The 123,339-nt window shown below is 39.9% G+C and overlaps 4 protein-coding genes across 9 annotated transcripts; 1 reads left to right on the forward strand and 3 right to left on the reverse strand.

The window, feature by feature from the left end:
- The first annotated feature begins 3,410 nt into the window (after nucleotides 1–3,410).
- On the forward strand, nucleotides 3,411–44,127 carry crip3 (cysteine-rich protein 3). Its single transcript, XM_036593965.1, has 7 exons — nucleotides 3,411–3,539; nucleotides 11,620–11,714; nucleotides 29,889–29,946; nucleotides 34,359–34,499; nucleotides 42,842–42,916; nucleotides 43,163–43,257; nucleotides 43,580–44,127. The coding sequence occupies exons 1-7, from the start codon at nucleotides 3,497–3,499 to the stop codon at nucleotides 43,712–43,714; spliced, it is 642 nt and encodes a 213-aa protein (XP_036449858.1). The 5' UTR covers nucleotides 3,411–3,496; the 3' UTR covers nucleotides 43,715–44,127.
- A 5,191-nt stretch (nucleotides 44,128–49,318) lies between these two features.
- On the reverse strand, nucleotides 49,319–59,641 carry LOC118824053 (solute carrier family 22 member 7-like). The gene is made up of 9 exons (XM_036593964.1): nucleotides 59,127–59,641; nucleotides 58,912–59,015; nucleotides 56,625–56,779; nucleotides 56,357–56,525; nucleotides 53,883–54,006; nucleotides 53,607–53,716; nucleotides 53,253–53,467; nucleotides 52,880–52,988; nucleotides 49,319–49,959 (listed from the first exon to the last, which is right to left on the reverse strand). The coding sequence occupies exons 1-9, from the start codon at nucleotides 59,505–59,507 to the stop codon at nucleotides 49,722–49,724; spliced, it is 1,605 nt and encodes a 534-aa protein (XP_036449857.1). The 5' UTR covers nucleotides 59,508–59,641; the 3' UTR covers nucleotides 49,319–49,721.
- A 5,185-nt stretch (nucleotides 59,642–64,826) lies between these two features.
- On the reverse strand, nucleotides 64,827–74,825 carry LOC118823262 (solute carrier family 22 member 7-like). Its single transcript, XM_036592731.1, has 10 exons — nucleotides 74,233–74,825; nucleotides 73,910–74,013; nucleotides 73,563–73,717; nucleotides 71,105–71,273; nucleotides 70,128–70,251; nucleotides 69,936–70,042; nucleotides 69,212–69,426; nucleotides 66,978–67,086; nucleotides 66,680–66,886; nucleotides 64,827–66,339 (listed from the first exon to the last, which is right to left on the reverse strand). The coding sequence occupies exons 1-10, from the start codon at nucleotides 74,611–74,613 to the stop codon at nucleotides 66,276–66,278; spliced, it is 1,635 nt and encodes a 544-aa protein (XP_036448624.1). The 5' UTR covers nucleotides 74,614–74,825; the 3' UTR covers nucleotides 64,827–66,275.
- A 123-nt stretch (nucleotides 74,826–74,948) lies between these two features.
- Nucleotides 74,949–120,769, reverse strand: slc22a7b.1 (solute carrier family 22 member 7b, tandem duplicate 1). Of its 6 annotated transcripts, none has more exons than XM_036592727.1 (12): nucleotides 120,608–120,650; nucleotides 119,122–119,161; nucleotides 86,911–87,299; nucleotides 84,791–84,894; nucleotides 84,471–84,625; nucleotides 84,005–84,173; nucleotides 82,841–82,964; nucleotides 81,629–81,735; nucleotides 79,691–79,905; nucleotides 78,001–78,109; nucleotides 75,820–76,026; nucleotides 74,949–75,231 (listed from the first exon to the last, which is right to left on the reverse strand). In XM_036592727.1, exons 3-12 carry the CDS (start codon nucleotides 87,289–87,291, stop codon nucleotides 75,144–75,146), a joined length of 1,659 nt encoding a protein of 552 aa, XP_036448620.1. In that variant the 5' UTR covers nucleotides 87,292–87,299; nucleotides 119,122–119,161; nucleotides 120,608–120,650; the 3' UTR covers nucleotides 74,949–75,143. The 6 variants fall into 6 exon arrangements, with proteins under 6 accessions (XP_036448620.1, XP_036448619.1, XP_036448623.1 ...); XM_036592725.1 differs by lacking the exons at nucleotides 74,949–75,231; nucleotides 75,820–76,026; nucleotides 78,001–78,109; ... (5 more) ...; nucleotides 84,791–84,894; nucleotides 86,911–87,299 and adding exons at nucleotides 90,128–91,044; nucleotides 92,442–92,648; nucleotides 93,998–94,106; ... (5 more) ...; nucleotides 115,037–115,140; nucleotides 115,228–115,611 and having other exon boundaries at nucleotides 120,608–120,769; XM_036592726.1 differs by lacking the exon at nucleotides 119,122–119,161 and having other exon boundaries at nucleotides 120,608–120,769.
- Between the last annotated feature and the right edge of the window lie 2,570 nt (nucleotides 120,770–123,339).

Raw genomic sequence — 123,339 nt, forward strand, 5'->3', positions numbered from 1 at the left:
TTGGTCATACCGACCCAGTGCAGCACACGGTTCAATGTCAGTGCAGCAGTGTAAAATTTTGGGAGAGTCTATTCAACATAAATGATGGACTAACCTAACTTTGTGTAAATAGACCACAATATAGAAATATGTACTCATATGCAGTTGTGACTGACGTGTCTTTATTCTGAATTTATACAAACACATTTCATTTTATAGTAAATTTGTTTTGGCTAGTTTATGTTTATGAACAGAGACCTACAGATGCAGTTTAGTAAAGGAAACTCATTCCTGAACCTGAGTTTGAAGCAAGTTTTTATTCAATTTAAACCTGTTAAAATTCAAACTAATTTTGCACTCTGGTTATCAGCACCATTTAATATTAAAAATTTGTGTGAGATTGAAGCTTTGACATTTATTGAATAGTGGGTTTAAAATCATGCACTGCTTCCATTTATTAGGAACTTATTTGATTTATTTTCAAGTTTGAAATCATGCAGCGCACAATACTGACATAAACATAGACCAGTCAGCAGACAGCTATGTCGTTACATCATCCCACCGAATGGTTCTGTGGCCCCGAGAACTGTTAGCTAACAGTGCCAAAGAAAAAACAGCTGAGCCCAGTTTTAAAGCATTCCGTGTCGAACTGTGGTCATGTGGAAAAGCCACTGGAACGGTTACCCTCCGTGCTCAGAACCGTTCGGCCCTGCGGTGGAAAAGAGGCCTATGATTCTAAGAGTGCAGAATTAAGTGGAGCCTCGTGGAAAATCTGAATATGGGCTCATTCAGAAGTGTTATACAATATTTTGAGTAAATAATGGTTCCTACAACTTAAAAATGATGCTCAAATTGTTGATGTCCATAGGTGTAACGCCATATATACAGCAGAAAAGAACTGTAAATAGAGGACATTGTCCTCAGGGTGAATCTGCAGATGCAGAGGTGTGACAGTTCAATTAATACCTCTGCTAAGAGTCGCACACTTCAAAAATGTAAAAATGTTACCATGCCGATCCAACTAAACTCTAGATACAAGTCCTGGTGAAGCTGTGACTTGTATTTTATAATTACAAATTCAAAGTCAAAGCCTTCTTTAAGCACAGGCCATGTGAAGACAGTCGTATGCAAAAGTTTGCGCGCCCTATTATTCCACATTTTGTTGAAAATAAGTGGACACATCTACAGAGAACACACTTCTGCACATTTTAATGCTCAATTACTGTTTATTTGCTGAATTTAATATGTTGGGGAAACAAATAAAACATAAAATATGCCCTCTGGCAGTTTTTTTTTTCCAATTTGCAAAAAAATATGAATTATGCACTAAAATTTGCAGGAAAATGGCATATTTAAGTGTGTCCCCTGTGAGGATGTGTTCATTTATTTTCATTTGGAAAATCTACAAATCATATCATTTATGACCCTGGGGGTGTTTTTTTTATAAATGGGTGTCCAGTAGGAGAATTTAACACACACACTATCATCATGCAAACCACCAATTAATTATTGCCAATTTTTTGAAAGGGTATTTTTTTTAAGTGATTTTTTTTTAACTATTAATCATAACAGCCCTGTTTGCAGCGCACAATAATATATTTCAAACAGTGTGAATTTTACAGTACCGATACGGACCTGCTCTAATGTGTCATTACGCCTTTTTATGTCAGTGATGTCCAAATCTGCTCAAACCCACTTGGTTCAGGTCATAAAGTGGTTGATCATTAGCTGAATTGTGGTATTAGAGCAGATAAAACACTAAATCCTGCAGAGCTGTGCCAACCTAGACTGGTTTTGGATACTGTCAGTTGTACAGAATGCAGTCTGCTTTTAGGACGTCAGCTGTGAACTAAACTGTTCTAGAGAAAATGGGCTTCTTTAGGTGATAAAACAGGGAATATTTTAACCACCCAGAGTGTTCTTGTGCCTTATGGAGCTGAATTGCCACGTCTCAGAAAATCGTCCAGCTATAACGATAAAATATAATGACTAATAAATAAAAATTTGTATGGCAATAGTTTTAATTCATATCAAAAACAATAACACTTACGTATCGGTATAGCTCATAAGAAACTGGGGGATGGCTTCTGATATATTGTTTTGAAATCTACAAACAATGACGCTTTTTGAACTCCAGAGGGCAGCACTGTGACAAAAGTACCAATTTGTAGAATTTGTTCAACATTTCTATCAAACGTCATCGTTATTATTTCAGTGTAACTGACGTTTCTTTGTATGTCTTTATTTAAACCTGCTAATAGAACATTTAGCCTTTAGTCTAGTCTGTTTAGCCTACATTGAGCTGACTGTGACTCACAGATTCAGTTTGAAATCATTGTTTTCAATAATATAAAGCTGATGTTGTTGCAAATACATATATAAAATAGTTATACATGATATTCTGTAGGCCTCAAACCTACAGCAGAAGCCTACAGAATATCATAAAATTGTGAAAAGTGGTGACCAAATCTCAGTGGTCAAACAGCTGTTCATAGTTGCTTTATGCCAGGAAATAACTACAAATAGATAATTACACTTAAAATTTGACTTACTGTTCACAAAATACTTTAAGCTGTGAATAAACCAACTGTTTATGTTCTGGTGTCCAGATCAATATACTGTACATAAACTACATATGTACACTTTACATTCAGTACTTGTGCAAAAGTAAGAGAACGCCCTTAATTAATTTAATTTCCAGTCGAATGGACCAGTTTCCATTCTTTTCAGAAGACGTGCTTTCAGGTTTTCAAAGAAATCTGCAGGGATATTTTTCCACACCTCCAAAGTTCAGTCTTTGATGTTGGTTAGATGGGGTGGTCCTTTCAGACCCATGGCTGTAAGTTGTCTTATCCCAGATCTCTGTATTTTTTGTTGTCCCCCTTTCACCCTGCTGTTCAGTGGTCAGGACCCCCACAGGACCCCCACAGAGCAGGTATTATTTGGGTGGTAGATCATTCTTAGCACTGCAGTGGCTCTGACGTGCTGGTTAGTGTTGGTGTGTGTTGCGCCGGTACGAGTGGATCAGACACAGCAGTGCTGCTGGAGTTTTTAAACACTGTGACACTCCTACCTTGTTGGTCCACCTTGTAGATGTAAAGTCAGAGACAGTAGATCATCTGTTGCTGCACAGTTTGTGTTGGTCATCCTCACAGGACGCTGCCCACAGGATGCTATCCTGTGGGGGTCCTGAGGATAAAAGGGGGCTAACAAAGTATGCAGAGAAACAGATGGACTACAGTCTGTAACTGTAGAACTACAAAGTGCACCTATATAGTAAGTGGAGCTGATAAAATGGAGTTGGTGTTATGGCTGCTCTGTCTATGTATGCGGCTAAGATCATGAATGGTCTAAGGCTACTGAACCACTTTGATTGACGCCTCCTCAACCAATCAGAGCGTGTGGAGTGAGCGGGGGCGGGTCCTAGGCGGCTTTTTAAAGTTGAATAATCTCAGTGACCGCAGAAGTGAACGAGCCTGAGTCTGCGTGGCAGTCAACGGCTACTCCATCCTTAAGAATGACCTCCAAGTGCCCAAGATGCGAAAAGCCGGTGTTTTTCGGTAAGAGACTTTCACAACGGCGTATTTACACGTTTAAATGTGACTGAATGTGTTTGCAGTTTCAGTCAGCGGCTTAGAGCATATGAAGCTGACAGCTAACAGCAGTTATTTGAGTAACGTGAAAACTGCCGAGGTGCACAAAAGCCACGAATTGGACTTAAAACGCTTATTTATTCGTTTTTAAGTCACTTCATTATAAGCTCTGGGCTGCTCTGTTGTTTATGAATTAGTTAACCTAGCTAGCCAAGTTAGCCTAACTGACCCGTAACTCTTAACGGTCCCAGGTTTGTCGGTGAGTCTCTGGTACCAGTCGAGCTCATAAATATTAAATATGGATGAATAAAAGTGAAAAGAGGACGAGGTGGTGGTGTTAGGGAAAGCCCAAGGTTGTAAGAACCCCTCAGAGCCTTGGTGTAAACGACTAAAGTCTTGCTAATACCGGTTTCAGGTTCAGCCGGACACACAGTTTTAGTGCGAGTCTGAGGGAAGATGCTAACTTAACGGCTTTAAGTCTCCGGTTTTCGGTTTATTGTCGTTTGTTCTCATTAAGCTGGGGCTGTTTTTTCAGTTGGCTTCTTATTCGACACGTTCTCGTTCCAATTTTCCGTTCCACCTTAAATGGTGCAGCAGTTACGTTCTGGCGTCTCAGCTGAGTTCAAGTCTAGGCGCCCAGTGTAACGGCTGCACCATTTAAGGTAGAACGGAAAATTCAAACTTGAACGTGGCGAACAAGAAGCAAACTTAAAGGAAAACTACCCCGATTTTTCCAAAAAATCCTACATAATTCAGTGTTAAGTCTTTCAGAGTGCTTTGATGTGAAATGCTCCATTTTAGAGAAACTTGTTGAGTCAGAATTGACAGAGTTTTTCACAGTGGTGGTGATGGGAACCAGACGTCTGAAGAGTTTAGCGCCTCTAAAAGCTGCCTCACAGAAACTTGTGACGTGAAATGGTTATGGATTCTCAGCCTGATGTCTGAGACATTGTTTTATGGTAAAATTATGGCATAAAATGTTTTTTAATCACTTCACTTTAATGTATTCATAGTGGAGGGATACACTGAGGGTGTTCTAAGGCAAAAGAGTCCCCAAATAAACCTTATTTCATGTTTTTAGATTATTTCAGATTCAGATTTCTGACTATTTTACAATCATCATCATTAGGTATGAAAACCCGAAAGCCGTGTGCAGGCTCACTGCTTGTTTTGGATGGTAAATAAAGTGGCTATATTTATGATGTAGACATGGCGACCCCTGGTTCTTATCACCACCACTATAAAGAAATCTGAGTCTGTAAGTTTCCCTACAATTAACCATTTCTCATCAAACCAATCCGAATGACTCTGTTTACATCTCAAAGACTGAATGATTCCGAAATTGTGAAAAAATTGGTGGAATTCCCCTTTAAGCCTCATTTCTAGCTCTGTCTGGCTTGAGTGAAATCCCAGTTTGGAATGTGTGTGTGAGTGTCTATGTGGGGTGTATTTAGCTCTTTGTGGGGACCAGACGTCCCCAGAACTGTGGAAAACATAAAAAATGATGACATTGTGGGGACATTTGGCTGAGATAAAAAAATACTGAGCATAAAATGTGTGTTTTGGTTCCTGAGAGAGATTAAACTTAGTGTTGGGTTAAGTGCAGCACAGGAGAATTTAGCCACAATCCAGAAGTAATTTTAAATACCCTGCATAGACAGGAATGTGTGAAGGACACCTCAGGAATGCGGGCTGTTCACTGCGGTGGTCAAACGGTGATGGTTTTAATGCCGCTCACGGCCAAGTACAACGTGAAAATGGTTAATGTTTAGGCTACACAAACGTTGCTGTGGGCTGCGCTGTCCGTCTGAGGTGTTATGTCACTTTTTATTCCATTTCTAGAGGCTCTCTTATGATTTATACTATGATTTTATTCATAGGCCTGTTGTGGGTTACTAGCTAAGTCTAGAAGAAGGACAGTGCCAATAACACTTATTATTCCCCACTAATTTTTTTTTTTTCAGTTTAAGTTTACACTCTTTTCTGACTAAGGAGTTTTAGTCATCCCTGTTACTTCTTTTATGTGTTGAGCATTCATACGTGTTCTGTTTTTCACATGATGTATTCAGCAATACAGTGACAAAACACAGTGCAAGGACACCAGAACCGTCCCTGATCTATATGTTTATGTTGGATAAGGTGCTAAACTACACTACTTTCTAAGTCAGTTGGACAGCTTCCAGAATTACTTTCATCACTTTTTAAAGTTATCGCTATTTTGAAATGAAGTCACAAAGAACCCTAGGAAACAGTTCAGAACTGAAGAGATAGTTCTGTTATAAATGGCTTTATAAATGGCTCTAAAGACTTAAAGTGCCCCTATTTTTAACCCCTTAACATTCCAGGCTTTTTACATGCTAAGACTTACTATTCATTAACTACAGGGACTTCAATGCAAACTAATGGAGCTTTTTTTAGGCTACAGAAGTGTAATGTAACATCAGTCCTGCCGCTGGGCCCATAGCTTGATAAGGGGTAGACAGGGTCCAAGGTCAGTAGCCGATCTGAGTATGAAGAGAGTTTTTTGTTTGCTTTAAACATTTGCACTATTGACATTTGCCTGGACTCATCAGAGGCCAAAGTAACTTGTGGATGTGCACTTTTCAGCCATTTGTTGTGAAATAATGGCTTCACAACCGGTCAGTGCTCAGCTATTAAAGAGTAAGCAAATTCAGTCTTAATGCTATATATATATATATATATATATATATATATATATATATATATATATATATATATATATATATATATATATATATATATATATATATACACCAATCAGGCATAACATTATGACCACCTCCTTGTTTCTACGCTCACTGTCCATTTTATCAGCTCCACTTACTATATAGGTGCACGTTGTAGTTCTACAGTTACAGACTGTAGTCCGTCTGTTTCTCTACATACTTTGTTAGCCCCCTTTTACCCTGTTCTTCAGTGGTCAGGACCCCCATGGACCCTCACAGAGCATGGGTGGTGGATCATTCTCAGCACTGCAGTGACACTGACATGGTTGTGGTGTGTTAGTGTGTGTTGTGCTGGTCTGAGTGGATCAGACACAGCAGTGCTGCTGGAGTTTTTAAACACCTTAGTGTCACTGCTGGACTGAGAATAGTCCACCAACCAAAATATTCCAGCCAACAGCGTCCTGTTGGCAGCGTCCTGTGACCACTGATGAAGGACTAGAGGATGACCAACACATACTGTGCAGCAGCAGATGAGCTATCGTCTCTGACTTTACATCTACAAGGTGGACTGACAAGGTAAGAGTATCTAATAGAGTGGACAGTGAGTGGACACAGTGTTTAAAAACTCCAGCAACACTGCTGTGTCTGATCCACTCGCACCAACACAACACACCTTAACACACCACCACCACGTCAGTGTTGCTGTAGTGCTAAGAATGATCCACCACCCAAATAGTACTTGGTCTGTGAGGGTCCATGGGGGTCCTGACCACTGAAGAACAGGGTAAAAGGGGGCTAACGAAGTATGCAGAGAAACAGATGGACTACAGTCTGTAACTAGAACTACAAAGTGCACCTATATAGTAAGTGGAGCTGATAAAATGGACAATGAGCGTAGAAACAAGGAGGTGGCCATATTGTTATGCCTGATCGGTGTATATGTAGTCTAGTTCTGGAGTAAGTGTGAGTGAATCTTGCATTCAGGGTTTCTGTTCATGAATGAATCACACGTTACACTCTAATAAAGAAGTGTTCACGCTTTGTTCTGCAAATCTCTCTGAGAGAAAGCATGAGTTCCTGCCAAGTAGCGGCACGGCACATTATGATGTAATGCACAGTTTAATTGCTGGTTTTTGGCAAGCTAAACACGCACTTAGACACACAGTAGTTTCCCAGGGACGCCTTCAGACGGAGATCTTATGCAAGTGCCTAAATACTGTTTACAAAGACAGAAGCACCCAATCAGACCTGAACAGTGGGGCCACAATACACGATGAAGTGTTCTGACACGTTATACTAATGTCACATTTGTTTAATTGTTGGTTTTGTCTGGATAAAAGAGTCTGAGACAGATATACACACATGCACACACAAACTAATAAATTAAAGATCTTACAAGTAGTGTTTGGTGATATGAACATCTATAATTACAGTTTTAAACCAAATGCACTGAACAGAGCCAGGTTTTCTCTGCTTGGCGTGTGTGTAATTACAGCACAGGCCTTATGAACTGTCATCGCAAAACAATAACTATAATTACTTTAATGAACACAATGTGCTCAGGGGCTGGTTGGCAGTCTCTTGAATATTTGCTCCCAGTTGTAGTGGGTTTGTTTCTGTCTAAATGAAGGGAATTTCCCATAAATTAATCACAGCTAGTGGAGCTCCTAGTGGCTGCCTCTCAGCTAGATTCCAGCAATATCCCACCTAGATATGCAACCTTTTTAACTCCTTGGAACCACCGATGGTTTCAAAATGCACTTATATGCTCATATATTCTTTACTTCATAACTGTCATACTTCATAAGCTTCATCAAAAGGTGGGAGTCACATGAGAGCTGTAACTGTCTTCTTTCCAGTCAAATAGATGAGCAGTGTAACTTGATAACTCTATAATAAAAGAAGCTGAACTCCAAAAATTTTTTCTACTGAAAGTCGACACATTTTCTTTTACAAATCTGAGCTATAAACTGGATCTCAGATGGTGTTTCTTCAGTGATCTGCACTGTAAAAATTATTTTTATAAAAAAATACAAAGAGGATCTAAGATTTTTGGCTTTCAGCAGTAAATTGTAAGCATATAGCATTATGTTTATGATCATAAAACACATTTTCTGTTAATTTTAGGGGAACTTTTACCGAAAAAAACCCAAAAATTTACATTTATTCCATGCAGTTACTGAATAATTTGCTTTACGATTTGGGCATGAAAATTCAGATGGACAAACCAAAATATACCTACGAGCATAAGAGATTGTTAGACCGGCCTGATGCATTTTAAGTTGATAGGGATTCTAATGTTGTTGTATAAGACATCCTTCATACCTTTTAGTAATTAAGTCATAGTGATCATTGGTGATAAAAGCATGGTGTGATTTGTTGTCAGTCCAAATTTTCAATCAGTTGCTGATACATTTGTTTGTAAGTAGTAGAGGAGATTTAGATCTACTTTCTATTAGGGTTGCATGATAAATCATGTTTTTATCGGTATTGCGATATGAGTTTCTGCGATAAACAAAGCGATGACAAAACAGATCTAATTACCTCACACACACAGCACCAGAGAGATGTCGTTACATTATAGGCACAAAAATGTTATAAGCCTGCTTCTCTGCTCTGTGACTGAACCTGCTGTCCCACGTGGGAGATGAGTAACTTAACCATTCGCCCAAACAGCCAGCTACAAAACACACATTCAGAGACTGTAAAATGTCCATAACTCAGCTTTAATGGAAATTCAACTCAAAGCAGCATACATGAAGCACACAGGCTAGCTCAGGCTCTCCTGTTTTGCTGCTAGCCAGCTGGGCTACTTAAGCTCGCTACATTACACCCTCCAGAGTCCTGCAGGACCAGCTAAGAACACCACGCGAAGAACTCCAACACCCAAAGCAAGATTTGTTAGATTAGTATTATTAGTTACATTTCTGTTTACACATCATAAAAAATGTGTTACAGCCAGCCAGAATAATTTATCGCTTCTCATTGTTATAGGCAGTTGTGAGCTGAAGGTTAGGGAACCAGCCCTGTGACTGGAAGGTCGCCGGTTCGATCCCCTGAACTGACAGTACGTGACTGAAGTGCCCTTGAGCAAAGCACCTAACCCCCAACTGCTCCCCGGGTGCCATGGATAGGGCCGCCCACCGCTCCGGGCAAGTGTGCTCACTGCCCCCATACTGTGTGTGTGTTCACTAGTGTGTATGTGGTGTTTCACTGCACGGATGGGTTAAATGTGGAGGTCTAATTTCTCTGTGTACAAACACAGTTGGCCAACGGTTCTGAATTGTAATTGTAATATATCGTGATATCTGAGAACTTTATCGAACATCTCGTTTTATGTCAATATCATACGGCCCTACTTTCTACGCTGTCTTTTAATTGAAATGATTAATGAAATCACATGTTCCAAATGCAGATCTACATGCTTTACTTAGGGCTGTTTTTTGCTATAGTGTTGTTATAGTGGATGCACACTGGAATTCAGCCATAGACGCCTGTGGAAGACCATACTATATTTTCACAATTCTGCAACACATCCGAACCAAACTTGAGTTGTATCTCGTAATGCTTAGAATTCTCCTCAGATGTTATGTCGTGCTCCGTGGAAACTGCAGGAGTTTGCTCCATCATAGCATAACAGCCTATTCATGTCTCCCATAATAATCAACTGTTTTAATGTTAAAGGCAATGAAACAATACATGTTACTTAATATTATACACCAAGCTTAAAATTAAAATAGTCCTCTCTAGTTCTCTGTTCTTGTTCATCATCAGTAGTCAAACATCTCTAATATCTTATTACATTGGCCTATCGCACAGGCCTAGATTATGATTTGAATTTGATGATTTTTTTTGCAGAAATAGCAAAAAAGTCCTTTACGTTTTGACCTTTGTTTGACATCGTAACAAACAGGGGAAAATGTTTGAAGTGTTGACTTGAATACATTGATATAGAATGTAAACTGAATGTTAATTTAATTCATTTCATGACTGTGTAATTAAATGTCTAATACTATAATGACATTTATAATGAAAGTAACAGCTCTCATCTTCTAATAGGTTGAAAGAATATAGATAGAAAGAAAGAAAGAGAGAGTGAGTGAGAGAGAGAGAAAGAGACAGAGAAAGAAAGAAGGAAAGAAAAACAGAAAGACAGACAGAAAGAAGGAAAGAAAAACAGAAAGACAGACAAAGAAAGAAAGGAAGGAAGAGAGAAAGAGACAGAAGGAAAGAAAGAAAGAGAAAAACGAAAAGACAGAAAGGAAGAGAGAGAGAAAGAAAAACAGAAAGAGAAAGAAAGAAAGTAAGGAAGGAAGGAAGAGAGAAAGAAGGAATGAATGAAAGAAAGAAAGAACGAAAGAAAAAACTAACTACCTACATAACTAACTAAGTAACTTCATTCATCCGGAAGGGAAATTGCAGTGTTTCAGTAGCAACACATATAATTTCACATAAACATACATACACTATGCAGAAAAATAGAATTAGAAATAAATATAATAAGTTAAAGTATAAGAGTAGAAATAAAATATATCTATTTGCATATTTACACAGCATATGGGACAGATTTGTTGTATTTACATGATAGCAGGCGCTGAGTGGTATGAGGTAAACTAAAAGCACAATGAGTTTAGACACAACTAGGAGTTGCAGCAGTATTAGAGTGTAAAGTGCATAGTGAGAGTCTTTACAGTAGCAGTTATGATATATTGCACAGTGTGTATTAACAGCAGAGGTGATTTAGTGATGTGGTTTAGCACAGTTCAGACAGCACATATATGCATATCTCCAGAAATCACATGTAAAAGAAGGAGTCAAGAATGTGAACAAATATCTCAACCCACATTCCATTTCCTGCCACAGGAAGAGGTTTCTGGGAGAAAGATTTCTGGAATAAACATACATTGGAAATGTACATTTTCTGTTTTAATCTGGTGTTTTAGAGGTACGACAGCAGCCACTTTCAAAGGAGCTCGACTGCTTGTTGTGGTTAGCTGGGTTACGTAATAGTATAGTGATACTATGGTAATTTATGCAGGGCAGGAGTTTTCTACTACAGCTCGCCTAGTGTTGTGTTCACCTAGACTTCCCTTCACTCCTGTATATTTCAACACTGCCTACACTTATTCAGCACCGATCAAGTGATACCTTGCCACACATTCTCTCTCTCTCTCACTCTCTTCTTTTCTCCCCCTCCATCTCACTCCCTCCCTTCCTGTCTCACTCTCTCTCTCTCTCTCCTTCATGTTCTCCATCTCGATCTCTCTTCATCCTCTTCGAATTTCACCCACTCTGCTTCTTTTTTCTTCTCTCTCACTCTCCCATTTTCTCTAATTTCTCCCTCCCTGTTTCCGTTTTAGCGGAGAAGGTGAGCTCTCTGGGGAAGAACTGGCACCGATTCTGTCTGAAATGTGAACGCTGTAATAAGATTCTGTCTCCTGGAGGCCATGCTGAGGTAAGGCGTTTAAGGCAGATACCCAACCGTAAAGGGGAATGCATAGTGAGTGGGGCAGAGGGGCAGCACAGTGACACCACTGCCCCAAGGTCGGAAGTCAACAAGAGGAATCGAACGTCAGGCAGGCCCTATCATCATGATGTTTGATGAGTCACATATCTTATTAGATATCTATATAACTTGGCCTTGGGCCAGTACTTTGTCATTTTTCCTGCATCTCAAGCCAAAGGCACAAACGAACTGACCACTGTTAGGACAGGCATGTCAAACTGAGGTCCTTCCAGGCCAGCAGGTCTACAGAGATCAGCCATTTCCCTTGTATAATACTCTGCATGGACCCTCTGCATATATTGCAAAGACATTACAGCAGCAGTGGCGTTTATGAAGGGGAATGTAGACAGAATCCTCCTTTATAATGTCTCTGTTATAATAATGACGATAATAATAATAATAATAATATTATGAGTTTAGTTTGTAGAGTTCCTTTCTCAAACCCAAGGATGGTTTACAGAAGTGACAAAATACACAAACCTATACCAAACACACACATGCAGTGTAGCTGGCCTGGTAAGAATCCTTGGCTGCAGGGAAACGTCCCTCTCTGCACGGGGAGCCTTGCAACTACAGTAGCATCACACAGGCTCCCAGGAAAAAGTTCTTAGTCATGAGAAGGATAGCTTTGCTCAAGTAGCCGACTCAAGCAGCTCCATAGCTGTGGTATAGTGTTGCTCATGCAGCCGAGCACAAATGGTCAAGCCAGCTTAATAACTGCAATATAGCATTAATCAGGCATTCGGCTCAGGCAGCCATGCAACCATGATGAAGCGCCAGTACAAGCATCAGCCAAACAGCCAAACAGTTACGGTATTGCTCAAGCGGCCAGCCCAAAAAGCCATTGAACCACAGGGCAAAGTCACTCTCTGTGGCTCTCTTGGTGAATGCGATGGCAAAGTCCTCAGCCAGCTGAAAAACATCAAAACATACACACAAAACTAACAAAGCTGATGTGAAGCAGCAGCAGAGTTGACTCAATGAGCAGGTTAAACCTCCATATGTATAAATTCACAGTTAAGTTTTGAAAACTTTTATATATCCCTAGAATTAAGCAAAACATACTGTGATTTATCTTGGTTGAAAGATTATCTCTAGACATGAAAACTCATAAGCAGTGAAAAAAATTGACAAGTTCAGAAACCAGTCCCCTGTAGCAGGGTCCAGCAGCCATATTGCGTCAGTGTACTTAAACTGTAACAAACATTATGTAGAGAACTCGCAGATTTTTACGTCCTTAATACGGTATTTTTACCTGATTTACCTGATGGTTTCACACATGACATAATTTGTTGTATTTCCATTTTTGGTGTTATTTTTTGACTTAATTTGAAAATACCAGCTGCCCTTTACATCAACTACGATTACATTTTTTGTTCAATCCTGTAAACTAAAATGTTGGAGATACAAGGTTTTTGCCCGACAGTGACGATTAGTGATCTTACTGCTCAAACACTGAAGTCATTAACCGTGGTCGTGTTAGTTAGCTTACACCAGAACACTAACTACTACCTGGCCATTTACAACACTGGACAACACTTTAGAAAACAAGATTAACATTAGACAGGGAAAATGTAAACTCGCACAAAATACAGCCAAAAGACAATGAGGTACAACAGTTTGTTAAATTTACTGCGCAACATTGACTGAATTGTAGTAAACATAACATTGGACAGCTAACTTTAGCTGACCTTGTTGGGTAAGTTATCATGAGATCAATAACTTACCGTTGCAATCATTCAGGTGATTCTGAAAGGAAAGTTTGGTAGACCTCGTCAAGCGCCCCGCTCTCTGTAAATGAAAACTGTTCCACCAAACAAATGATGTCTTTTGTTGAAGAATTAAATAGAAACTTTAATAAAGATGTAAAAATAAATGTTTTCTACATCAGAGACTATAATACATATAAAGAAGGCCTTTGTCCACATTTGTAAACAGTGCTGCTGCTGTAATGTTTTCTCTGCTATGATGACTTCCACAGCATTGAATACAGAAGCGTGAAAAGGGTCTAGTCAGCTCATGAAGGCCTTGCCAATTAGCTAGTTAGTTGAATCAAGTGTGTTCAGTGAGGCAGAGAGCTGACGTCTGCAGTGCTGTGGCCCCTGGGTGCTGGAGTCTGACTTACGTGGTTTAGAGGATCATATTAAACAGGGTGAGTGCCATTAGCTAGTTATTATTATTATGATTGGTCTAGTTTAGTGGGTAACACCTCTGCCTTCCAGCCTGTAGACTGGGGTTCAGTTTTGGCTAGCGTTTACGTAAGCAGCCCCCTCACCAATCACAAGGCTGATGGGCTCCTCCCGCCTACATGGCTTGAACACAACTGTGTTCCACTGCTGTCTCTCTGTGCTCAAGTCAGAGAAGCTAACATCCAAGCAAAAACTAAACTAGCAAGCATAACTGAGCTATTATTGAGTTCTTTATACTTATTATTCATTAACCACTATGAATTAATATGTATCTACTATGAAACTGTACTATGAAAATCTGTACTTTATGAGTGAGGAACTGAAGTGTGGACCTGCTTACATGCCCTTGGGGTTTAAGGGGTTAACATCCTTTTCTTTGCAAGCTGTAAACTGTTTGTACCTTACCTCCACTATCCGGTGCGGTGCACAGGAGGATGGGCTCCCCTTTAGAGTCTTAGTTCCTCTCATTGTTTCTTCCTCATGCTCTTAGGGAGTTTTTCCTGCTGCTGTCGCCTTCAGCTCGCTCAAAAAAGGGGCTAGACTTGGATTTTTGCAAAGCTGCTTTGTGAAAATGACTGTTGTAAAACATAAACATTTCGCTGCTGTGTCGGAAGAAAACCTTGTATCTCCATTTTTGTCATTTTTCAGGTTTGGACATAATTTGAAAATGCATGTTGTCCTTTACATTGTTTGTAAATCTCATGATGAATGGACCAAAAGAAATGACCCTAAATGACTTGGGGGGAAAAAAGTCTGGTTCCATTGACTTACATTAAAAATAAAGTATGTTTTTTCCTTCTCTGGTAAAGTTACCATTTTGGAGATACAAGGTTTTCTTCCGACAACAGCATTTGTAGGCTAAATAAAATTAAATTGAAGTAGATTACAATTGTTGATTAAACAAATATAGTCTATATTGAAACTTTTTATAGGCATTTTAATACATTAAGATTATTATTACTTTTATTGTTATAAACCATTGTGCTTTGTGAATGCAGTATAATATAAGCACATGACAAAATCCCTAGTGCTGAATTAAAGGAGTAATCAATCAAATTAGGAATAAAAAATCAAATTTACACAATTCTCCCCTGATCCCAAATGTAATAGATCAACATGTTTGTCACCTGAAATTTGCTTCTTTAGTTTTTACCGGAGCTACAAGGCTAATATACAGCACTGGTCAGCATTCATTTTCCAGTCAAAATGGCCATTATGTACAGTCATTCAATTTTCAGGAGATATTTCGGATGAGATTTAACTAGGAATTAAACAAATAAAAGGGTGGTTTTTGACTTTTGCACAGTAATAGATTTCTATTATGACCGGACCTCCGTTACTTTTTAGCCTTGTCCTCTATGTGTCACACTCGCTGACCTGTACATCGCATCATTTCATGGAGAACAGGGCTGCTTTCTGCGGTATAGTGCTACTGGAAACAATTGGAGTTAACTTGAGTTAGTCAGTTGAAGACTGATTTGATATGAAATAAAGGGAATCCCTGTGCCCTTTGTGTCACACCCGGTGACCTATATAGAACAATAATTCATGGAGTCCAGTCCAGAGCTACAGAAGTAGATCAGTGGGAGTTAAAGGCTTCGGAGCTGGATTCCAGGTCGGCCGTGAACAAAAGCAGGCTTTTCCCTCTGTGCGGAGAGAGCCCCGTCTCTTTCTCCTTTGGTTTTTCCCTCTCACTTTTTCCTCTGTCACGCTATGTGGGATGGTCCTGCTTGATGGGTCTTCAACGCTTTGATTCATCTGAACTCCTTTCTGGGACTCTGTGCTTTGCTTCCCCTCTTGCAGACTACTTAGCGCTGCACAGTGTATAGTTTGTTTGATTATTAATATGATATTGGCTTCTGAAATCCAGACTTCACTGAATGCTACAATATGCAAATGAGTCCCCTAACCAATCTCAGTGTATTTTACTGTGAGCTCTGAGCACCTTCACCAATTACAGTTCCAGGTGAGTGTTTCTGTGGGTGTTTTTCGGGGAATCCAACAAAAGTTAATTGTTTTGGTAAGATAGTAGATCAGTCTCTAACTAGCCACGTTTACATGCCGCCTAATAAGCTGTTAATAATCCGACTAATAGCTCGATCGGAATAGAATGCGTCCATGTATACTCCTCAGTCAGAATAGACTAGTCTGATTGAGGCCATTCGGACTGCAATTTCTATCTGATTGATCGAGGTGGGTAATCCAGGTCCAAAATGGAACAATAGCAGACTGTAGGGGTGGGGGCAAAAATCGATTCTTAGATGCATCGTAAGGCGGACGTGGACGATGCTGAATCGATTCACAAATGTCAAAAATTGATTTTCTAAATTATAATTGATAATGTAATGTTGAGGGAACACAGAAGGCAGAACTTGGAAGTGCGGAAGTGCAGCACTCAGTCAGTCTGTGGCGGCACACTACATTAAAAGCTCGTGCAGGGGTCGGCAACCAGGAGGTTAATAAGAGTGGTTTTGTCTTTTCAACAAAAATCGAACCACAACATTTTGAGTCCATTGTACCATCTTGGCTGTACATGTCTCAGTACGTGCTGATGTCCTAGTGTAGGCTAAAAATATAACACAAACAAAAACACAGACTTACTTAGCTCTGCTTTAAGTTTTAGCTCAGCTGTAGCCGCATTTCTCGCATCTCCAGCAGGAAACTTTTCCGCAAAAGTAGAACAGTTTCTCGTAAAATGTCTCTCAATGTTATACTTTTACGAGGCTGAAGTCAGCTCCTCGTTCGCCGGCTTCTTGTTCGAATTTTCCCGTTCCACCTTAAATGGTGCTTGAGGCGCCCGAATGTAACTGCTGCACCATTGAAGTAGACAGTCGGCAAAAATACTAGTCAAGACGCCATATACAGAGTCCAAAAAAACTAGGCTACAAGAGAACATGGCTCAGAATTACAAGGAGGATAAACAAACAAGACTTCAAGATGTAGCTGGAAACAGAGGGTATAAATTCTAAACAAAGTGGCTTCTGATTAAACTCAAGTGCGTGATCTGAACTAGTATTCAGGCAATAGTGACCTCTGCTGGTGAGGAGGGGTGTTGTCAGCAGCAGATGCGACGTATCACTCATGAATGCTGTTATTGTTCTTGTAAAATCAGTCTTTTGTTTAATAGTTGCAGGGTCGACTTACAGAGATCTCTCTTTGTGGTGTCCCATAACTGGGAGTCTTCCTTCAGGTTTAGACGATCAGGATGCCTTGGGTTACCAGGATCAGTACACTTTCATAAGACGATTTGCAAATTTTCAAAACTTTCTGCAGTACATTTAAAAAGTAGTCCAAAAAAAATGCATCTCGCTATTATAGAATTTCCAACCAACACCGCGCCTTAAAACTATCCGGAACTATTGGAAACCTCGCAAATCTGGCAACCGTGCATGACTGGGGAAAAACCTCATGAGTGAAACGCGCATGCGGAAAACAGCATAGTGTTTCTGGTTGCCTTAGTGACCCTGCAGCTTAAAGTCCCTATGGTTAAATGTGTTTCCAGACTGTTCTATGCCGTTTGCCTACCATGGCTTTTCCTGAGCTTTAAGCTCGGATTTAGTTTAGTTCACCTTTAGTTTTGGGGAGGCAAACGACCCGTTGCCTCCACTTAGTTGGCATGGTTAATGTGTATATTGCAGCTTTAGAGTTAAAGATGCCCTTTTTACAGCTAAGAGCTTTTCTTATTGCAGTACTGCAGTTGCTGAGGCTCTATAAAAGCAGAGTACATAGTTGTGTAATAACTGTCTTAATAAAATATGATCTTACCACTGTTTCTCCTTGCCTGTAAACGTACAAGCAAACAGGATGGTGTGTGTTAGTGGGGTCTGCCATAATGGCTTTAAATTGTTTGTTTTATGGAAAAATGACTGCTTATTTTCATGACTAGATTACATAAGCTACCAGTCCGTCCCACACTCTTTGGGACCTCTCCCAGAAGATAGTAAGAAAGAAAGAAAGAAGATGAGATCTTTGAACCACCCATATGTTTCAGATGGCAAAACTTAAAAGCCAAGGGGTGAACATGAAACGTCATTTGATCATTATAAGAGTGGCATTTTTAATGGGTTTTGGAATAAGAATGTGTAGAAGGAGAGAAAAGGAGACGGAAAGAGAGAGGGGGAGAGAGAGGGAGAGGGGGTTTAGAGAGAGAGAGGGGGAGAGAGAGAGAGAGAGAGAGAGAAGGCTTGGAGGAGAAAAAAGATTCTTTGAGTGCTGGACTCTGTATCTTTCAACAGGAAATGTAAATCATAATATTCTTAACCTCAATGAAATTCCAGGGTACATAACACAATCAATCATCTTAAGGCTAAAGTACTGTTTATTACAGCTGCTACGTTTAAAGACAACACACACGCGCACACACACACACACACACACACACACACACACACACACACACACATCAGATCAGAGAATCTGTGTCGCGGAAATACGCTACTGTAGCTCCTTACAAAAGAGAAGACAAAGACAGCCCTCATCCACTGCCAGGGACCAGTAACACAATCCTTACACACACACACACACACACACACATGCGCACACACACACACACACACATGCGCGCACACACACACACACACACACACATGCGCACACACACACACACATGCGCACACACACACACACACACACACACTTACGTTCAATCTTGATCACACGCTTAATTATTTAATTACTTAATGTATGTCTGCATAACTTACATATTAGTTTCATAGTAGTTACTGAATAATTCAGCAGTTACCAAATAATTCATAGGTGTTACTCAACAATTTATAGTAGTTACTGAATAATTCACAGTTGTTAGTGAACAGTTTGTAATATTTACTAAATAATTCATAGTAGTTGCTGAATCTTTCATAGTATTTACTGAATAATTTATATTAGTTACTAAATGCTTATTGTAGTTACAGAATAATTCATAGCCGTTATTGAACAATTCATAGTAGTTACTAAATAATTCATAGCAGTTATTGAACAATTCCTAGTAGATACTGACGAATTCAATAGTAGTTGCTGAATAATTTATAGTAGTTACTGAATCCTTTGTAGTTCTAACTGAATATTTCATAGTAGTTCCTGAATAATTCATAGTAGTTGCTGAATCATTCATAATTGTTAGTTGTTAATTTTGGGAGTTACTAAATAATTCATAGTAGCTACAGAATAGTTCATAGTTGTTATTGCATATTGTAGTTACTGAATAAATTATAGTCTAGTTTATGCAGTTAATGTCATTAAATTACTAGAAAATGTTCTTGTTGGTAAATATTCCTTTTCATTTTGTGGAAATGAGCATCATTTAGTTGGGTGGAGACCCCATCGTCAGCAGTTTATTTGAATGAATTTTGCTCTATTTTCTCATCAGCCCTCGTATCTTTTTCTGTTGTTACTCTGATGGATATAAATGGATATGAATGGATATAAATGGATATAAATGGATATGAATGGATATAAATGGATAGGTTGTTTTTGGTGTGCAGGGTGGAGTTTGCTGGTAAATGCGTCAGCTCCCCCCTCCCGTTGCCTTAGTGCCCTTTAGTTCTGGTTGGCATTGTAGACTCAATCATTTGAAATGTCTTCTGTATTTTTAGCTACAGGGAGGGTTAAATAGCTGTGTGAGGGAAAGGACAATAAGAGAGTTTCCTCCAAAAGCAGGTAATGGGTATTGAGAGGGGAGCTCAAGGCCTCTGGGACTGGCAGAATGGGAAGAGATGAGCTCACAACATATCGTAATAATAATTATAAGATATTCTTGTTCGTTTACTGTATTCATAGTTATTTCTGTTTATTCTATTGTTTAGCCTAAGACTTTTCCACAGTACTGTACACAGCACTTTATACAACTTGGGATGCACCAATCCCTTTTTCCTCTTCTGATACTCGTATTTCAAGCCCAAATATGCAGTAGAGGCTTATGTACATACATATCGCTGTTGTAGGAACAAAGCCTCGTATCTCCAAAATGGTAACTTTACAGGAGAAGGAAAAAACATACTTTACTTTTATTGTAAGTCAATGGAACCAGACTTTTTTCCAAGTAATTCTGGGCCATTTCTTTTGGTCCATTCATCATGAAATTTTCACACAATGTAAAGAGCAACAGGCATTTTGAAATTATGTCAAAAACTAAAAAATGGCAAATGTAGAAGAAGAAATGGAGAGGTTTTGTTCCGACAGCAGCGAAATACCTTATGCCGCCTTATATCTCCATTTTTTGACGTTTTTCAGTTTTTGACATAATTTGTCAATACCTGTTGCCCTTTATATTGTGTGTAAATTTCATGATGAATGGACTAAAAGAAACGACCCAAAATGGCTTGGAAAATGTCTGGTTCCATTGACTTACATTAAAAGTAAAGTAGGTTTTTTCCTTCACCTGTAAAGTTACCATTTTGGAGATACAAGGTTTTCTTTCGACAACGGTACAAAGGTTTGGGCTTCCAAATAAGTTAACACATCCTCTACAGAGAACAGTCTTAAATATTATATTTTTTTCTGCAAATGTTAGTATACACTTTCTGTTTATTTGTTGAGTTTAACATTTTGAAAAAAATAAAACGTAAAATTTTCCACAGGCCACATTTTATGTGATATTTTTCCACTATATGTTAAATTCCGCAAACAAACAGTAATTATGCATTAAAATTAGCAGAAGTGTGTTCTCTGTGGAGGACGTGTAACTTGTTTTCATGTAAAAAAAATCAACAAAACATGTCATTTGACCAGGGCGCCCAAACTTTTGCATACATCATACACCATGTTGTGTACATGTCTTACACCAACATTCTTTAGTAACACACTTTGTAACAAATTTCTAAATGCTTCAGTCATCATTCATGAAGTCTTCGTGTTTACACGACGTGAATGTAGATTACTATGACAGAACTGATATTATCCAAAATAAAAGTCTGCATGTACTAATATATATTTTTTCAATTGAATTCAGTTGACAGAAACAGTTTTTCCCATTCATGAATTGTTGGGCATTCAAATTCTGAATAAGGTGTGCTGACAGACAGGCCGTTCTACCATCCAGTACCATGGCTGTCCATTCTCTCTCTCTCTTTCTCTCTCTCTCACAAAGGCACATTTGTCTTTATCTCAGTTTTATTTTAGGCGAAGGGTCAGTTAGTCCACTTTGAAATCGCAGAGAGAAGGGCATGTAGCTTTCAGAGAGGGCAGTACATGCAGTCACACACAGTATCAGTTAAATGTTTGGATACTTACTCACTGATCAGGCATAACATTATGACCACCTCCTTGTTTCTACACTCATTGTCCATTTTATCAGATCCACTTACTATATAGGTGCACTTTGTAGTTCTACAGTTACAGACTGTAGTCTATCTGTTTCTCTGCATACTTTGTTGGCCCCCTTTTACCCTGTTCTTCAGTGGTCAGGACCCCCATGGACCCTCACAGAGCAGGTACTATTTGGGTGGTGGATCATTCTCAACACTGCAGCAACACTGACGTGGTGGTGTGTTAGTGTGTGTTGCGCTGGTCTGAGTGGATCAGACACAGCAGTGCTGCTGGAGTTTTTAAACACCTCAGTGTCACTGCTGGACTGAGAATAGTCCACCAACCAAAAATATCCAGCCAACAGCGTCCTGTGGGCAGCGTCCTGTGACCACTGATGAAGGACTAGAGGATGACCAACACATACTGTGCAGCAGCAGATTTGGCAGAAAATCAACCGTGCACAATTTTCCATAAACCCCCCAAATTTTGATCGGCCGAGACCTGATGAAACTAATGTAGCTAACAAGTAAGAGCAGAATCTACTACAAAAATTAGTATTGTGCAGACTTTGTCTAAAGTGCATCATTACATAATCCAAAATAGACTTGTTACGTGGTTTCTGATATTTTATTTTTTTTATTCTTTTGTCTATAAAATAAATCGCTGTTGTCAGAAGAAAACCTCGTATCTCCAAAATGATAACTTTATAGGAGAAGGAAAAAACCTGCTTTACTTTTAATGTAAGTCAATGGAACCAGACTTTTTTCCAAGTCATTTTGGGTCATTTCTTTTGGTCCATTCATCATGAAATTTACGTACAATGTAAAGAGCAACAGGCATTTTGAAATTATGTCAAAAACTGAAAAACGCCAAAAATGGAGATAAAAGGTTTTCTTCCAACACTGGCAATATGTTGGATAAAACAGTATTAAGGCACTATTACATTACTGAACAAATATTATCTGTCACGACAACTCATGACAGCAGACGGCACTGTTATGCTATCAGCAAATCTATTAGAGATACATAACAACTTGATTCAGTGTTAGCTAGCCTCGTAGCTCCAGTGCAAAACTAAAGAAGCAAATCTGGACATATTTGGCTAGTTGGTTAAATTTGAGAAAAACTGTGTGAACAGTTTTTGGACAAACTATCACTTAAGCACTCATTAGCTGTGCCACCTTCATGATATCGTTAAGGGTACAGAACAGGACACGGTTCATTCTCTCTCACTTTTCCACTCATATGTCCACACATATGCAGAAACCCAAGTGCTACTCTATCATCCAAAGTTATCACACTGACTGAAGTATGATCTCATATCCTTCATGTAACTTCCTGTCTGCTGAATAATTGTCCAGTGGCATGATAATTACCCAGGATGAAGCCGAGGCTTTAGCATGCATCATTTTTCTCTCTCATTCACTACGAGGACATTTTCAATGAAGTATGTGTTTATTAACTACTCAGCTGTATTATCACTGTTTAAAAGTTCAGATAGCGTGAAAAAATGATTTTCCTTGCCTTTTTGGAAAAGATGTAGTTGTATGTAGTATCTAGACATTACAGATGTTTCAAAATGTACTGTTAACTGCCCACTCCATATATGGCAACATGGCAGTTATGAGTGTTTCAGCCTGGACTGCTTGTTACATGAGGCACAATACAGAGCAGCCAATCGGAACAGAGCTCATTTATATATAGCACTGTGTAAAAGTCAGAAACCACCCCTCACTGATTTAATATCCAGTCTAAACAGCCATTACATACACATTTTCATTTTCAGGAGATATTTTTTAGAGGTAGGATATATAATAATCCACATGCTTAAGGAAGGGCAGAGTTAAAGGAAAACAAGTGCAAATTTTGAAGTTTAAAAAATGATTAAAAGATACAGAGAAAATGGGATTCATAACAACTGCACAAGACCTGCTAGACACCAAAACTGTCCCCATCAGATAAACAGCACTTAAAGTTTCCATCTTTGAGAGAGAGGAGAAAATCAAGCTGCTTCAGATCTGAAAACATCCACAGGTGTTTCTGTCCATCCTTCCACTGTGAGAAGACGACTCAGCGCTATGGGTGTGTCCCAGTACTTAGTGTGCTCTCTTAGTAGCCACTGCCTACAAAGGCAGCTGTTTAGAAAGGTTTAAAAAGCTGTTAAAAACCTTATAAGACAGATAAATGACACACTCTAGTTAAGCAGCAGTGACGTCGTTGCTTGTTCCTGCCCACGCGACCGGCGGTTATTTACTTTAGCCATCAGAATTGCATTAGGAATTGCACTTCCTAGCTGACAAAGCAGAGTTTTTGTCCCCGGTGAACATCCTCTTTCTGTATATCAGCCTTTATGAAGGCTTCGAGCGCCAATGTTGTCCCTGAAAGAATGGAAAAAACTCATATATGTGAACACAGAGAACTAAATAGCTAGCTAACTATTTAGCAAGTTACAGAAAAACACCGTATAACCCTAATTATTCATACACACAAACGGATCAGTGATTAGATAGCGCTACCTCATCTTTAGCTAATGTTTGACAAGACCTGTCACTAGTTAAGCTACTTGGTTATTAGCCAGCAAGTCTGTTAGCCAGCTGGATATTCAAAACAATAGCCTGTGGCTTCAAAATCCGCTAGCTTGCATGCTAATGGATTGGTGTTCTGGCAGCTGTAAAAGGGTCACTGACAAACCTAAATTGCAAACTGTAGTCTTTTGTGCACCTTTGTGACAAGCAAACAAATAATATACCACAGAAAATCAGAATAACTTTCATTTGAAGATCACTTCGCCACTTGCCGGGCTGTTTGCCACACCGCTTCTGTGCGCCGTGTTCAAATAAACATCGCACCGTGTGATTGCCTTAGTGGCTGAGGAGAATGTTGATGTTGTCTCGATATTCGGTCAAAATAAGTTACCTCAGTAGGCAGCATATTTGAGGTATCTAAGGCTACGTCTACACAGCAGGTAAAAGTGGCCCAAATCGGATTTTCTCACCAAATCGGATTTTTTGTTTGGCTGTTCTTTTAAGTGTGACCTGTATGCGACATCAGTCTGAACACACCAGCTCAAACTGACATGCATGTGCAAAAGAACAGAGCTTCACGTGGCTCATCCAGAGGTAAACAATCATGTCGGCCAGCGAGCGCCTGTCCCTCCCGGAGGATCTGCTTCATCCTCACCAGCATCACCGTAAAAAGAGCACATTATTCGCCACAACCACTTATTTGGTTCGAGTCCTCTGATTCTTCAAACTTTTTTTTTGACACTGCAGCCTCGGTCTCTTCCAGCCGCGTTCGGCCATTTCGTTCGAAATCTCTTCAAACTCGGAGCGGTTTGATGAGTCTCTTCTAATTTTTTGGTACAGAAACATCAGCCTAAATGTTTATGAGTCTCAGCCGCGCGAAAATATGACGAGTATCGAGTTGGACTGACGTAAAACTCGCATGAATTCCGATCTGGCTGTTCAGACTGAGTCACATTGCCGCAGATCGGATACGGATCGGATTTCAGTATCACATATGAAAGCGTCTCAAATCGGAATTGAAAATGTCAGATTCAGTGTGTTTATCTCTTCACACTGACGCACAGATACACATCTGTATCACATATGAGGAAAAACATCAGATTTGGGCCACTTTTACCTGCTGTGTGAACAAAGCCTAAAAATTGAGACAGGCTTCTTGTCAGAGACACGCATTTTATGACGTGAAAATCTGTCTATGGATCTGTCTGTGGGATTACTTGGATCATAAAAAGCAGAAAACGCACCCAACTTGTAGGACTGAACTTGGAGGTGTGGAAAAAATATCCCTGCAGGTTTTCTTTAAAGAATAAGTCTCCTGAAAAGAATAGAAGCTGTAATAAAGGCTTCCAATATTAAAAAAGTGTATTATATTCTGTTGTGTAAATTTCTGTTAAATATGTTGTCTACTTAATGGCTGTTTTGACTGGAAATCAAATAAATGAAAGGGTGATCTCTGACTTCTGCACAGCACTGTGTATCATTCTTACAGGAAAAGTAAGAAAACAGCATGTTTGATTCTTAAGGGATAAAGAGAGGTTGGAAAATGGTAATGCAAAAATGAATGATGAATATTTTTGGTACATAAACCCACAAAAAATGTCTTGAGTGGATGTCAGGGGGAGAAGGAAAATGCAGGAAAAAGGAGGATATGGGCCTCAGTGGAGTATATAGAACATTTAGTCAAGCCACAGGATCAGTGTTAAAAACCAGCACACGCTACCTGATTAAATAAGATAACATATCTGCTCTGAATGCAGCAGAAATGATTCAGGTTTTAGGCAGCAAATGAGCACTTGTACTAAGGAGGGGTTCAATTTTGAGTGTGTGGGAGAGAGACAGAAAAAGCCATGGCATTCTTCAGGTAGGAGAGGGGATGAGGTCACGGGCTATATTTACAAGCCTAAAGTGCATCATTCGTTCACTGTTTGGTGTCCAAATATTGCCTTTATTCCTTTCATAGACAGGAATGTGCAGAAGCACATATGGGAGCGCTTTGCTAAAAATGTTGAAAATCCTTCGGTTTGGCTGAATGTGCATGGCTCTGTGTGTCTGTGTGTGTGTGTGTCTGTCTGTGTGTGTCTGTGTGTGTATTTTTGCTCAAGTGAGGACGTGTTGTTTTCACCATAATTACTTTATTTGAAAACTAAACGAGCAGAAAAATTGTCTTGTGGATACTGAGGTAAAGGTTAGGGTCAGGTTTAGGTTCAGGTGTAGTATTATTTAGCTACAGTAACACAAAAATCAATAGAAACCTATGGATGTCCTCATATGTATAGCGAGACAGACGTGTTTGTGTGTGTGTCTGTGTGTGTGTCTGTGTGTGTGTCTGTGTGTGTTTGTGTGTGTCTGTGTGTGTGTCTGTGTGTGTCTGTGTGTGTCTGTGTGTGTGCATGTGTGTGCGTGTGTGTCTGTGTGTGTGCATGTGTGTGCGTGTGTGTCTGTGTGTGTTTGTGTGTGTCTGTGTGTGTGTGCGTGTGTGTCTGTGTGTGTGTGCGTGTGTCTGTGTGTGTGTGTGTCTGTGTGTGTGTGCGTGTGTGTGTGTGTGTGTGTGTCTGTGTGTGTCTGTGTGTGTGTGTCTGTGTGTGTGTGCGTGTGTGTCTGTGTGTGTGCGTGTGTGTCTGTGTGTGTCTGTGTGTCTGTGTCTGTGTGTGTCTGTGTGTGTGTGTGTCTGTGTGTGTGTGTGTCTGTGTGTGTGTGTGTCTGTGTGTGTCTGTGTGTGTGTGTCTGTGTGTGCTTGTGTGTCTGTGTGTGTCTGTGTGTGTCTGTGTGTGTGTGTCTGTGTGTGTGTGTGCTTGTGTGTGTGTCTGTGTGTCTGTGTGTGTGTGTGTGTGTCTGTGTGCGTGTGTGTCTGTGTGTGCGTGTGTCTGTGTGTGTGTGTGTGTGTGTGTGCGTGTGTGTGTGTGCGCGTGTGTCTCTGTCTGTGTGTGTGTGTGTGTGTGTGTGCGTGTGTATGTGTATGTGTGTGTCTGTGTATGTGTGTGTGTATGTGTGTGTGTGTGCGTGTGTGTGTGTATGTGTGTGTGTGTGTGTGTGTATGTGTATGTGTGTGTCTGTGTATGTGTGTGTGTGTATGTGTGTGTGTGTGCGTGTGGGTGTGTGTGTGTGTATGTGGAGAGAGAAAGAGGGAAATATGGGTTGGGTTTCAGTCTAAAAAGCTCAGTAGCACTATGAACAAAAACCCATTACAAACCCAACCAGCAGCACCCCGCGGGTCTCTCTGCCCACAGCCAGCACATTGTAGGGGGAGAAAGTCTCTACAGGTTGACTTTCCAAGATGTAGGCCTGTCACAATTATTACATCACCTAATCGCAATTATTTGAGATGATCACATATAAGCTGACTGCAGTCATTTTTCACAGTCATTAGATTTCACAATCAACAAACATTTTGAAGACAGTGCTGAGTAATCTTGATTTATTTATGAGCTGTGTGGCTAATTTGAACGTTTTTAGCGTGTGTGCTGGCAGAATGAGGGTTTTTTTCTTATTTTCACTCGTGAAGAAAATGTGGCTTTGCTTAACTATACACTTAATTCTGTGTATCCTACAGTACAACCATTGTTAGCTGCTTAGGATCATTCAACACAGACTAGACTAGAGGAGCAAGAGTCATCATTGTGGATGTTTTTTGGATTTTTTGTGGATGTTTGCTGGATTTTTGAAAAAGCCAAGGAGTTCAAGAAGGAAGTCAACGTGTGTTTCATTGCAGCAGCAGAGCCTTCAACTGTGTTGACCACATACAATTATGAAATGTCCTCAGGAAAATGGGAATACCAGAGCATATCATCGTTCGAATGAGGACTCTCTATACTGATCAACAAGCCATGGTCAGGACAGAAAATGGACAAACAGATTGATTCCACATTGGCAAAGGACTCAGGCTAGGCTGCATCTTACTGCCTTACCTGTTCAACCTGTATGCAGAACATATAATGAGAGAAACGGGACTGGAGGAAGATGATCGAGGATTGGTTTCTCTGAGGTTCTTTATGGATGTGAAAGCCGGACAGTAAAAAAGTGAGACAGGAAAAGTTTAGGTGTCTTTGAACTTTGCTGGCAAAGATTTTTGAGGTAATCTTGGACGTCAGATAAAACAAACAATATTATCTTTGAACAAGTCAAGCCTCACCTCTCACTCGGAGCCCAGATAACCAACCTGACACTCTTATTTTGGATATATTCTGAGAAGAACCAATTCATTGGAAAAGACAGTTGCTTGGAAGACTTGAAGGTAAAAGAGGAAGAGGACGACCAGCAACGATGGATACAATCAGAGAAATCATGAACCAGACATTCAGAAGCCTGAAGACCCAAACAGAAGACAGGATATTCTTGAGGGACACTATCCACATGGTTGCCAGTTGGAAACAACTTGGTGGCACTTAATAATAATAATAATAATAATCATAGCTAGCAAGTGAGATGGCTAATCAGCCAGCTCTGCCAATTTAGACTTGTATTTTAATAGTCAAACAATAAACAAGGAAATGACAAATAAATCCTTAATCGCAGTTATTTATATGACAATTAATCGTCAGCTACAATTTCATGATTTTTACAGCCCTACCGAAATGTCTGAATGTCTACAGTTATTACTGTCATTTTGCTGTGCTGTTTAAATGATGTGATACATCATTACACAAATAATTATCACTGATAATGTCTAAATCACATTTGCATTCTGCTTAATTTAGTGCTGTCACGATCCTGAAATTTTATCTGACGATTAATTGTCATATAAATAACTGTGATTAATGCTTTAATTGTCTTTTCTTGTTCATTATTTTCAACTATTAAAATACCAGCCTAAAGTGGCCAGATTGGCTGATTAGCCACTTTACTTGCTAGATATGTTTACTTAGCAACTAACACTGGTTGTACTGTTGAATCTGTGTGTGACTACCAACTGTAGAGTTAAGCGAAGCTGCACTCTTCACAAGAGTGAATATATAAACAAAAAACACTCATTCGGCCAACGTATATGATGAAATATAGGAGTTAGATACATAACTAACGAATAAACATATCTCAGCACTGCCCTCTAAACACATTAGAGCACCAAGTTAGAAGTTACTCGAACGTTTTTGTCTTTGTAAGTCCCATGATGAATGAGTCTCAATGAATGTGTTACTGCTTTCTTTTATTTGGCAGTTATTTGCCTGAACCCAACACACTCAGTCACACATCTTGTTTATTGCAGCACAATGTAACTCTGAGTCTCATCTCAAATAATTGCAATTAGGTGATTATGTAATAATTGTGAAAGGCCTACTTTAACTTCTGGATCTACAGATTTGCTCCAAGAGCTTTCTGCCTTTTGCAGCTCGTTTTTTATTTGCAATTTGTTGGGTCTTCTCAGCCACCGTAAAAACACACATCATAGCACAACATCATACTGATCGTAGGCTCTTTGCATGGACTCTTTGCATTCTTCATTCCGAAGAAGAATTCAGACCAGACAGAGGTGGAAATGTCAATGACTGGGGCTGTGTTTCGTTTAGTGGTGTGGGTGAGCTTGTGTTCACTGTGTACAGTGGCATTTTAGATGGAAACCTGCAGAAGAAATTCCTCAAACAGTAAAGAGCCGAAACATACCAACCGACTTTTAAAAGAATACCTTTGTCAAAAAGACCATTAAAGTTTGTTTAAAGTATATGCCACTTGGTTTGACATTTTGACCTTGTTCACACTTGGCTTTAAAATCTGTTAGACGTATAGTAAGAAGGCATGTGGCCACATGAGGACGCATCAAGGCACTCCAGCGTTCACACTACAGATGTTATGTAAGGGTCCAAGATGCACTGTACCCCTTTCACACCTTCATTTAGTGCTGTCCACTTTTGATGGAGTCACCTAAGACATATATGAATGTTAAGCAGTAAATGAGGCCACCTTAAAGAATGGTACAAATGTTCAAATTCTTTTTGGGGTATTATTCACAATTGGCTATTTGGAATTTGGAAGAAAATTGGGTAAAAATCCCCAAAGACTGGATGGAGAGAAGTATGGTTTTGTAGAAATATAGGTCAATAAATAAAAATCTTGCCTTGGTGAAGACAAAGACTGAATGGAGATGTTGATTGTTGAATGATTCAGATACTGTTGAAACTATTGAATGAATAGTGAAGACTGCGGAATTGATAACATTCTCATTTTTCTCCTCACAGCACGACGGATTGCCCTACTGTCACAAGCCCTGCTACGGAACCCTGTTTGGACCAAAAGGTGCGGACAGCAGATCAAGACCACTGCAGTTTATTCTCTCACGCTCTCACACTCACATACTCACACACACACAGCACAGTAGCTTGTAATCGTAGTGAGAAAATGTGATTTGAAGGCCAGAGAAGAAAGTGAGTCAAGAAACAAATAGCTGACCTGAATTGAATTCATGATCAATCAGAGACTCTGTGCCAAAAACTTCCCCAACTGACCCTCAGGCTAAGCAAGTGCACTCAACTGCAGAACAGCAAAACTGTGGAAGGAGATCTAGCCCCCAGTCTGTGTGTGTGTGTGTGTGTGTGTGTGTGTGTGTGTGTGTTGGTGTGTGTGTGAGAGAAAGTGAACGTATGTCTTTTAGAGACCTGCACAAACACGGGTGAGTTTACTCTCAGCAGTTCGGGAAAGCTTTCTGAAGGTATTTCCACTTTCGGAAAATCTGAGGTGGAAACTAGTCTCAAGTTCTCAGGTTGCACTGTGTGTGTGTGTGTGTGTGTGTGTGTGTGTGTGTGTGTGTGTGTGTGTGTGTAATTTCACTTAATTCTGTAAATGTATTTAAAAGCTCGAGAACACTAAACAAAAAACTAAAATAAACAAACACCTAGTTTAGTCTTGTCATAATTTATTCCATTGACACCATGAACATGGTAGCAGAATGTCTATTTCCCCTGTTGTGAATTTTTCCCACTGTGGGACTAATAAAGGATTATCTCATCTTATCTATGTTCAAACATCAGACTAAAAAAGGTACTACCATAACGTCTGTTGTTAAAAGGGCCCTTTCCAAGCTCCCTCCATCTTCAATTCATAAAGGTAAAAAAATAGAATGAAGAAACAGTAGGGGTGTAGACAGCCTACTAGAAAGGGTGGGCTTTTTCCCCAAAAAGAGGACCTTTTCGTTTCAAGCGCAGAGTATCTCATGTAGGTAAGCCTTTGACCTGCAGCAGTTAGGTGGTTCTGCTTTTTACCCATCCTAATCCAGCAATTCCGCTAAATTATTGTTTAGCGAGATTGAGATTGCACTCAACTGCAATGTTTTCATAGGACAGTCTGATTGTATGTGGATCTTTCTATTGAACTGGCTTAGAATTAATTTCAGACTTTGAATTGACTAGGACAGTAGACTAAAATCATTTTACTTTTGTGACCCTGTACCATAATTAGGGCTGAAAGATTAATCGTTTTCATATCGAAATCGCAATTTAAAGAGTGCGATTTTTTTTTTTTTCAGTCATAGCCTACATTCTAAAAAGTATTGTCCTAGGTTTTAAGAGGGAAATTTTACCTTACTAAGACAGAGCTTGTGAACTGCCTGAAGATAAGTTAGAACAACCAAACGTTCATGTGGGGGAGGTTAGGGAACCAGGCCTGTGACCGAAAGTCGCTGGTTCGATCACCTGAGCTGACAGTACATGACTGAAGTGCCCTTGAGCAAGGCACCTAACCTCCAACTGCTCCCAGGGTGCTGTGGATAGGGCTGCCCACCGCTCCGGGCAAGTGTGCTCAATGCCCCCTGCTGTGTGTGTGCTCACTAGTGGTGTTTCACTGCACGGATGGGTCAAATGCGGAGGTGAAATTTCCCCGTTGTGGGACTAATAATGGGCACTTCATTAAAAATGTTGTGAGATTAAAACCACAGCTTAGTGGCTGCGTGGCACACTACATTCAGGGGTCAAGCCTCAGGCTAGAAAAAAGTGAATATTCTGGTCTTCTTTGCCAAAAACGAGGCCTGAGCCTTAATTTATAGAAAATAATCGCAATTTAAATCAATGTTTTTTAGGCAAAGAAAAATTGACAATTAGATATTCTCCCAACTTTATACTTTATTTTATTAAAACATTTTATTTTGTCTTTACCAAAACAATCGACACTTCACAAAATGTTTCAGTAGTGACTGTTTTGGTAGTGACAGTTTTAGCTCATTTTGAGGAGAACTCAAAAACACTACCCACTAAAACACGGCTTTGAACAGTTATACACACATAAAATTATAATATTAAAAAAAAACAAAGCTCCTTCCACAGCTTGCAGTATAAATGAAAAGAAACCTAGTCTTATGCGTTCGAGTGTCTTTGTTGCTTTTTTCCGTTGTACTGAACTCGTACCGAACCATCCAAACCAGGCTGTGAACTGAACCGTGACTTCTGCGTACCGTTACACTCCTGCTAGTGACAATTCTTAATGTTACACACTGATTTTCAGACTTTGAGACACACTTCAAAACAATGGGATCTAACTGCTCACCATGTGGTCATGATGAACAGGGATGGAGTCTCACTTCCTGCTCTAAAATGCAGGGGTGTGGCTAAAATAAGGCTCCGCCTATGGACTAAAACTCTTTATCTTTTGGTAGCAGAATTGAAAACGTGGGACAGCATTTTTGAAGGTTTTTTTTATTTAAAAATTAAACTAAAAATGCCTGTATGTCAATAGTAAATTAGAAATAAACATGTTTAAAGACTTAATTAGACTGTGTGTGTGTGTGTGTATGAGAGGGGGTGGGATGCAAGATAGAGTTACAAGATGAGAGTGGGCCAGTCATAAAAGCAGTGGCTGTTAGTACATTTAGTGGATTGCTCCCCAACGAGAGTGCATTACTGAGGTTCAGTGAAGTGGAAACACTTGCCTTAATATCGAGTGTTCATGGGTGTTATCTCACTTAACAGAGAAAGACCCAGAATGTGAGCAAGAGAGGGAAAGAGAGATTGTGTGGCAAAAAAGAAGAAATAAATTGGGGAAAAGGGATTGAGGGGTGGAGGGTTTGGCATTAGATCTAACATGCACTGCATTGACAAAGACACTGAGTATCCATCAGGCCAGTACCAGCAGATAAATCTGAGGACAGAAAGTATGGATCTCATTTGAGTCTGTAACAAATCTAGCCAAACATATCACAAAATTTCTTGTAGTGCAACTTAGTAGTGTAAAAGAAAGCAAATGTGTGGGAGGTGCTATTATGTCAGCAGTCTGTAAACACGTCACACTATAGGAGGATAGAAACAAATAAGGCTTAGTAGTCTGTATCAGTATCGGTATGGGCTGATACTCAAGGTTATATAGGTATTGGTATATTGATAATATATAATATTGATAATATTCAGTAGCTGCTTGTGTAATATTTAATGTGCAATAACATAAGGATATGTTAAGTTATTGTGATTGTGTAATGCTAATAATGCCCTCTTGCCCACCTCAAACATTCCAGACCATAGAAGGGGAAAGATAGGGAATGCTTCCGTACTGCTACCCAGACACACACACACACACACACACACGCTCACACACACTTAAAGAATGAGGTCTGTGTGGAGTGATGAGTGATTAATGAGTGTGTGTGTTTGTGTCTTTAGATTTGGAAGAAGTGCTTGGTCCTTAAAGTGCTTTCCACAAAACCTCCTTGTTTGATTTAAAACTGAAATGGTAAAACTATTTTGAATTAGAAAAGTATTATTACATGTATGTATTAACGTATATAAAACCTATGGGGCATATTAGTATTAGATATACAATACTGAACAAAAGTCAGAGGCCATCCTTCATGTATTAAATTTCCCGTCAAAACAACGTAACAGAACAGAAAATTACACAGAAGCCTCAACAGCTGAATATCATGTTTCTATGTACTTCCAGTCTTTTCAAGACACTTAATTTTAGTCAGTGTGTGTGTGTGTGTGTGTGTGTGTATATATATACATACAATATATATATTGCTGTTGTCGGAATTAAACCTTGTATCTCCAAAATGGCGGCATGGTGGAGCAGTGGGTAGCGCTGTCGCCTCACAGCAAGAAGGGCCTGGGTTTGATTCCCTGGTGACCTGTCCAGGGTGTATCCTGCCTTCCGCCCAATGACTGCTGGGATAGGCTCCAGCACCCCACTGCGACCCAGAAGGATAAGCGGTTTAGATGATGTATGTATGTATGTATGTATGTATGTATATCTCCAAAATGATAACTTTACAGGAGAAGGAAAAAACCTACTTTGCTTTCAATGTAAGTCAATGGAACCAGACTTTTTTCCAAGTCATTTCAGGTCATTTCTTGTAATCCATTCATCATGAAATTTACATACAATGTAAAGAGCAACAGGTGTTTTCAAATTATGTCAAAAACTGAAAAACGTCAAAAATGGAGATACAAGGTTTTTTCGACACGATAATAATATAAATTATACACAGGATGTATAATACGTATGTATGACTGCACCCATGACATTTGTGTAAAAACAAACCCGTGCGTGTGTGTCTGTAGACATCTGTGTGTGCTGTGTCTGAGATATCATTTTGCATAGATGATATGATGTGTAATGGCTACTGTAAGAGCCTGTCTGCTTAGATATGTACAAGCTTCATCATAGTTTCCATACATACATTCCATACTTAAGATATTCTGACTGTTACATTATCTGTCCATTGGTAGGTGTGAATATTGGTGGGGCGGGATCATATATTTATGACACACCTCCTCAGACGCCAGTCAACAAATCATGTGACAGCCCTTCAGACGGCTCGCCCACCACGCCGTGGTCCAACCCGCAAATCAGCCATCATCAACCCAAAGGTAATACAATACACTTACACACAGTGGACAGCTCCTCATCAACCACATTAACTTTTACCCTGAAGACAGCACCATAACAACGTTTACTCCTAAGTTGGCCTTATACGACCTCACTGTGTGACTGGCTGAGAGGCATTCAGTGGCCCAGGCAAGACCTGACATTAACATGCATGCTGGGTGATCCGAGCATAAGTAGACAGTGGATGGTTTAAAAAATTTGTTTCAATTTTATTCTGAATGATTAAGCTATTAATGACCAGCCTGCACCTAAATTTATCCGAAATGGACCGCGGTTTGTTTTGCTGACAAATGACAATCTGGATGTGCTGGCTGGAAAGCCCAAATCCCTGTGCGTTATTGTGTAAGTATACTTCAAATGGAAAAAAAAACATTGTGTATAAAAACGTCATTTTGGCAGCAGTTGTCAAACAGAACTTCAGATCACCGTGACGTTTGTTCCCCCGGTTTATTATTGGTCCTATTCAGAGTCATTTGTTCTGAGAACTGCCCCTTGGCCACCTGTCACATTTCCTTTAATTTACTTATCCAGAGTGACTTACAATTTGATCATTTTACACAGGTAGGCGAAGGTAGTGTTAGGAGTCTTGCCCAAGGAGGTGCTTGCCCAGGCAGGGGATTCAACCCCAGTCTGCAGTGTAGAAGGCAGAGGTGTTACCCACTACACTGTACCAACCACCTGCATATTCACCTCCATTTCCTGCATATTCATTGTCAAGTTTCTTTTTCTTGTTTGTGTATGTTCCTTTTTATCCTTTTTTCTTTGTCTAATATGTTAAAATTACTGTCAGGTCATCTCTTTGAGGCATTCTTGCTTATTTCACCACCATCACTACTCTTTGGAAATTCTGTTGAAAATTTGAATGAAACTTGTAGTAGAACAGGAGATTTTTTTCCCAATTTTTTCCCACCAATTTAGTCATAGCCAATTCCCACCCACTAGGTTTCCCCTTATCACACCAAGCTGTGAGAACGAAGGCATATACTTCTTCTTAGTCGTGTTACTGCATCTTTTCAAACTACCACTAACACAACATCATTGGACAGGTTAACATGCTTGGAGCTGAGCTATTATGCCAGCTCTAACCAACATTGGTTTCATTTTCACATATTCAGATTTCTTTCTTCAATCGCTTTTGTAACAGTGGCCAAAAAAGGTTAATACATGAAAATTATCAATGTTTGTTACAAAGACAGTCAGCTACTACTCTGCTTTTGTCTGAAATTGATTTTGTTGATACAGACTGTCGTAATTGCTACTGAGAGCTTAGCGACGGTCTAAAATTTACACTGCAAATGGCGATCATGGGGACCAAGCACACTGTGCCATTATAGAGCCAGTACAACATAGATTATAGGCAGTGTGACTTGAATTTGTAATAGATGTGGTGTCTCAAAAGGAAGATATATCCTTTGATGTGGTAGGTAACAGATTTTTAACAAATAAGTCAAAATTTATGCATTTGCATTTTTTTTATTTTTTGAACACAATGAACTGTGTAATTCCACAGTGTGTTTTAGTCTGAGTGCACAAGAATGCATGGGAATTTTTGTGTTAAAGTCACTACAGTTTTCTTCTAGGAACAATGCCACTGTACCCCACTAGAGGGGATTATTTTCTCAGCTTGTTATATTTTTAATATCTCTAAGTAATAAATCTACAATAATATATATATATATATATATATATATATATATATATATATATATATATATATATATATATATAATAAAAGTAGAATGTAGACCATGATGACAAGAATAAGGGTTAATTTCTCAGGGCTAAAGCAATTAAAGTAATGACATATTCAATGGATACTGAAAACTGATCTAAACTGAAGCACTTTCTTTGTCATTTCATTTTCTCATGAATTACTATTCATTTAGAACATTTAGGATCTTTTGGTTCACTTTGGTTCACTTGTGCGCTCATACACCCTCACTCACTCCCACACACACACACACACACACACACACACACAGACACACATATATATTAAAGCACTGGAATGTAGTGCTCAGCTCTTTGTAGCTGGAGGAGTCTGAGTTGAAGGAGAAAGAGGATATTGAATTCATAACTACGTATCCTCCTTAAGGAACAGTAGCCTCCTCTACCGACTCTTTCAGCACATGTTAGTACAAAAATATCATTGATCAAGATTGAATGTACCTGATTGAATGTGTCTTTTTCATCATCATCTTAGTGATTTTGATCTATAGCTTTAAGCTTAAACTAGAGATGGTACGATGCCAGTATTCTTTTCCAGTATCAATAATGAAACCATATCAGCCAATATCAATCCAGTGTTTCTTCTTAAAAACTACTATGCTTTAAAATGTGCTATTTGTAATTGAAGCACTTAAGATGAGAATCGGAAAGTAGGCTATCATGCTGAAAGTACTCAAGTACTCCACTACCCCACAAGAAGAAATACACAGCTAATCACATTACATCACACACTGTGAGTAACTGCAGTTCGAGGATAGATTTATTACAGACTTGGATCACATTCATTCTTCTTTTTATCTTCCGATATCTGATCCAGCACTTTTTTTTTGGATTGGTATTGATATTGGATTGGTACCATTTTATAGCTTAAATACTTGAAATTTGTTTCTAAGACAAATATAAATAGAAAAAATGTTCCTGTGAATTAATTAACAAGAATTTAAATATAAATTTTATGTTGAAATGCACCCACAGCAAGTAGTTTTATACCTCAAACTAGGTCTCAGCATATGTGCATCTTCGAGGCCAGGCCTACACTGCATGATTTTTTTGCCCAATTTTAGGTCTGATTTCTGAGGCCCTCTGGTATTATCAAACATATTCGATATTTATGACTCAAAACGGTCAGTCCTGTAGTGTGAGAAAGTCAGAGATTCGCTCAACGAGTTATTCAAACAACAGCCTATCAGAGAGCTAGAAGGGTGGAGAAAAAGATGAAGTGTCGTGCAGGAACAGCGGATCACGAAGACAGAGCAGCTGCGTGAACGACACAGGGCGATAAGAGCCGTTATCATGTTTATAATGTGTGGATCCAGACGTCAAAACACTTTACAATTTCAGCTGAGCTGCTAGTTTGTAGTGAAATTTGTCCAGCTCTTAATGTGATATCAGCGTTTCTCAACCTCATATTAATCTCCTGTTTGCGCTTTCGCTGCTCATAAAAGCACAGACAGGTCCGGTCCAGTAAGTTTAGCTTTGTTTGTGTCATGTGATCTCTGAGGAGCAGGTTGAGGTGCTTTCTGCTTTAGAAATCTGTTAAGATTTTATACCCAGCCTAAGTGAGCTGGAAAATCATCTGAAGATCAGAAGATAGTTTTAATATCTTTTTAAATATTTTTTTATTAAAAAAGATATAACATTTTTAATTTTTTTAAAATAAAAGAGGTGTGGTGTGTAAATGTTGTTAAACTGTATTTTTCACCAAACCCTTGCTTTAACCCTTCTTTAACAGTAGCCATAAAATGCAGTTTCCTCCGGTTTTGGAGGAGGTCCCTCAGTTGAGCAGTGCATTTTGTTCTTTAGTAATGTTGAAGGATATATTGTGATGGTGTGTGTTTTACAAAACCAGACATGAACTGGGTTTCCATCTTCGTAGGTTAGCAAACAAGTCAGTATTTTAAAATCGTTTAAATGTTGTTGTTTATTGTGGCAGTTCTACACAATAGTTTGTTGTGAAGTACACTTTAAGTTGTTTTAACTCAGCAGTCTGTGTGGAGAGGTGTGAATTGTTTTCACAGCAGGAAGTTCTCACCTCCCCTTTACCCCTTATTTCTCACTAACAGCTCAACACAGAGTCACAACATTTCACACACAGAGAGACAACAGTATCCTAGTTCATCTGATTACGGAGTTATAATAATTAAAAATATCAGAGTTTATTTCAATTCCACATGGCCACTAGGGGGTCTGCAGAAAAAGGTTAAGTACTGACGATATCCACAGTATGTTCAGAAAAGCATACTGTGCTGTAATTTTATCAATAAAATGATAAAACGTCATCATACTGCCCACACACTACTGTCCCTTTATCAGTGCTATGCCGTTTCATAATCAAGCTATTTTTAGAAAAGAACCAACATCACCTTTCATTCCGTCTGCCTCTGTCACTCTCACAAGCCACATTCTTCCACACGCTGACAATTACACACACTACCACACACTAGAGAGCAGTTTCAGGAGTGTGAACACCCCCCACACACACACACAGGGACGTGGGAAGTGGGACGCACCCTTACATTTCAGGAATGTTTAACTGCAACTGCTAAAAATAAATTTAACAAATGTTTACAGATACATTTCTGAACTCCTGAAGACCAACGTGTACTTTTTTCAGGTGGAGTTTGTATCTTTTGTTTTATTACTGTAAGCTGAATAGCTTCTCTCACCGACTGTTGGCCGCTCTATGGTACTTCCCTAAAACACAAGCAGGTTGAGGTGCAAGCAGGAAACATGTGGGCAGAGTTGTAGACTATCTCTACACCCCACAGCAATCTTACAATAAGCCTTATTTACCAATATCTTAAATTTGTTCTTGAAAATGGTCCTAAGAAAGAGTTGGCGTCAGATTCATGACGTGTTCTTAAACTTTCAGAATTGTTCACACCTTTGTGCTCTTGAGTGTGTGTAGATTCTGTTCTTACCTAAGAACAAATCCCAAATAAGAGAACACTGGTGAATGTTAGAATCTTCGTAAAAACTGCATAAGTGGGTTTTACGAAGACATTTCTTCTTACAAATGGTTGGTGAATGAGGCTTATTGTTCTACAAACAATTAACTAACATATAATGAAAAAATGCACTAGAGCATGTGAAACCTACCATATAAAAAACACACATTAATAACAAACTCAAGTCCAATACTATGCATAAAAATTCAGCACACACTCAAGATACTGTGCAGACATGTATGCACACATCATGCCTCACGGCTACACACACACAGGGAGGTGGTCCTTTAGTGCTGACCCCTTTTGTCCTGCACACATTGGAATTTTAATTGGCCGCTTTGATTGGTTCACTTCCTGAAATATTTCCCTTAATAGGCGTTTTCCGACAGGCCGGGGGAACCGAGCTCTGAAGGAATGTTAGGGAGGGTTTGAGGAATATTAACAGAGTGTTCAGAATACGTTAGAAAAGCGTTTGTGTGTCCTGTCCCTGAGGTCTGGTCCTGTGTGCCTGACTGGAATATCACTTCATCTGTCTGCCGAAGTGTTGCAGTGTTATAATCATCTCAGACTATTAGCGATTGGTCACAGAGTTCAGGGGGAAGCGAGGGGGCCGATACCAGAGCTGAAAATGCTTTAACATGGTAAAAGGAACATGATGGAAAAGAATCAAATGAGTTGTTTATACGTTCAGCTATTAGGGGACTCAGTCATAGTTATAACTAAAGCATGGTGTAATTTTGTGACAATAATGTAATAAAATTAATTATAATTAAAACAGGCGAAGAAAAATTCTGTTGAAAGGGCAGATTTGTCTGTAAAAAAGACAGACATAAAGTTATATATTAAAAGTTGATATAATTAGAATTTAAAGCACCATCTTTTACATTTTCCTCATTGCTTGAGATAAAAAACAGACAGTCTCTACTGAAAAAGGACATTCAAACCTGTTGATACAGAATGTAAATTCAATGCAAATGACTTTCATATCTCATTACATTTGAATAGTATAGCGGAACTCTTGATATATGAGGGTTATGCTGGTGGACTATGGTGATTATGAGGGAAAAGAATTTGGTGTGATTATTAACATTTCTGGATACTTGGGTATATTATTGCTTTTAAAAGGGCATCTCTTCCTCCTACAGGGGACAATCTCTAGCTAAATTGAAGCATATTGGATTTTTGTTGTATTTGCTAAAGCTACATGTGTTACAGATGCTGTCACTTGGTATAAAATTTAATTAGTCTTTAAATGGAAAGTTAATAGTCTGAGTGTTTATCCATATCAATACTAGTGCCTGGGTGATCAATAAACATCCCATTAGCACAAAACTCTATTGTAAGGTGACTTTTCTTGCTATGACATTTTGGAAATTAGAGTGGATAAAATCATGATTTGCTTTGTGTTTACAGAGAACTTAAAGACAGTAATGACATCAAACAAAAGTCTGAGTTAAATTCTGTCAGAGGTTTAGCCTAAAAAGAAATTGGTACATACAAGATTTTGATTGCCAGTTCACTTCTAAGTTTCACTATTGCAGTCCAATCCAGTTTTCTCTGCTAACACACTGGATCCAACGAGAACGGTCTGGCTGCAGACATGCACTCTCAGCCTAGCATGCACCGCCAGTCTATTGATGACGTCAGTGCCGCTCTGCCTGTTTTATGAGGAAAAACAGCTAAACACGAACTGTTGGGCAACAGTGAATGTATATTTATGTTGCCATACTGATAAAAAGGTAATTAAATACGGAAACTTTCAAAATAAAACCTACCACGACGATCAGACATGAATGTCGGGTTTATTCGCAGAAAAAACAAAAAGGCTACTGAAACTCATGAAAGCCACGCTGAAGACGATTAGAACCGGTTATAAAAAACTGTAATATTGATTAAAATAGAACTTACTAAGGATTCTAGGAGGTTGTGACAACATACAGTCAACGTAGTACTGATTAATCTTGCTGTCTCGTCAACGTCGTCACAACCTCCTAGAAAGATGTCGGACAACTTTGAGGAATAACATTACAACGTTGTGACAGTGTAGAGAGCACCAAGCAGACGACGCTGTGGGCACCAAAACAGTACGCTGTCACAACGTAACTGTGTTTGCAGGGCCGTTAGGAATAAAACCTGATGGTTTTAGGAAACGGTCAAATACATGTGGAATCAATCCCAAAATCCCAAAACACCTGATTAAACAATCAGAATCCTTTACACTGTGATATCAACCCATCAGGAAAACACAGAATACCATTAGCGACTACTGAAAACCACCAGGAACCAACAGACACTTTTAATGGGTTTTATGATTTTTTTTCAACAGGGAGGTACATTAAATGTAACTCTCTAGCTGTGTTATGGATGAAAAATAGATTAAGTGATGATATCGCTAAGCAGAAGCAGCCAAAAGTTACCGTGCCGTTGGGTCGTTTCTGCCATTGTGGCAGAGTGCATGTGCACGTGACGTCACTGGGGCTGAGAGTGCATCTGGCTGAGAGTGCATGTCTGCAGCCAGACACTATTGGATCCAACATATCAGCTCATTTTCTACCCTTTCATGAGGAGATAGAGAAAGAAAAACATAAAAAAAAAATCAGATTAAAAATGTAAAAATTCTGTGATTTGTGCCACAGTAGTCCTGTCAGTTCAGACCATCGGACCAGACAAGATGGCCTTTATTGTCCTTGCGCATTAGTGATCCTTGGGCACCCAACACCCTTTTGCTGGTTCGTGGTTTGTCCCTTCTTGGACTACAGTCGGTAGGTACACACCACCGCTGACTGGGAGCTCCACACAAGCCTTGCTGTTTCAGCTGCTCTGGCCCAGTCATCTGGCCAGAGTCACTCGGGTCTTCGCTTCCTCTCTGGCATCCAACACATTAACTACAAGAATGGATTGTTCATTTGTTGCCTAATATACCTAGACCCTGACGTGCACCTTTGTAACGAGATAATTAATGTTTATCATTTAATTTGTGAGTGGTCATGATGTTTTGGCTCATCAGTCTATATTTTATTTTCCTGCTGTGTTTTTATCCAAAGCTTGAATGTCACATTTAGTTGGGTAAAGTAGCCTAATATTGGTAAAGATTGAAAGTAGCAGGAGTGTTAGTGGAAAAGGTCTCAAACATCTCAAGTTCCTTATAGCTTTGACAACTATAGGGAAGTTGACAAATACAGCATTGGCAGGGGAGCTTTTAAGTGTATCCAGCATCTATCAGAAGAGAAAATTTAGTTTGTTGGGCGATACTTTTCTCTAAAAATAAAGAAAATACAATAAAGATTAAAATAAAATGCTTAAGATTCAAAGTGAGAGATGTGAGCAACGGCAAAGCAAACCGGACGCTGAATCAAAAGAACTGAATAAAATTAAACCAAAAATGTGAATGGATAACATGGAACCAAGCAAACAGTAGATCCCCTTCCTCACATATATACATGAGTACAAGTAAAAGTGTGATTAGACTTAGAATAGTCAGGAAAGTATAAATCCATCAACGTTCTGCTTAAGTACATGGAACTGAATAAATGAAGCTGGTTACTGTTCACCTCTGGTTGTGGTACAGTAGCTGTTTAACAGGAATACAGAAACACTCTCGGGTTACAGAGCGTTAAAGCTGTGTTTGTTATACTGTATGTTTGTAGTGCCAACTGCTCCGGTTCGGATGTTTGCTGGAGAGACGTCTCTGTGCCCCGGCTGTGGGAAAGTGGTCTACTTTGGTGAGTGTTCTGTATTATCACGAGCTCCCATCTCTGTCAGTATGAGCTTCAGAGATGTCAGGAATTCTACTACCTACTTAGTGAAACTCCACTGAACAGCTGGAGGCAGGGGGGTATTTTCCCCAGAGGCACCATACATTTCAATATATTGTTGCTATTGGTATTTATTGTGATGCAGAGCTGTGATGTAATGTAATGTAATCTGCCACTGCCATGTTACAGTGATGTCGTATGTCTTTGGTACAGCTGAAAAGGTGACGTCATTGGGTCGTAACTGGCACAGGCCGTGTCTGCGCTGTGACAGATGCAAGAAAACTCTGGCCTCTGGTGGTCATGCTGAGGTACTACACAGATGCAAAATAAACAGTAGTCTGTTCTACATAAAACATTTATCTCCGTTTACCACTAGTGAGTAGCACAGAATGGCACAACATCAGTTTTGATACTTGAAATTTAATATTAAATATTTCTGTTCTTAACATTTTGTCTGTTTACAGTTCAGTATGTGAAAGCTGCCACAGCAAATGGCCTGTAAAATTACATTATTGGTCTTATTCATTTATTTATTTATGGTCATCGTTTAAATTTTCACAAATAATAATAAAATGCAGTAAACAGCTTGACCATCTCTCTGAATTTTATTTATATTTGTATTTGCTGCAGCATGAAGGACGGCCTTATTGTCATGTGCCTTGCTACGGATACCTTTTTGGACCAAAAGGTGTGAACATTGGCGAGGTGGGCTGTTACGTCTACGACAAGGACAACGCAGAGAATGAAATTCTAAGTGAATATTAACTGAGCTTAAGGGACCCATAAATGGAAATGGATTTTATTATTATTTTCAGCCATATCATACATGTGGAAGATGTATTTGTATGTATTTACACTATTAATGCAAATGTAAGCTATTAAGCTATGTAATGTTTTACAAAAAAAAGAGAAATAGTTTCACAAAGTAGTGAAAATGCCTGCATGCATCACCATCAATACAAGAATTTGCTCACCTCACAAACACCACCAAATATACCCTGAACACACTGAAATATCTACACAGTTCAATTCTTTTGCCATCACCATCACCTTCATAAATGTCTGTAAGTGTCACATTGTAAAATAGTTGTTTTCTTTATTAGATGCTGAACTGAGGATTGTAAATGTCATTTAATGTCATGTTTAGGCTAATAAAATTTTTAACTGCAAATATTTTATCTTATTTTGAAAGATTTGTTGTACACAAACATGCAATTAGTATCATTTGAGATGAAACGTAAACCTCAGCCTTTTCTCTCAGTAGGAATCGTCTTTGTCATAATGCGGTCCTGGTGAATCTTCCTTGTCCCTTCAGTGTCCTCTGTAGCATGTGGACACCTGTGTCAGGCCTCAGGCAGTTGACACTGACAGCGCAACGGAAAACATAATCACCTGGCACAGGTGCCCCCACTCATCATCTAACACGGGGGTTCTCAACCTTTTCCACCTCAAGGCCACCAGTTTATCACTAGAAAGCCTGAAGGCCCACAAGTAAACAAAACTCACCGTTTTTGCTTAAAAATGTCATTTTTGGGAAATTTTCAACACAGTGATTTGAGGGGATTGACTCTTCCAATATGTAATGTATATCAGTGAAGATGAAATATCAGCAGAATATTGATGTAAGTGGACACCTGAAAGGTCAGGTGTTTCTAGAGGCAAAGGGCAAAAAAATGGCGAAGCTGCCTTTGTGCACTGTGACTGAGGGGCTTGTGTTAATGTTGTTAACTGTCAAACATTTTATTATTAATTCTAGTCAATTAGTTTTCACTGATTTTTATGACAAAGTGCAATCACAGGCCCACTACAGAACATTACCCCCCTCCAGTCTAGGTCCAAGGACCACCAAGGGGTGGTCCTCGGCCCAGTGGTTGAGAAACCCTGATCTTCCAGAAGGGTCAGAGGAGCTGCACGTCCAAATATGGAGAGGAAATTGTCATATTGAAAAGCAGTCACTACAGTGAAATGTGAAACGCAATGCACAAGTGACATTATTTTTCCATAGTGATTTTAAAATAAAGAACAAAACATCTATTCTATTGCTTTGACGCCACTGAAAAACAATCCATGAAGATTTGCATTTTAAAAATTCATGCTAGAATTAAATACAATCTGCCTTAAAACGGAATGAAGGCATGGCTATATTGCTTCCTTGCACTGCTTCAATGTTAAATCAGTGTAATTGAACTTTTACTTTTCAATTTGACACATTTTCTGCACGTTACTGTCTAAATGCAATCTCATTTGTGCGCTGCATTTCACTGTTTTGGTTGCATTTTTATAAGTTTGAAGTACAAAAAAGAGGTCAAGCGATGTGAAAAGTTTTGCCACTGCACTATTTTCACATATTCCATGGCTCATATTGGCACATATTCCATGTCACCGATGGAATAGTAATGTGATGTGCGCATTGGTTTCCACTGTTTTCACTGTTATAATTACATTTCACTGAGGCAAATCTGCAAATCTTCATGCATTGTTTTTCAGAGGTTGGGTGACGTGCTAACAGTGGCACACATTCTGCAGGTCACTGTGGAAAAGTAATGGCATGTGTGCATTTCACATTTTGTCCACTGTAGTGATTGCTTTTGAGTTTGGCACAAACTGACCTCCATACTCCACTGAGCCAAGAAGGGGTTACAGCCCATATCATTCTGCCTGCAGGGCAGTAAAGGTGTTTACATTAATGCAAGATCCAGGCATGTGAACAGATTCGTTCTTAAAGGGCCTATCAAGTTTCTGTTTTTTTTTTCTAGTCCAGCCAAGAACACTACATACACTGACTGGCCACTCAATTAGAATTGACACTCATTGTCCACTGACCATATAGGGGCACTTTGTAGTTCTACAGTTACAGACTGTAGTCCATCTGTTTCTCTGCATACTTTGTTAGCCCACTTTTACCCTGTTCTTCAATGGTCAGGACCACCACAGAGCAGGTACTATTTGGGTGGTAGATCATTCTCAGCCCTGCAGTGACACTGGCAGTCCACGAGACGTAAAGTTAGAGACTGTAGCTCATCTGCTGCTGCACAGTTTGTGCTGGTCATCCTCTAGTCCTTCATCAGTGGTCACAGGATGCTGCCCACAGGACGCTGTTGGCTGGATATTTTTGGTTTTTTGTTTTTTCTGGCTATTCTCAGTCCAGCAGTGACACTGCAGGGTTTAAAAACTTACTGAATTTCATCATGAATGCTCCAATCCCAGAAAATCTTTTTTCACACTAAAAGCGTCTGTTTTGTTTGTTTGTTTTTTCTTCTTTTCATTTGCTGCTGGTTGGGTTATTCTAATGTATGTTATGCGTGGGACCAACCCCACTCTCCTCTGCTGGGAAAACACTGAAGACTCGAACTGCCAATTTTGTTTTTTTCAAATACACTGTGTTATTAGCTAATTTTCTTATACATACATACATACAAGGCACTTAAGCTGAATAATGCAGCTGCTCCAAACATCACCCCAATGAAAAAGACTGTCACAACTTAACTGATCCCCACCTTCCCACAAACCAGATCCCACTGGTGGGTTAGAGAGAGAGATGGCATCATATCTAAAGAGATATACCCAGTCCTGTACAATATAGCAAATAATAACCTTCATTCAACAGCTGGAAAACACTGCCAGTGAAAAATGGACAAATAGGACAGCAGGGTTACCTGAGAAGCCAGTGCTGTTATCAAATGCACAGCCGTTCCTGCGCTGGACCTCTGGAAGTCCTGTAGCGTTAGATGAGTTCCTCAGCAGATGCACCTGAGCTTCTGAGAACATGTGACTGGAATCAAAGGTTCCATCTTCATGTTGTGGAACATTGAATCTTTGCTCTTGACTCAGATTCTCAAAAACACCATCAACTTCCAGAGCGCTGAAGCTACAGTGGTGAGACCACAATGAAGACGTTCAGAAGAAAGTGGCTCACTAAAGTGGCCCATGAAACTGATGAACAGGAGGGCTTCTGTAAGGTTGATCTCTGAGAGAAAATCTTCAACTTTCATCTTCTGTAAACTGCCTTGTCAAATCAATCACCTCACCTGGACTGTGAAGGCTTAGTGTCCTGCTGCTTTCTTTCTGACCTCATTTACAGCGTGTTCTTTCGTTCATTACATTTACATTTATGGCATTTGCCAGGCGCTCTTATCCAGGGTGACTTACAATTTTGATCAATTTTTTTTTTTTTTACACAGGTAGGTGAAGGAAGTGTTAGGAGTCTTGCCCAAGGACTCTTATTGGTATAGTGTAGGGTGCTTACCCAGGCAGGGGATCGAACCCCAGTCTACAGCGCCGACTACACTATACCAACCACCACATTACTCTACTAATCTCATTGGAAATGTTTCACAGGAACGTAATTAAATAAATATGTTCTTCTTAGGTGGAATATTAACTCTGTGGCTCAAACTTCACAGCAGATTCGTAATTCAGTGTCTATTCACAGGGATATATCAGACCTTACTTGGAAAACTAGCATAGCGCTGCTGTTGGAACAAAACCTCGTATCGTAATTTTTCAGTTTTTGACATAATTTGAAAACGCCTGTTGCCCTTTACATTGTGTGAAAATTTTATTATGATTGGACCAAAAGAAATGGCCCGAAATGACTTGAAAAAAAGTCTGGTTCCATTGACTTACATTAAAAGTAAAGTATGTTTTTTCCTTCTCCTGTAAAGTTGCCATTTAGGAGATACAAGGTTTTGTTCAGATAGTGACCCAGAACAAACCAAGAATTCATGCAAGTCTAAGCTGTTGTTTTCCAGCAGGGCACTGGAGCCACTATATTAGAAGTGAAGACAAAAGGTGTAGAGTTAGGACGGACAAGGGGGAGGTGTCCCTGTGTCCCTGTTAACGTTTTTTGGAGGATCAATGATGAATTGTCCCCACAGTAACTCACTCTCAACACACACAGCCTTTGCTTTTTATGTATATGTACATAAATATGGGTCATTTTCCTTTTGGAGGGGAAACCATGTCACAAAGTTTGCAGGGCTTAAAAAGATGCTTAAAATAATAGGCACAGCTCCAAAGGTTGGTATGTACATTTACACAGTGACCTAAGATTAAATAACACGTTTCCCTCATGATTTCTCTGATTTTTCTTTTTTTATTCTGTTTCAAAGTCACTCTGCCTCTGTAAAACAGCTCATCACATCCAATTTTCAACATTTGAGAAAACATTTTTAATGATGACCTGATAATGATAATGGTAATATAAAACAATAAAAGGTTTAACTTCAGAATTTGTATGACAGATTCATATTTATTCATTTTATTAACATTATACTACATTTAAAAAATAAGTTTTTGTCACGGAGATTTTGGTCAATTTTGTTTTCAGGACTCTTGTATTACATTTTAATACAGTATTTTCAGCTGTGACTCCAGCGACTTTCTGGTTAAAACTGAGGATTGTTTTTTGGGACGTGTTGTTGGCATCAAATTCAAAATGGGCATATATTTTTCCAGGAACAATAAAATTTCCCAGTTTCAACATTACATTTGTTGTCTTTGTACTATTTTCAATGAAATATAGGGTTCAAATGATTTACGCAGCATTGAATTTTTTTTTATTTATATTTTGCACAGCGTCCCAACATTTTTGGAAATGGTGTTGTATCTACCTCAGACTCACTAACTGCCCATATGGAAATGTGTACAACAATACATATCATAGGTTTATTTCATAACTTGTCAACTTGTTACTGTACAACTGTACATTGGAAGTGCAATGTTAGTGAGTATTGTGCATATGTGTATATATTTAGAGTCGGTGTATATATATATAAGAAAAAAAAGAAATATAGATACACAGACTCTAAATATATATATATATATATAGATATATATATATATATATATATATATGTATATATATTTAAGCTCCCTGGTGGACTGCACCCTGTGATTGATTAGATTTTGATTTGATTTGAATCCATCAAGCATGACAGGTCCAAATCACTGTGTAAAAGTCCCATATCGATGTTGATCTTATTCTCTTAAAATCCTTTGAAATGAACTTAAAGTCCCCACAAACATAAACCGATTTTATTTTGCGTAAATCATATAAACAGATGTTTTTGTATATTAAAAAAGTCATGCATTGTTTTTACTTCATTCAAATGTGTACAGCAATTCCACATGAATGACAGTATGCATACATCATTATATTACACAAAAAGCACAATTGTGCTTTATATAGTGCATCTATTGCTGCCAATACCAGGACCAACGAGAAGACCAAATGTACTGAAAAACACACTGAAATGCTTACAGTTCAATCACAACCCTTATTTACCAAAACCTTGTAAAATAGGTGCAAATAATGAATTTGTAAATGCTTGTTCAATATATAGACTAGTAAATACACACCAATGACAGTTTACTTGTGTCTGTATTTACTGTTCATAATGTGAAAAATCTGAATGTTATACATTGTGAAAAAAGATATTAATTGCATGATACATCAAAAAGTAACATCAAAATTTTGGTTAGCTCAAAATACAGGCTTTCCAAAACGCCTTCTATCCTCACTACTGATCCCCACTTCCTACATGTGATGCTTAACGAGTCCTTTAACACCACAAACACTAGTAGCTTCTTGTTTCTCTTATGAATAGGTTTTACATTTTACCTGAGAAGGATGTTAAACATCTTCCACTTTTTTAGAACCTTCTGTCTTAATAGGAATCTCATTTCTCATGATTCATCACTGATGATCCACTCAGGATCTGACCCCATTCCGAGTCCTATGAGAGGTCATGATAGTTACCTGGTCAGCCGTTCACTCTGAAATGATGTCACTGAGCTTTTTCTTCGTCCCCTCAATGTCCTCTATAGTCTCAGGCAGACACCTGTTTCGGGTCTCAGGCAGCTGACTGGCAACCAAACTAGCAAACAGCGCAACGGAACACAGAATCACTTGGGACAGGTGACCCCACACATCGTCCAGCAGGAGGATCAGAGGAGCCACAGACACGCCCAGTCGAGCCAAGAAGGAGTTGTAGCCCATCCCGTTCTGCCTGTAAGGCAAAGGCAATAAGGCAGGGGTGTCAGACTGGGTTCCTTCCAGGCCGCAGCTCAGCGGAGATTATTGTTTACTCTCATCTGGTGCTCTGAATTCAACTCATGAAACTTGCCAATTAGCTGATTGGTTGAATAAGTTGTGTAGACTCTTTCTGCTGCCCCCTAGTGGCCATTCTGCTTGGCTGACTTGAGTATTTTTAATTAGGATAATCAAATAAAATATTTTTCAGGTTAACTCAGACGGTGTGATCTCTATGATCACGTTCACACCTGGTCATTGACATGTGACCTATATCTGGATTGTAGCAATATCTGGATTATTTTAACTAACTCGGCCTCTGAAGGCCACTAAATTAAACTCTGAGGAGAAACTCACATCATGAGGGAAGAGGGAAGGACTCTGTTTAGTGGTGGCACGAAGTCCAGTGGGGGGAGTCTTTCCCATAGGCAGAACAACAGAGGGAGGAGTCACAGTATTGGGAGGGATTTTGGTAGTTGAATGTAGATTGGATAGACGAATGCATTTAGACTTGTATAACGTCTGGCTAATGCTAACCATACACTGGAAGACTTTTTAAAGACTAAAATCTCACATCTAGAGACAAAGTCACAGTTTTTAGTCACGGACTATGATTTTGCAAAGACTGGGGATCCTGCAGGGTCACTATTTGCAAGACTGCAACTAGATGTTTAAAATTTTTTCCCATCATGCACCTGGTGGATATTTAAAAGCAGAGAAACCCTTTTCCTTCTTCTCTATAGTGCTACACATGGGAAGATACGTTGGCTGGGCATGTAAAGATCTGGGGCTCAGCTCAGTTCACTGTAGACATGTATACACTGGCAGATCATCACTCGATATTTTTTAATTAACCTGAAAAATGTGCAAATGTACTTTTTTATTTAATATTAAGATTTACAGAACAAAACATGCTGCGATTCAGCATTGCTGATTGCTGAAACATTGATGCTTCTTCAATAATGCCATTCTTAAAGTCGTCTACACATTTCCTTACATCACTGTTACGCTCAGTGAACCTGAAATATTAAAACAGTCAGTTTACATTTTTTAAGTTAATATGATTATTGTTTTAAAGTGGAGCAGATTTGCCTTTTTTACTGCCTTTTTCGGGGGCAGTCCTCGTGACCGGAAGGTCGCTGGTTTGATCCCCTGAGCCAACAGTATGTGACTGAAGTGCCCTTGAGCGAGACACTTAACCTCCATATAGGGCTGAACTATGCCCCAAATGTGGCACCTCCAGTTTCTGATTATTTCTGTGGTCCAGCCAAAAACAGTGTTTGTAGTGATTAGCTGGCGTTTGTTACTGACTAACTGGCTTACCTGACTAACCGTGTCACATGTACGGATGTTGTTCCAGTTCAAAGGTTCAAGGGTTTATGTAATTGGAAGCAGGTAGACCTTTTAACCATGTCTCAGCAGTATTGGACTGATGTTTCCTGACGACATATGCACTACGTAAACAGGGTTGGGCAAAATACGTCGGAAAAATACTACATGTATTCAGTGACATATTCAGTTACAACACATAAAAAGTGATGTATTTAGAACATATTTGAGATACACTTACAGTGCATCTTGGTGAGGCATTTTGGAAAATCTTTTATTTATTATTTTTTTACTTCACATTGGTCCTCACTGGTACTGGTTGATAGTTTTCATCATGTATTTATTCTAATAATTAGCAGAGCTCAGTAACACTGAGATTAATAACTGATCACATTGATTTATCAGTCTACTCAGGTTTTAGCAGAGCTCAGTAACACTGAGATTAATAACTGATCATATTGATTTATCAGTCTACTCAGACTTTAGCAGAGCTCAGTAACACTGAGATTAATAACTGATCACATTGATTTATCAGTCTACTCAGACTTTAGCAGAACTCAGTAACACTGAGATTAATAACTGATCACATTGATTTATCAGTCTACTCAGACTTTAGCAGAACTCAGTAACACTGAGATTAATAACTGATCACATTGCTTTATCAGTCTACTCAGGCTTTAGCAGAGCTCAGTAACACTGAGATTAATAACTGATCACATTGATTTATCAGTCTACTCAGACTTTAGCAGGGACTTCAGTGTTTGTAAAGAAGCTGTTAACTGAAGCTGTGAGGTCCTCAGTTAAGTTTATCTAACAAGCATGTTTGCTACATACCATGTGCTGATTTTAAAATAGTGAATAAACAGGCATTGATGTTTCTTTTGAAGACATTTTGTGGACACCTCTTCTAATTAGTGGGTTTAACTATTTCGGCCACATGCATTGCTTGCAGCTGCACAGAATGCATTGGGTTTCTATGGCAGAGCTGCCACACACAAGCCTAAGATCACCATGCGCAATGCCAAGCGTCGGCTAGAGTGGTGTAAAACACACTGCCATTGGATTCTGGAGCAGTGGAAACACATTCTCTAGTGATGAATCACGCTTCACCATCTGGGTGTGGTGGATGCAAACAGAATGCTACCTGCCCGAATGCATAGTGCAAACAGTAAAGTTTGGTGGAGGAGGGATAATAGTCTGGGGCTGTTGATCATGATTTTGGCCCTTTAGTTCAGTGAATGTTTTGTATGCTACAGCCAAAATGTACCATTTTTTGCAACCAGTTTGGGGAAATCCCTTTCCTGTTACAGCATGACCATGCCCCTGGGCACAAAATAAGCTCTATAAAGAAATGCGTTGGTTTGGTATGGACGTTGACGTTGACGTTGACATCAACTTCATCCAACACCTCCGCCCAACCTCACTAATAGAGGTGAATCCCTGGCTATAGTAGCAGCAAAGGGGGGCCAATTCCATATTATTGCCTATGGTTTTGGAATGTTCACCGAGCATATATGGTCTCCCCACTATTGACCACATACTCTTTTACCCTGAAGCTGGTTTCTTACCTGAGAACAGTTGGGTAGAGTTCGGAGCTGTACAATATTGTTGTCATAAAGGAGGCACCTGAGCAGCCTCGACCCAAGACAGCTATAACCGTCCGAACCACTGTCTGATCTGTGAGAAATACAGAGAGCACTGGTACCTTCCGAAAGATCTAACAACGATTATGTAACCATTTATTTCTTTGAAGTTTTAAGAAGGGCCTTTATCAGGACAAATCCATTTAAGTGAATAATTCATAATAACGCTACTAAAACGTTTTGATCACAAGAATTTTAACAGCTATTTAATGACTATGTTTGTGCAAAAGGTTATGCTACTGTCCATGTTTTTAAAAAAAGAAACTATCAATTATCGAGTAAAAGCTGAGCACCTCACCTTTGGGAATGAATGTGTTAATCACGAGACTAAAACCAGCCAGTAGCAGAGCTCCAACCACTGTGGTCCGTCTGCCGATCCTGTCGAGCAGGTAGTACACACCGAGTTTAGAGGGAATCTCGATGACTCCGTACACAAACTGAGTGAGGTACAGGTTCAGACCAAGACTTCCAATACTGAATCCAATTCCATAGGCAACAGTAGCAACACAAAACCTAACAATGGAAAAAGAACATGCAACATGTAAATCTAAAGCGACTGAAGCAGTGAGAACCTGTTTGGATAAATATGGAAAGTGACTGAAAAGGTTCCTTTATAAAGATCCTAAACTGTAGGGACAGGTTGACCACACACCAGGTAAGGCCAGTCTTTAGGGCCAGTCGTCTCATCTTAGGAGTTCTCACCAGATCCAAATATGAGTACTTCTTGTTTTCTCCGTCTGTGCCCACAATACTGGAGAGCACCTACAGTGAAAGAGAGACAGATGACGTGTTCAGCTTTACTGTTTACTAAGTTCAAATAGGCTGAAATACGAGAAGGTAAATTAAACAGAAGGAATCCTGCTGGGCTGCAGTGACTCTTAATGAGTTTCCAGGTGATTAAAGTTTGTTCATGGCCCCTTTCTCCTACCTCAGGTTTGATGCTGGAGACGAATTCCTCTCTGCGGTTCATGACAGCGCATTTCCGAAGGTAATAATGAGCTTCTTCCACCTTCCCATTAGCTATTAGCCACCTTGCAGATTCTGGAATCCACCTACAAGCGATATTAAAGTATATTTATTTTTTATTAATGAATTCTTAATTATGCTCTCTTATATAAACATTGATTTATAGTTACAGATACAAATGCCAGTTTGGAGGAGAGAACCTTTTAGTCAAGGTAGAATTGCAATTAGAACAGAAAGACTTCGTTGTTTTTTGCAAGTTCAGACAACACCATTAACAGATGGTTGTAGTAGTAGAAGAAATTGTAGGACTGTGGGAGTGGAGAGAACTCTGACAACTCGATAAAAGAATTTTAGGCATGGTCTTCCCTCTAAACTAAAAGATATGGTTCCGGAATGAGGAGAGATTCGGGTACTGTAGGAAGGGTCTCTGAAAACTTCTGGCCTAGAACACCAGCAAGCCTGGAAACAAGCCAGGACACTCAACAGAAACCATGGCAGAGAGAGCCTTACATCTTCATGCTCTTGATCTGTCCGCTGCCCTTGACACTGTGAACCACCAGATGCTCATTTTCAAACATGGGCATCAGCAGCACTGCTCTGGATTGGCTCTGATCCCATCTTCATGATTGATTCTACCAGGTATCCTGGAGCCTCACAAATGGAGTCCCCTCAGGTGTCAGTTATTGGTACACTTTTGTTCTTCAGTACACAAAATAACTACTATGCTGATGACACCAAGTTTTACTTGTTGTTTCTACTACTTCCAACATCTCATAGGAAATATCAGACTCTCCTTCTGTTTTCTCTTTGTGAGTGGAGACCCACCACTTGATATTAGATCTGCACAGCTTGTCTGATCCAGAAGAGTAGCCAGAACTGAAGGTCCTTAAGGCAAACCTCTGGAGGAAGGGAACTGAGAGGTGAAGGGGTACCTCTATGCTCAAATGCAAATATGGTTGATGGGTGAACATGGTTGAGGAGGCCCAGGCATGCAAAACCTTTATAACAGAAAAGAGAAGGTATATAACACAATATTTAGGAGAGAAGTAGAGACTATAAATAAAAAAGATAGGTGGAGAAATAAGGAGTTGCAGTGAGTTGGTGCCAAGCAACACAGCCACCACTTGAAACTGAATCTTATGTACCTGCAAATCATGCCTCTATACTTGACCACTTTATCACTACTCCTTAACCATCCAAGTGATCCAAGTGGTCCAAGATAAGAAGCTTCTGCAGATTCCCACTTCACAGCATCACAAGAATATGCAACTTCCTGACTGCAGAGGCTGCCTAACGTCTTGCTCAAGGTCTAGTCATCTTCAGACTTGGCTATTCCCAGTCCCTCCTTTCAGACCTTCCCTCATTTCTCCTCTGCAGAACATTCCAACCTCCCATAGTTTTCCCAGGTGACTCCTCTGCTGCGACCACTTCACTGGCTTCCTGTGGAAGCAAGGTTTAGATACAAAGCTGTGGTTCTCACCTCTCAGGCTTTAAAGGACTCAACTCCTCACTGCCTCTATAGTTTGGTAAAGGACTACCCAGAGGTCTTCAACTTCTGGTGATCTTGACATGTCCTTCCTTCAAATCTAGACAAGACTGTAAGGTGTCCTTGTCCCTCTACACAATGAACATTTCCTTCCACTGTAGTTTGAAAACTCAATTCTTTAGGTAATACCTAGGTTAACACCATTCTGTGTTATTTTCCTTCACCAGCCCCCTGCACTTAAACTCTGTGTTTTATTGTTTACTTACTTAAAAAAAGAGCAACTGCTCATAGTTCATTCATGATTTAGATCAAACTATGATATTGATATGATATTGCTTGTTTTCTCAATAAAAGCATCTGCTAAATGAATAAATGTAGGTGTAGTTTTCGTAGTAGATAAAGATCCCTCTGTTTGTCCACTCAAGCCCCAAAGGAAGGTCATCAATGATAATGGGATACAGCTTGCATAGAATCGAGGAGCCGTCGGACCCCAGGGACAAGAAAGTGAATTCAGCAGGACAGGTGTGTCACATCAGTGGAACAGCATCAGTAGGGAGCTACAGGTTCTCAGAGGTGGAGACAGATTCTTCATAAGATAAGGTAGAACTTGTCAGGTTTCTCAGGAGGAGGAAAACTGAAGTTCCTTAAGACAGATCTCATCTGGAGGAATGGAGTCGTGAAGAGGCGCCTCTACACAAATGCAAATAGTGTGGTTGAGGAGGCCGAGGGGAAAGGCATGCAAAAACTTCATAAAAGGAAATTAAAGTGTATGGGTATATAAAAGAGAATATTTAAGAAAGAAATAGAAAATGTAAATAAAAAGTAAGAGGGAGGAGGAGTATTCCCTTGAGCCAACGAGGTGGTGCCAATTAGCAGTACAATGTTAGCAATACAATGAATGGAAGTTAGCAAAACAGTAAAGATTCAGTGTGCAGTGTTTGGCCACTCACCACCAGGAGATGATGGAAACGGTGATTGGTAAAGTCACAGCCACAGTCAGCCATCTCCACTCTCTAATGCAGTAGGCAATCAGACAGAAGCACATGATAGCAAAGGTCCATGACATGCTGTCAATCACACCCACCAGCTTCCTGTGCTCAATGTCCACCCACTCCACATCTGGCAGGAGACATTTTTACATTTGTATACATTCATAAATTAAATTTCAATTTATATTATTTGAAAAACCGCTTGGGGTATTTCAGATGAGGTCCGTACTGAGTATAGTGGAGATGATGACGATGCCAGTGATGCTCAACCCAGTGAAGAACCTCAACACTGCAAACATGGTGAAGGAGGAAGAGAAGACGCTGACCAACGCAAAGCCCATCGCTGAGACGTACGACACCAGGAGCATCTTCTTACGACCAAATCTGAAACACATACAGACGTGAGACCAGCCCAGTAGCATTCCGTTTACTATAGCGCTGTTCGGATGGGTTAGTTTTACATGTGGAGGTGGAGTAATGTAATTATAAAAAGTGTTTCTCAGTTTTAATCATGTCCAAATGCGCCATGTCAGACATTTTTTATGGATTGCATCCTCCAGCACCAGTAAAGATTTCGGTGGATTCTACCTACTGTAAAACGAACACCAGGTTATACAGGGAGATTCCCTCGAAAGAGGCCCCGAATATTCTGTAATAACTCTTGCTAGGATGAAGCAATCTGAACGAAACAACATGCAATGTGCTCCTCAGTATATGGAGCTTCAAACAAGCCTGGATGCCCCTGCATCAGAGCGATGAGGTAGGCGCCGTTGTTCAGGCAAGGAACGTTGTTCAGGCAAGGAACACTCAGGAACATGGAGCGCCGTGTCAAAATGTGTCTGGCAGAAAACGGAGATCATTTCCAGCATCACATGTTTAAAATCTCTCAAACCATCCCTATGAAATATAACTGTAAATGCATCCACTTTTCCAAAACACATTCCACAACCAAAACCCCTCCATTACTAAAGCAAGGCTACCCCCTGCTTTTCTGCATATAGGCAAGGCTCTGCCCACTGGACTACCACCACTAAACAGAGGCATTGCTGCTCCCTCGGTTCCTTTCGTGAGTTCCTCCAGTTTAATTCTAGCCTTCAACGGCGCCAAGCTTGTTAAAATAAAGTGCCAGTTCAGTTAAACTTGGCCTCATCATTATTCACTGTCTCACTACAACATTTTGTAGCCTCGCACTACTTGCTCGCGCTGCCGTAGAGGTTCTGGAGGCCATGCAGAGGGCCATGTAAAGAGGCTCATGGGAGGTGCTTGCCCCATTAAAAAGGGACTGTTCATTGTTGTTTATGTTGTCGTTGCCCTAATTAAGTTTCGTATATGTGTTGTTTGTGGTACTGTGTCAGGGTGTGGGGTCAGTTAGTGGGGTTCAATGGCTACCATAGAGAGGAAGCCTATGGCTAATGATGACCTCCCCCGTGAGTTCCACATTATGCATCAATAAAAGAGCAATACTTGCAGCAGAATCATGACCTTTCCTGTGTCCTTTCGCACCAATGTCACAACCTCAATGTTGTGGTCCATAAACACAATGACTAATACAGGAGGGTACTTATTCTAAACAAGCTGTTTTCTTGTAAACATTGGTATATAAAGCCAGTATGAGGAAAATTTGACGCTTATGGTTAAAATTTTATCAGGTTACCATCAGACACAAACCACATGAAATGACCAACAGGGTGTAAACAGGGTCCAAGTGTGCAACAAACGACAGAAAAAAGTTTTTTGCAGAGATGTTGGCTGTAGGCTGTGATAATAATGCTAATGACACAATGCATTCCTTGAAGACAGCTAGGTAGGAACTTTATCCCACTTCCCTAAAATTCATTCTGTAAAATTCATTCTGTCCAAATAGTACTTAAGACCTCAAATTTACACGGATATTGAGAGGTTTTAGAACGTACCGTCATTATGTTTCATCCTAGAGCTACACTATGTAAGATTTAGGGATTGAGAGACCTCTCTGGTGGAAATGTGCAATTGCATGCAATGTGCAGAAGGACACTTGGTTATGTCGTTTGTCTTTGGACTGCAACAAGAGGATATATCTGATGTTTGTGAGGGCGTTGAGAGAGCATTCGAAGAGAACTCAGTCAAAACTCGGTGACGGACGTTTCTTCGGAGGATGTGAGTAAATTATCTGCAATTGTCATCATATCTTCTTTAGTGTATATTGATTTGAGCTGTACTGCTGTGTCTGATCCACTCAGACCAGCGCAACACACACTAACACACCACCACCACATCAGTGTTACTGCAGTGCTGAGAATGATCCACCACCCAAATAGTACCTGCTCTGTGAGGGTCCATGGGGGTCCTGACCACTGAAGAACAGGGTAAAAGGGGGCTAACAAAGTATGCAGAGAAACAGATGGACTACAGTCTGTAACTGTAGAACTACAAAGTGCACCTATATAGTAAGTGGAGCTGATAAAATGGACAATGAGCGTAGAAACAAGGAGGTGGTCATAATGTTATGCCTGATCGGTGTATTTTATAGTACATACGTAGCGCTTAGGCTGCCAAATGCAGCTGCTCCAAGCGTCACCCCAAGGAAGAAGATGGTCACCACAGCTTTATTCATCCCAGCCTTCTCACATACCAGATCCCACTGAGAGAGAGTTAGAGAGAGTGTTTGAGACAGAGAGATAATCAAGCCAGTTCTGTACAATTTTCCAAATGTAAAGCTGAAAATAAGGACTTCACAGAATGGTAGGGTTACCTGAGTGGCCAGAGAGCTGGTGAACGTGCTGTTATCATATATCCATCCATTCTGGCACGGGACCACAGGAGGTTCTGTGGGACTGGACGAGTTCCTCAGCAGGTCAAACTGAGGTTCTGAGAACATGAGGCAGGAGTCAAAGGTTCCATCTTCACGTCGTGGAATACTGACAGTCAATCTCTGCTCGTAAGTCAGATTCCCAAAAACACCGTCAGCATCCAGAGCGTCGAAGTCACAGTGGTGAGACGGAATGACGTTAATAAAGATATTCAGGATGAAGTGGCAAACAAGGCCAAAGCGTCCTATGAAATTGTTTATCAGCAAAGTCTTCTGGAAGGTTCCAAAACCATTGATCTCTGAGAGAATATCCTCAAACTTCATCTTTGCTTGCTTCTGTAAAATGTCTTGCCAGACCACCTCACCTGAACTGTGACGAATAAGGATCCCGCTGCTTTCCTCTCGTTGCTTGTATCTAATCTATTGCATGTTCCTTCATTGATAACACCACAAATCTTGGGAATATTTAACAGGGAGATGGTCAAATGTTATGGTCCACCTTGGTCACAAATTAACTTTGTGGTTCAAACCTCCCAGCAGGTTTGTGCAGTATTAGTTGTTTGGTTCCATGTGATTCCATGTCAAGCCAGAATGATTTGTCACTACCCTTTTCACATGATGAAACCACAATATCAGAAGGTGCAAAATAAATATCAACATTGACAAGCACAGTTTGAAGGGTTTTTTTCATGAAAATATGGTTTTAAATGCAAACAAAATGTGCACTTCGTACATTTTGTTTCGAAAATTCTTGTAGCTTTCAGTGTCTGCTAATTTCATAACTATGGCCCCAATTTAAGACTGAGATTTTAGAAAATTCCTCCACACAACATACAAAAATTAAGGATCTACAGACCTTTCAGAATCTTTGATGCTTACTTGTGAAGTCTCTACAACTCAGTTCACTAAATTTTCAGTGGCAAGGAGATACAGATGGTCTCAAATCTTTTGGAATTTGGTGGAGACCATGTTGGTGTTATGACATGTGAAACTATCAAAACTGAATGAATACTTTATAGTTCTAGAGTCTAATAGTCTAGTCCGATTGAGGCCATTCGGAATACAATTTCTATCCGATTGAACGAGGTGGGTAATCCTGTAATAATCCGTTAAATAGAAGAATAATAGCCAGGTAAACGCCTGTATCTGATTACATTTCCAAATGTTTTCTTTAAAAGACGGCAGTGGGACGGACGTCCAGCTTATGTGTCTCAGAACACGAGGTCTTCCTCTCGGCCTTCTTTAATAAGGACATGTGAAGGATGTTTTCCTGAGTCTGACATCATTTTAAAGTCATTAAAAACTCCAGCGTGCCAACTCATCTCACTCGGAATGGGCCTTATGTGATGTTTGCTGTCATGGTAACGTTTACACTAAGTGGTTCTCCACCCATGCGTGATATTTTGGATCGGATTACTTGTAGTGAGCATGTAAACGAAGATTTTCCATCAGGTTGTTGAATAGAGTGAGCATATAAACACCTCAGTCTGAATCTGTAATCGGAATGTATTCATTCAGATTGGCAAAAAACTTTGCATGTATGCACGGCCACTGTCTCAGAGCTGGCATGTAATACCCCACATACCAAGATATTTTAGGCCTTTGGATCCCAGGGGTGAACTATCATTTTAATTAAAAAATTCAAAGAACTCAGATTATCACTTAAGAGATTTGGAGAACATGACGATGCAAACCTTGTTTTCCTGGACCACCATTGGCTGCATGGCATTGCAATTCATGCAAGTGTCTACAGTACAAGATATACCCTGAAATTATGTGCAGGGTGGCCAATTGATATATTAGTCCACTTGCCTGCAGTGTCTGGTGGATTCAGATTTTTTTAGCACCCATTTTATGTCTGCACAGGCATGTTTCAACAATAGGTATCAGTCAGAGACACATCAGTCAATCAGTCAGTCAGTTAGTGGCTCAGCAAGCAACGGTAACACTCAAAGACTGGCCTGCTGGTTGGTCCAACCAAATAATCATTATGAATTCTTATTTAAATGTATATATACTGTATTTTTCTATTAAGAGGTAAGCCAGAAAAATAATCACATCACTTTCAAAATCAATTTTCAGTACCAAATGTTGCTAATAAGTAGGGATAATGTCCAGTGTGAAGTGTTTCGTGCATGTCTAGGAGAGTGAGAACAGGAGTGTCACTGAGATGTTCCTTCAACTTCTTGAAGGCTCACTGGGAGTCTGCAAACCACTTAAAGTGCTGGTCACTCTCTGTCAATGCATGTCAAGGGTGAACAATATTGGCAAAGCCTTTAATGAAGTGCCAGTGTATATGTGGCGAATCCCAAGAAGCTCTGGACCTGGCGCATGGTACTCGGAGTGGGCCACTCCACTTGATCACCTGAGTCTTGGCTGAGTCTGTTGCTATTCCCTAGGGCCCTACCCTGTGTCCCAAGAAGGCCACCTCCTGCTGCATTACTTTTTACATATTTTTGGGGGGGTTAAGGGAGAGTTTGGCCTGTCCGATGTGCTCCCCCAAGCCATGCACAGCTGCCTTGAAGCACCCCCTGGAGCACCTTCTTCATTAGCCTTTTGAAGGCGGTCAGGGTGTTAGAAAGGCCAAGCGCTGTCTTCAGAACTGCTTCAGTGCCAAAGGCACCTGCCAGTAACTGCTATGCAGGTCATGCAATCTGAACCAGGAAGAGCGGGACAGCCAATCCAATGCATCATTGTTGTGGGGCATTGGGAAAAGAATCTTTCTTGGTGATTCCTTGGACATTCAGTCAGCAATAATCCATGGATTACCGTGTGCTCCTATCTCTTTTTCTTGCCAACACTACTGCTGAGGCCCAAGGTCTGTTGGATGGGCAAATTACCCTACATCTAGCATCTCCTGCACCTTATCCTCCACGTCCCACCAATGCAACAGGGAAAGTCAGCTTATGGGGGCAGCATACCAGATGATGTGTGCCTCTCTAAGCTCTGGGCTAACTTTTCCCCAGCCTGTCGGGTTGGCTTGCCTTATCTGCCCAAACTCACCAGCAGGCTGCATGTCTATGGGAGTCATGTTGGCCTCTGCAACCCCATCCACCAGCAGCCTGGGGTCCACCAACCTTATCTTTTACGCTTGTGGGCCAAGCATCCTCACCAAACCATGTCCTCAAATAAGTATTCAAAAATGGACGGGGAGATCAGGCAAGACCTGTAGGGCTGGGCCCTCTAGCGCTGAGGCTAACTGCGCTGCCTTAGCCTGGTCCCTCCATCCTGCTGCTGTGGCAACCAATTCAAACTGCCACAGGTAAACTGCCCAATTACCATTATCTTCATTACTTACCTGAGACAGCTGCGTTACCACTTGGTTTTTTACTGTGCACTGATAACAAGCCAGATGGTTCCTCTCCTCTTTAGCCTTGAGGACGCACTGTCCATGATTTCCAAAAAGAGTTTCAAATCTGATTCAGACCACAGAAGACTTTTCCACTTCGTCTCAGTCCAGCTTAAATGAGCTCAGGCCCAGAGAAGGTGGCGGCGTTTCTGGATCCTCTATATAAGGGTTCTTTAGTAAGGAAAATGGTTCTATATAGAACCTTTGCATCATGAAAGGGTTCTTCAGACAGATGGAAAGTGTGCATGAATGTGCTATAGATGGTTCTATATAGAACCATTTTGAAAGGGGTTCTATAGAGCACCCAAAATGGTTCTTCTATTGTGAAAGCTTGACACCATAACAATAGAATATCCTTTGTTCATGGTTCTATATAGAACTATTTTCTTTACTAGAGAACCTATGAAGCACCATGTTTTTTAAGAGTGTAGGATAATAATGTGATATTACATTTAAGTATATTTTGGGTGGAGTTTTCCTTTGCTTTTGGTATCAGTTGTTATAATGTTGTTATAATATGATACACATCTATATGATGTCGTAATGATGATGTCATGTCTTTGCTACAGCTGAAAAGGTGATGTTACTGGGTCAAAACTCATTAATGACCTCTAGTGGCCACGCTAAGGTACTACATAGATACCCTAAGCATAACGAACAGTAAATAAAACAGTATTTCTGAACAGTGTAGTGTACCACGAATACTGACACCGATTGTGGCTTTTATGGCCGAATACAATTTCTTCACAGCCAAGTAAGCTGTTTGTCATTTAGCATGCATGGAATGATAATCAATATTTCAACCAGTGATGCATCAAGCACATGACAGGCCCATATTACAGTATAAAATATCATATCAGGTGTCAAGACCTCATTTACACCTGGTTGTTGTCATTGTGACTTGTAATTGTGGATTGCAACCTTATAAGATTTTAGCTACATGTATTTACACCTGCTAGTCGAATGTGTCTCCGGTTGGTCAGATTGAAAACCGACTTGCACACAGTATGCAAATCAGATCATATACAACAGCCTGTGCTGATCCTGTTCTGTTCAAAGTCACAATTTTGCATGGTGTTATTCCTGCCCTTTACACCAATGTTTACAGGACGTTAACAGGAAGACAGCTGTTTACAGTAATTAACCTTGTGTAGTCGTCATGACAGTCACAGAGTATATGTGTTAAAACGTAATATACTGTAGCGTGACAGTAAAAAAAGATGAGGTGAAGTAAAAATTATCCAAACTGGCACTTTGTTTTAACAAGCTGGGCCTCTGAATGCCACTAAATTAAACTCAAAGAAGAAACTAGTGTCCAATGTAGCTTGGAAAGTTTAAACTTATATATCATCTAAATTACAAGGCACACTGTCTGCTAATCTGCACAGATCTACATAAAATCTTTGTTGTTGAAAACCTATCCAGCTAAGCAGGATGAACTATGCCCCAAATGCATCACCTCCAGTTTCTGATTATTTCGGTGATCCAGCCAAGAACTCTGTGTTTGTAGTGATTAGGTAGGATTTGTTACACACTAACTGACTTGACCCTGCCACCTGTGAGGATGTTTCAGTTCAAAGGTTCCAAGGTGATTGAAGGCAGACTTTTTAGCTATGTCTCAGTAATGTCCAAGGCCTCTTTTCCACTGTTGAGCCAAATGGTGCTTAGAGCCATGCTGGGCCGTTCTGCCCTGGTCCGGACTCATGAGACCGGTTTTTCCATCTCTTGTACCACTTAATCAGAACCAGGAACGAATATTTAGCTTGAAATTTTATCACTGGCTTTGTTTTATCTATCACTTTAGTGTTGTGGAAAACAAGACTAGGCAAGCCTTGTCTTGGTGGACCACCATTAGCTGAATGGCTTTTGTGTTATACAATTGCCTACAGTACACTGTATACCCTCACATTATGTGCAGGTTGGCCAATTAACCTTTTAGCTCACTTGCCTACAGAGTCTGGTGGCTGCCCACTCAGATTTTTTTACCAGCACCTCTTTGTCAATAAAAAGACACACATTTTCTATCATAGTACTCCTTTAGCTACTACTACTACTATTTGGTGGTGGACTGCTGTAAGAGCTGGCCTTCTGTTCAGGCTATAAATACCAAAACTCGGTCAAAAGCAAGGAGAAAAAAAAAAACACCTCTAAGATAATCTTCTACTAGCTTTCCTATGGGATTCTAGTAGTATGTTAGCATTAACGGTGATTCACAAGAAGGCCGTTCTACATTAAAACAGACATTCAAAGCTTGTAAAGACATTCCATGTTTTATTTGAAGCTTGTAACAGACATTAACATTATTTATTTTGTAGCAGTTTTATAGTGATTCAGTAAAGAGTCCTGCCATAGAGCTGTTGCCACTGTTTTCCATTTCTAACAGCTGACTGAAAGGCATGGCTACGTGTATTCACAGTCATAGTATCTAGGACTTTCAGAAGGCCTTTCTCACGGACCTAGTCCCACTGTTTGGAAGTCGAATGTGTTGATTCTATTATCAGTTCTTAATTATGTTAGCGGTTCGTCTGACACGTTAGACCTTTATGTCAGGTTCTGTAGTCCTAACCAATGGGAACACTTGCTCTAGTGAAGAAATCTGACTGGGTAATTTCCTCTTCTGTGTCATTTAATCGAACCCTTTAGCTTCTAGGACAAACTTAAAAATGAAATAAGAATAGTACTGCAGTACTTGCAGAGTTGGAATACAACAGGCCACATTATTATATCAAATTAAAATGAACTAAAAAAGTAGACCCAGCAGGTTCTCCAGTGCTGTGAGTTACAAGAGTGGATAAATCTGTGTTCCTTATGGATTTGATAATTCAATATTGACATGCTGTACATACTGCTGCCTCATGATTAAGTCCTTGAAAATTGATTTAGCAAGCTCTATAGCCAGGTCTCTACAAGTGTTATTAGCATGATTATAGACTTTAAAATGATTTAATCATATACAAACACACGAAAATATCTACAGTTAGATAAAAATCGGGTAAAGTCAAGCAAAATTGCCATTTTCCTTGCAAGTGTAAAAATGAGTGCAAAATCAGTCATTCTAATAACACTAGCATTATAGCTTACAAAATAGCTAATGTTACATTGGTGTAACTCTTTACAAAAGATAATTCATAAAAAAGTGACTGATCTATCAAAATCTTATTCTTTAGTGGTCCTGTAATGGTGCCTAATGATTTTATCCTTACCTGGAATTACCACTGGATTAGGGCATCCTTTATTAGGAAGTTGTTTTTTTTTAAGACACATGACATGATTAAATAAAAGTGTTTTCAGCTCAGTTGGCCCTTCATAAGTAGAGGATGAGCAATAGGGGTGATTATCTTACATTATTTAATTAGGTGCATAGCGACAACCATGAGTTTTCCAACTATAGGTGTCAGTCAGCCAGTCAGTGAGTCAGTGACCCAGTCAGGGACAGCAGGCTGGCCAACCAAAATATCATTGTGAATCCCTATTTGAAAGCATGTACACTTTATTTTTCTATTGAAAAAGCAAACATATAAAATAATCATAACATTTCCCAAACACTCTTTTTTTCATAAAATTTGCATCCCTTTTGAATATAATGAAATAAATTAATTCTCAAGAATGCTCCAGTGAATCTGCCTGCTTATTCAGTACTAATTGGTGCTAATAAACATAAATACAAAAAAGGGGACAAATGCAAATAGCTGATCATTTAGAAATGCGTGAAGTTTGCCAGATGTGATATTATTTCCGTCTTCTCATTTCTCATTTTCTTGTTCCTCTTTTCCCTTCTCCTGCATTAGGGTTTCAAATTGGCCCATCCTGCAATTCATGAAAAGCAATTATTCAGAAAGAATTAAAAAAATAACAATAATCCTAAATTAGAAATTTAAATTAAATTTCAAATGAGTTTTTATCACTGTCGCATCAAAATCCTGTAACTTTTAAATTGATCCTGTAAATTTTGAAAATGCCGCCAAATGGTCCAAAATTGTTTGAAATCAAATCTTGTTACACTAAGGAACATTAAGAAAATGAAATGCTTTATTCCATAGTTTCATTTGGAGTTACAAGGTTTTGTTATGACAATGATTTGTTAACGATGTTAATTATTGATTTGTCTCAAACAGCACTCATATGTGCACCGGCAGTAAGAGTTCACCTGCTCCCTTCCACGTCCTCTATAGTCTCAGGCAGACACCTCCCCCGTGTCTCAGGTAGCTGATAAGCGACCAGAGCAGTGATTAGTGCAATGGCACACAATATCACCTGGGACAGGTGACCCCATACTTCATCCAATAGGAGGATCATCGGGGCTATAGCCACACCCAGTCGACCCAAGAAGGAGTTATAGCCCATCCCGTTCTGCCTGTTGAGGCAAATGGTGCATATGTTAACATCGTGAGAAAGTGACAGTTTTAAAGGCATTTAAATGGCATTATGACTAATTGGTGTGTTACCTGATGACAGTTGGGTACAGCTCAGAGCTGTACAGTACAAGCGTTGAAAAGGCCATAGAAGCAAAGCCTTTACCCAGCACTCCTATCACTGTGCGGACTATCCATTGATCTAGGACACAGAGAAAGAAAGAGAACAGAACATGGACAAAGATTTATTTAGGTTTTTTCTTCACAATACCATATTTATACACATCAACAGCAGCTGCCTTTAGTAATGCTCTTCCTTGAAAACTTCCTCTACCTATTAACTCAACAGTGCATGGCATGGTCAGATATTTTTTTACTGTATACTAAAGATCTGTTTTAGATACTGTTGCACCAGAAAGTCCCTAACCACAAAGATGCCATGGAAAAATGAATAGACAACCAATTAAAAAGGGACTGCTGCAAAGCAGAACAGCAGTGGAGGAAAGGACAGAAATACTACTCAAAATTTATTAATGACAACGGACACAACCCAGGAGTTTAATTTTCAATAACTGATTGAAATCCTAAATTAACCAATGATTATCTCACAGAGGCTTCAACATCAAAATGTCATGATTCTGCATTATTTTTAATACAAAATCACTAACATTCGGTCACATTTTATAACTCCAAAACTACCAATAGTAGACTCAATAGCAAAACACTATGACTAGTTTAAAAAGATTACTGAGACAGAACTTCAGAAAGTTGTCATGCAGTTAAATTCCTCTACCTGTGTTTTAGATCCTATTCCAACAGCATTTTTTAAAGAAGTGTTCAACAGCCTTTGTCCAGGTGTGTTGGACACTGTAAATCGGTCTTTGGAAACCGATACTTTTCCAGACACACTCAAAATGGCAGATGTAAGACCACTTTTGAAGAAACATAACCTTGATTCCTCAGTAGCAATTACAGACCAATATCTAACCTTTCCTTTTTAAGTAAAATACTAGTCTTCTTAAAACTTAATGATTTCTTAAACAAACACAAGATTGATGAAATATTCCAGTCTGGCTTCAGACCAAATCACAGCACTGAAACTGCTTTAGTAAAGGTAGTGAATGATCTGAGAATAAATGCTGACGCGAATCATGTTCTGGTACTTATGCTTCTGGATTGAACTGCTGCATTTGATATTATAGACCATACAATACTTCTAAATCGGCTTGAGAACTTGGTCTTAATGGAACTGTGCTAAACTGGTTCTCTACATATTTAATTGGAAGACAGTATGTTGTAAACATAAGTGAACACATCTCAGATAAGCATGATATTCTCTGTGTACCACAAGGCTCTGTCCTAGGTCCACTTCTGTTTTCTTTGTACATGCTGCCACTGGGTCAGATTATTAGGAAGCATGGCATCAATTTTCATAGTTATGCGGCCACACTACTGTATATATCTGTGGCTCCAGTTGTCAGTTCAGTAGACAAGCTCGGTGTATGTCTGTCCAGCATAGTTAGCTGGATGAATCGTAATTTTCTAAAGCTTAATGAAGAAAAGACAAAAATAATTAGAATTGGTAGTGAAGCAAAGAGGAAATAAGTGTATGAAAGACTTGGAAATCTACAAATAAAAACTGAGGTTAGGAATCTTGGTGTAACTCTAGACTCTGGTTTAACTTTAAAAGCGCATATTAATAGTATTACCAAAACTGCTTTTTATCATTTGTGAAGCACTTGGAGCTGCATTTCAATGTATGAAAGGTGCTGTATGAATAAACATTATTCTGTACATGTAACCACACTGTCCTGTGAGTTCATAAGCCATGGACCATGGAGCTTGAACTAGGTCAGGATAAATGTTGGGAGGGTTCCTAAAAAATGTATTTGGGTCTATGAAGCAAAATGCTAAATAATGATTGACATGACTCTCAGCCAATCACAACTGTCATTAAGCGCTACGGCCTGTTGGGAGATAAGACTTATTGCACTTTAAGAAGCTGTCAATTGTCTGCCTAAACTATGCACAGCTATTTTATTTATTGATTTGCAAAAGCAGCACAGAGATCTTCACTATGTACGTTCGTAAGTAGTTCATTTTTGAGCTAAACAGTTTTCCTAGTCCGTAGCCCAGTTTGAGCTGCTTTTGGAAATACCAAACATGACAAACCAGACAAAAGTTTTCCATTCATTCCGAAATGCTTAGACAAGTCTTGGCTATTGCGATGCCACCCACAGTAAGGACTGTGGTGACTTATTTGTGTCCTGATTACATAATGCTGTTATATGTTTTCCCTTACTAGTCTAGTCTGGTCATGTGCTCACCTTTGGTTATAAATACATTTACAAGCAAACAGGACCCGACCAGCAGCAGCGCTCCAACCTCTGTTTTGTGGCGTCCAATCCGGTCAAGCAGGTAGTACACTAAGATCTTAGTAGGTAACTCCACAAATCCATACAGGAACTGGGTTAGGTAAAGGTCCAGCCCAAAGCCTTTGATGTTAAAGCTGATGCCATAGTATGTGGAGGCGACCCCATACCTGGAAATAGAAAATGTGTATGTGTGCAAGTTTGTTAGCTGGAGGAAAGAAAACAGACAGAAACTGAGAAAAAGTGGTTGTTTAGCATGACACAAAACTAGCATCACTAGCTTCAGCACTACTTACATCTTTTCTTGTGTTTCAAATAGCATGGCTACACTGTTAGCAACCACACACAGATGAAGAGGCTGTTGACCCCCCACCCCAAACCCCCACCCAAAACCTGAGCTGCACGTTAAATCAGCTCTTGGCCTCCATTCAGATTGAAGACTGTACTGAGCAGACTGTATTAGCTTTTTATGCCGAATTAAATGGTGTTAGCTTCCAGCTAATGACCATTTGCTAATGGCCTAAAATGTTCTTCAGATTGGATCAGAAAAGATTCAGTTGCACATATATATGCAGTCAGTATCTCTCTATTATCTAAATGACACATTCAACTAAATACAAAAGCATTTAAAAAGGCTTTTGATTAAACAAAATGGGAAAGTCTTAGCGTTATTCCACACCAGGTAAATCCAGTCAGAAAAGCCAGTCTCCTCATTTTAGGAGTCCTCATGAGATCCAAATATGAGTAGTTCCTGTTTCCTTTTTCTGAAACTATATGCGATAGAACCTACACCAAAAAACAGGATGGAACAAGAATTAACTTAATGAATGTCTGTTTCCTCATAAATACAGTCTGAAGGAAAAACTCTCACCTCTGGTTTCAAGCTGGAAGTGGTTGCTTTCCTCTTGTTCATGACGGCACATCTCTTCATGTAAAAATGAGCTTTCTCTGCCTTTCCGTTAGCTATTAGCCACCGAGCCGACTCTGGAAGCCATCTACCAGAAAAAGTCCAGTCATACTGGGTGAGGCTCAGGTCCATTTCCAGATAAATTAATGAGATACACCACTGCTGACTTGAGTGTAGCAGTGATAGCACAAATAATGCTACATATATGCTACATACAAGCTAATGGTCCTGTGCACTGAAATGCCATTGCATGAGAGTAAGTCTACTCTTAACTTTAACACTATTATGTGTATATCACTGTGTGTTACTGCCAAAGTCTCTAAACTACCACATTTAACAAAGGTTGATGGTTTTTGTGGGGTATTTTGGGAAGGTTGCCAGTCTTATGTCTTGTGGTTCATTGCACAACAGCGTTAGCTTGCATATAGCATCATATTTCAGCTTATTAAAAACTTTCTAATTCACAAAATTCAGTGACATTTGCAGGAACGACATCCATATGGCAAAACATACAGCAAAACAAACACTATTCATTTTTCTCATAAAGAAAACCAGCTCAGACCCAGAGTGTCTACTATGGGCATGACACCAACTACAATTTTAAAACATGACTTCAAAGGTCTTAAATTTTAAGTTTTAGCCAAGTTTAGCTGGTCTCCTGCACTTTTCAGCCAAGCTCACTTATGTTAGATCAGTTCCACTGATAGCAGTGGAACTGAGTGTTGGTCAATGGTGATGAGTGCACCATCGCCCATGTAGAGCCCTGCTTTCAAGTTCCCATCATAATAAATCAACATTCCCACCCACATTTAGCCAAAAAATTCTTATGACTGTCCCCAGATGTTGCCAAAGATGCAGCAGATGAAGATTAGGCTGAACAATACTGGCTTATTTCTTAAATGCGTTCCGTTTAAGCTATAGAATGATTTAAAAGAGCACACCTCCAGGAGATTATGGCAATAATGAGAGGTGAGGTGACAGTGATCGTCAGCCACTTCCAGTCTCTCACGCCGTACGCTAAGATAGGAAGCACCATGTAGCCAAAAGTCCAGCTCATGCTTTCAATCACCCCCACCATCTTTCTGCTCTCAATGTCCACCCACTCCACATCTGAGGAAAATCAGACCCAAACAAACATAGGCACATAATATTCGTGCATACAAATGTGCATAAAGTCACTGTCCAGCTTCCTAAAAACACCTACCATGTATTTCCACTTACTAACCACTTTATGAGGCACCTTACAGCTCCACTATTAAGATGTTTACAGTGTTTTTTTGAAGCATGTAGTAGCTACTATGTGAGATATTCTTGCACATGCTGATGAGCATACCAATTTCCCATGGGTCTGTTTTGTTGTAGCCTTGTGTTCAAACTATCCTGTTTAAATTTGTGATGCTAGTTGGGCGGACTGCATGTCAGTCAAACAGTCAAAGTAGGTGATTCTTGGCCACGCTAAAGGACAAAACACAGAGTATCTGACAAGATATGTGCAAAGATTTAGACCTGAGCCCCTGTCCTAATCCCCTCTTGGTTGTATAATAAATGTGTATATGCAGCCGTTCTTCATGGTTCATTTCAGTGAGGCGAGGCTCAACTCAGAGGTCTTGACCTGGGAGTAGAGCTTGTGCGTCAGCTCTCTTATGCTTCTGGTGCAATACGTCGTCTATAAGATTTCCCCTCAGTGAATTGGATATATCATGGATGCACGTATCACACCTGCACTGGAAATCCCACCAGTAATGTACAAACCCAGTTCTAAAAATTTGAGACAGTATGTGAAATGCTAGAAAAAACAGAAGGCAGTAATTAGTGAATTCTGTTTGACCTGTATTAAATTGAACATGGTACAAAAAACATATTTTATGTTTTACCTTAGGAACTTCATTGCATGATCAATGGCTGTGTTTACATGCAAAGCTTTTTGCCAATTCGATTGAATACATTCCGATTACCACTCATTAAGACTGAGGTGTTTATGCTCACTCTACTCAACAATCTGATGAAAATCTCACTTTACATGCTCACTACAAGTAATCCCATCCAAAATTACATGCACATGTAGAGAACCACTTAGTATAGACGTTACCATGACAACAAGCATCACGAGTCCATTCACAGTGAGATGAGCAGCAGTGAGCAGTGCTTGTTTTTTTAATTGCTTTAAAATGATGTCAGACTCAGGAAAACGTCCTTCACATGTCCTTAATAAAGACGTCGTGTTCTGAGACACATAAGCTGGACGTCCGTCCCACCGCCGTCTTTTAAAGATCAGAGCATAAACTTTGTCTCCTCTGCAGACCAGTTTCTGCTCCCGCCATATTGAACGCTATAAACTTTTGCTATGACACGACGCACATGTGCAGAATGTACTTTAACTTTCCGATTGGGAATGTAATCGGATACAGGCGTTTACATGGTTATTATTATTCTATTTAAAGGATTATTTACAGGATTACCCACCTCGATCAATTGGATAGAAATTGTATTCCAAATGGCCTCAAAGGGACTAGTATATTCTGATTGAGCTATTAGTTGGATTATTAACGGACTATTAGGCTGCATGTAAACATGGCTACTGTGTGGCAGGTATATTTCTAAATTTGATACCTCCAACACATTTCAAAAAGGTTGGGACAGGATCATGTTTACCTCTGTGTTACATCACCTTTCTTTTTAAAAACACTTAATAACATAACTGATCCAGTTTGAGCACCATTCTTCTGTTATTCACAGTAAGTCAAACTGTGTCCTAAACCACATTGTCACATTTGCGTGACAAGACCTGGATGTTGTTCGAATGGTTTTGGGGATGTATTTACAGAAAAGATTTCATTACTAACAAACACTAATACATATATTATATTGACTTCTAGTGTTTGTTAGCAACCTTGTAGCTCCAGCGCTAAACTAAAAAAGCTAAATTTGGTCAACATGCCTCAGCTGATCGACAACATGTGGAGTAATTAGAAAGTTGTACATAACAACCTTGTATGCTGACTTCAAAACTCTCCCTGGGCAATAAAGCTCATGTTTTTGGCTACCTTGAGGAAAACGAAACACTCCTTTTGGTTTCCTCCAAAACTTAGTTCCACTGTCTTTCTTAACCAGAGTGGTTTTGGTATGCTATAAATTATAACCTTGATTCATATTCAGGTTGCCATTTTTCCCCATGGGCCCATACTGCCCATAATGTCTGTGCATGGGCCTGTTTCTGACTTTGAGCTGGTCTGGGCAAAAGTTTGTAACTATACCAGCCATGTTGAACTAGAAGGCAGGGTTTCTAATAAAGTGGCCAGTAAGTGTACATAACTGCACATACATAGTCACATGATATACATTTTTAACTGAATAGGTTTGCTGGACTGCGAATCCATCAAATCTAGAAGCGATTCTCACTTAGCACACTGGTTATGATGACAATGCCATTGATGCCTAGGCCAGTGAAAAACCTCAGTACTGCAAACATGGTGAAGGAGGAGGGGAAAATACTGGCCACTGCAAAGGTCATCCCTACAATGTATGACACCAGGAGCATCACCCTACGACCATATCTGGGGAGCGAGATAACATACAACACATTATTGTATTGTTATTATGATTTATTATGTTAATGTAATGTATTATATTGTGAGTAACTCATTCAGCAGTAGCACGTGAGTCTACAAGTATGGAGACTAAATAATTGCATTGTAAATATATTGTAAATAACATCGAGTTCATCTGCCGTCACCATAATACGTCACCTATCACTTAGGCTTCCAAATATGGCTGCTCCAAACATGACTCCAATGAAGAAGATGGTTGCTACTGCTTTAGTCATCCCTTTCTTCTCACACACCAGATCCCACTGAGAGAAAGACAGAATATGTTTTATTTATCTACCTAATTATGTTTGTGTAGATTAAGGAGTAGTCTAATGTATCTTAGCTGCAGCAATTATAGGGGTCCAAGCACTGGGTAGGTTTTGGAAGCCCAACCATGTCTTATACAATAAACTGTATAAATTTTCATGCTCTGTTGGTTTAGAAATCTTTTCTTTGGAATTATATAATGTATACAGTGTTACCTGTGTGGAAACAGTACTACTGAAGGTGCTGTTGTCATATTCCCATCCGTTTGGACACTGAATCAGTGGAACGTTTGTGGAGTTTGATTCGGTATCCAGTAGCTGCAACTGAGGTTCAGCGAACATGTGACAGGAAGCAAACGTCCCATCTTCGTTTTTCGGAATACTGACAGTAAGTTTCTGCTCCTGAGTCAAATTCCCGAAAACACCTTCAGCGTCCAGAAAACTGACGTCGCAGTGGTGAGACGGAATGGCACCAATGTAGTTGATGAGCAAGAAGTGACACGGAAGGGTGAATCGGCTGATAAAGCTGAGAAAAACGATTAGCTTCTGGAAGCGTCCAAAGCCACCGATCTCTGCTAAGAGATCCTCAAACTTCATACTAAACTTTCCCGCAAAGCCCAAAGAAATACAGATTCTCGTCCAGCAGTGTCTCGTTCTGTCTGTCCTTGGTTCTCTCAAATGCCCAGCTGGTTGACCTTTCACTATAGATGCTCTGATGTGATCTAAACCCGTCCTCTGTGTCCCTCCCTCTTTTTCTCTCCTGCAAATGTCAGAAATTCTAATTTCTTATATTCCAAAGGTCGGAAGAAGCCGCCTGAAATGACTCGTCAGAAATGTTTAAGCTTGTTGTAAATCTTTGACTGTAAAATCCAGTGCAATTGAATATTTATTTTGTGCATACTGCACCAGTGATTTGGCAAGGACAGCAAGAATCTGACAAAGCTATTCAAATTGTTTATTTTGTAGAAATTACACAGAGAATGCTTCAGCACTTCTACATACAATTTCTTATGTGAAATCTTCATAAAACCACTATTATTTGTATAACTTGTCCTACAACATTATAATGAAGTATTATAAATGGAAAAACGTATCATATTTGCTTTCTTCTATTCTGCGACTCCTCCTTAAATCACTGTCATGTTTTTTGCGTTTGAATCTAATGAAGTTCCTTGCTGCAGTCCTCTCAGATCTTCAAGGCAGATGGATCTTTTTCTAAGAGAAAAAAAAAGTTTATGTTTCAGAACTGTTGGAGTCGACTTCAATTCCAATTCCAAATCACACGAATCAGTGAAGTCGATTCCAAGAGAAGATTCCACACAATAATTCCAAAACCATGACGTAAAGAAGAACATCTGGCAAAAAAGAGTACAGTATTAATTATATTTGATCTTAGCAAAGACGTTTGGAGAAATGAGTAGAGGTTTTCAAGCCGGCAGTGTTGCTTGATTGTAAGCCAGTTTTTCATTAAAATTTTTCTTGGCTTTTTCACTTCGTCTGTAGTAAAATGCAGCTGATGTGTGTGTTGTGGAAGGACATACGTTTCAGACAGGCTGTCTAGCAGCTGTGGCAGCAGAATCTCGTTTTATTATTTTTGAAAGTTCCATTCATTTTTCCCCATATAGAAAAAAATAGCCTAGACTTAGTGCTAATTTCACAACTCAGAATCACCACACATCCTCGGAGGCCTGTGTAACCAGCAGTGTGTCAGCAATTTGTGGTGTAACTAACAATAAGTGATTTTTTTTTTTTGTTTAAAGCTCACAAAATGTCTTTTTAAATTGATCAGTTACACAAGTTCACCTTGTATGCTCAACGTCCTCGATGGTTTCAGGCAGGCGTACATTGTGGGTCTCGGGGAGGAGCAGCGCGAGGAGGCCCGCTATGATGGCTACAGAACAGAACAGGACCTGTGGCAGGGGAGTCCACGTCTCTTCTAGGAGGCTGATCAGCGGTGCCACTGATACACCAACACGGGCCACACAGGAGCAAAAACCCATCCCGTTCTGCCTGTCATCATAATGCATACATAGAATGCACACTACACTCAAATAATGCATTGAATTTACTTGTTTGAAATATCATTGTTTCCCCTACCATAAACTTGCATGCTGCCTGGCTTGGATGTTTTCTTTATACCATAGTTTTTTATGGTATGCGCTCGTTTTTTGGCCAAAGTAAATTTTGTTTTCAAATGTAGAAAATTCAGCACTAAACCGAGATCTTTTCCACTGCAGATCCAACCATTACAGCTATGATTAGAGTGTATTCCACCCAAAACGCCATTATATCCTAGAGTAGAACACAGATTCCACAGACTCTGCTTTTTCACTGTGGAATACATTTTTTTTTCTGCTGCAGATCTTCGTGGATCAAGTTGAAAAATGCTCAACTTCAGCAGAAAATCTCCACTGAGCAAGTGTCACTTTTCATGAGGTAACCAATCAAAAAAAAGGACAGGAAACTGAACTGGAGAGTAAGGGCAAGGCTGAACAGTAGGACAGATAAATATGAATTCACTCTTGTATATTTTGCCTTCTCTTGTAAAGTTGCCATTTTGGAGATACTTATTTTTCTTTGGACAGCAATGATATTGAGGAAATTTAAGTACGTTGCTACCACAATATTTAACTGTGATGATGGTAAAAAGCAGTAAATCAGTTTTCTTTTAGTGACTATTTCTTAACCATATAACAGTATCTAGAGCACATGTTTCAAGCTCCAGTCCTGGCAGGCCAAAACACTGCAGACTTCAGCATGTTACCTCATTAAACGCACCTGATTCAGCTCATCAGCTAATTAGCAAGGCCTTCATGAACTGAATCTCTGGAGCACTTTGGCCCGGAATGGCCCCAATTTGACACACCTGATCTAGAGTTGGTTTAATAATCTGTTAAAGTAGGCTAAAAGGTCTCAACAAGCAGGACAATATGCCACAATCAAGTCTGGAAAGGGTTACGAAGCCAGTCTGGTGGAGGCAGTGTGATGGTGTGGGGATGCTTTAGGGCCTGGGCAACCATCAGTTCTGCTCTCTGCCAGAAAATCCTCCAGTAAAATATCCGATCATCAGTCTGTGATCTAAAGCTCATCCACAATTGGGTTATGCAGCAAGAAATTGAAGAACGAGTCCACCTCTGTCTGGCTCAAAAGAAACAAAATGAAGGTTTTCGAGTGGCCTGGTCAAAGTCCTGAGACGCTGTGGCAGGACCATAAATGGGCAGTCCATGCTTGAATGGCTGAATTACAGCAATTCTGGGCCAAAATTCCTCCACAGCAGTGTGAAAGGCTGACCTTCAGTTATGGGGAGCGTTTGGTTACAGTCATTGTTGCTAAAGGTGGCACAATCAGTCATTAAATTTAGGGGGAGAATCACTTTTTCACATTGGTGATATAAGTGTTGAAAAATGATTTTTTTTGCGTTTCCTGATGGTCTCCTTGGATTATATTCTGTTTTGTATGAGGATCTGAAACCATTTAATGTGACAAATATGCAAAAACAGAGGAAATCAGGAGGGGCAAATACTTTTTCACAGCACTGTTTACTGAAAGGCAATGATGTAATATTATATTCATGTGAAAATGATGTACGTATCTGTATCAAGTAGGTTTCGATTCAAACTTTTGTCAATGTATAACCTTCAGCAATCGGTGGGAATATTCAAAAAATGTATACAAAGTTGTTTTACAAATGTCTAACTTCATCCTGCGACTGATAAATATTCAATAACATACTGACCGTACTTTTTTTGGTCTGGCTCAAAACCTTAATGCAGCACGTGGCAGAACTGCTGACCATACATGACTTAGCAATGTATCTTATTTCACCACAGTCTACAAGCCAATAATTACTAGAGAACAGGTCTAGTACAAACAAAGCAACTAAAAGAGAGAGATTTTGATACTGTTTAGCCATGTGTTGACAATTATTACCTTACATGTATTACAAAGCAGAAATGAAGCCTGAGAAAGTGATTGGCAGCTCACCGTAAGACCGTAGGGTAGAGCTCAGTGGTGTACAGAAACACAGTTGTGAAGGAAGCCTCAGAAAAGCCTTTTCCCATCACTGCTACAACAGTGTGAGGAAGCCAGTTATCTGGACAAAACATAGAAACAAGTAAAAGTGGCATGACTGTCAAACTGGAGCGGTCATTAAATGAGCATTCTGACCTAAAACTAGCGTTTAAAATGTTATTTGTCATGTTAGCACAGCATTGTATCCTTTAGCATCATTGGTTTGAAAGAATTTCTGATTTTATATCCTTTTTTTTTTCATCTATCAGTGTCCTCTCACTACAGTACCCAGCATTCCTTACACAAATACATCATAAAACCACTGGGAACTCTTGACTGCTGGCCTAGCCCCTGATCTAGGTGCTAATACATACAGCTGCGGTTCTAGTTAGCGTCAGTGTAGCTCGGTTGTCAATAGGACAGTTTTTGTCATTACCAAAGAAACAATTTTATTAAAGAACGCCTGCAAAGTGCAGCATGTGGAAATGTGGAAAATACATATACATAAATGCCAGCTGTAAAGCATTTGACTAGCATACTGGCTAACATCCTTGCCCTTAGCTAACTTGCTAGCTTTAACTTTTAGCTTGTTGTTCTCCTCATCTTCCAGGTCATTTCTGTTGCTCAAGTAACCCATTCTCTTTATTATAGTGACTACTTGAATACAGTCATATGCACGTCATTATATATTCAGTTCCTTGGCAGTATTGTTAGCTATCTGGCTTCCTTCTGTATTGAACAGCTGAAGCTAAAGAAAAAAGAACATTTGAAAGAGCTTTAGTTTTTTCAAAAGTTCCCTCCACCTTCACGATATTTCATCAGAAGGGGGTCTTTCTAGTCTTAAAACCAGAAATTCTGACTCTGGTGCAGGGGTGTCAAACTCAGCCACTAAAAGGGCCATATTAAAAAATCTCAACAAATCTGTGGGCCAGAGAACGAATATGTTTTTCATGTTTAATTAAATGTTGCGCTGGAAACGGAACTGGCCACTGTTTATTCATTATATGCAAAAACTAAAATACAGGCACTTGTAGCTGACCTTGAAATATTACATGAGTACTTAAAATATTTAAAATTCAAATGTTCCCAGGAGCTCAGTCCTTTAAACCTTCCTATTTGTTTGAACCAGACACCTGGCATCCTTTCTTTGCTGCACGTCCATTACGTATAAATGAAGCCAGTGCGTTTGGTGATATGACCGGTGTGGAATTGCTGTAGAATTGAGGCGTAACTGCTGTCCCATAGATCGTTGTTGGGGTAGGAGAGTCAGAGCACACATTATGGTGCAGTGCATGCTGGGGACTGTAGTGCAGTGCATTGTGAAACAGGCTAATATTAATAGAAAATGAATATACTTTTTGTGGGCTGAATAGGATTGTGTCTTTTTTTTGTGGGCCTGATGTTTGACACATGCGCTCTAGTGTCTACTGTGGAGCATAGTGGGCATCTTTACAACAGATGTAGCAAGGGTTACATATTTTAATTTAGCCAGAACTTTTCAGGATAAGTGGAAAAATGTATAATTTAATGTCATATTAATATCATTTCAACACTCCATTCATCATGAAATGTTCACACAGTGTAAAAAGTGCAAAAAATAAGGTCATTAAGTTTTCAAGGAACAACAACACATCGTTAAACAGGCAGTAAATCTGCTCCTTACCTTTAGGGATGAGGATGGTGATGGCGATACACACCCCCGTCATGAGCAGTGTGCCCACCTGACTGTATCTGCGACCCACCTTATCCAGACTCAGGTAGATCAGCAGCTTTGCTGGTATCTCTATGGTACCGTATATGAACTGGGTCAGGTAGATATTTAGACCAAACCCTGCCACGTTTAAACTGATTCCATAATATGTGAATGCGACGCCAAACCTGCAGTGAATCAGATTTGCATAAAGAATTAAATTATGTTAACACAGCTGCTTAAAAATGCTTCAAATATTTAAACCAAATCAAGGGTAACTCATTACTTATATGACATTTAAAGGTCTTTTTGTGCAGTTTAACCTGGGGAAGTGCTGTAACTGTTTGAGTGCCCAGTTGAAAAAGAAACAGCACAGACTGCTGGTGCTGGTTTAGCTGGTCACTAAGGAAGATCATTCTGGTTGACCAGCTTCAAAAACACAACATAGGCTGGTTTTGCTGGAGACCATGTGTGCTGGTCTATGCTGGTTTTCTGGCAGGGTGGTTACTGACTAGAACCGTGATTTGCCATGTCTGCAGTTTTCACAAGTCTGCTAAGTAATAATTCTTGAGGTTATAACCTTCTTTAATTTGAGGAACTCTTGAGCTCCTTCAGTAACAGCCTCCCTGTTCAAATCGACACCATGGTAACGTAATAAATCCTGGTAATAGAAATCAGCACCCCTTTTTTTGGCGACCTGAAGATGCGACCAGAAGCCTAATCGCTTGGCACAGTTCAAAACTGGACTAGTGTAATTAACAATTTGGTGATGGGCTAATTAAAAGAAGAATGAAATTAAATATCTTAATGTCTCCTGTTGGGTGACAACTGTTAAATTGACTAGCAGAGCCATTTTACTAGCCTAATGCTATTTTATCGAGTATTACCTTTAAGTTTGTTCCTGTTTGTTTTCTTGGATCTGCAAAATTTTTATCTTAAAAGGGGTGTGAATGTCCAGGCTATGACAGGAAAATGTTGTGAAATTACAAAGATACTTTCTCCCGTACAAATTGGTCAGTCAGATCCCTTACAGATTACATTACTGGACCTTGTCTGGTAAAACTAATCCAGCACAAATAGGGCTTAAGAGACCAGTTTCTAAACTAGGAAAAGTGCATTTCCTGTAGAAAGTGATTGCTCAGTTGCTAGATGGTTGCAAGACTGGGGACTATAGTATTTTACGTGTTTTGGTTACTGTGGTATTTTAGGTGTTTGCTAAGGTGTTTATAACAATTTGTTATGGTATTCCAGTTGGTTGCTAGGTGGTTGCTATGGTATCCCAAGTGGTTGCTATGTCATTTCTGTGATATGGTTACTAGTGTGTTGCTAATGGACTTGCATCATTGTGATATACACTGATCAGGCATAACATTATGATCATCCTTGTTTCTACGCTCGTTGTCCATTTTATCAGCTCCACTTACTATATAGGTGCACTTTGTAGTTCTACAGTTACAGACTGTAGTCCATCTGTTTCTCTGCATACTCTGTTAGCCCCCTTTTAGCCTGTTCTTCAGTGGTCAGGACCCCCATGGACCCTCACAGAGCAGGTACTATTTGGGTGGTGGATCATGCTGAGCACTGCAGCAACACTGACGTGGTGGTGGTGTGTTAGTTTGTGTTGTGCTGGTACGAGTGGATCAGACACAGCAGTGTCCACTGAGAGAGCGATGCAGTCAACGTTAACTTTTCTCCACCTCGGTTTAGCTTCTCTTTATCTGTTGTTACCTACTTCACATGTTAGCGAGTTCAACGGCAGTATTAAGGTGGAACATCAGGACGATTCAACACGACATATCAAAAATAGACACAGGGTGTCTGTTAAAAATCGAGCTGATTACAATGGGAACTTTTTGGTTTTGTTATTGTCACCTACTTTGATCCCTCTTAATTAAGATGCTCTGTACATACCAGGTAAAGCCAGTGAGCACAGCCAGTCTCCTCAACATAGGAGTTTTCAATAAATCCAAATACGTGTACTTTCTGTCTCCTTCTGCGACAATAACAGTGGCGAGGGTCTGAAAGGTCAAAATGTCCAAAGTCAAGGGCAAAAAAAAGGTCAAAGAATATAGCTCAAAAATGATAGCATAAAGCATATTATCCAGTCACTACTATAAATTATTTAGAATTGCTATGAATTATTTAGTGAGCTACTACTGTGAAACTAATAAGGTTATGTTGAAATGAGAAATATGTAGAGTGAGGATCAGACATTTGGAACATTCCTTCATGTGATGTGTACATATCTTGCTTGAATAAATAGATAAATAGCTTGAAGTTTTCTGAAATTTTTCATAGAAAACCTTTGCCTACATAACTTCAGTAAAATAAAACCTAAACATTTCAGCCACTTAACACTGAGGTAGTTATCTAAGCCAAAATTATGAGTGTAATAATTCTGTCTGAGGTAAAAGGACACAGTGAGGACAGAATAAAAACAATGGACATAAAGCAGTGCATACAAACATAGTCGCAAAAGATAACATATTCTAAATTGTGATAGATCTAAAGCACATGCGTCAGGCTCCAGTCCTGTTGGGCCTAAACACTGCAGGCTTTAGCACGCTACCTCATTAAACACACCTGATTCAGCTCATCAGCTAATTAGTAAGGCCTTCATGAACTGAATTCAGAGCATTAGCATTAGCATAAACGGTACTTTCTGCAGCACTTTGGCCTGGAAGGTCCCCAGTTTGACATGACTGATCTAAAGTGTGATATAAACAGGATTTTTAATAGTATTTCTACCACCTACCGAATATGTGGAGTTTACTCAAACTGTACTTAGAAAGTTAGTCTTGATGTGTTGGTCTTAAAATAAATAAGCGTAAATCAAATAAAACTTCAAACAGTGTAACTTGTACCTGTTAGTTTGACTTATTCGAATTAATTTAAACATGGATAATAAAATCAAGAATAGACGACTGACATACTAACACGGTTCGTGAATAGGTTTCTAAGGTCATGCCATTAAGATGACATATGCTATGTGTAATCCTGAATGCTAGTTGGTCAGTCAGTGGCCTAGTTGTCTTTTGGAACAATACGTTTTGGCCCACCACTTTTGTAGATGTGGTGCCACCCCTGGTCAATCATCTCAGCACTTGCGTAAAGGCACCTTACCTGGGGCTTGAAGTCTTTCAGACTTTTCTCTCTGTGATTGGCTGATGCACACCTAGCGAGATAGTGATGGGCCTCTGCTAGTCTGCCATTGGCTATCGACCATCGTGCTGACTCTGGAATCCACCTGAAGGAAAAAAGTTCACATGCTAGGCTAATGTTCACAGCATCCAATGTAGGAACAACACCGAACTGTTTAGGGTGGGACTGTACTAAAGCAGCTGTAGTCATTTTGTGTAGTATTCTAGCATCTGTAGTATTAGCATGGCAAAATCTGCTGCTTTGTAATTTAAAATTAGAATGTACACCAAACAGAATGTAAGTAACAGCTATTTTTGTATTCTCTAGCATCAACTTGACAAAATTACTACTGATCAGGGTTTACATTGGTTTGCTGGTAGTCTTAGTTCAGGTCGATCCAAATGAATCAAGGAATCTGTGTTACAGGATGGCAGGGAGGTGGACCCAAGTGCAAAGAGGAAAACTTGTGAGAAAGGGTGTTAAATACATTTACTGAGGCAATGGAGTGTTAATTTGGCATGATGGAGTTGAGGTGACCCCACTGGGAAGCACAGGCGACAATGAAAAAACACTTCAAGGAACAGGAAATAAAAAGGCGGGGAAAAAGGGCAAACAAAGGGGACGCTAAAAGCAGCGTGCTCAAACAAAGGCTGAACCAGAAACGTGAAATAAGAGATGGTCAGAAAACAAAAATTTCTTCCTCTGTAATTATGAGGGGAAGGCAGACTTTATGTTTCACTTGTTTGCTCTTTGTATGGCTTGGAGCAGTTTGTGGTTTTTAAGTAGTTTTGGGGCATTTACTCTCTTTTGTTTTTTCCAGCCCTCTTTCCTCTTCTTTTCGTTTTTCTTTTCTTCTCCTTTTCTTTTCTTTAAATACCTGGGTACCGTACCGGTCACCCCTCTACAAAGGTGTGACAAAGAGCTGATGTTTGCCACAGCCTCAAGTAGAGGAGTCCACAGGTGTGTCAGGTTTGGCCTAATCAGCCCGAGGGCTTCTGGGAATTAGAGTTCCCTGAAGATATGGCACCTCTGGGCACCTTGCCACCTTCACCCTCTGCTGGCGGCCGGCGGCGCAGACTGGGCCCTTACAATCTGTTTCCCAAAACTGAAAAACAAAATATACAGAATAAATAAATATAATCTTGCCTCCAACAGATTATCGCCAATGCCAGAGGAGATGTCGCTGTCACAACCAAGAGTCTCCAGTCATTGACAAAGTAAGCGATGCCTGGCAGTATCATGGTGGAGATGGACCAATCAAGGCTTATCATCACTGCCGCCATTGTCCTGTGCTTGATGTCTGACCACTCCACGCCTGCATAGAGACATCTGACACATCATGAACAGTAACCTGTCGCAAATACATGTAACTACAGTTTTAGTTTTAGTAACACCTGTACTATTTCAACCAGCAGTTGAATTCCTTATCAGTCAAAATTGCGCAAGTTTTGGGCACCTTAGTGAAGGACTAGATTTGAGTTTAGTAATTGACACCAATAGTTGCAGATTTTTGTGAAAGTATTCTGTCGGTGCTAAAACACAAATTAATTACATCAATTCCTGATTACAGTCTGCAGTTTTTGTTTTCTTTGAGTAGGAAGTAGATGCTCACAGAGCACAATGGTGATTATGCTAATGCCGGTGATTCCCATTCCTGTGAAGAACCTCATAACGGCAAACATGACGAAGGAGGTGGAGAAAGCACTGGCGACGGCAAAGAAAGCCGCCGAGAGATAGGACACCATCAGCATGCGCTTCCTGCCAAACCTGAAGAGGACAAAGTGGTGGAGAATTAAAAGTTGATTCCTTTGAAGTGAATGTAAGTGTTTGAGATAATTCATGAAGTTCAAAAGATGCTCGAGTTTCTTAACTATCTTTTGGCTGTAGGCTGTGCTTCATGAGCTACCAAATTCAATTATCAACGAACCTCACCTGTCACTCAGACTGCCTAATACAGGTGCTCCAACCATCACCCCGCTGAAGAAGATGGTGGCCGTGGCTTTATTCATACCCTTCTTATCACATACCAGATTCCACTGAAAGAGAAGGGAAGATATTGGAGTGTTGCCGGTATATCAGATACACCTACCTTGTACCTACGTTCATTTGTCATTATATTAGGTACCATCGTTAGACCAATACTGACCAGATATTGGGTGGTGGAGTGTAAAAACCCAATCAACACCACCGTACTTGATACACAAGTACTGGCACCACAAACACTACCATGCAAGTAGCGTTGTAGTCTTATAGTGGCCCCTTACCATGATAAGCAGGGTAGAGGGGGCTGATAAATTGTGCAGCAACAGATATACTATAGTTTGTAACTGTACACCAGGTGACAAATTAAAGGAAAAACCAACACAAACTGTCTTAGCGTGGTGTTGGGCTTCCAGAACAGCTTCAGTGCATGGTGGCATAGATAGATACACGTCTCTGGAACTGTACTGGAAGCATGGAACACTCTTCTCCCAAAAGATATTCCCTCAACTGATGCTTTAACGGTGGTCGAGAGCGCTGTCTAACACATTGGTCCAAATTCTCCCAAGGGGTAAGATCTGGTGACAGTGAAGGCCATAGCTTATGATTTACAAAGTTTTTTATAGTCATTAAACCATTCAGTGACCCCTTGTGCCCTGTGGATGGAGCATTGTCATCTGGGATGAGACTCCCATGAGGATAGAAATGTTTGTTGTGAAGAGTTGTGAAGTAACCGATCATGTGAACAACACACAAATTTTTGTGGCTTACAAAGATGGTGGAGCCCTCAGTCCAGTGTCCACAGCTTCAGAGCCCAGCAAAACACCAAAAATAGCTGCTCTGTGGTTTAATTCCTGCTTTGTGTTTACTGGGAATGAATGGCGTTTGGTGAAGTTACTTCACAGTGAGCCTGATGACCACAACTGCCGTGTTATTTCAGCAGAGAATAACGTATTTGTGAATAAGCTATGTCAGATATTGGATGTCAGCTCACCTTGATGGAACTGCACGGACGGGAGCAGGACAAAACATTTCGGTTGCAGGCAGGAGCGGGACAAAAGATTTAGATTTTCTGCGGGAGTAGGTGGGAGCGGGATGAAATCTTGTGGGAGAGGGTGGGAGCAGGACGGAGAAAAAAAGTCCCCCACAGACCTCTACTCCACAGCATAACAGAGAAGCCAGACCCTCTCATTGCGGGGGTCAAGCTTTCAGGCCTGTGCCGTTCTCCATACTCTTATGGAGAATATGGTAAAGAATGATCTGATCATATCACCTTTTTCCACATCTCTGTGGTAACACGGTCACTCGTCTTTGTAATGAGGGGTTTATGGACTGCAACCCTACTGTAAGATCCCTCTCTATAGCTGTTGATACACTGTTCTTGCTGACACAGTCTGACCAAACCCTGCATTTACATTCTTAGTCACCTGAGAATGTAAATCTGTTTTTTTCATACAAAAACACTAATGCACAAGTATCGTGGTCACTACATGTGCACTTTGAACCCATGTTGACTAATGTCTTTTCCATAAATCTGAATGCAGAGACCACTTCAGTCATTGTTCCTATTGAAACATTAGCCAGTTGAGCAGTAGTCTCATTATTGAACCCTGGTTCAAAGTCACTTAAATCTTTTCCTCATGCCATCTTGATCTAGATCAAGGTTACCTTGGTCTGCATAGCATTTTAATACATGCCACAGAGCATGGTTGGATGGTAACTGCTTAATTGCATCCTCACTTACGTTTCTTCACTCATTTATCTCATCACATTTTTCCTTTCATTTCTCAGCGTGTACCTAATAAACTGGCAAATAAATGTGTAGAACAGTGGTCCCAACCCTCCTCCTAGAGAGCTACATCCAACATCCAATACACCCACACTAGTGCATTTGATCCAGCCAACCAAGGGCTTCTGAATAACCTGATTAGCTGGATCAATTGTGGGTAGAACTAGACTCTGTGGGAGGGGAGATCTCCAAGACCAGGGTTGGTGACCACTGGTGTGGAGGGAGTAAGCCAACAGATGAGGAGAAAACTCTCAATGATGAGGAGAAAAATGAGGAGAATTACCTCAGTAGCCAAGGTTGACTCAAATGTGCTGTGGTCATACTCCCATCCATCCTGGCACTGGACAACAGGAAGTTCTGTAGCGTCAGACGAGTTCTCCAGCAGGTGGAACTGAGGTTCTGTGAACATATGACAGGAAGCAAAGGTTCCATCTTCATGTTGTGGAATGCTGACAGTCAGTCTTTGCTCCTGGGTCAGATTCTCAAAAACACCATCGGTGTCCAGAGAGCTGATGTCACAGTGATGGGACGGGATGACGGCGATAAAATTATTCAGCAGGAAGTGAAACGGCAGGGTGACCCGCGGGATCACCAGCAAAAGAATGAGCGCAATTTGGAAGCGTCCAAAACCGCCAACTTCTGCCAACAGGTTCTCAAACTTCATCCTTAGGCCTGTGAAATGGACAGTGAGTTTCAGAGCCCCAAGAGAAATAAAATGAAGAAATAAATTGATCAAAATGTAGCCCTAAGTAAAGGAGAAATAAAGAAGAGAAAAGGCTTTGAGAGACGACCCACTCTGACAACCTCGTTTAAGAACGAATACAGTGCAGGAAGGACGTTTCTGAGGGGTCCACTTGCATGTACAGTTATTCATCACTCATTTGTGCACTTTTCTAATGTTCATTAACATCTCATACTCATACACAAGCCCAGATGTCAAACCAGACAACGTATGGTCAGGTAGCATTTATTGTAGTCATGCATGTATAATATATATGATGAAAATAAGAAACCAACTTTTCTTACAGTGCTTGGAACCTCACATAATAATAACAACAATATAATTCTCATATGTTCTATATAGGTTATGCAGTTAAGCTAGAATTGTAGCATTGGAAACATATGCAGGAACTTTCTATACCACCAAAGCAAGCATGTCATCCTAAATCCTATTCACCTAAAATTATATTAATGGTAATTTGAATAATAAGCTGTTTGCATGTGTAGATCCAATTGCTGATGTAACAAGTTGAAACAAATGCAACTGCATCTCCATCTGTGTGATTTTCTGTTAATCTTTTTTAGAGAGTTCCTAGTGACCCAGCATGGAAGGGAATGAACAGAAATTTTTAACTCAAATGTCAAGGGGTGCAGAACAGAATCACTGAAATAGCTTACAGAGTAAACCACAGACTACAGCTTTATGAAACACACTGAACAAGAGAGAACAATGAAATCATGACATTGCATCTTGCTGTAGCTCGGTGGCCAAGGACACAGTGACCTGAGCGAAAGAACAGGAAGAACATAGAGGGTAGTAATTGTGGCATGTGCATAAGTCTGGACAATCATCCAGTTGACTTGTTAGGCCTTAATTGACTGGTTAGGCAGGTCAAGAACTGTCATTAGAAATTGTCAGCTGACGACAATTCCAAAAAAAATTCTCGGACTTTTCAAACCTTGTGCTAACACTCAACAACCATGAGCTCCTCTAAGGAGGATCTGCAGATGAAGCGAATTGGTGTCTAGTAAGGAGCAAAGACTTAAAGGGCTAAAGATCAAGTCAGTTGATTCAGATCTGATTTTCAGTAGCCTTGTAAAAGCAATGAAAGCAGCCTTTCACCATCTCAAGAATATATGAAAATTAAGAAAAAATCATGTCACAACAAGTTGTGCATTTGTCTCTAACAGGCTGGACTACTGTAAAGGTCTTAGTACTGGCCTTTCCAAGACCACAATCAGACAGCTACAGCTTGTTTCGATGCTCACTGTCCATTTTATCAGCTCCACTTACTATATAGGTGCACTCTGTAGTTCTACAGTTACAGACTGTAGTCCATCTGTTTCTCTGCATACTTTGTTAGCCCCCTTCTACCCTGTTCTTCAGCGGTCAGGACCCCCATGGACCCTCACAGAGCAGGTACTATTTGGGTGATGGATCATTCTCAGCACTGCAGTAACACTGATGTGGTGGTGGTGTGTTAGTTTGTGTTGTGCTGGTACGAGTGGATCAGACACAGCAGTGCTGCTGGAGTTTTTAAACACCTCAGTGTCCCTGCTGGACTGAGAATAGTCCACCAACCAAAAATATCCAGCCCACAAGCGTCCTGTGACCACTGATGAAGGACTAGAGGATGACCAACACAAACTGTGCAGCAGCAGATGAGCTATCGTCTCTGACTTTACATCTACAAGGTGGACCAACAAGGTAGGAGTGTCTAATAGAGTGGACAGTGAGTGGATGCAGTGTTTAAAAACTCCAGCAGCACTGCTGTGTCTGATCCACTCAGACCAGCACAACACACACTAACACATCACCACCACATCAGTGTTACTACAGTGCTGAGGATGATCCACCACCCAAATAGTACCTGCTCTGTGAGGGTCCATGGGGGTCCTGACCACTGAAGAACAGGGTAAAAGGGGGCTAACAAAGTATGCAGAGAAACAGATGGACTACAGTCTGTAACTGTAGAACTACAAAGTGCACCTATATAGTAAGTGGAGCTGATAAAATGGACAATGAGTGTAGAAACAAGGAGGTGGTCATAATGTTATGCCTGATCAGTGTAAATCTCTAAATGGCCTTGGACCAAAATACACTGCTAATCTGTTTGAAGTATATGAGCCCAATAGGCCTCTAGTCACCAGGGATCATCAGTAAGTTCTTATTTTCTTGCTCCTTTGTTCAGCACTGCACTTTCTCAACACTATTTTGTTTTTATAAACCCCTTATTTAATTCATAATGTTATTGTCTTTTATCTTTAGCACTTAAATTTGAACTTTTTCATAAGCTTTATTATTTATTATTATTTAATGCTTTTATTTTTCTGTGTTTGTGTGAAGCATTCTTGCCGCTGTGTATGAAAAGTGCGATACAAACAAACTTCAAGTCAAAGTTTAATTATATAGAGCTTTTTACAACAGGTGTTGTCACAAAGCAGCTTTACAGAAAAATGGTGACAGTGGCAAGGAAAAAAAGAGGAAGATACCTTGACAGAAACCAAGACTCAAAGGGGAACTCATCCTTCTCTGGTCGACACTGGACAGCAAACAATAACAAAACCAATTTCTACTGTCTGAAATGTCACTTAGAAATGTCAGGAAGCTCATATGCTGACAGGAAAGGCAAAGCAAAACTGCCCACGAGATAGCAAAAGACCTGCAGAAACATTAACCGACACAGGAGTGGGGGTGCATCAAAAAAGGAGCAGCATCTGATTAAAAGAACCCCTTGCCAACCGTTAAACGTTGGAGCGGATATATTATGTTTGGGGAATGTGTGGTAGCCAGGGCTCAGGAAACACTGCACGAGTAAATGGAAGAATGGATTCCACTAAATATCAGCAAATTCTTGAAGCAAATGTGACACAATCAGTCAAGAAAAAGTGGATGAAAATGTCTAAAACAAGAATAAAAAGACTCCTGGCTGGGTAAAAAAGCTTCTGCAAGTATCTGCCAAAGGGTGTTATAACTTAGTAAACTATGTATCACTCCCACTTATCATATAGGTGCACTTTATAGTTCTACAATTACAGATTTCTCTGCATTAGTTATCCCTCCTTTACCCTGTTCATCAGTGGTCAAGCCCCCCTCCACAGGATCTGCCCCAACACACCTGATCCACCTCATCAGCATATTTTATGGAGGCGTTTCAGGAGCTGGTTTCACCAAATTATCCCATTTAAAATCTCTATTAAGAGTTATCACATACACGTCATTTTTCGTCCTTTGGCTTATTTGAACTTGTAGATGAGATAAACTGAAGAAAAATGTTGTAGTTTGTCCAGTTTTTTGCGTTCATTTCTTAAACAATGTTATTCTGCATGTCATCATTTCGGTTGCTAAACAACCTGGTTCATATTACACTCTGGTGTACTGCAAGAAAACCACAGATGAACTGTAAATTATATAAAATATGTTCTTATTGTATGGCACCTCATATTGCACCAACAATCAGTCTTCACTGAACTAGTGCAAATTATTTTTCATATATAATTGACTGCAGAAACATTTTTCATTGGTTCTGTATATTGTCACCTTATAAAGTAATTGAAGAAGAGCATGAGTTAGTAATGCCAGTTTTTAATAAGGTTGTCATTAGAAAAATGAAATTATGGCGCTTTGTCTGCAGGCACTGCTGTTTTCAGTGGGATTTCACTCTGCTCCTGTGAGGTGATGCAGAGGGATCTCTTTCTGTAGAAAACAGACACAGAGAATGGTGTAGATAATTAATATAGGAACATTAACAATGATTTGAACATAAATCTAAAATTACCCTTTAATTAACCACTACAAAGACCCTACTGCTATAAAACGTATAATGCATAGACATGCAACACTGCCTGTCAAATGTCTGGGGACAGCAAGTGTTTTTAATATAAATGATTGTTTACAATAGCTTTAAAGTTATTGCATTCAAGTCTAATCAGGTTTATTTTGAGGAAAACAATATCATGCATGTAAATATTTGTGACAGTATTATTGACTGTGCTACTTTAGACATAAAGCCAAAGCCCATGAATTTTACCCTTATTGTTGTGATGTCAGCACTCAAACCATGCTGCTTATAAATTCTAGGGGTTTTGATTTTTGGGACATACACTATATGGCCAAAAGTATGTGAACACCCCTGCTAATTACCATTATTGACTTCAGGTGTTTCAGCCACACCCATCTCTTACAGGTGTATAAAATTAAGCACTGTTACATGATGCTACCTTTGCCACAAGTCAGTCCTCTGTTGCATCACTCACTAGTGAGTTCAAACTGCCTCTGGAAGCAACATCAGCACAAGAAATGTGCGTTGGGAGCTTCATGAAATGGGTTTCCATGGCCGAGCAGCTGCACACTAGCCTAAGATCACTTGTGCAATGCCAAGTGTCGGCTGGAGTGGTGTAAAGCAGACCACCACTGGACTCTGGAGCAGTGGAAACATGTTCCCTGGAGTGATGAATCACGCTTGTCTATCTGGCTGCCTGACGGACAAATCTGGGTTTGGCGGATGCTAGGAGAACGCTACCTATGTGAATGCATAGTGCCGACAGTAAAGTTTGGAGGAGGGGGGATAATGAGCTGGGGCTGCTTTATCAGGTTTGGACCATTATATGCTTCCAACTTTGTGGCAACAGTTGGTGAAGACCCTTTCCTGTTCCAGCATGACCGTGCCCCTTTCGGAACTCCAGTGGTCTACACAGAGCCCTGACCTCAACCCCACTGAATACCTTTGGGATGAACTGGAATGTCAACTGTGAGCCAGCACTTCTCACCCAACAGTGTCTGACCTCACAAATGCTCTTTTGACTGAACACAGACACACTCCAAAATTTGTGGAAAGCCATCCCTGTAGAGTGGACCCTGCTTCAGCTGCAAAACGGGGGCAACTCTATATTAATGCCCCTGGTTTGGAAATTTGATATTCAAAAAGCACCTATAGGTGTTGTGATGGTCAAGTGTCCACATACTTTTGGCCACATGGTGTATTTTGTTCGAGGATGGCAGAGAAAGCACTAAAAAAGTTTGAGAACTTATGAGGCATTTATTTATCTAATGCTTCATTTTGTAAACTCTTTATACTACTGGCATGTTTTTACCTTGTCTGCTCGATGTCCTCTATGGTCTCAGGCAGTCGAGTGTTGTTAGTTTCCTGAAGAAGACAGGCCACCAGGCCAGAGATAATAGCCATCATACCAAAGATCATCTGAGGAAGGAGGAGCCACACGTCCTCCAATAACATAATAAGAGGTGAGATGGAGGCACCCAGTCGAGCCAAAAAGCTGTTGTAGCCTATTCCGTTCTGTCTGCTCCGGCAAAGGAGAGGAGGAGAAAGCGTAAGTTCATAAATCAAACTGATGTAATCCACAAGTTGTACATGTACAGTAGCCTCCCCATTCTATGTGCTGAAATTCAGCCTATTTTACATAATCTAATGCAAAAATGTAACTTTAATCCTTAAAAGAACAGACTAGCCCAGGGGTCAGCAACACAAACATTAGGAAGAGCCACTTTGTCCAAAAAATCAAACCACCTTGGGAGCCACATTTTATGTCCATTTTATTGAAGTTTTACCATCTTGGCTGTAAATATGTCACAGTATGTGCTAATCTGCTAGTATATCGCTGCTGTCGGATCAAAACCTCGTATCTCCAAAATGGAAACTTTACAGGAGAAGGAAAAAACATACTTTACTTTTCATGTAAGTCAATGGAACCAGAATTTTTCTCAAGTAATTTTGGGCCGTTTCTTTTGCTCCATTCATCATGAAATTTACACACAATGTAAAGGGCGACAGGTGTTTTCAAATTATGTCAAAAACTGAAAAAACTCAAAAATGGAGATACAAGGTTTTGACCCGACCACAGCGATTTGCTAAAAAACTATAATATGAACAAAAATGCAGACTTACTTTGCTCTGCTTTAAGCTTCAGCTCAACTATAGCCGCTTTTCTCGCATCTCCAGCCGGAAACTTTTCTCAAAAGTGGAACAGTTTCTTGTAAAATGTCTCTTAACATTCGACTTTTTACGAGGCTGAAGTCGCTTCTCATTCACCAGCTTCTTGTTCCACCTTAAAGTGTGGCTGAGGCACCAGAATGTAACCGCTGAACCATTTAAGGTGGAACGGGAGAATTCAAACAAGAAGCTGGTAAATGAGAAGCGACTTCAGCTTCGTGACTTTTTAGTGTTTGACATTTTCTCACTGCAGATTAAATGTATCAGGAAACCATATGATTATGGGAGTGATCATAAATGCAAATAAGTCCATTCGTCTCCAAATTATCGATGTTCGTCTTAAATCTTTCTCTTTGCCGTTTCGTTAGCTACTAGCTAGGCGAGATGTTCTCTGTGTTGCTATGGTGACCAGCAGTCTGTGCTGATCTTCAGGGTTAAAGGGTGAATTAGCAGTTCTACATTAACTCCAGCGTTAAAGATAATTTATTGTTAAACTGTGTTGAACGACCAGCAGAGCTTTATTTTAGTGCAAAGGAGGATTATTTTATTTTTACTTTTTTATTAGGATTATTACTAGAAATCTAATTCTGCTGTGGAGCCGCAACTGGGAAGTTAAAGAGCCACAGGCAGCTCCGGAGCCGCATGTTTCCGACCCCTGGTTCACATTTTATGTTCTTGTATCTTGTTGTCGTGACTGACCGTAAGACTGTAGGGTAGAGCTCTGTGGTGTAGAGGAATATTGTGGTGAAGGAAGCTTCGGACAGTCCTTTACCCAGCACTGCTACAACAGTGCGGGACGTCCAGTAATCTAAACACAGAAACACATGCACAGCTGTTTTTTTGAGGGGGGGAGGGGGGCAGCCAAAGGAGTGTCATATTCTCAAACGTCCATTTTGGTAGAGTGTCACCTTTAGGCACGACGATGTTGATGATGATGCAGATTCCAGTAAGTAGAAGTGTGCCCACTTGGGTGGGCCTTCGTCCAATCTTCTTCAGGCTGATATAGACTGAGATCTTCGCAGGGACCTCTATGGCGGCGTAGATTAAATTGGTCAGGTAGAGGTTCAGGCCGAAGCCTGTGATGTTTAAACTGATGCCATAGTATGTGGAGGCCACACCGTACCTACGGGAGAAGAAGAGAAGCTGTATAGATACATTATAGATGATCTCCTTGTTCATATGTGCTCTTTCTCACCAGAATCGTCCTCAGAGTATGAGGAGTATGAGGAGAAACCACAGAGAGGAACCAAGACTCAAAAGGAAAAACTCCCTAAGGGCATCAACCAGGTCTCTAAAGGAAACAAGACTCTAAAAGGAGAACCCATCCTCCACGGCAGTGCACCAGATAGCGGAGATAAGATTAAAGTAGGAGAAGTTTACAAGCAGGAGGGGGTCTTTGCACTAGGCAAAGCTAGGCAGCCACATAGAAATACAATTTAGATATACTGTAGATGTTGATGTTAAATAACCTATTATAAAATAAAGAAATATCTCTGCTGTCGTTTTTTCAGTTTTTGACATAATTTGAAAATACCTTTACACTGTGTGTAAATTTCATGATGAATGGACCAAAAGAAACAGCCCAAAATTACTTAAAAAAAAAGTCTGGTTCCATTGACTCTTATTAAAAGTATAGTATATTTTGTCCTCATATATATATATATATATATATATATATATATATATTATATATATATATATATATATATACTCTGACCAGCACAACACACATTAACACATCACCACCACGTCAGTGTTACTGCAGTGCTGAGAATGATCCACCACCCAAATAGTACCTGCTCTGTGAGGGTCCTGTGGGGGTCCTGACCATTGAAGAATAGGGTAAAAGGGGGCTAACAAAGTATGCAGAGAAACAGATGGACTACAGTCTGTAACTGTAGAACTACAAAGTGCACCTATATAGTAAGTGGAGCTGATAAAATGGACAATGAGCGTAGAAACAAGGAGGTGGTCACATAAATATATATATATATATATATATGTGTGTGTGTGTGTGTGTGTGTGTATCGCTGTTGTTGGAACAAAACCTCATATCTCCAAAATGGTAACTTTACAGGAGAAGGTAAAAACATACTGTACTTTTAATGTAAGTCAATGGAACCAGATGTATCATGGTAATAATGGACTATTCTAACGTTCCAAGGTCTTAGGTGACATACTATTATGAACAAGGAAGGTAAGTCATAATCAGGGTTGGGAAAAATACTTTGAAAAATTAGTGATGGCTGAATACACTGAATACACTGTCCTAAATGTTATATATTATGTCCTTGTACCATTTTCAGTTTAATACAGGTCAAATACTGCTTTCTGCTTTCAAATAAAGGGAAAAAACAATATATTAAAATGAGATTCCTAAATCCTTCATCTCTGAGAGAGAGGAGAAAATCAAGCTGCTCAGATCTGAAAACATCCACAGGTGTTTCTGTCCATCCTTCCACTGTGAGAAGACGACTCAGCGCTATGGGTCTGAAAGGATGCGTAGCTGTTAAGAAGAACTGAGAAAATACTAAGGAAATAGACAAAAAAGAAGAAAATTGCACTAAAACACCAAACTGGGACATCTGAGATGTGGACTACAGTCTTATGGACTGATAGTCTAAATTTATAATTAGGATTCATTTTAATCATAAGAAGCACAAAATGCAACCAACTTCTAAGACTGAACTTTGGAGGTGTGGAAAAAAATCCCTACAGTTTTCTTTGAAAAACTGAAACCTTGAAAAGAGTCTCATAAAAAAGTCTAATAAAGGCAAAGAGTGGACACACTAAATACTGAAAATATAGATATTTTATTTAGTTGTTCTGTGTAATTTTCTGTTAAATATGTTTTCTGTTTTTTTCCAGATGGTGAAAATTTAACAACATGTATGTAATGGCTGTTTTTTTACTGGAAATGGCATAAATCAATGGGTGGTCTCTGACTTTTGCACAGTACTGTGTATTCTTTTAGTAAAAATACAAGCACACTTACCACACAAAGCCAGTCAAGAGGGTCAGTCTCCTTAAGCGTGGGGTTTTGACAAGATCTAGGTAGGTGTAAATGCGACCCTGCGTATCTGTTTCCGCAACAGTGGAGAGAGTCTGAGAAAGAGAAAGAGAGAAAGATGGAGAGTAACAGAGAGAAAGAGAGAGAGAGAGAGACAGAAAGAGAGAGAGATATATAGAGAGAGAGAGAGAGAGAGAGAGAGAGAGAGAGCATTAAAGAAAAGGTTATTTTGGAACATCTTGGGTCGGGCTTTTCCAAAGAGGAATAAAGCCAAATCCTGAACTATATTTCACTTTGTTGGCCCCTTTTACCCTGTTCTTCAATGGTCAGGACCCCCATGGACCCTCGCAGAGCAGGTACTACTCGGGTGGTGGATCATTCTCAGCACTGCAGTAACACTGATGTGGTGGTGGTGTGTTAGTGTGTGTTGCACTGGTCTGAGTGGATCAGACACAGCAGTGCTGCTGGAGTTTTTAAACACCTCAGTGTCACTGCTGGACTGAGAATAGTCCACCAACCAAAAATATCCAGCCAACAGCGTCCTGTGGGCAGCGTCCTGTGACCACTGATGAAGGACTAGAGGATGACCAACACAAACTGTACAGAAACAGAGGATGTGTGAACTTATTTTCACTTAGAAAATCCACAAAACATGTCATTTGACCAATCATTTGCACACAACTGTATATGAAATAATTCAAATATGATTGGTACTCACTGTCCACTCTATTAGACACTCCTACCTTGTTGGTCCACTTTGTAGATGTAAAGTCAGAGCTACTTTCTCTGTCTTTACATCTACAAGGTGGACTGACAAGGTAGGAGTGTCTAATAGAGTGGACAGTGAGTGGACACAGTGTTTAAAAACTCCAGCACACTGCTGTGTCTGATCCACTCAGACCAGCGCAACACACACTAACACACCACCACCAGTGTTACTGCAGTGCTGAGAATGATCAACCACCCAAATAGTACCTGCTCTGTGAGGGTCCATGGGGGTCCTGACTAACAAAGTATGCAGAGAAACAGATGGACTACAGTCTGTAACTGTAGAACTACAAAATGCTCCTATATAGGAAGTGCAGCTGATAAAATGGACAGTGAGTGTAGAAACAAGGTTATGGCTGATCTGTGTATTTTCCTTTAATGCTGTGTAGTCCAGGACTGGGCTTAATCCCTGCCCAGGAGCTCTTTTATCAACTACTGACAGTAAACAGAAATGTAGACAAACGAGAATTAGGTTTTATGTGAAACAATGCAGTTTTACACACCTCTAGTTTGATTTTGGATGTGAAATCTCTTCTGCCATTAATGCTGGCACACTTCTTCAGGGATGAATACGCTCTGTCTGTCTGTCCACTCACTATCAGCCACCGTGCAGACTCAGGGATCCACCTGTGAGAGTTCAATAAGAAATGAAAAATCTGGGCCTGGATTACCAACAACTGCAGCATAACATCAGTTAAGTTAAAATTAAAATTCATTCCACAATGCCTCATATTTCAAAAGTGACCATATTTCTCATTTGAATGAAAATATTGAATAACACATCTACATCTTGTTATGTAATGTTTAGAAGACCCAGTCTTTAAATTCCAGACTATAAACATATGGTTTATTAATGGAGGTAAGCCAAATCACCAGAACACACAGGCTACAGTGTAGGTCGAGGTTTCCAATAAAGTGGCCAGTGAGTATATTCACACATTTAAAGTAGTCATGAATGTGTGCATTGTCAGTTCCTTACCACCAGATGGCAGTAGCGAGCAAAAGCGGAGTGGTGACTGTAATGATCAGCATTCTCCAGTCAGTGACCAGGTAAGCAATGCCAGCCAGCAGCATGTTGCCTACTGACCAGAACATACTACCCATCACACCAATAAACGTGCGGTGCTCAATGTCCACCCATTCAATACCTACAACAAAATGACAGATGAACATGGGGCAATATCAGCAACACTGACTACAGCTTATTACACACAAGACCGCAGATCAGAGTCGATCAATCTGTCTGCATAACAGTATTCATTATTCAGAAATGAATTATGGATTAAAGTAACAGAAAACCTTCCATATATAGCGAAACAATAAAATGCTATAAAACATAAACACAGATCAGCCGTAACATTATGACCACCTCCTTGTTTCTACGCTCATTGTCCATTTTATCAGCTCCACTTACTATATAGGTGCACTTTGTAGTTCTACAGTTACAGACTGTAGTCCATCTGTTTCTCTGCATACTTTGTTAGTCAGGACCCCCATGGACCCTCACAGAGCAGGTACTATTTGGGTGGTTGATCATTCTCAGCACTGCAGTAACACTGGTGGTGGTGTGTTAGTGTGTGTTGCGCTGGTCTGAGTGGATCAGACACAGCAGTGCTGCTGGAGTTTTTAAACACCTCAGTGTCACTGCTGGACTGAGAATAGTCCACCAACCAAAAATATCCAGGCAACAGCGTCCTGTGGGCACTGGGATGAAAGCGTTAAGTGTTGTTTATCTTTGGGGAATGGGGGGTTGCAGATTTGGTGGTCTACCAGGAGTTGCAGGTGGTTGTTAATAGTGTAATTTTCTCTGTATCTTATAGTAATTTTTTTAACTGTTTTTTCATTTGACTTTATCCTTCATTGTGTAGATTATCTTACATATAATCGCCTCAGAAACATCTCCTGAAAAATCAATAACTACTTAATGGCTGTTTTGACTGGATATAAAACTCTGAGTTATGCACAGTACTGCATATTAAATTAGGGCTCCACAACTTCATAGGTTTCCAAAAATTTTAAGAACCTGTAAAAAAAGATGTGTCCACAATGATGAATGGATCTGTAGATGATTTCATAAAGACTGAAAAAGCTGTATAGTATTAAAATGACGTTAAAATAAAATTCATATCCAGAGTGGCTCATATTTGAACAGCAGAGATCATATCAGAAATTAATTAAATACATAATTAGCACACTGGCAGTGACACACGGCTGAGTCCCTGAAATATTCTGTTGGCTGGATTTAATAGCTGAATTTAACATATTGGAGAAAATATGGACCTTAAAATGTGGCCTGTGCAAAAGTTACGTTAGTTTTCATATTCATATTGTATATTAAACATAATAAAAACAGACATTCTTTCTAAAATTTGCAGAGAAAATGACATATGTGTGTTGTCAGGACGTGTTCATTTATTTTCACCTAGAAAATCAATAAAACGGCATTTGACCAGGGCGCTCAAACTTTTCCATACACATTTACGACTTATATATCTTTTACTGTTATGCTTTCCAAACACAACGACCAGGATCTTGCCTCCCCCTTAGTGGTACTGTCCCTGAATATAATAATAATAATAATAATAATAATAATAATATTATTATTATTATTATTATTATTATTATTATATACCTTTTAATTGTTTGAAATAATTGAAATTTTAAATAAAGCATCTGAAATGCCTTTCAGTATCTTTCTGTCTCTTTTCAGCCTTTTGGGCGCCCTCTTGTGGCAGCAGGACTCCTAAAATCTTTCCCCTTTTCCCCTTCTATTATCTATAATCACATCCTCTGTTTAACTGTAATTCATTTTAATTAATTTAATTTAAAATACATTAACACATCCTCTACAGAGAACACGCTTCTGCACGTTCTGCACAAGTGCTGTTTATTTGCTGAATTTAACATAGAAACTTAATGAAGTCTGTGCCAAAGTTATGGCATGTTTTATATTTTATATAATTCATTTTTTTTCCCCAATATGTAAAATTCAGCAAATAAACAGAAACTGTTGTGCTATTTGAACGTGTTCCTGTCACGCTTCCTGCCACTCACCAGACGAAGCTAGTTCCCTTGCTCGCATCTTCCGACACGAACTCCATTTCCCAGACTCCTCAGCAAAGTCACATGACTCCGGAGAGATCCTCATCATCCAATCAACGCTCAAGTTCGCCAGAATACTAATACTTTGCAGCTGTTTTAGATCATATTTAAGCCCGGGCTTTAGTTAGAGTCTTTGCGAGGTTTTGCTTTCTCTATGAAACTACTGAGTGTTTCCTTTCTGATGGTTTTCCTGGTTATGACTTTATTCTTCTCGTTTTCTCTGACTCTTTTTGGATTTGCCCTTTTGTACTTCTGCCTGGTTATTTGGATTGGTGATTTTGACCCTTGTGACCCTTGCTTGTTTTGTGGACTTCGACCTGTTTTGCCCTTGTCTGTTATGGTAGCCATTCTCATCTTGCTGTGTTTTCTGGAACTGACCCATGCTCGTTATCTGACTACGGTGCTCATCCCTGATTCCCCAAGTAAAGCTTCCTTTTTGTCTTTAAACCGCGAGCGTCTGCTTTCTGTTCCAACGTTACAGAATACCTCGCCACCTATGCAGATGGCGGATCCGGAAGCTTTCCAAAAGGCATTGATGGAGCAAGGACAGCTACTCGGCAGGCATCAGCAGGTTCTGTCCAGGGGTAACTCACTCGCTGGAGACGTTAGCTCATCAGCAAGCTGATCAACAGTCCCAGTTGGCGCAGCTCGTCGCTAGTGTCAAAAAACTGAGCACTCAGCTTCAGAATCTCAGCGTGACTGAACCTGAAGTAAACATCGCGACTCTGTTGGCTCCCGTGTTGACCACATTTACTACTTTCCCGGTTAGCAAACCAGATAAGTTTGAGGGTAACCCTGACAAATGTAGAGGCTTTTTGTTCCAGTGTACTGTGTTTTTTGACAATTCCCCTGCTAGTAATGACCAGGCTATGACATCCTTCATTGTATCAAGGTTAGCGGGTAAAGCATTAGAGTGGGCTACCGCCAGCTGGAACAGGATTCACAGTTTGTCATATGTCCAATTCCTTAGTGAATTCAAAATGGTTTTTGATCATCCTTATGAAGGCAGGGTCAGTGGGGAATTATTGGCTAAACTTAAACAAGGAGCTCGTTCAGTGGTCGATTGTTCCCTAGAATTTCGGACTCTAGCAGCCAGTACTGGCTGGAATGAAGCTGCCCTTTTAGTAATGTTCAGACAAGGACTCAACCAGGAGATATTGAATGAACTCGCATGCAAAGATGATGACTTGTCTTTAGATCAACTCATTGATCTAGCCATTAAACTGGATCATCTTTTGCAAAATCGTCGTAAACACAAGCCTGATAGAAACCCCAGAAGAATCCTCTCCAGAATAGGGAGCCCACCAGAATCACCTGAAGCCACGGAACCCATGCAGTGTGATTCAGTGCGATTGACACCAGAGGAAAGACTTCGCAGGCTCACAAACGCTACCAAGTTACCACCTCATCGGCCATATGATTGTGCTATCGAGTTGCTAGATAATCCTACTTTCCCCAAGGCCAGAGTGTATCCATTGACCCAAGAAGAACAGAAAGCCCTAGATGTATACATTCAGGAGGCTTTAACACAAGGGTTTATTCGGCCATCCACTTCCCCAATCTCCTCTAGTTTCTTCTTTATAAAGAAAAAAGATGGAGGACTGCGCCCTTGCATAGACTAGAGCCCTGAATCAAATCACCAAGCCCTATCCCTATCCGCTTCCCCTAGTTTCAGTTGCTTTAGAACAATTAAAAGGGGCTAAGTTGTTCACTAAACTGGATCTTAGAAGTGCCTATAATCTGGTCAGAGTCAGAGAGGGAGACGAGTGGGAGACGGCCTTCATGACCACTAGGGGGCACTATGAATACCTCGTGATGCCCTTCGGGCTCTCTATGGCGCCCTCTGTTTTCCAGGCTTTCATAAATGAGGTACTGCGGGATATGCTAGGGAACTTTGTCATTGCATATCTAGACGATATTCTCGTTTACTCACCAGACCAGGAGACTCATGTGCAACATGTCCGTGCAGTGTTGAGGAGGCTATTGGACAATAATCTATATGTTAAAGGAGAAAAATGCGAGTTCAACTTGGAGTCTGTCGACTTCTTAGGATATGTAGTTACTAATCAGGGAGTGACCATGAATGATCACAAGGTTGACGCAGTGGTAAATTGGCCCGCTCCCACTTCAGTCAAGGAGTTGCAAAGATTTTTGGGATTTGCAAATTTTTACAGGAGGTTCATTAGAAATTTCAGCACTATCACAGCTCCCCTTACTTCCCTATTAAAAGGTTCACCAAAAAAGATCCGATGGTCAGAGCAAGCAGAGGCTGCCTTTCAACGTCTCAAAGCAGCTTTTACTACGGCTCCCATTCTCAAACACCCTGATCCTTCCCAACCTTTTGTGGTAGAAGTGGCCGCATCAGAGACTGGCGTAGGAGCCGTTTTGTCGCAGAGAACTGGGTCCCCACAGAAATTGCATCCGATCGCCTTTTATTCCCACAAGTTGTCGCCAGCAGAGATGAACTATGATATTGGTGATAGAGAATTACTAGCGGTAAAATTAGCCTTAGAAGAGTGGAGACATTGGCTTGAGGGAGCAAACCATCCTTTCACCGTGCTCACTGATCACAAGAATTTAGAATATCTTAGGAGTGCCCGGAGACTAAATGCTCATCAAGCTAGATGGTCACTGTTTTTTGCTCGTTTCAATTTCAGCATCACTTATCTACCAGGATCTCGTAATACCAAGGCCGATGCTCTTTCCCGCATACATCAAAGAGACAGTCTCAACACAAAGCTGGAGGACGCTAAACCCATTTTACCCCCAGAAGTGATCCTTTCATTGATACGCTGGGAAATCGATGTGTCCTGCAGGAAGACAGTATGTACCCCCAGAATGTCGTAATAGATTGATAACTTGGGCCCATTCATCCCTGACCTCGGGCCACCCTGGGGAGACACGAACACATCAGCTATTGGCTCACAGATATTGGTGGGAGTCTATGCTTAAAGACATCCATTCCTTGTTCAGTCATGCTCCACTTGCTCACAATGTAAGACCCTGAAAACTCTACCTGCAGGCAAGCTAATGCCCCTTCCGATACCTGCCAGACCTTGGTCTCATGTAGCCATTGACTTTATGACTTTATAACGAGGTGACTTATAGGTTAGAATTACCCCCAAGGTTTAGAGTTTCACGGTCTTTTCATGTGTCCCTTCTTAAACCTGTTGTTGCAGGCCCATTGGACGAGGTGTCGCCGGACGTCACACCACCCCCGCCGGAGGTGATAGATGGGGCACCGGTCTACGCTGTTCGGAGGTTGCTGGACTTCAGGAGGCGGGGTGGACTGTTGCAATATCTGGTGGATTGGGAGGGTTACGGTCCTGAGGAGCAGAGTTGGGTGCTGGCTAAGGACGTTTTGGATCCAGGTCTCGTTGCAGACTTTCACAGCCAACACCTGGAGAAGCCTGCTCCACGTTCCAGGGGTCGCCCACATAAGGGGCCCCCTGCCTCCCTTCCGGCGCGTTTGCAGAGACACCATGATAAGATAACAGAAACGGTTGTGCTATTTGAACGTGTTCCTGTCACGCTTCCTGCCACTCACCAGCCGAAGCTAGTTCCCTTGCTCGCATCTTCTGACACGAACTCCATTTCCCAGACTCCTCAGCAAAGTCACATGACTCCGGAGAGATCCTCATCATCCAATCAGCGCTCCAGTTCGCCAGAATACTAATGCTTTGCAGCTGTTTTAGATAATATTTAAGCCCGGGCTTTAGTTAGAGTCTTTGTGAGGTTTTGCTTTCTTTATGAAACTACTGAGCGTTTTCTTTGATTGTGTTTCTGGTTATGACTTTATTCTTCTCATGTTTTCTGACTCTGTTTTTGGATTTGACCTTTTGTACTTCTGCCTGGATATTCAGATTGGTGATTTTGACCCTTTGCTTGTTTTGTGGACTTTGACCTGTTTTGCCCTTGTTTGTTTTGGTAGCCATTCTCATCTTGCTGTGTTTTTTGGAACTGACCCATGCTCCGTATCTGACTACGGTGCGCATCCCTGATTCCCCAAGTAAAGCTTCCTTTTTGTCTTTAAACCGCGAGCGTCTGCTTTCTGTTCCAACGTTACAGTTCCCTGTAGAGGATGTCAATTTATTTTCACTTAAAACCAACAATGCAGGTGATGTGAACAGGGGTGCGCAAACTTTTGCACATGACTGGATATAACACTGTCTTGCTTATATGCTGAAGACATCACTTTTGCAGTTCACTGACCTCTGAACTTAGCCTTCACCTAGCTTACTATTTAATGGATCCCACTAGCGTTACTGACTGCTTATCTTGGATCAGTTTCCTGTTATCATGAGACACTCTCTTGATAACACTGTCGGTTTGGGGGCACTGAGAAAGACAAGTACGCTGACAGACAAAATCACGGTTAGCTCAGGTCACGTGTCAAAGTCAGCTCCACCTCAACACTTCACTTTTTACCCAGCAGTTTGAGAACTCTATCATAAAGAGAAGGTGTGGAGGTAATGGAGCAGAAGAAAAGAGGGTGAGATATTAAAACTGGAGCACCGTGAGAACACTTAAAAATGGCTTTTTCTGGTCATTTTACTGCACAATTTCTATTTATTTGCTAAGCAAACATACTGGAAAAACAATAAAAAATAAAATATAAAATGTGCCATTACTTTTTCACTGGCCATATTTTCTCCCAATATGTTCAATTCAGCAATATTGGATAATATAAGAAGGTTTCTTTTTTAATGTCATCATTTGGAATGAGTGTGGTCGTTCAAATAGATACGGACGTCCAAGCTTATCTGAGTATATCGTTGCTGTTGGAAAACAAAACCTCATATATCCACTTTTGTCATTTTTTAGTTTTTGACATAATTTGAAAATATCTACTGTCCTTTATATTGTGTGTAAATTTCATGATGTATGGACCAAAAGAAACGGACCAGAATGACTTGGAAAAATGTCTGGTTCCATTGACTTACAACAGGTGCACTACAATTAAGATTGAAGTCCATCTTTTTCAATGGTCAGGACCCCCAGGATGAAATCCTCAGTCTCACAAATGCAACAGCTCAAGTTTCTGTTTTTTTTTCTAGTCCAGCCAAGAACACTTCAAATATACTGACTGGCCACTTAATCTGTATCAACACTCATTGTCCATTTTATCAGCTCCACTTACTATATAGGTGCACTTTGTAGTTCTACAGTTACAGACTGTAGTCCATCTGTTTCTTTGCATACTTTGTTAGCCCCCTTTTACCCTGTTCTTCAGTGGTCAGGACCCCCATGGACCCTCACAGAGCAGGTACTATTTGGGTGGTGGATCATGCTGAGCATTGCAGTGACACTGACGTGGTGGTGGTGTGTTAAGGTGTGTTGTGCTGGTCTGAGTGGATCAGACACAGCAGTGCTGCTGGAGTTTTTAAACACTGTGTCCACTCACTGTCCACTCTATTAAACACTCCTACCTTGTTGGTCTGCCTTCACTCTTCTTTGGAGTGATACCATAGAAAACTGCTTTCATTGGACAGTTCTTTAAAGAACCATGTTTGTAAATGAGATGTTAGTGTGAAGAACCTCTACATAATGTAAAAGTCCTATACTCATTAAAGGTTCTTCCTAGAACTGTGTGTCCAGCCCAAGAACCATTTAGTAATCTTGTTGTTAATAACGCTGCAGATGTGAAGTTAAAGACGATACAAATGACCAACACCAGCCGATGCCGCATGGCTTGTGTTAGTCATGCTCTAGTCCTTCATTAGTGGTTAGTTTCTGGTCACAGGACGCTGTTGGCTGGATTTGTAGTTTGGTTGAATGTCCTCAGTCTAGCAGTGACACTGCTGTGTGTGGTCCACTCTATGCAGCATGTGCACCCACTACCATATAAGAGTCACTGCAGTGCTGAGAATGATCCACCACCCCAATAATACCTGCTCTGTGGTGGTCCTGTGAGGGTCCTGACCATTGATGACGAGGGTAAAGGGTGGCTAACAGATCCTCTAGAGAAACAGATGTACTACAATCTGTAATTGAAGGGTTTTGTTCCAAAACACATCAAGAAATCTCTCTTGTTATAAGCTGTTGGGAGTGGAATGGAGATTTACAGCCACCACTTAGCATCGAGCAAACGTCATGCCTGAATCGCACTGAGTTGCTAGGTCATTTCAAATAGATGTGCTTATGTGGTTTCTGACAATGTATGACACACTGTTTTCTATGAAAATGAATAACAGTATGTTATACCTTTCTGGAATGTCATCTTTTGTCCAACAGCAAGTTACATAGTGTCAGGGGTGTTGTTAGGCCAGTTTTAGTAAATGCACGTTATTCATTCAAAACATTAACAGTTTTTCTCATCCATTCCTAATTATTCAACTGTGTCATCGATACAGTGTCAAGATACTGTGATAGCATGACGTGAACAGAAGGGGGTGCTGCTGCTGCTCTAGAGGTTTTTTAAGCCTGGCTCGGCCAACCATATCAGACCCTGTAAGCCAATTGTAAGCCAATCCTATCAGACCTAAGGGAGGGGCTCTGGTGCTGCTACACAGGCTCGCTAAAATAAACATTAGACCTTATTTCTATATAAAATATACAGAGTGAAACAGTAAATAGTTATAGAATGTAGATACCTACCTACAATATGGATTCATGACAAATTATGTGTTTTACCCAGTTTCTTGTAAGCTAGCTAACTTTAGGTTTATGTGAGGTGAAGAAAAAGGGATAGGCTATATAACGACAATGATAGTTAACTGATGAGCTTCCTATTTTAGTCTACGCATCTAAACCTTACAGAAGCAAAAGAGTTAGAAATCACATTATTGATTGATCTTTATATTATCTATTTATATACTTCTCTTCAGTATTTGAAACATCGCGTTAGTAATAGCTATAAGTTGTTGTTTGCAAGCAGTTAACGTCAGTGAAAAGGCCACATGGCGTTGTCCATAACGCAATTATATATGGGTCATTCTACAGAAACGTCCACTTTTCTATCTATCCATAGGAGTCACTGGTGTTACTGATCCTCACTGGTGTTACACATAAGAAAGGGAACACCAGAGACATTTTTAATGAAAAATGCATTTTACAAAATGGCTGCTACAGAGCATCAAACCACATGTTGTCAATCATAGAATGTCCACTAAAATATGTCATTTAATCCATTTGTATTCTATTTTTTCACAGTGACCTCAGAATAAAGTCGGTCACACCAGTGACCTCAGCTAAAAGCTTCATATGAAATCATGAGCTAAATGAGAAAATCTCTGATAACTGAAAGACACAGTGGACTCACCATGTGCTTTTCTTCATAGATCCTCAGAAAACAGGTAAAAGGAAGTCAAGTGATGTCATCAGTGTGATTTTTATTTCAAAATAAGAGATTTTTTGTTACACAGTAACACCAGTGACACGACTCCATGTATAGATTATTGCAGTTAAAAGTACAGAAAAGCATGTTTTTTACCTCAAAACTATGGCACTCAGCCTTTACACATGACTGTGGGGACGAGCTCTTCTGTGCTGTTTGGAATTCTATATAACTGATTTAAAAACCAATATTGCTAAATTGACGGCTCAAGAAGGTGTAATTGTTAAAATAACTAATTGTTCTAATTTAAAATATAAATAAATTGTAACCCATAACATGTTTTTTAAGTGTAATATATCTGTAAACACTAGGGTTTCTGTAGAATGATCCATATCACTGAATACCTCAACCTGTAGATGGACACACAAAGTTCCTTTTAGAGAGGCGGCTGTCACGTGTTTTTGGGAATCTGAATTTAATAAAACAGCATGTTGCTAAACACAGGAAAGGAGGGCGAGAGAAAGAAGCTGAAGGAGTAGGTCTGATCAGGTACTAATCTATAGTCTGTATTTCGCATAATATATTTAGGACCTGCAGCTTACGTAAGAGCACTGTGCGAAATACCCCTAACCAGTGCAATAACAGCACTGATATGAGCTTCAGAGCCAACAAAATGTTGGGTTTAATTGTTCATGTTCTGGAAACGCATATTGTAAAGTTTTTCAGAAGGCATAGTTACAGTTGCTAGGCTATTAAGAACCAACTGGGTGAACCAATTTGCAACGGCGCCACACTGAGGCAAGACCATTACCGCATCTCTACGAAGCATATCAGTGACAGAAACTTGCCCATTGTGAGTGAATCCGGCTAAACAATGACCTTTCCCGGATATAGTACCTGGGCATCTGCTTTAAAGTATGCATAGCATACTGTCATTATAAACACATTTTCAGGGACCCCAGAATTTTGAATCAGTGGATGGACAGCATTGAAATCATATTAGATCCGTGTCTGATACAAACTATGAAGAGACAGATCTTCTGTATGCCAAACGGTAATATTTTATTCCTATTGCTAATCTTAAAAGTTCACGATGAACAGATGTTTTGGGGCCGTAAAAAAAAAATCCCTCCATACCCCGCCTAGTAAAGTCTTAGCCCCCTAATCCACAAATCCACAGTGAGGCCTCTGGTCAGAACCAAGTCTACTTAAGATTACTGAACAACACAACATGGTTCGAGGCGAGTGTGTGATTTAGATTTGATGTTTGCACAATGCTAACTGGACAGTATAAGCTTCTTTTACTTGTTAGCTTCAGAGATTACTGGCTGATCGACTACACTTGGAAGAAAACTGTATAAAACAGATTTTTCAGCGGATCACTTTAAGATCCACTAATTCAACTGATAAAAACAATTGGGAAGGTCTTGACTATTGATGAATGGGGTAAAGAAGAGGGGGTAACATATTATGCAATGGAACAGATGAACTACAGTATGTAATAGGGGTTGCATGACTTCCGATTTTTTAAAGTCGACAATTGTCACGCATTCGCCGGTATCACGGGATGATATGGACCTCATTACCCAGAACTCTCAGGACGATCACATGACTGGGCTACGTCCCTCTGACTCGGAGACTTCGACGGACTCCAATACCCGCAATCCTCTGGGGGATCACATGACTTCTGACAATGTCTCGCACTCCTATCAGCGCTCTCGTTTTCCTGAGTATTAACTATTTGCACCTGTTTTAGATCATATGATCAGGACAGGATAGTTTATAAGCCCGGGCTTTAGTGAAGTTCAGTGCGAGGTATTGCTTCTTTACGAATGTACTGAGCATTATTACTGATCACTTGTCTGCTGTGTATTTTGACCTTTCGCTTTGTTCTCTCGACTCTGCCTTTAGCCTTGCTCCTTTTTGGATACTGTTGCCTGTTATTTGGTGTTCTATGTTTTTGACCCACTGGACTGTTTTTTTGACTTGCCCTTTTGTCTTGCCCCTTGGTTTATTTTGCACGGTGAATTGATCATCGTTGTGTTTTGTATCTGCTGTTTGGGTTTGACCCATGCTTGTTTTTTGACCCAGCCGTGGCCAAACTCCATTAAAACACCTTTCGCCCTTTTACACCGCGAGCGTCTGGATTCTGTTGCGTTGTCACAACAATTATGTTGTCTTCTCTGAGGTGTCCATATTGCCAATGTCATAATCACATGAATAGCAACTAGTCAACATTAAGCTTTAAAGCATAAGCTTAAAGTAAAGTCGACAAGTCGATTAGTCTGTGCAACCCTTAGTCCAGGGGTCGGCAACATGCGGCTCTTTTACTGCCCTGTTGCTGCTCTGCTGATCGTTCTAACACAGTTTGAACACTACATGGTCTTAAACACTGGAGTTAATGTAGAACTGCTAAGTCACCCTTTAACCCTGAAGATTGGCATGCAGACTGTTGGTCACCCTAGCAACGCAGAAAACAATCTTGGCCAGACAAAGAGAAAGATTTAATATGAACATCGATAATTCAGAAACTAATGGAGTTATTTGTGTTTATAAGCACCCCAGCTGGTTTCCTGATATGTTTAATCTCCAATGAGAAACTGTCAAACACTAAAAAGTCGCAAAGCTGAAGTCAATTTCTTATTTAAATTTTCCTGTCTCACCTTAAAAGTAGTTATGTTCTGGTGCCTCAGGCACCACTTAAGGTGGGACAGGAAAACTTGAACAAGAAGCTGGTAAATAAGAAACGACTTCAGCCTCAGAAAAAGTTGAGACATTTTACAAGAAACTGTTCCACTTTTGGAAAAGTTTCCTGCCAGAGATGCGAGAAATGCAGCTTTAGCTGAGCTGAAGCTTAAAGCAGAGCAAAGTAAGTCTGCACTTTCTTTTATGTTTTATTTTTTTACTCTATACTAGCAAATTAGCACATACTGAGACATATTTACAGCCAAGGTGGTAAAATGGACATAAAATGTTGGGGCTCCCAAAATGATTTTTGCTAAAAGAATTAAATGGCTCTTAACATTTGCGTTGCTGACCTCTGACCTAGTCTGTCACTGTAGTACTATAAAGTGCACCTCTATGGTAAGTGGACCTGATAAAATGGACAGAGTGTAGATACAAGGTCGGGGTTTCTAATAAAGTGGCCAGTGAGTGCACCAAGGCCGAAAATGTTACTGAAGCTTACTGCTAGGGTGTTGCAAGGCTGTTCTTATAAGCAAAACATTAATAAAGTTATCACAGATGACGGAGATCTTTCCTGTATCTTGTAATGATGGACAAACAAGTAGAGTGGCTAACACTTGCACTTGTTCAGGAGGGCTTTGTGAGTAAAACGTAACAGGAGTGTTGCAGTAACAGTGTATAGCGCTTAATTTTCCCTTTTATCCCTAATAAAGAAGCTAAATCACTATTCGGCCGGGTTGATTTATATGACATAAAGAAAACAAATGCCAAATAAATATTATAAAAGATTATAAAAGATATAATGAAAGTTCTCTAGGAGTCATGTCACTGGTGTTACTGAGTAACAAAAAATCACACTGATGACATCACTGGACTTCCTTTTACCTGTTTTCTGAGGATCTATGAAGAAAAGCACATGGTGAGTCCACTGTGTCTTTCAGTTATCAGAGATTTCTCATTTAGCTCATGATTTCATATGAAGCTTTTAGTTGAAGTCACTGGTGTGACCGACTTTATTTTTAGGTAATTTTGAAAAAAAAAAAAAAGAATACAAATGAATTAAATTACATATTTTAGCAGATATTCCATGATTGACGACATGTGGTTTGATGCTCTTTAGCAGCCATTTAGTGAAATGCATTTTTCATTAAAAATGTCTCTGGTGTTACCTTTATTATGTGTAACACCAGTGAGTACTGGTAACACCAGTGACTCCTATGGAGAGATAGAAAAGTGGACGTTTCTGTAGAATGACCCAGGTGCTTAAAAAAGCACTTGCTTGTCTCTGTGGCTAAAATCAAGCTAACATGTACTGTCCGACCTCAAGAACATTAAAACTTAGAATTTTCAGAAAAACGTTTGATTTCATGCAGTGATGTTGACAGTAGCTTGTGAATTCTTTAGTCTTGTGGGGCCAAATCTCGAGAATACATGTCTACCTGTTAAGCGTTTGGTGCTGGATCTCATTATGCCTCCTCTAAAACCAACCCCCAAATCCCTTTAGTCCAGGGGTGCCCAATCTTAGCCACAGTCGGTGTGGCTGCACCCACACCAGCCCTTTGCGGACAAGACCGGACACCCCACTCTCGTCTGTGCTCTTTTAATGTCTTTGGCTAACGGAACTGTTTTTCTATCACAAGAGGTTATGTGTATCATTATTGCATGTAACGTGTTCTCGGCACAGGCGAATCACATCTACATACTCAACTGGAGTTATTAGAGGGACGAAAACTAGTGATGATGACGTCCGTGGTCCACATTACAATGGCAAGCCTAAATCACACACTAGCCTCGAACCATGTTGAGTTGCTAGGTCATTTCAAAAAGACTTGCTTATGTGGTTTCTGACACTATGACACACTGTTATCTATGAAAATGAACAACAGTAGGTTGTACTTTTCTGCACTGTCACACTATGTCTGCTCCTTTGTCCAATGGCATGTTATACAGTGTCAGAAACCACATAAGCGAGTCTACTTGACCTGACTTAACAACTGAAAATGGTTTGAGGCAGGTTTGTGATGTAGGCATGATGTTTGCATAACGCTAAATGGAGAGTTTAAGCTTTTTTACTTTTCTTCAGACGCTTTTTTTCACTATGCCATCAAGCTTTCACATCAAGCACTACTTAAGGTTCAGCTGATCAAAGAGAGAGAAGAGCAGGTATCAGGAAATAAAATGAAAATATAGTTTTTTTTACATGACATTTGTAGTATGTTTCTAATAAATCTGTGCATAACAACTTTATTTTTAATTTAGATGGGGAATATACATTTCTACTATTCCTTCCTTTGGGAGGCTTAGTTGTAACACTGTGTTAAAACGGTAACACTTTACTGTAGGGTACTGTTCATAAGGCTACATGACACCTACATAAGCTTGTCATGATAACTGACATAACCGTACATAACTGTTTATTAATGCTTATTCCAACACGCGTCATTTGCTATAAATGTTAAATTGACCAATTTTGATGAATGTCAGCTAAAGTAGCCTGTATGACAGATGATGCCTGTTGTACTAAACACTTATGAATAGTTGTGTAGGGTTATGTCAGTTGTCATGACAACCTTATGTAGGTGTCATGTAGCCTTATGAACAGCACCCTATAGTAAAGTGTTACCGTTAAAACTAACTCCACCATGTGGAGGCCGTACTTCAGCCTGGCTATCTCCCACCTTGAGTTGTTTATGTGTGATATATTACGGCCACCAAGAGGACAGTTACAATAACATGGAACTTGTTCACACAGCTCAGTAATCAAAATAACACTTATGATGCAAAAAACTACTTTTATGGTACACAAAACAAAAATATCTGTGCAAAGGCTTCAAAATTCACAGATTACGATACACAATAGATTTTGTACCTGAATGTTTTTAACTACATAATCGCCTGATTAGCTGAGCTGATCAGCAATTATTTTCCATAGTTGTTTGCTTTCACAAACATGTTTATGTTGCCACAAACATAAAGGGAATTGGGTGTGTTTTTATCAGCAGGGTTGAGGCAAATGCATGTAAATAAAAGACACGTCATGGGTTTTACGAAAACAGGAGAAGTTCTTTCAGAGGTGCTGTAACACCTTTAGAGGGCAGTGGTGAGTGATGTTTTTTTATTTGATTTTAAGCTGTATCTGTCGTCAGTTTGGAGCTACTAAGCAAGACAGCTATTCAGCCAATTTGGCCCCTTTAGCTGCCAACAATGAACAAAAAAAAAAAGTTAATCGCAATTACATGGCAATCAACCATCAGCTAAAATTTTATAATCGTGACCGGCCTATTTTATCTAACTGTTACCAAAAGACAAAAATGTGTTATGGACCAATTGGTGAACTATCCCTAGCTGGAACAGAAGCTGGACCAACTCCACTGCTTTACTGATAAAACAAAAGGTTCTGGAATCAACATGTTTTTTAGAGAGGAGGGGTGTACGGGATGAAGGCAGTGTGGAGAGAGACTGATACAGACTCACTGAGGACGATGGATATTATGCTGATTCCAGCCAGGCTGAATCCAGTCATAAAGCGAAATGGTGCAAACATCACAAAGCTAGTAGAGAAGGCACTGGCCACACTGAAGACTATCGATGAGACATAGGAGACCAGCAGCATGTTCTTGCGGCCATACCTGCACACAGAGAGCTCCATTACTGAGAGGCCATTAATACACCGTCTTCATGCTGTGATGAAACACAACTGCCTTTGGCAACTCTGACTGCATTGATATGAATTGAAACTGATGCCCCACTTTAAGTTTAAGCTTAAAAAACAAACTGAAACACCAAAGCAATTACAACAAACAGAGCAAAACTGTTTTCAGTGTAAGACGCGTTCTCATGACAGCAAAGGGCCTAAAAAACGGGATGAACCAATTAAACTGAAAGTTTTATCCATGATTATAAAGGGAATTATACTTCTGTAAAGATTTTTTGGGGTGGTGGGGGTGGGGGCACGAGACCCAAACCAGAACTAGCACAAATCAAATCAAGCAGTTTGAGAATCACTCAGCTGAAGAGGACGTTCCTCTTTATATACTGTATATTAGATTTTTCACCGTAGCCATAAAATGCATTTTCTGCCAGTTTTGGCAGCTTTTCAGAATTTTGCAAATGTAAAATAATGTTGATACATTTCAAAGGAAATGTGCACGAGTAACAGAACGTGGCTGGAGGTTAGGGTACCAGCCTAACCTCCACAGAGCAGGTACTATTTGGGTGGTGGATCATTCTCAGCACTGCAGTAACACTGACGTGGTGGTGGTGTGTTAGTGTGTGTTGTGCTGGTATGAGTGGATCAGTCACAGCAGTGCTGCTGGAGTGTCCACTCACTGTCCACTCTATTAGACACTCCTACTTCGTCAGTCTACCTTGTAGATGTAAAGTCAGAGACGATAGCTCATCTGCTGCTGCATAGTTTGTGTTGGTCATCCTCTAGACCTTCATCAGTGGTCACAGGACGCTGCCCACAGGACGCTGTTGGCTGGATATTTTTGGTTGGTAGACTATTCTCAGTCCAGCAGTGACACTGAGGTGTTTAAAAGCTCCAGCAGCACTGCTGTGTCTGATCCACTCGTACCAGCACAACACACACTAACACACCACCACCACGTCAGTGTTACTGCAGTGCTGAGAATATGCTGAATCAGAAATCAGAAACATTATTCAGCCTTGACTCAATCCACTCAAAGCTCTGTAGTTAGACTAAGATAGCTGGGCTGGCCTCAGAAATCAATGCAAAACAGTGTGACAGCAGAACAGAATGGTCCACCCTGAGTGTGATGCAACAAGCAAAATGGCAGGTGAATAAGACTAATGAAGCCTTGAGGAAAGACAAACACAGACAGTTTTGATCCATAAAAAAAGCTAATCAGCAAAGAAAATGTTGAAATTGACTTACTTGTCAGTAAGGATGCCAAAGAATACGGCTCCAAACATGACACCAATGAAGAATATGGTGGCCGAGGCTTTGTTTAGTCCCTTTGTATCACAAACCAGATCAAACTGGAGGGAAATGTAATACGACAGACATATGAAGGACATTTGCCTTTATTACAAATACTCAATCAACATGCCACACATGATACACACCTGGGTTGCCAAAGTTGATTTAAAAGTGCTGTGATCATACTGCCATCCATTCTGGCACTGGACCACAGGAAGTTCTGTGGTGTTAGACGAGTTCTCTAGCAGGTGGAACTGAGGTTCTGAGAACATGTGACAGGAATCAAAGGTTCCATCTTCATGTTGTGGAATACTGACAGTCAGTCTCTGCTGCCGAGTCAGATTCTCAAAAACACCATCGCCGTCCAAAGAGCTGATGTCACAGTGGTGGGACGGGATGGCGGCAATAAAGTTATGCATCAGGAAGTGACCCGGGAGGGTGATGCGGGGAAACACCAGCAGAGCGACTATGGCAATCTGGTAGCGTCCAAACCCATCTGTCTCAGCCAGAATGTTCTCAAACTTCATTTTCTCTTATAAAATCAATCAATCAATCAATCAATCAGTCACACAGGCAAGCAATGTACAGTGGACATCTGGACATCACATGGGTTCTTTAGAAGAATATAGTAGATGTTACTTCTTGCAGAATATTTGAATGTTCTCTGAATTAATCATAGACATAATAACAGAGTGATGTATGGTGTCCCACAAGGTTCTGTTCTAGGGTCTCTTCGATTTCTCCAAAAACCTGTTATAAATGTGAAGTTTATTAATAATAAAGATGAATGTATTGTTTTCATAGCGCTTCCATGCATCTAGGTACCACCCAGTGCCTGTAATGAACATGTCAGTTTGAGGACACCATGTCTAATACAAAGAAAATGTGTTTGTCCACCAGGCAAACTCAAGTCAAAGTCTGGTGACCTTTAAATCAGTAAACCAGTTTGTGGTGTACGGCTCCACAATTCTGTCTCTCGTTCATAACTTACATATTAGTTTTGTCATAGTTACCAAATAATTTATAATAGTTACTGAATAAAACTTTTTAAGATTAACAATTGAATAAACAGGCCTGGAGTTCAAGAGGGTAACTTCACAGCAGGCATTAGGCCATAGGAGGCAGGGCCTACTGCCAGGCACAGCTGTAGAGGGACTTGGTAAGGCTTTTAGACAGTTTTAACGTGTTAACTCCATCGCAGGCGTTAGACCACAGGAGGTAGGGCCTGCTGCTGGGCACAGCTGTGGAGGGACTTGGCAAGGCTTAGAAACAGTTTCACCTTTGACCACTGAATTAAAACACTGTAAACATGTTCATATAAATGCGTTCAAAGGCTAAAGCTAATAAATCTGCCTTGCGTACAGTGTTTACTGAACGGCTGGTAAAGCTGCTTATATCTATCAGCTGAGGAAAGACTCACTTTTAAGATGTTACCAATATTACCTTTGTGCTCTGTATAATAAATGAGATGTGCTATAGGCCTATAGGACAAATGTATTAGCATCCCTCTGATCAGTGGGGAACCATGACTTTCAGAGTTAGGGCTTCAGTTCAGGCCATAAATGTCAAAACTCAGTCAAAAAAACGAGAAAAAAACGTTGACAATAATGCTAATTTCCACTAGCGGCCCTATGGGATTCCTAATAATATTTTAGCCCTAAACTAATGCTGGTGAACATTTTGTGGCCATTCTAGACTAAACACGGATATTAAGCTTCCATATGTTTTATCTCAGACATTAACAGACATTATTTTATTTTGTATGTAGCACTTTTATGATGTCAGAGCTGCTGCCACTTTTTGCATTTCTAATAAACGACAGAAACCTGGTTAGACTGTGGCTCATATTTGCAATCAGTGACGTTATCTAGAACCTCCAGAAGTGACGTTTTTCCTCAAAAAACTGGCCCTTCCAATTCTAAACCAAAATTGGTTGATTCTGCTGTTACTTTCTAATTATGTTAGTGGTTAATCCGATACATTAGGCCTGCAGTTCAGCTCCTGAAGTCCTAACCAATGGGAGAGTCTGCTTGGCTGTATCTACTTAAATACCACAGAGGAAACATTCTGATTCCATTTTAAGATTTTAACGCTTTTGTTTCCAAACAAAACTTATCAATACATTGGAACACTGAGGGTTCCCCACTGTCTGTGAGGAAACAGCAGTTTTCTTGCCTGGAAAAGCACTAAAATTACAGTATATACAATAAACAGTGGAATAAACAGTACAATTTTATGCGTATCAGTGTCAATTATTAGCTTTTTCATTTCCAGACCTCTCCTAGGGACTTCCCAGTATTATTAATTACAACCCCATTTCCAAAAAAGTTGTGACTCTGTGCAGAATGTTAATAAAAATAGAATGATATGCAAATCATGTAAACCATATTTTTAAAGGAAAATAGTACAAAGACAACTTATAAAATGCTGACACTGAGAAATTTTATTGTTTTTTATAAATATATGCCCATTTTGAATTTGATGCCAACAACACATTCCAAAATAGTTGGGACGGGGGCCTGTTTACCACTGTGTTTCATCACCTCGTCTTTTAACACTCTGTAAGTGTTTGGGAACTGAGGAGACACTGCTGTAGTTTTGAAAGCGCAATGTTTTCTATTCTTGTTTGATACAGGATTTTAGCTGCTCATCAGTTCAGGGTCTCCTTTGTCGTATTTTTCATTCCATAATGCGCCAAATGTTTTCAGTGGTGACAGATCTGGACTGCATTGCCAAAACATGTATGTATCATTCAGCATTAACTGTGCCTTCACAGATGTGCACGTCACCGATGCCATGTGCACTAATGCACCCCTATACCATATATCATGAATACTGACCTTTGAACTGTGCACTGAAAACAAGCTGAGTGGTCTTTAGCCCAGAGGACACAGCGTCCATGATTTCCAAAAGAATTTCAAATTTTGATTTGTTGGACCACAGCACACTTTTCCACTTCACCTCAGTCCATTTTAAATGAGCTCGGGCCCAGAGAAGGTGGCAGCATTTCTGGATCCTGTTTATATTTTGTTTCTTCTTTGCGTTTTAGAGTTTTAACCTGCATTTGTGGATGCAGTGATGAACTGTTTTCACAGACAGTGGTTTTCAGAAGTGTTTCTGAGCCCATGCAGTGATTACCACTACAGAATCATGTCTGTTTTTAATGCAGTGCCTTCTGAGGGCCCAAAGATCATGACCAGCAAATACTGATTTTTGGCCTTGTCCCTTGCACACAGAGATTTCTCCAGATTCTCTGAATCTTTTAATGTTATTATGTACCGTAGATGATGAAAAGCAAAAGTTCTTTGCTATTTTATGTTGTGAAACGTTCTTCTTGAATTATTGCACTATTTGATCATGAAGTCTTTCACAGAATGGTGAACCCCTCCTCATCTTTACTTCTAAAAAGACTCAGCCTCTCTGGGATTCAGCCTCTACGAGCATATATTTAAAAATAAAAACAAATAAAATTTCTCAGTTTCAACATTTGATATATTGTCTTTGTACTATTTTCAATGATATATAGGGTTTAAATGATCTGAACATCATTGAATTTACTTTTTATTAACATTTGCACAGCATCCCAACTTTTTTGAAAATGGTGTTGCACTACCTAATATCTGGTGCAATTGACACCTTATAAAGTTACACTACATGAACTTAAATCAGGTGTGCTGCTGGTGATATTGAATAAACACATCAGCAACAGCTGTGAGGCATCAAGGAAACCAGGAACCTGTTCATCTAGCCAACTCACAACACAGCAATAACTCTACTGATAACTTCACTGAAATTCTTGTTACTTTTTACTATATTCATATTTATGTATGTTTACTGTACAAATATAGGTTGTAAAAAATGTAAAAATAGGTTTAAACAATTTTCTGGCTGGCCTAAGACAGTTTGCACAGTACTGTAAGGAAAATGTATGCATTAAAGAGAATTCCACTGATTTTTTTGTTCAAAATTTCCAATTTTTAATTGTCATTAAGTCATTCATAGAGGTTTGATGTGAAATGGTTTGTTGTAAAGAAACTTACCTTCTTTACTGGTGGTGATAGAAACCAGGGGTCACAATATCTACAACATAAATACAGCAATTTTATTTGCTATTCAAATGATAATGTTGGTGATGGTAGAACTGTGATAAATCTAGCCAAAAAAGGTTTCTTTGGGTGCTATTTTGCCTGACAACACTCTGTGTAGATCTCTCTGCCATGGATTTTTTTAAAAACACACCAGAATCAGATCTCAAGTCTATAGTAAAACAATGTAATAACTTTCTGTGAGGGAGTTTTTAAAGGCTTTAAACTCTTCAGACGTCTGGTTGCTATCACCACCACTGTGAACAATCCTGTTTCAAGTTTCTTTAAAGCAGAGCATTTCACATCAGATCACTCTGAAGGACTTTGCTGCATCCCCCTCTATGATGTTAGAGGTTCAGATCTATAGTTGAATCTATATTGGTTGAATTTTACAAAAAATAACATCAAAATTGTAAAAGATGAGACATAGTTTATAAGAAATAAAATAAAATAAAATAAAAACACAAAACAGACCCCCCCCACCCCCTCACACAATTTTTGACCACATAACGTCTGGTTTCTAGCCATTGCAAACTTGGCATACTCTGTTCCTAACAGCTATGGCTCATGTTGAAGTCTTTGTTTTCTTTACTGGTTCTGGGAAGCTGCAGATGTTTGAATATAATATATTAACCTGACAGCCACAGGTCCTGAAGATGCTGAATCTACAAGATCAGGGGTAATAAAACACTTTATATCTGCATTAACCTTCACACATTTTATCTCTGTCAGTCAGCAGCACTCTCATTTCATACTTAAAGGGGAAATTCACTATTTTTTTTTCAAAATATCTGAATAACTCAGTGGTTGAGATATAAACAGAGTCAATCAGAGTGGTCTGATGTGAAACGGTTCATAGTAGAGAAACTTACAGACTCGGATTTCTTTACTTGGTGATAGTAACCAGAAGTCCCTATGTCTACAACATAAATACAGTGTCTTGTGCATTGATGATGGTTAAATAAATAAATAAATAAATCCAAGTAAAATAAGTTTTTACTGGGGACTATACTGCCTTACAACGCCCTGCTTGTATCCCTCCTCTATGAATGGATTAAAATAAACCGATCAAAACACATTTTAAGCCAAAACTTTATCACAAAACTATCATAAAACAATGTGTTAGACATCAGGCAACGTATATCTAACCAATTTCATGTAATAATTCTCTTTAGGGGAGGCATTAAACTCCTCAGACGTCTGGTTCCCATCATCACCACTGCGAACAACTCTGTCTCTGCACATTTCTCTAGAACAGGGCATTTCACACCAAACCACTCTGAACGACTTTGTTTACATCTTAACCATTTAATTATGTAGAATTTCTGAAAAATCGGTGAAGTTCCCTTTTTAAATTTGAAGTTAAGCCCCTATTTATGTGGGAAGAAAGAGTGAGAAAGAGAGAAAGAGAGAAAAGAGAAAAGAGAGAAAAGTGACTCACCTGCAACGGCAAAAGTGCCCAAGCATTCCAAAAGACTCTGAAGAGTTGGACAGGTTTCCCCTCTAAGGAGTGCAGAGAGACTTAAAAAGCCACTTAAAGTGAATGGATTAAATTAAATGGCCTCTGTTCTCCACCTGCAACTCCAGAGCAGAGTCTTTTCAGTATCCACTCAAAGTCTCGTGGACTCCCTTTGCACAAAGCCTCGACCAATCAACTCGGAAAGATTTGCATATTCAGATATAGGAGGCTGCGCCTCTCTTCTAACGCACAGACGCGTTAGCTTGCCCTTCTGTATTATGTGGTAAAATTGGTGAGATATTTATGAGAAATGGGTTCAAAATAACAAACCAAATAAAAAACTAACAAACTACTAAAAACACTGAAGCACGGTGTTGCGCCACGCTGTGATTAGCATACCAAACGGGATTATTGCGGTTTTGTCCACCCGTATTCTGGCATGCCGGAATACAGGTGGGAAAAAACACTCGACCAAAGTTGACTTCTGTTTTTTTGGCCTTTCCAGCGAACCTCGAAACACACTTCTCATTATCGCCGTGGGGATTCACCATTAGCACTTTCTCAAGTAGGATTACTACAATATGGACTGACAGTGGACTAAGAAAACCTTGAACTTTGCAGCCACAAAACGGACTAGAAGCAGAAAGAGAACGACAGTCTGCATTTCTGTGAGTTTAAGGATGGGAAATGTAGCCAAACTCTAACAGAGAACGCAAAGGAAAGGACATGGGGGGAAAAATGACAAGGGGTTTTTTCTATAAAGGGTTAAAAAACCTGCCTGCTTACAAAATGACGATTTTTTTTTCTTAAATCAATTTTCTCAGGATAATCACCTCAAGATAATAGTCTAGACATCTTCTTTTGACATGCAGGTTATTCTTTAAACACTTTACATGCTGCCCATACAGCCATTAAGTTGTCCAGAAAGCTGTAGCTGCTCTGGAATAAAACACAACAGCTCAGATAAATGTGTGTAAATCTTCCTCTGAAACAGTTTTAAAACGTTTCAGATGGAGCTCTGATATAACAGTGTCTGTTGGCGAGCACTGAAAGTGAGACCGAGTTCCTAATAAAGTGCAACACAGCGGTCAGTTTCCGTTAGAATAGTTCCAATCACAACTTCCAGCACCCCTGAAAACTGGACAGTGGGCTTGGGGAGGTAATAGTGAGTGGAATGCTGCCTAAAAGGCGTATTGGTGCCATCTACAGGTCAGAGTGGGTAACGCACTTAAGTATTCTCTAGATATCTTGAGATAATTATCCCAAGAAAATGATCTCGAGATAATTATCCCAGTTATCTTATCCCAAAAATTAGCTAGAAGTAATTATTACTTTGAGAAAAAAATCTCAGGTCATTTCACAGGCAGGAGGGCTTTTTTTCTCATTATAGAAAAACTAAATTTTTTTCTCCATGTCCTTTCAGGGGCTCTGTAGAATAATAATATGCCAATAAGGGAAATTACATTTTTACATTTTTTATTTATATTTATGATATTTTATGACATTTAATTCTCTATTTCTGTGTGCATGGTCGCTCTTAGTGGAGTCATGAGTTATTGAAGACCAAGGAACTACAAAAGAAATGGAAGATTATCATCTATTTGAAGGAGATGAGGAGGGTGATTCCACTATTAGGGGGCATTTAACCCTTTTAACCCTTAAAAATTGAACTTTTGAAAAAAAATTAAAAGTAAAAATGAAATGTTTGAACAGTGAATTTCAACATGCATTTAGTCATTCCACAAATCTGTTAACTCACCTCACGAGCAATATTTAATGACATTTCTTTGCTTGTCTTAGAGCTACAGATTATTTTTTATAAAATAAAGAAGTGGCATTACTAAGTCATTAGAATAAAAACATGGTAAAATACGTTGTGTGCACTGCTGTGATTCACCCTGTAATGCCTGTAATAGTCATTTATAAGTCAGAGGCGTCAGGCCAGGAATGTTTTGTCCCACATCGTACGTCTTTACGTATTAATGTTACATGAACAGCCTCGAAAAGAAGGTCAAAGAGAAGCTTGTTGTTTATACTGATGAAGATATGATGACTGTTGTAGGTAATTCAACTTGCAGCCTTGAAGACACAACCTTCACCAATGTGCGACCGAGTTCTCTCTCAATTCTCTTCACTCACAATTATCACATTCATCCACCTGGTGAAGGGGTCCAAAGCTCAAGCAGCATCACAAAATGTTCTTCCACATGTTGTGTGCAGGTACACATTTGCACCAGAGAGGTCTCCAAATCTCCAAATGAGTTTTTCCAGCTTAGAATTAGTAAATACACAAAATGCAGTTCTACTGGGCTGGGAAAAGTAAAAATGACATTTTCTAAAAAGGTTTCATTAAAGCTTTTTTTATCTGAAACATGCATATGGGTTGTTGTGAAGGACACTTTTTGTTTAAAATGTCTTTTACCTTTACATATCGCTGTTGTCAGAAGAAAACCTTATATCTTCATTTTTGTCGTTTTTCAGTTTTTGACATAATTTGAAAATGCCTGTTACTCTTTACATTGTATGTAAATTTCATGATGAATAAAAGAAACGGCTGAAAATGACTTGGAGAAAAGTCTGGTTCCATTGACTTACATTAAAAGTACAGTAGGGTTTTTCCTTCTCCTGTAAAGTTATAATTTTGGAGATACAAGGTTTTCTTCCAACAACAACGATATGCATTTATAGATGCAATATCAGTGGGACAACAAAGG

The sequence above is a fragment of the Colossoma macropomum genome, unplaced genomic scaffold (genome assembly GCF_904425465.1).
Source record: "Colossoma macropomum unplaced genomic scaffold, Colossoma_macropomum, whole genome shotgun sequence".
In the NCBI taxonomy this organism is placed as follows: Eukaryota; Metazoa; Chordata; class Actinopteri; order Characiformes; family Serrasalmidae; genus Colossoma; species Colossoma macropomum.

Bases quoted from the DNA above. Each gene is read 5' to 3' on its own strand.
- LOC118824053 (XM_036593964.1), bottom strand. From the start codon at position 59,507: ATGAAGTTTGAGGATATTCTCTCAGAGATCAATGGTTTTGGAACCTTC. The intron at 53,717-53,882 runs GTAGGAGAAAGG...CTTTCACTGTAG, and splicing joins TCTCCAGCATCAAACCTGAG to GTGCTCTCCAGTATTGTGGG. The intron at 52,989-53,252 runs GTGAGGTGCTCA...TATTTCTCACAG, and splicing joins TAACACATTCATTCCCAAAG to ATCAGACAGTGGTTCGGACG.
- crip3 (XM_036593965.1), top strand. From the start codon at position 3,497: ATGACCTCCAAGTGCCCAAGATGCGAAAAGCCGGTGTTTTTCG. The intron at 11,715-29,888 runs GTAAGGCGTTTA...TTCTCCTCACAG, and splicing joins CTCCTGGAGGCCATGCTGAG to CACGACGGATTGCCCTACTG. The intron at 34,500-42,841 runs GTAATACAATAC...GTATGTTTGTAG, and splicing joins CAGCCATCATCAACCCAAAG to TGCCAACTGCTCCGGTTCGG.
- LOC118823262 (XM_036592731.1), bottom strand. From the start codon at position 74,613: ATGAAGTTTGAGGATCTCTTAGCAGAGATCGGTGGCTTTGGACGCTTC. The intron at 74,014-74,232 runs GTAACACTGTAT...TCTTTCTCTCAG, and splicing joins GTAGTACTGTTTCCACACAG to TGGGATCTGGTGTGTGAGAA. The intron at 71,274-73,562 runs GTGAGAATCGCT...GATTTTCCTCAG, and splicing joins CATCATAACCAGTGTGCTAA to ATGTGGAGTGGGTGGACATT.
- slc22a7b.1 (XM_036592725.1), bottom strand. From the start codon at position 120,633: ATGCTTGGGCACTTTTGCCGTTGCAG. The intron at 115,612-119,121 runs GTAAGTTTCTTT...ATTTTATAAGAG, and splicing joins TATCACCACCAGTAAAGAAG to AAAATGAAGTTTGAGAACAT. The intron at 92,649-93,997 runs GTCAGTCACGAC...TTGCCGGAGCAG, and splicing joins CTCTACCCTACAGTCTTACG to ACAGAACGGAATAGGCTACA.